General features: G+C 51.7%; 1 protein-coding gene and 1 long non-coding RNA gene across 7 annotated transcripts; one reads left to right on the forward strand and one right to left on the reverse strand.

The window, feature by feature from the left end:
- The first annotated feature begins 875 nt into the window (after positions 1-875).
- Positions 876-101560, forward strand: DNMT3A (DNA methyltransferase 3 alpha). 6 transcript variants are annotated; one of them, XM_087437051.1, is made up of 23 exons: positions 876-966; positions 27460-27713; positions 41474-41578; positions 55875-56145; positions 62143-62186; positions 62642-62788; positions 85018-85233; positions 85490-85648; positions 86068-86190; positions 86478-86634; positions 86982-87131; positions 87243-87287; positions 88051-88130; positions 88730-88842; positions 89001-89184; positions 89440-89524; positions 91375-91520; positions 92338-92428; positions 92618-92766; positions 93899-93984; positions 95812-95881; positions 96666-96784; positions 97095-100120. In XM_087437051.1, exons 2-23 carry the CDS (start codon positions 27651-27653, stop codon positions 97252-97254), a joined length of 2763 nt encoding a protein of 920 aa, XP_087293177.1. In that variant the 5' UTR covers positions 876-966; positions 27460-27650; the 3' UTR covers positions 97255-100120. The 6 variants fall into 6 exon arrangements, with proteins under 6 accessions (XP_087293177.1, XP_087293178.1, XP_087293179.1 ...); XM_087437052.1 differs by having other exon boundaries at positions 877-966; positions 86083-86190; XM_087437053.1 differs by lacking the exon at positions 97095-100120 and adding an exon at positions 100137-101560 and having other exon boundaries at positions 878-966.
- Positions 52079-60697, reverse strand: LOC147916008 (uncharacterized). Its single transcript, XR_015553676.1, has 4 exons — positions 60569-60697; positions 55069-55143; positions 54852-54979; positions 52079-53197 (listed from the first exon to the last, which is right to left on the reverse strand). It is a non-coding gene; the product is annotated as an uncharacterized LOC147916008 (long non-coding RNA).
- Positions 101561-141019: the final 39459 nt, after the last annotated feature.

Below are 141019 nucleotides of genomic sequence, written 5' to 3' on the forward strand. Positions count from 1 at the left end.
ATGGAGAGCTCACTCCCTTCAAGGGGGGGGGGTCACCCTATAGAGACGCTCGAACCTTCAGGACATCCTGGATGGGCCTGGCGCCCCGACCTCGGCCCTGTGGAGTGGGCTGGCCTCCGCTCGGCGGCGGCACCTGGCAGGGGTGGCGGGTGGGGTGGGGGTTGCGGCGCGGATGGGCCGGCGCTGCTGTCCCCGGCCCCAGTGCTGAGGCAGGCAGAGTGCAGTGGGCTCTGGTGGAGGTCGGGAGAACTGCAGGGCGAAGGCCGCCGGGGGCTCCGCGGGCTGCCGGGGGGAGGCACTTGACACCGGCCCGGGGAGAGGAGGGGCCGCTGTCCCTGCGGCCAGTGCTGGATGCGGGGACCCAGCGCACAGGCAGCGCCAGGTAGCGGGGCGCCCCGCGAGGGGAGGGCTGCAGCGAAGCCCCCGGCGGAGTGGCCGGGAGCGCGGCCGAGGCGGGGCGCCCAGGCCCAGCGCAGGGTCGGGGCGCTGCCGAGTCCGGCCCTCCGTCTCGCAGCGTGCGGGGACCCCCGGCGGGGCCGCAGAGGCCGGGAAGTCGGGCCGAGGGCGCTAGGACCGGCCGCGCGCCCAGGCCGCTCCCGCCGCGGCGCCCCGGGGCCCCCCAGTCGCCGCTGCCTCCCGGGCCGGCTCCGCAGCGCCGGGGCCGGGGCCAGCGCGGCCGCGGGGGGCGAGCAGCGGGCGGAGGCCTGGGCCCGCGGGCGGCCGGAGGGAGGGAAGGAGGGAGGCGGAGGGAAGGGGGGGGAGGGGGACCCGGCGGAGGAGGCGGAGAGAGGGAGCGCGACAGCGAGCGGAGGGAGGGAGCGAGCGAGCGAGGCAGGCAGGCGGGCCGGGAGGGAGGGAGGGAGGGCGCGCGGGCGGCGGCGGCGGCGAGAGCAGAGGACGAGCCGGGACGCGGCGCCGCGGCACTAGGGCGCGCAGCCGGGCCGGCCCGACCCGACCGGCCACACGGTAATGAGCGCCGCTACTGGCGGCCCGGCAGGCCGGCCCGGAGGCGGGCGGGGAGGAGGGGAGGCGGGCGGGGGGCACGGCGGCGGGCAGTGCCCGGCTCGGGGCACGCTCCTGGACCCCTGCAACTCGGCGCCGGGCGCTCGCGGGGCCGGGGCTGCGGGCAGGGCCGGCGGGCCGGGCTGGCCCGGGCGGCGCGGGGGATTTCAGGGTTTGTTTATGTCCCCGCGGGCTCGGCAGGCGCCCCCTCCCGTCCCGCCCGCTCCCGGCGCGGAGCCCCCTCCCCGCCCCCGCCCGGCTCCGGGCTCAAGTTCAAGTCTATACAATGCCGCGGGGGGCCCCCTCCACCGCCGGCCTTAGCCGCGGTGCCCGGCTCGGCGCTGCAGCAGGGGCCCCGGCCTGGCCGCCCCCGCCTTCCGGGCCCTGCCCCCGCCCCGGGGCCCCGCCTGGGGCCTGCGGCCGGGGCGCTGGAGGGCGCGGACCCCGACCCGGAATAATCGGCCCCCGCCGCGGCCCGCAGGGAGCAGGGAGCGGGGGAGGGGGGCGGGGGCCGGGCCCCGCGCAGGCTCCGCGGCGGCGGCAGAAAATGGCAGCCTGGCACGACCCGGCCCCCCGCCCCTCCCCCCGGCTCCCGGCCCTCCTCGGCCCGGCGGGGCGGGGGACCCGGGAGGCCCCCGGGGGCGGGCCGAGGGGTGATCGGGGGGCCGGGCCGGGGAGCGCTGCGTAGCGATCTTCCTCCGGCCACCTGTGGCTGGGGGTGCGGGGTGCCAGCGGATCTGGGAGGGGCGGCGGAGGTGGGGAGAGTGCCACTTGGGGGGCACACCTCCCCGCGGAGGGCCGGGCGGCGCAGGGGGGGGCACGTCGTGCCTGGCTCCTCCCTGCCCCCGCCGCGGGCCGTGGGAGCCGGGGCGGCGGCGGCGGTGGCGGTGGCGCCGCAGTGTGGGGGCGGGGCGGGGGCGGGCGAAGATCCCGGGCCGGGGCCGCGGGGGCCGGAAAACGCGGGGGTGAGAGCAGCGGGGCCGGGACCGGGAGCGGTGCCGGTGGGGGCGCCCGGGGTCGCCCCCTGCAGCAGCACGCCCCCCCCCCCCGCACACACTCACACGCACGCGGACACACTCACGCACACGCACCCCCGCTGGGCCGGTGCAGACGTGTCCTTGAAAGCTTCGCATCTGTACAGTGAAGGACGAGGCCTCGCCAAGGCTGCGGATCGGGGTCTTCGGCCCCACGTCCCCGCGCCCCCGGAGACCCCGAGCTTCGGAGCCGCAGGCGGCCGCAGTCCGTGTCCCGCCCTCACCCCGGCTCCCCTCCCCCAGGCCGCCCTGCCCTCCCTCCCCCTCGGCGCAGACGGAGCTGGCGTGTGTCCAGGGCCCGCCCCCGGCCTCCCCCAGCCCCCCATCGCTGGGGCCCGCGGCCCTCGGGCTGCCAAACTGCGTTTCGCTTTTTTGGAGCCTCCCTTCTTGGGGGCACCCACTCCCTTCCCTGCTCCCCTCTGTTATTTCCCCCTTTTCTCTCCATCCCCTCCGTCCTTCCTCTTCTCTCTCTACTGCAAAGCCAGTTGAGTAGGTCTTGGCGCCCTGGGTGGGGAGTAGGGGGCTTGCTGGTTCTCAGGGGCTCTCTTCCCCAGCTCCCGAGGGGAGCCCCCTGCGGCTGCACCTTGACCCAAGATGGCGTCCTGCACCCAGCTGGGCAGCTCTGGCCTGCGTCAGGCGGGGGAGGAAGGGCCCGGGCCCCAGAGCCACACAAGTCGCCCCCTCCCAAACCAGCAGGGACAGGAGCCTACGGGAGAAGCGTCCTCCGCCCTGTGACCCAGCTTGCCCCTCACTGCCGTGCCCAGAGACTGCCATCAGCATCCCTGGGGGACTGTTCAGTCTTCATGTTTCACCCTGGGCTGCCAGCGGCTGAACCGGCCTCCTGGGCTGGCGGGCTGAGAAGGGATCCTGGGATCAGGTGCTGCTCCGTTGTGCCTCCTCCCTCTCAGGCAGATGTGACAGCTGCAGCCAGGGAAGCTTTTCTCCTTGGGCCTTGCTGGAGTGTTAGGGCTGGCCTGTGGGATTTGAGGAGCCCAGCTGTCAGGCAGACCCTCTTTGGGCTGTCCCCTCTGCTGGCAGGGCCATCTCCTGGTGCTTTGCTGAGCTGCCTGGGTTCGGAGGCTTGAGTTGTCCGGAGTTCTTACTAGCTTTCTGGAACAAAGTGGTCCTCCTCTGCCTCCAGGTCCCATTGAGGCCCTGGTTGGGCTGTTTGACAGGCAACTTGGTGAAAGCGTGAGTCTGTATGCCGTGTGTGTGCATGTGTGCACGTGTGCTGCACGCAGGCAGGGGCCCAAGGCAAACTTACGCAGCGGGTCTGGCACCTGCCTGCCTCCCTTCCGGGGCCCACTTCTTTGGGTCCTGGCTCCCTCTCTAGCCTCTTGCCCAGTTCCTTGGTGCTTGTCTTCAGCTACTCATCAGATGCTGAGTTCCTGGCTCAGGCTGACCAAGGCTCTCCTTGTTCTCCTTCCCAGTCATGTGGGCCTGCACTAGGAGGCTGACCTTAGAAAAGGTGAATTCCTTCTGGACTCACACAGTGATGGGTCCACAGTGCGGGGGCTGCCCCCTGAACACTGGAGAAGCATAGGAGAGGACGACTGGGGCCATCTGTCAGGGTGTCTGCGGACAGGATTCCTCTCTCGGGTGGCGGTTGGACTGGAGCTTGAAGGTCCATTCCAACTTTTAAATTCTATGGCTCTGATTCTAGTGGTGGAATTTCAGACCCAGGAATGGGGGCGGGGTGGTCTGTTTTTCACTACACAGCGGTAATCAGGAAAGGCTTCTGAGGAGAGGAGGTCTGAGAGAGGGCAAGTCTTCCCTGGGGGATAGGCCTTTGAAAGGAGAAGGTGGTTGGGGGGATGGGGTCTTGGAAGAGACAGGTTTGTCACATCTGAATCCACAGAGGGTGTAAAAGTACAGCCTCCAGTTAAGCCTCCACACCTGTGTCCTTCTGTAGGTTTACGTTTAAATCCATGTGTGAGCATAATTTCTGAGGTTTCCTCCACGAGTCCAATTCACAATAAGCTCCTGAGTCCCTTAGGGGTATTTTACTATCACAGTCACACACATCACTGCCATTGGTCCTCTGAAAAAGCCTGCAAGGAAGACAGGACAAGCTATGAAATACTTGCCCAGGGTGACCTGGCCGGGAGGAAGTGGGGCCAGGCCTGCCTTCTGGGAACTTAGACTGTCTCCTGCTACAGCTCTTCTAGGCTGCTGCTTTGCGTGTCTATCTCTCTGGTCAGTTTGTGGTCTCCACAGGACAGGGACCTTGCCTTGGCTGCCTCTGGGTCCCCCATCGGACATTGATTGGGGCCTCCGTGGGTGTCTGCTGAATGGTGGGGAAGCTTGCTGCACATCTGTGTTTTTGGTCCCTTTCCTCTCCCTAGCAGCAGGTTTGGTGGCTGGGCTCTCTTCTGCTTGCTGCTGCTATGCCTTCACTGAATGGCCATCACCGACTTATAGGCCAGTTTCGTAGGCTCAAGCCTCCCTCAGAGACCCAGGTTCTTTCCCAGCAAGAGCCCAGATTCCATCAAGGAGTCTTTTTGGGAACTAGATAGAAAGGGGACTCTGAGAGCAGCCTTTTGGACTCTAATGGGTGAGTTAAAAATAGACTACCCTCTCCCCATCCTTGGGCCTGAAATGTTACCATTAGAATCCAAGCCTTAGAGTTTAGGATTGAAAGAGAACTTTGAGCTCTGAGAACACTTGGTGCTGGGTTGGGGGCTGTTTGGGTGTGGGGACAGGCCCCGTTTCTTCCAGAGTTTGAAGTGCTGCCCAGAGCCTGAGGCCAGAAGGGCTGGTTGTGTGCCCGTCACATGCTTCTCTCCCTCGGCACTTCCTGCTGCCTTCTGCTTGCGTGGGCCTGGGGTCCCTGACTTGGTGCCCAGGTCCCTTTCCCACCATGCCCCACTGATAGCTAATAATTGTGTCTCTGGCCTCTGGCTTGGGAACAGGCAAGAGTTAGGGCCGAGGCGCGGCCCACAGGAGTTGTTTCCACTTCCATTTTGGTATCTAATAGACGGTAGAGCCCGTCAGGATTCCGCCTGCCCTTTGAGGCTGGGCATCTCCATGGTGCTTTGCGTGTTGCTGCTCCCGAGCAGGACCTTAACAGTACACTAAAGGTGCCAGATTCCTTTCCACCCAAATCTTGAGGGCTCATTCTCAGTCTCTCCTTTTGACTGTTTTTCCCTGAAAAACTACCAAATCTGAGATCCATGCAGTGTCAGAGATTTGCCTGTGTGTCCAAGCCTGCCTCCACTTGGCTGAGTGTGTGGGCAAGACAGTGTGGTGCACGTGTGTCTCTGTGTGTATTTCTGTGTACACGGTGTGCAGCCGCGTGGGGACGGATACGACTTGCTTAGACATGAGCCATTTTGAGGCAGCTGAAGTGAGGGCCCTGGAGTCAGAAGGAGCTGCGTTCTGACACTTCCAGCTGTGGGATCTGGGGCAGCTGACTTAATTTCTCTGAGCCTCAGTTTCCCCTCCTGTAACGTGGAAATAAGACTAGGCCCTACTCATAGGTTGCTGTGAGGATTAAGGGAGATAATGCACGTTGCTCTTAGTGGAGCGTTAAGTGCTCAGTGTTAGCGAGCAGTGAGTGTTTTCATCTTTCGGGCGGCCCACGTGGACTGGCATTGCAGGAAGTGCTCTCAGAAGTCCTGTCCACCTTCCTGCCTCTTTTGCAAAACCTTGGACAGATAAGGAAAGTGCTAATTCTGATTGAAAAATCTTTGGAGGCGGGAGGCTCCTCAGCGGCACTGAGCAATCTGCTGCAGAGTTGAACGGACCGGACCACGTTGTCAACAGGTTGTCTCCCTCTCTACCTTAAACCCCTCACGCTGTAGTTTCAGCTCTTTATTCTGATTCTGTCCTGCTGCAGTGTATTTGCTTCCATTTACCAGAGACTTGCTGAGCATTTCCTGTGGGCAAGGTCCTCTGCTGGGCTTTGGGAGGACACAGAGTGAGTTTAGGATGTACCCAACTAATGAATCACCACAGACCAAGGTTGCAGGAGAGGGAGAAATAAACTGCTCAAAGGACAGTGAGGTTACAACCGACTGAGGGGATCAGGGAAGGCTTCTTGGAGGAGGTGGCACCTGCGATGGGTCTCAGAGCACAGAGGTGGGGCTTCCAGGCCGAGGGGAAGAAGCCAGGCTGTTGGGAAAGGGGTGGCTGGAGTGTGGGGGAGATGCTGGGGAGGTGGAGCAGGGCCGCGGGTGTGCTGGGGGCCAGGCTGAGGCCCTGCACTGATTTGGGGAGAGCAGGCCCCTGCACTCTGTAACTCCTGCTTGGCCCGTGGAGAATCGCTCTGAACTGTCCTGCTTGTGGTGGCTTTGGGGGGGGGGGGAGCAGACAGAGGGACGAATCGGAGGGAGGGGAAGGGGCCATTTGAGCTCATGTGGTATATAGGATCTTGATGATTCCTTTATATTCTGTAGACTAGAGCTTAAGAGCTCAGACTTGGAGAGAAACAGAGCAGGGTTTAAATTACACCAACCCCAGGGGGTTGTGGCGATTAAGGGGGACAAGGTAAGGTCCGCATGCCAGTGATGGCAATCATGGTGTGAATGGGGGGAGGAGGGTCCCTTGCCTGGCCTCCCAGAGTTCTCCGTGTCCCTCTTTGTATCCTCTCCCCCAGGCTGAGGTGTCCCAGCATCCAGAACATTCTTGGAAGGGGCTGCGAGTGCCCCCCCCCCCCACATGCAGCAGAACTGAGCCCCTGACTCAGAGGGGAGGTGCTTTGGGCTGGCGGTTGTGCCCCCAGGTGTGGCTGCAGGTGCCTGGCAGCCCTCAGCAAGGACGGCCAGTGAGCAGGGCTGGCCCACGCGGCCACATCTTCCTTGCTGATCACATCACTGTCCTGTCTGGAGGACAGCGACAGGGGGCCGAGGTGCGGACGCCTGGGGCTTTCCTAGCCAAATCCCAGTAGGGAGTGGAATTTTTTTTCAACCATAGCTCAGCGTTGCCCTCTCCCATCCCGCTGTGGTCCCCTGTGACCCCTAAGGCTTTCCAGCCTTATTTACGCCTATAACCAGGTTCCTATTTTTTCTCTTTCCTGAGGTCATGGCCCTGCTCACTGTCGTCCCTATTGATCTTCCCTCTCTGTTTCTGTTTCAAATGTCAAGGTCATTTTTAATTCTGAGCCGGTTGTTAGCTGCCCCGTCTGGGTGCACAGAGGGGCCGGAGGACTGTCTCGCACAGCCAGGAACTAGAGGGCCAGAACCTGGGTGTCCTGACTCCTCGTCTAATGCTCTTCCTGCTGTGCTACTGTGTAGGTGGATCTGGGGAGTCCGTGCAGAGGATGTTCCAGACCTAATAGATCAGCTAGATCCCAGGGTTCCAGTGGTCCTTACTTGAAAAGGTTAAAAGATGTTAGAGGGGACATTACAGGACCGTGGTGAGATCTGTGGTTTATTGAGCCATGGGTTGGATGTGGGCCGTGTCTGTGAACTCCAGGGCTGGGAGGCTGGGGGCCTTGGGAGCGTGCCTCCCCTCAGAGGTTCCCCGGAGGACCCGGGGAGGGGCAGGCAAGGGCGCCCAGGTCCATGGCAGGCCGTGGGGTCCTCCAGTACTCCAGCAAGCAGAACCTGTTGGGAAGGGGCTTCTTGAAGGAATGGTCCTGTGTAATTAATTTTATAGATTCTGAAAGGATAAATAAATTTAAGGACAGAGGGGAATCGATTTAGATTCCCCCAAAGCCTTTGAAATGAGGTAGTAAGTGTGTCTCTTCTGACAGGTTAGATGTCCATGGTATGGTGTTGTTACCCAAAAAAGCAGTGTGCAGAGTGTAATCTCGTTTTGGTAAAATTCCTTTAAAATGTATACAAATATACACATTTATTGGCTTGTACATACATAGAAAAAGTTCTGGAAGGATAATCAGCAAACCTGTCAACAAAGACTTTGCCTTTTTACTTTATATACTTCTGTAATCCTTGAAAAAATGTAAAACGCACATGTGTTATTTTCTTAATGACAACAAAAATAAAAGCACACTTTTTAAAGCTTCTGGATAAAAACATGAAAAAAATTTGAGTCACCCTAGGACTGGAGGGATAGACTCTTTTTCATAACGGACAAGAAACTGGCTTGGAGACCAATAGCGAAGGGTAGGGTTACTCAGGTACTTGTCTTTTTTGGAAAGGTTGCGGGGCAGACACTGAGGCCTCCCAGCTCAGGCCTGGGCTAGTAGGGATTGGGTGAGAGTGGAAAATAGACAGCTGGCTGCACCCTGGCACACACCAGGGGCAGTAGACCAAGTTAGCTTTATAGAATCGTGACTTGAAACTCTCACTTCTGACCCAGGAAGGGAAACAATCTTGAGAATCTTCCCAGGAGGCTTCCATCTGGTGGCTGTTGTGGTCCACATGGTTCCCTGGGAACTGGAGGTATAACTAGGGCTGGGGCCCAGCGTGGAGTTCAGGTTGCCCAGCCCTGGCATAGCATGGGCAGCCAGACACAGCGAGGACACAGTGGGGCTTCAGGAGGCCCCGCCAGTGGGTGGAAGGGATGCCTGGGCAGGTGGGCTCAAGTTGTGCTCAACATTGTGAGCTGGAGGCCCATGAGCAGGTGGCAGTGACCCAGGTGACAGGGTGAAGAGGTGAGGAGGGCCAGATACAAATTCCTCTGCCTGTTGCTTGGCAACAGAGCCCACCGCTCCCTTCTGCAGTCACCGCCCCTGCCCATGGGTGCCATGTTGGAGCTTGCTTTCCCTACTGAGGCTGCCCATGTTAAACATGACCTGAGAAAGGATATGTGTACTTCTTTGGCCCTGCCCCCCCCCCCGAATAAGGCAGGAAGATAAAAAGAGGGTAACCTGGAAACAAGCGCAGTGCTGGTCCCTCTGCGGCCCAGGGCAAAGAAGACATACGGGAGAAGTGGGCAGGCCTTGGTTGGCACCTCAGCCCCACTGCTGCTCAGTTACCCCGAGATCTGACCGTCTTTGAGCCACAGGTTTTCCGTCTGTGAATCAGGGATAAGCATAGCGTCCACTTCTTACTAGTGTTGCCTGAATCAAATGAACTGTTTTGTGAAAACAGCCAGCACTGCACCCAGCACTGCACCTCTGAGCACCCTGCTCAGAGGTAGGAGTTCCTTTTCTTTAAGTGGGGTCGTGACAGGGCTGCATGAGGGTAACTTGGGACCCGGTGAGATGGCGCCCAAGAAGGCCCCATTGCGCTGTAAGACCCTGTGAATGTTGCCTGTCATTCTCATCACCCCTTAGGGGTCCTAGGCCTCCGTTTCCTCCTCTGTAAACCCAGGATTTGGCTGGTTGGTCTCTGAGCCCTGCAGCCCTGGCCAGCTGATCTCTGGGCCTTTAATCTTGATGTACTTCCCTCTCTTTGGAGTCCATGCCCACTGGGGACGGCAGGTCCCCCAAGCCCGGGGCCCTCTCCCTCCCTGCCCTCTGGTCTCTTTGGGCCCAGAGCAGGCATGGCCTCTCCTCTGGTTTCTGGGCCTGCTGGCAGGGCTGGCTCTGCCCCCTGGCCTGGAGACATGGGAGGGTCTAGGCCACAACTGGACCTGGCAGCTGGCACACAGCAATGGTTCCTAATGGTTTTATTACCAGCAATGATGTAGAGCTAGTTGTCATCGTCTCGCAGGCAGTGGTTCCCAGCCCAATTGGTGGTGGCCTGAGGGCCTGCCTGGTACTGGAAGCTCAGCTGGGATGCCCAGTGGGGCCGGGCAATTGCCTCTGCATTTTCTTCTGTCAACACCCTCTGTGCAGCCTGGACTCAGAGAGTTGGGGTTCAGCATGGTGAGATGCCAGGGCCCCAAGTTGGCAGGCCTGGCAGCTCTCAAGTTTTCTCTCCAGAGGTCTCTTGCTTCAGATCTACAAATAATGTTCATCCATTCATTTATTAAAGACCTACCATGCGCCGGGCACTGGCTACAAAGATGAAAGAGACTGTGCTGGTCCTCAAGGACCCCCAGCAGAGGTGGGAGTCTGGTGAGAGGGTGACCATTACAGTGTAGGTGGGTGGAGAGAGCTCTGGCAGCGTGTGCCTGGGGCGTTACGGGGGCTCAGAGAAGGGACGTGTCATTCTGGGGGGAGGAAAGATCAGGAATGGCTTTCTAAGGGAGGTGACGCTTGAGCTGAGTCTCTAAGGGCAGGAAGCGGTTAGCCAGGTGGTCAAGGGCATTTTCTGACCTGATGTGGCTGGAGTGATGAGGAATGATGGGATGTGAGGCTGGAGGGCTGGACCATCGAAGGCTGGGATGTTGTCCATTGGTAGGTATTGGGCTTGGAGTAACATGCCCATATTTATATCTGAGAAAGATCATCCTGGGGCATCCAGGAGGAGAAATTGGACGGGTGAGGATGAGGACAGGGAGCCCAGGCAGAAGGCTGGTGCCAAAGCCCAGGGGAGCAGCAGTGTGGGCATGGAGGGGGGTGCTTTGTGAGGCATTTAGGAAGCAGAGCTGGTAGGAAGGGCTGAGCGATGGAGGGGATGAGGGGAGCCAGGGTGACCCTTTGGTTTCTGGCTCAGCCAGCTGCATGGGTGGAGATGCCGACCACTGAGAGAGCACAGGTTAGGGAGGCCTGGGAGAGACCTGGGAGTGCTCCACGTGGGAGGCAGGACTGGAGTGGGGACTCGAGGTGGTAGGATTGGTCCAGGCGGAGCCGGGGCTGAGCCAGGCTTGCAGAAGGAGAATGAGCCTGTGTCACAAGGCCTGGAGGTGGGGTCCCGGGGCGGGGGCAGGGTCCAGAGTGATGGATTAGAAAGGTGGGCACATTTTATTCCATACCTGGTAGCAACCCCTGTAGATTTCTGCGGAGGGAAGTGACTTAACCAGGCGTTCATACCACAAGCATTGGGGATGCTGATGTTGGGGGGCCTGAGCGGGGGCTTCTGCTTCTCAGGAGCTCCCCCAAAAGACATAAGGCCTAGACCCTTGCTCCTTGACTCCCTGACCACACAACCTGGGGTAAGTCCTGTCACCCTCTGTAAATGTAATGTGAACTGCAAAGTTGACATCCACCCTCCATTCAGAGGCAGGTCTGCCGAGGTATGTGGGGATAAGCTGGGGACGGCAGTTTTGGTAAGCAAACAGAAAAGAAACAGACAAAAGCTGTTTCTCTAAAATAGAAATGAGTCTGTCATGTGTCACAGGAAGGACAACATCAGGGAATTTCTAGAAAAATGACATGAGCCAGGTCAGCATCACTGAGGCAAGAGGCAGCATGGCATCGTGCCTGGGCCACCAGGCTCGGCACTGGACGGTGGTGTCACCACGGCCCTGCCACCTCCTAACCATATCCTTGGGCAGACCACAACTTCTCTTAGCCTCAATTTTGCCATCTGCAAAGTGGAGATTACCTCACAGCCTTGTGTTTTTGTTTGTTTCAAACACTGCTTCTTGCATTAAACTTGGATGTTTTATGTCATTCATCTTTTAAAAGAATCCTTATGTAGTTGGCCTCCCAGGTGTGTGAGGATTAAAATCCAGCCACGCGTGTCCCTGACTGTTGCAAGCAGCACATACACACGTGCACGCCCCTTCCTCCCCGCGCTCACTTGCTGGCTTCTTGCTCTTTGCCCCCCGGGAGGCCTGTCCCGCCTGTGCCCTAGTATCCCCGTCCTTGTTCCTGGGGAGGTCCATTTGTCGTGTTCCACTGACTCTCTTGTTCCCCAAGCCTGGGTCACCCCAGTGTATTTGAAGAGCATCTGCTGAGCTAAGTGGGAATTAGGGGAGTCTGTTCTTTTTCTCTTTTTAATAAAGGGGAGGGGATCTGTGCAGAGCCGCCATGGGTGTGTGGAGAGCAGAGGGCGTGGTGGGGAGAAGCTCAACCCAGACCCCAGCTGGGACCTTGCCCAGTAGCTGGCTCAGGGTGCAGGGCCTTAGTGGGGTCTGGGAGATGGGCTTGGGGTGACGTTGGTCTGGACGGCGAGGACAGCTTCCTCTGTGAGTGGGCGCACGTGGTGGCCATTGGGCTGTACCGTGGCCCCTGTGACATGCAGCCACACCAAAGGGGGACCTTTGAGGCATCTCTGCCTTCCTGAGGAGGCTCTAGTGGGAAGATGGCTCCTCAGCAGGGGCTCCGGTGGTGGTGATGTTGGCAAGAAGGCCTAGGCCAGAGTCAGGCTGTCTCTGGCTGGGGGTGGGGTGGGGTGGGGTGGGGACCACTGTCGATTTGAGTATGGAAACCACTGTTTCTCTGGTTTGTACAGACCTGCGCATGTACCCCTGTCACAGGGTGCCCTCTGGAAGCTGGGCATAACGTGGACTGAGAGTGTGATGGTGAGATCCAGTGAAATGTATAGCATCATTAATCTGGCATGCCCTTAATGGTATGCGTAATTGTGCCACATGGTAATTAGGTGTAAATGGTAAGCAGTTCACATAAATGTTTTTGTAATTGGTATTAATTTTGCAGAGGCAAACTAAGTTTATGTGGTTTTTCTCTTCTTGCTCTGTTAGTTTTCTAGCACAGGCAATTCCTAGCTCTTGGAGGAATTCTATTGCAAATGTTTGTTTATAGGACAATGTTTTGTATTTTCTCTCAGAACAATGTTATGAATGGTTATGAGGTTCCCAAGCTGGTTTCCAAATGCCTCTTTGGCCCACACTGTAGGTGAAATGTGCAACGCATGTGCGGGGGAGGCCCCACCCGGAATCCTCCTGCTCCAGGTTCTTGGAGCCTGGAGGGTGAGAGGCCTGTGTGTGTGTGTGTGTGTGTGTGTGTGTGTCTACGTGTGTATGTGTTTCTGTGTGTGTGTATGTCTATGTGAGTGCATCTGTCTGTGTATGTGTGTCTGTGTCTGCGTCTGTGTGAGTGCATCTGTGTGTGTCTGTGTATCTATGTATGTATCTTTGTGTGTGTGTGCACATGCATCTGTCTGTGTGACTATGTATGTGTGTCTGTATGTGTGCACACAGGTTCGTGTGTCTGTGTCTGTGTGCACATGCATCTGTGTGACTGTGTGTGTTTATGTACACACACGCCTGTCTGTGAGTGTCTGTGTGTGCACATGCATCTGTCTGTGTGGGTCTGCATCTGTGTGTGTGTGTGTGTGTGTGTGGCTGTGAGAGACCCCTAAGGCCATGATGGCAGGTTATGGGCTCTGTAAAGAGGTTCCCCATTCTGGCGGCAAGGGGCCTTGGGCTGCGGGTTAGAGGGAGACTCGGGGTGTTAACTGGAAGAGAGGACCCTGGGTCAGGCCACAGCCGCCGAGCAAGAGCCACTCCGGGGTGTGGTCTTAAGCTGGAGTCTAGGTTTCCTAAGGACACTTGACTGGCCTTTCGCCCTGATTAATCACATAATACTTTTTACAAAAGTTAACGTTTACTGAGTGCCTGCCGTGTGCCAGGCACTGTGCTCAACACTCGACTCAGGTCTCTCGTGTCTTAAAGTCGACGTGTGAGGCAGGGCCTCTTATTCACCCCATTGGGAAAGTGAGGCCCCATCCCTGAGTGGCAGAGGCAGGGTTTGGGGTAGGGTCTGGCTACGCCTCCTGAGGGCTGAAGGGGTGGATGAACTGCGCCAGGGCTGCTGGGCCAGGGGCTGGTGATTCTGGGATGTGCTGTCCACACTCCTGGGGCTCTTCTTCTGCCCCTCGGCTCCCTCCGCAAATGGTTTGGTTTTGGTTTGGAGCTGAGGGTGAGGAGAAGGCGAACCTGGGACCAGGGGCTCTTTCCTGCTTTAGTGGGTGGGGAGGGGCTGTGCTCTGACAGTAGCTCCCAGGCTTTGAAGACTCTTTGGGGGTTCTCCTAGTTTGGGCCTGGGAGGGGGTCAGCTGGGTGGTCAGTTGGAGTCATTGGTTTGGGAGGAAGGTGAAAAAGTGTGGGTGGGGGAGTTGTGTGCGTGGATGGTGTGAGGAGAGAGTAGTCACAGGCAAGCTGGGAACTCAGCCTGCAAGGGCCTGGAGGGGCAGGAGGCCAGCCCCCCTCGCTTCCTGTGCTTCACGGGCTCCCTGACCTGGGCCCTTAGCACCCCCTTCGCCCTGGGCATCTAGGGGCTGGTGGGGCCTGCAAACCCCACAGCAGTGTATGTTCTGGTCTGGGAAAGGTGGAGCAGGGGCCTAGGAGCCCCCACAGAGGGCCTTTCCCTTGGCACAGTGCCTTGTGGAACTCTGCCAAGCGACCCCTAGAATGGGGGTTGTGGGGGGTCACTCTAGGCACCGCAGCACTGTGCTGGGGATGTTGCAGCTGCCTGGGAGTGATTTCACACAGTCCTCTCTGCCTCAAGGGTCACCCGGAACAGGGAGGAGAGGGAGAGGCACCGAGCTGTGGGCTGTTTGGGGGGGCAGCGAGGTGCAAGACATGACCTCTGACCTCCTCTGTTTGGGAAAACAGACATGTCCATGTGCATGTGCAAAGCTAAATGATCACACAGCAGAAACTGATGAAGGATCCCTGGGTAGGTGGTCGTGGAGAAGCAGTGGGGGGTGGGGGTGCAGAGGGATGGGGGAGAGGGGGGCTGAGTGAGCCCTCTGGGAGGGACCGCCTCTTGGAGGAGAGCATGGTGTGAGTAGACATAAGTGTGGGAACAGGGGATGTGAGCTGGGGGTCAGTGACTGGCCTTGGAGTGATGGGTCAGCTGGGAGAGGCCAGGGTGAGGTCGGAGCAATAGGCTGAGGCCGTGCTGAGGCGAGCCATCGGTGTAGGACCAGACCAGAGTTTCGAGTTTACAGTGTTTGAAAATCACTGGCATCATAGGGTTTTTTAAGATTTTATTTATTTTATTTTTCCCCCCAAAGCCCCAGTGGATAGTTGTGTGTCGTAGCTGCACATCCTTCTAGTTGCTGTATGTGGGACTCGGCCTCAGGATGAACGGAGAAGTGGTGCCTCGATGCGCACCCGGGATCCGAACCCGGGCCACCAGCATCGCAGCGCGCACACTTAACCACCAAGCCACAGGGCCGGCCCCATAGGGTTTTTTAAATAACAGCTTTATTGAGATATAATTCACATACCATACAATTCATCCATTTAAAGTGTGCAATTCGATGGTTTTTACAGCATTCACAGAGTTGTGCAACCATCACACAATTGATTTTAGAACATTTTCATCAGGCATCATAGGTTTTGACTGAGGAAGTCATGTGTGGAAATCTTTGCTGAGAGGCTGGAATGGGAGGTAGAGACAGCAGAGACAGGGAGACCCATTACAGAATAGCCGCCAAGGTCTAGGTCTGTGGTACAGAGGGCCTGGGGGAGGGGTGGAGAATGGAGGCCCGAGGATCAGGTGCCTGGTGGAGTGTGGGGACTGAGGGGGAAGAGGAGACCTCAGTTCTCTCCAGGGTTTTGGGCTTTGGCAGCTGAGGGGAGGGTGGTGCCAATTCAACATAGAGAGAGAAGCCAGAAGAAGCATGAAGCATCTGGTTCTAGAAGAGTAGGATTTTAGGTGACTGCAAGTCATCCAGGTAGGGATGTCCAGAAAATGAAGATGGAGGCCTTAACAGCAGGAGGTCTGCATTGATTTAAGCCCAGGTGTCTCAGCAGAGGAGAATTTAGAGTACAGCTGAAGGCAGAGCGTGACCAACCCATAAGGGGAACCCACTGTGCAGTAGTGGGAGCAAGACCCCAGCTAGCCCAGGAGACAGCGTGGAGGAGCCCGAGGGGTAGGAGAGAACCGAGAGCCTGTAGGCAAGTGGAGTCATGGATGGGAGAGAGAGCCAGAGGACCCACTCGCCGTGAAGCAAGAGTCTCTTGTTCACCCCAGGGCCTGGCTCGGCAATGGCACTCAATGAATAATTGCTGAGTGAGTGCGTGAAGCAGGGAATGGGTAGCTGGCAAGGAGGCTGAATTGAGCTCAAGGACCATGAGGATGGAAAAAGGCCCTTTGAGGCCATGGGTGAGTGAATCAGTCAGGCTCCATTCAGGAGACAGAAACCACATAGTGACTTGAACAGGAAAAGTTTAATATAAAGACTTATTAACTATAACAGGATATTAGAGTAGTGAGAGTTTAGCTAGTAAGAAGTAAAAAGAACTGCAAAGAATACAGAAATAGCATATATGAGAACAGCCACTACCTCTAGGGTTGCTGTGGAGTGCCCCAGGAAGAGGCCCTCCACAGCTGAGATCCTGACCTTGACAGGGCGTGACCATGGCTCCCTGGATGACAGAAAAGTGACTTGCTGCAGAACTTGCTGGAAACCTGCCCTCTGGAACTCACTGAAAACCATCCTTTTGGGTCCCAAGGAAAGTTGTTCATGAGGAAGTGTCTTGCTGGAGCCACACTGCTACTAAACTACCCAAGGGGGAGTGTTGGGTGAAGCTGCTGGCTGCTGCTGCCTGTCGTCCACTGCTAGAGCCCGGCACTGGAGAAGTTGTCTGTGCTCAGGAGCCTGGCACTTGAGAAGCATCCTCTCTGCAGGAGCTGGGCCCTGGGAAGTTGCATGCTGCAGGAGCTGGATGCTGGAGAAGCTGCGACAGGACAGGACTGGGCACCAGGGAAGCCACAGGGGCAGCAGGATCTGGCTGCTGAAGTTATATACAATGCAGGAACCATCCTGGAGAGATGGCACTGGATCTAGGAAAAGAACGCACCTCCTCCTTCAGTGTCTCTCCAGTGCCCTCTACTGACAGAGTTTGATGTGCCAGCTGGCAAAGGAGAACTATCTAAAGGGCCTAGCTCCATTTTCACAAAGCAGGCAAGGAAGGGCGAGTAAGTTAACTGGCACGGTCTCCTCCTTTGGCTACACATCTTCCATTTGCACCCTTTTATACACATTTGGGCTCCCCTGAAACAACAAAATAGCTATATTTCTACCTATCAAAACATAGCTGTCCTTTCTGACTTCTCACCCTTTTCTCCAAACACTTGTTGTTTGTTTGGAGTTCCAACACTCATTGTGTCAATCACTGTCTACAAGAATAACTTCCCAAATTCAGTCACAGTCCCACTGGATATTCTGTCACCTAAAGACTAAATTATAAAGTTAACTTTCAACAGCTTGTATATAAAATAATGAGAAGAAGGAGGAAAGAGAAGAAAATGGTTACCATGTACAAATGAACACACATATATATCAAGTATATAGAAAATATGCAAAACTACTACAGTTCTCATTTCTATATTTGTTCAGAAGGCCACGTGTGACATGCTTCTCCCATTACCCATCCTGGATTTCCTCTGTGCTCAGCCGGAACCTCAGCAGGGCCAGCTTCTTCTACCTGGTGGAGTGACCCAAACCTTGGTCCTCAAAGGATCTGGATCCTCAGTTGTCCTGCCTTTTCTTTTTCTTTTTTTGGTTATGTAGTTTTCCATTAACTCTTATTTTCAGGCATGGAAGTTCTAAGAGGTACCTGAGAGAATCCCTTGGATTCCATAGTCTTCCTTGCTTCTATCGTGTACCACCAACCCAATTTCTCCTTGGTAACCAGGATCAATCACTCCAGCCAGTGGAGTAACTCCTTTTTTTGTCTATTGGTTCAGTGGCATAAGGGGTCCCAAAAAGCCAGGCGGATGACTTATCTTCCAGGGGAACCACCATGGTGTCTCCTTTGGAGATTACAATATTCAGCGCCCCTGGAGGGTTCAGAGATATGGGGTGGGGTGGGGACCAGATGCAGGGGTCAAGGGGAGAGTAAGTGAAGAGGCTCTGGAGCTGGCAGGTATGAGCATTCTTTGTAGAAGGCTGGAAAAGCAGAGAAACACTCAGGCATGGACCATGGGCCACCTCCAGGGGAAGACAGGATCAGACCCATGCTCATGGCTGTCCCAGACAGCAGGCCGCATTGGAGTCCACATGGCCGATTCTCACATGGACTTTCAGTGTGACCACCCTGTGTCCCTGACTCCCAGGGCGTGGGAAGCCCACCTGACTGCCACAGCACATGCTGCCTCTGACGAGGCTTCTGACTCGCCACACTCGGAAATGCACGCTCCCTTATGGAAGTCTGTGTTGGCTCATTTTGGCTCCCGAGAACAACTTCATCTCCTTCCCAGCGTCTATTTTGGGTATAACCCTTTTTTTTCCTCCCTGCTTTTGGGGCTGTGTCATGGTAACCATTAGGATGAGGAGAGGAGTCCGATTCAACTCATCTCTGTCAGTGTGACTACCATGGTGGCAGCAGATTTGGTGTAATCATAAATGCTCACCCTGGTGGTGCCCTGGCCTCGAGCACAGTGTGAGAGCCACCAGTCATCTTGTTGTAATTCTGGAACCAGACGATGGGCTTTGAAGTGGGGAACAGGATGGCGGAACTGTTGGCCTGTCGCCAGTGGCTTTTGGTATTCTATAGGCAGCTGGTGGTTTGGGTGGGAGGGATGTTTCTGGAAGTCAGAGTAATAGTATGGTGATGTGCATCTCACTCGTGTTGAGAAAGAATGAGCAGTCAGAAAGTGGCCCCTCCTCCTTATCAGCCCCGGTCTTGTGACCGAGAGAGGCTGTGGCAGGTGGGGAAAGGCTTGGCAGATAGACATCTCCATCTCGGCAGCCCTGATGTCTCCCCTCAGCTGTCTGCTGCCCCAGCTTACCAGGCCTGAGGCTTATCACCACCTGGCAGATGATTGGGTGGCGTGGGGCACAAGATACTCCTCTGCCTTCTGTCATCCACAGGACTTGTCTGCCCCTCCTCCCAAGCTCAAATAGGAAATTCAGCCATGAGGCTGTTATCTGTGGGCTGGTGTCACACCAGCAGAACAGATAGCTGATCTGAGGTCCGTGCTCATCCATGACCAAGTGCTGCCATGTTTGTAAGGACCCTGGAGTTAGACGGACCTGGATTTGTAATCCTGCCCTGGGACTTTCTACCTCTGCTACCTCAGAGAGGTGATAAACCTCTCTAAGCCTCAGTTTTCCCTCCTATAAAATGGGAATAACAATAGAACTTACTTCCTAGACTTTATAGGATTGTTGTGAGGATGAAATGGGACAATGCTTGTCCCTTAGCACAGTGCCTAGCACATGGTGCTCAGTAAATAGTTGAATGAATAAATGAATGACTGACTCCCGCATGGGCCAGGCACTGAATACTATGATTCATACTCTGAAGGTTGCATTGCCTACCCCCATGCCTGCCACTGCCTCCATGGCAGATGAGCCCAACCAGGTAAAGAAGACTAAATGGAAACTTTGTTCTCTTTTTGTTTTGTGAAGAAGATCAGCCCTGAGCTAACATCCATGCCAATCCTCCTCTTTTTTTTTTTTTTTGCTGAGGAAGACTGGCCCTGGGCTAACATCCGTGCCCATCTTCTTCCACTTTATATGGGACGCCGCCACAGCATGGCCTGACAAGCGGTGCATTGGTGCGCGCCCGGGATCTGAACCCGGGATGCCAGCAGGGGAGTGCGCGCACTTGACCGCTATACCACGGGGCCGGCCCCAGAAACTTTGTTTTCTGACCCTTTGTAATCTGTTCCCAAAGTTAATATGTCTATGACAGTCATATGCTAATTGTAAGAGATGGTGATGGAGTGGAAACTGGCCTTCAGGGTGGGACAGACCTGGATTTGCATCTGGCTCCACCGCTTAGTAACTATGACCTTGGGCAGCTTTGTTAACCTCTCTATGCCTCATCTTTCTCATGTGGAAAATGGGGATAAAAAGAGTACCCACTCAAAGGGTTGGAGTGAGGTGTGAGGATGAACGAGATGTGGAAATTGTACAGCTCTATTTACAGGGCCTGGCACATCGTATAAGTATGAGCTCTTGTTTGAGTGATGTACACTCATGACACTCCAGGGATTTCAAGAAAGGAGAGAAAACTGTAGGCTGGGTTAGTCAGGGACTAATAATTGTTAAAATTCACTGAGTATTTTCTTTGTGCCAGGCACTCTTGTAAGCATTTTTAATGCATTTTGTTTTAATTCTCACAAGAGCCCTGTGAAGTGGCTGCTATTATTTTCCCCATTTTACAGCTGAGAAAACTGAGACACAGTTCTGCCTCAGGTCAAACAGCTGACAACTGTGGCCGGGATTTGAACCCCCCCAGTCAGCCTCCTAGGAAGGACTTGAGGAGGTTGAGATTAGCATATGAGTCAGGACTGTCAGCTGCAAGGCACAGACTTGTCACACCAAAGTAGGGAAAGGCTCCCATTACAGGGAGGTTCAGAGATGCCCTGCCTCCACGGACAGCTAGATCTAGGGGCCCAGACAATGCTTTCAGTGTTCTATCCCTCTATCTTCATCCCTTTGTTCTCCGGCAAGCTCTCCCCATGGCAGCCAGCAGCTCCTGACTCACATCCTACCATATTAGCATCTTTCCATTGCACCAACAGGTTCCTGGGAGACCTCTGATTGGCCCTGCCTGGTCACATGCTCACTCTATGACTGGGGTGAGGGGTGGGGTCAGTGCAAACACAACCAAAACCCCACTAGGAAGGAGGGGAGTTAACTATAGATCGAAAAAAGCAAAGTCCACTACTAGAAAAGTAGACTTCAGATTGAGGGAGGGAGAAGGACCTGCTACAGAGATGGTCAAGTATTTTTCAGCAATTCAGATAGAGGACTTGAGGTTGAGTAGACGGGGCTCTTAAGGCCATAATATTAGGAGGGTTTTTGATGGAGCAAGGATTTAGGTTTGTGGGCAATTATGGTTTTGTTTCTGGAAGAGGATAATTCTATGCAGGCCCCTGTTGAGGTGAGACTGTGGGCTGACAATCTAGTTGGTGCTGGTTTGAGCAAGCTTGGAGGTGAGACTTGGGGTGATCAGCTTGGGGGGTGCTGATGGGATTGGCATTGGTGAGGAAGGTGGGAATGGTGCTGCCGACACTGTGGTGGTGGGGCTGGGAGCTGAGGTGGCAGGGACTGTCTGGAAGCTCCAGGAGACAGTTGAATTGTGGGTCTTTGGTCCGAGGTGGGCTAATGAGTGAGCCAGAGTCATGGTTAGAGATGTAGGCAGCAATGGCTTGCCCAGGTGCAGTTTGGGAGGAATGTAAGGGAAGTGCACCAGGCTTGCATGGGCTGGACTTGGTGGAAGTGATGTATTGGGAGAACTAAACATTTTATGAGAGGTGGGGGGGGCAGGGAGGGAGGTACCACTTTTATAGCTGATGATGGAACTCTGTGTGGGTGTGAGGAGCTGATGATGGTTATTCTGTGGGACGTGATGGTTTCATAGAGCAACAGAGGTGGAGGGGCTTAGCTGCGCTCTTACAGAGGAGGATGGAGGCCAAACCCAACCAATGGTGGCAGCTGGCATGTAAATCCTCATTCCCATCCCTGTTCTCTCTCTATATATATATTTTTTTGCTGAGGAAGATTCGCCCTAAGCTAACATCCGTTGCCAATCCTCCTCTTTTTTCGCTTGAGGAAGATTAGCCCTGAGCTAACATCTGTGCAGATCTTCCTCTATTTTGTATGTGGGACACTGCCACAGCATGGCTGGTGAGTAGAGTAGGTCTGCACCCAAGATCTGAACCCGTGAACCCAGGCTACCAAAGCAGAGTGTGTGGAACTTTAACCACTCAGCCATGGGGCCGGGCCCCCCATTCTCTCTTTTTAAAAATTATGTTTTATTTTCTCACAGTAGTACATGCATATAATTTAAGAAGTCAAATAGTACTAACATCTCTTCACTAAATGCATTTGTTCCTTGCCTACTCCCACCCTCTTCCTCTTCTTAGAGGCAACCGCTTTTAGCTGTTTCTTCTAGCAATTTTACATCTCATGTTTCTGAGTAATGTGCATATTTTTGACTCTTCCATTTTAGACATTTCCCATTGATTTCTTATTTAGTAAATAAGAATTTAGCTCTCTTAACGTGGCCAGCTTTTCTGCTCCCCAGCCATTCTCCTAAATTGTTCTTGTAGTAGGCATGCTACTAACAGTACCCTACCACTGTACTTTCAAAAATGTTTTATGTATATATTAATATATGTATAGGTATGCATGTAGTAAAAAGGATAATGGCCCCCCAAAGACGGTTGCATCCTAATCCCCTGAACCTATGAATATGCTACCTTATATGGCAAAAGGGTCTTTCCAGATGTGATGAAGTTAAGGGTCTTGAGAAGAGGAGACTATCCTGGATTATCTGGGTGGCTTCCCAGTGTAATCACAAGGGTCCTTAGAAGTGAAAGACAAAGGCAGAAGAGTCAGAGAAGGAGATTTGATGGAAGCAGAATCAGAGTAACGTGATGAGAGAAAGAGTGGCTATTGCTGGCTTTGAGGACGTAAGGGGGCCATGAGCCAAGGAATGTGGGAGCAGCCTCTAGAAGCTGAAAAACTCAAGAAAATGGATTCTCCCTAGAGCCTCCAGGAAAGAATGCAGCCCTGCCAACACCTTGATTTTAGGCCAGTGACAAGAACTGAAGACTTCTGACTTCCAGAATTGCAAGATAACAAATTTGTGTTGTTTTAAGCCGTTAATTTTGTGGTGATTTGTAACAGCAGCAATAGGAAATTAATACATTATGTAATATATATGTATATACACATATATATACACATCCACACATGTGCATACATATATGTATACATACACACGCGTATTAATTCAACGAACGCATCTGTTTTTCATAGCTGAGACTTACAGTCTGCAATAGTTTCCTTTCTTTTTGTTTTCCCTGAAGTTAATAATTGCTTTATTTTTTCATCTGCTTTATTTTCTTTGTACCTCTTGCTAATTCCTGCCACACCTTCTGATAGCTGTCAGTATAGCTTTCCGCGAGGACAGTCTCATCAAGTATTATATGTTTCAGTTCCATTTTTTGAGTTATCCACTCTCTTGCTCGCTGGGTATTTGGCACATTGTAGCTGCCATTCTGTGACTTCCTTTTGTGGTCATCCTTGGCATTCCTTTTGCCTTCCTTATGGTTAGAGTCCTTGTTTTCTGGATCTCATGTCTTCCTCTTACTTGGTTTACTCTCCCACTTGGAGCACATCATCCAGGACAGATATCCATCAATATCCAGATCCATTTGGTTCCTGAGTTCAGATAGCAGAGTACGGATGGTGAGTGACACCTGTAGTTCTGTCAGGTTAGAAAGATGGTTCAGTGGTAGAGGACATGGTGATGACACACTTGACTGAGTCTGGAGTCACACTGCTTAGATCTGAATGGTGGCCCGCTGTGGCTTCATCTGGCCTCTTTTCACCTTAATCCTGGAGATTCCCTTCCCTTGTCTCCTGTGTCTTAGAGGACATCCTCCCATGATCTTCCCAAGCTTCCTGAGAAAGGATTGTCTTAAAACATCGTTATTCTTTCACACTTAAATGATAATTAGGCTGGGTAAAGAATTCTAATTGGAGAATTATTTTAAGAATTTCCAGGGTATTGGTCCTTTGTCTTCTTGTGTTCCGTATTAACATTGAGCAGTCTGAAGCCATTCTGATTCCTGAAACTTTATGTGTCACTTTTCTTCTCCCTCTCTGGAAACTTGTAGGATCTTCTCTTTGTCCCAGTGTTCTAAAGTTTCACAATGATGTGCCTTGGTGTGGGTCTGTTTTCATCCATTGTGTGGGACATTCAGTGGGCCTTTTCAATCAGGCAACTGCTGTCTTTCAGTTCTGGGAAATTCTCTTGAATTATTTCATTGGTAATTTTCTCCCTTCTGTTTTTTTCTTTCTGTAACTTCTATTTTTCAGATGTGGAAACTTCTGGACCAATTCTCTTTTCCATCCTCTCCTATTTTCTATTTTTCTTTTCAGTATATCCCTTCTATTGAGTTTTGCATTTCTACTGGCATGATTTTTATTTCTAGGAGTTCTTTTTAGTTCTCTGAATGTTCTTTTTTTAGAGCATCATGTTCTTGTTTCATGAATATAGTATCTTCTCTGTGCATAAAGTCTGTTTTCTCCAAGTTGTGTTTTGTTTGGTTTTGGTTTTGGTTTATTTGTTCTCTATCTTCTGAGTTAGAAGCTTCCCTCAGATGTCTAGTGCTCCTAGGTTGTCCTTTCAGGATTAAGTACAGGGGACTAAAAGCTGATTGGAAACTCTGAGCATGATGGTGGGGCTTGTTGACTTATAGATCCACCATGGTTGACCTAAACAAGCCATTTGGACAACATTTGGGTTCTGGTGTCAGTATCTGTATCCTTAGGCCTTTCTTCTTAGACTGATTAGATTCTCCAGAGAAGAAGGTAAGGGTCTGGCTGCCAGCGTTCTAGGAGCCCAGTTGGGGAGTAGCCGGAGAGACTCAACCTCAACGTTTAACATAGTCTTCATCTCCTTGGTTTTGTTATGTTATCTTTGCTCCAACTGTGCTAGTCAACTAACTCTCTGTACAAAGACCCTCTGTTTTGTGCTCTCCAGAGAATAAACCTTCAGACTTCTGGGGGGGCGGATCTAGGGATTTTACTTCTTTCATTCAGTCCTCTTTATTTTCACACGTGCATTCTCTTCCCCCCTGGTCTCGGAGGTACCTGGTACTATCATGTCAAGTGTCTTTTAAGGACTCTGTTATAAATCAGTTCTCATGTGCTCTTTGACATTTAACTGGAAAGCAAGTCTGCTTTCCAAACTCCAAAATTTTTTTGGTGGTGTCTCCTCTGTTCAGCCCAATCTTGTGACTTTACATCTCCTTAAAAAAATCTTTCTACTAAGTTGAATTTAGAAGGTAGTGAAATTTGGTGGGTATATTCAAAATCCCAATCCTTTTTCTACAACAGTTTTGTAATTGAAGTAGTGATGATGGTGATCATGTCAGTTACAATACCAAGACATTTTCGTGATGGGATTCCTTAAAAAAGTTTTTTTAACTTGTTGTTATAAACATTATTCATGGCCACTGTGGACATTAGAAATATAAAAGAGAAAACAGAAGCTGCCTGTCCTGGTGGTAGGGTTCTTGGCAGGGATTTTTCTTTGGTGGTGGTTTTTGTGGTGCAGCTCTTGGCGCGGGTGAGGAAGATGCTTTAGTGCCAGGAGCAGCAGGGCCGTGCTTGGCGAAGGACCGTCATGGTGGACACATGCTGCTGTGTTGGGACTGTGGGCCCAGGAGCAGCTCACTCCCCTGGGCAGGGCTACTTGAGAGAAGAAGGCAGGCGGGAAGTGCAGGCATGGCCAGTACACTGGGCTCCCTGGAGTTGTGCAGTGCACGGGCTGCCCAGCCATACGCTGGATGGTTTTAGACGAGGCTGGGTGATTTTTAGGGACACTTACTGACAGGTCTGTTCCACTGAGTAACACAAAGAAACCTTAAGACTGGCCCAGGTCAGCTGCATTTGCTGTGAGTACAGTGTATGCAGCTCAGCTATCAGGGGGCTATCTGGAGGAAGGGGAGGAGGAAAGAGCATTTCCTTCCCTTTCCGGGGCGTCTGCCTTTGGGGTCAACGCCTTGTGATGTTCTCCTTTTCTCTCCTGCTTCCTTCCTCTTCTCACTGGCGACCAGAGGTTCTCTGAAAGTGTTTTTTCTCACAGAAGCCCCCCCGGATGTCTCTCGGCCTCAGGGCAGCGTTGAGACAAACGTCTGGGCAGACAGTTATCTGCCTTTTACTTTCTTTGTGCCTGGGTCTCCACGGACTCCGTTCTGGGGCTCTTGGGGCTCCTGAAGACGTCCCAGGCTTGTCTGCTCCTCCTCTTTACCCTTGCGGCCTCCAGCAGCTTGGCAAGGCAGAGCTAGAAGACATCTTGTAGATCATCTAGTCCAACTCGCCATCTTATAGATGAGGAAACTGAGGGCCAGAGAAGCCCAAGTCGGGACTAGAACCCACATCTGCTGACTCCGGGTTCAATGTTCTTTCCAATAAGTCTCTGCCTCTCTTAGCTTCCACATTCTTTTGAAGGTTTTGATGTGGGGGTGATTGGGGGTGTTTGTGCTAACAAATGGGGAGCAGGTTTGAGGGGGAACCTCTGGCTGATAGTGGATGGAAGCCTCGTGGAGTTCTGGGTTGGACCAGTTCTCCAGTGGGTTCTCAAGAGTTGTTTCTGTGGGTGGTGTAAGTTGGGGGGTAGAGCTTCGTCGAGACCCCCTCAGAGCTTTAGAGTCAGAGATCTGGATTCAAGCCTGTGCTTTGACACTGGCGTATGGACAAGTCCTAACCCTTGGAGTCTCAAACTCAACTGTACTAGGTATAGTAACAGCACTCACAGCTGCCCGCAGGAGGAATGCCTGTCATGTGCTCAGCACAGCCTCTGACACGTGGGGCTGCTCTCACTATTGCCCTCCGCTCACTCGTGCACTTGGGCAGCAGACATTCACTGAGCCCCGCACTGTGCTGAGCTTAGCAGTGTCATTACACCCGAGCTTCCTTCGGGCCCACCTGTGGGGTGTGGAGCACCTTTGTCCTGTCTGGTTTTAACTTATGGGGCCCCTCCTGTCCTGGCCCTAGGAGGCTCCTCCCAGCACCAGCTTCCCATCCACACCGGGGCCAGAGCCAGGACTGGGGCACCGCCCTCCCTTCCGGCCAGGCACCCATCCCTGGGGAAGGGGCGACGCCCGCAGGAGACCTAAGCCTGTGCTTTCTCCGGTTCCTGGTTTTCCAGGGAGCCCTGGCTGGAGGGGGATGGGAGAAGAAGCCCAAGAGGGAGGGGAGCAGGGGGAAGCAGAACCAGGAACTGGGAACTGGAAGGGGAAGGGTGTGGGTGGGCCCAGATCCAGCCTGCCTCCCACTTTCCTTCTCCTGCCAATCCCCTCCCCGGCCCTGGCTGGCGCACTGGAGGCAGGGGCTTGGCCCATGTCTCCTCCTGGGGGGTGGGGAGCAGGAGAACTCTGTCTCTGAGTGAAGGGGATTGAAGCCGCAACGCGCCCACCCCCAGCTGAGGCCTGCCGCTTGGGCTTTGTAATTTCACTGGCTTGAGGCCCACACCTGAAGCAGGGAGGATGAAAAGCCCCTAAAATTCAGCTGTGTGGGTTCAGAGGGCCCCCTCAAGCCCACCAGTTTCTGAAGGCAAATGGGGCCGGTTCATGAGGCAGGGGAGAGAGCAGCCTCGCGTCCTCCCTCAGCGTGCCCGTGGCTGTGGCCTCTCCCCATCAGGGCATCCCCTCGACGGCGCTACAAACCTAGGCCCTCAGCCTGGCCGCAGCCTGAGTTCAACCTCAGCTTTCTCTGGGCCCAGGCTGGTCCTGAAGTGAGGTGACATTCATTTCACTACATCCTGTGCCTGCCGCTCACTTCCTCCACGTGGTGGGAGCGGTGTGGGGGTGGGGGCGTGTGGGGAGGACAGATTAGAAGGAAAATGTAGCCGGGCTGGGGACCTCTGGGATTTCCCAGGGGGTGGTTGGGGTGGGAGGAGGGTGCGGGAAGCTTTCAAAGGAAAGAACAGACGTGAATGAAGAGAAGGGAGGAGGCGAGAGGCAGCTGGAAGTCCCAGAAGTGGCGCCCACTGTGCCACAGCAACGCGGAGGCCTGGGGAGACTTGCCGCCTTGGAGACAGGAGGTGGCCCTGAGGGAAGCCAGGCAGTCCCGCACCAGCCGAGTTGGCTTCAGTTCCCCCACTCTCTGGGGTGCTAGGCTGGCCTGAGCTGCCGGTGAGGCTGGGAAAGAGGGGTGAGGTTGGAGGGGCAGGCCCCACAGGCCAGTGTGGCCCTGGGGCTGAGGGCCTAGTCAGGGGAGCGGGTGGGGGTCAGATGGGGCCTGGGTTGGGGGTGCCCTGCCCTGCTGAGCCCTCTTCTCTTCCCCCACAGGTGGAGCCGCTGGAAGCCCAAACCCACGGGCAGCCCGAGGCAGCGTTTCACTGGAGTCTCACTCGGCACCGGGATCTATGTCTAAGTTTTAACTCTTGCTTACAAAGACCACGATAATTCCTTCCCCAAAGCCCAGCAGCCCCCCAGCCCCGCGCAGCCCCAGCCTGCCTCCCACCGCCCAGCTTCCCGCAATGCCCTCCAGCGGCCCCGGGGACACCAGCAGCTCCGCTCCGGAGCGGGAGGAGGACCGCAAGGTGAGCAGCTGGCTCTGCTGGGGACCCTCTGGCTGGAACCAGAGAGGGAGGGCCGGTCCCCAGGAATGACAGCTCAGGTGTGCTGAGCGCTGGACCGCGCCGCTCAGTCTCACACAGGGTAGGAGGACTGATAGCTCTGTTTTGGCGATGAGGAAACTGAGGCTTGACGAGGTTAAGTCCTGGTGGTAGAGCGGGAATTTGAGCCAGGCGGTCAGGCTCCAGGACCCAAGCTTTTGACCCCCTTGTGTTTGAGCAGAGGTTCAAACCCTAGGTCTGTGCAATTGTTAGGGGTCAGCCTTGCAGACAGTCCCCAAACCTGGATTCCTTTCTGGATCAGCCTCTTACTAGCTGTGTGTCCTCAAGAGTCACTTTACCTGTTTTAGCTGCCTCTGTTTCCCCAGGGTGTTCAGTAGCTTCTGAGAGGCCAAAGACAAGTTCAGGGGGCTCGGTAGATATGAGGCCGCGTGAGGGCTCCCCCTCCCACACAGACAGTCAGGCTCACTGCGGTGTGCTGTGTGCTCAGGGTGACACCAGTCATCGTGGAGACGGTGATTTCCTGCTTCCCACCCCCACCCTAGGCTCCAAGCAAGTGTCACTTCTGGCTATGGAGCCAGTGACCTCCTTGTTTTGAGAGCCCCATGAGGGGTGACCTCTTTTCCCTTCTGCTGAGCTCCAGGAAGGGCCTAAATCAGTTGGAGGAGATCACAGCCGACTGATGGAATCCCTGCCGGGTCCCGACAGGCTGCCTGGGGGACCTCACTGAGCTGAGTCCACCTGTAGGCAAAGCCATCCGAACCCCAACACTTGGACTCCGTTTCCCCCCATCTGTTGGTGGAATGGTAAACCCTGCCGCCACCCTTCTGGGGAAGTGGTGCTGGCCGCGGGCCTTCCTGAGGCATCCTGTCTGCTGTGCCCTCGTCCCCACGGTTCCGTCTGCCTGCTCCCCTTTCCCACAGGGGTGAGGGGTGGTGACGTTTGGTGGTATCTGGGAGTAGCAGGGCATGTTCATGGGACATCGTTTGGCCTTTTGGAACCAGGGAGGACAACTGGCACCAGGTGTGGGGCCCCTGAGCACTCTGAGGAGTGTCAGCTCTGCTGGCCCACGGTGAGGGCAGCTCCGAGACCTGCTCCCTGCTCACCCTCCTCCACGGGTGCTCAGCTCCTTCCCGGGCTCACTCATTCTTAGAACGTGTTTCTGTTTTCTGGGTGGTTTCCATCCCTTTGGCCTTTCGGGACAACACATGAAACAAGTGGGCAAGGACAGATGGCCCTAGTTTACAGATGAGGAAGCTGAGCCCAGCTTCTCAGTGGTGGGTCCAGATGAGAGCCCGATCTCCTGCCTCCTGGATTGGAGCCTTTCCCACTGCCCCACCTGTGTGAGTCCTGGTATGGACACGTTCACACACACACACACACACACACACACACACACACACACACGCACGTGGATGCACGAAACCCAGACACCTGGCTTCCTAGCCTGGAATCCTGTAGAGTGCCATGTGGGGGGTGTATACCCAGCCAGCTGGGGAGAAAGTTATGCTGCAGCCCACTGGGCGAGGCTGCTAGGGGCTACAGGCCAGTCCCCGCTTCTTTCTGACCCGATGGAAAAAGAATAGGTAGTTCAGGTTATCCCATGGGCCTTCTGGGCTGCTCCTGCCCAGGACTCAGGCAGCAGCACACCCAGACCCTGCTGCCACAGAGTTGGGGCCACCTGTAGCCACCTGTGTTCTCAAGTGGCAGCCATGGCCATGGATAATTCCCTCCCCTCCTTGGGCCTAGCTTTGCTCCTCTGTTGGATTAGGTGGCCCTGACTCCTCTCCCCCAGTCCCATGTCCTGACCGGTGCTCACACAGCTCTGTGTCCATGCACTTGCAGTTGGTGGTCAGCTGGCCCCCACAGGTGGGGAAGATGGGGACAGCCGGGCCAAACTCCTCCGGTGACTGGACTGTGCTGCCCTGGGCAGCAGAGCCCCTGGCCCCCACCCATGGAGAGCAGAAGTTCAGGCTCGGTATTATGACAGTTCAGGGTAGAGAAAGAGCACTGGACCAAGAGTCAGAAGTCCCAGGTCCCAGGCCTGAGTGTGCCATTTACTGGAGATGTGACTTCAGGCCATCTGGGCTTACGTTTGCTCAGCTGTCAAATGGGGATCGTAACTCTAGCCGTGCCTGTTTTACAGGGTGGTTGTGGAAGTCAGATGAGGTCATGGGCATGGAAGTGCCCTGCAGACAGCAAAGTCGGGTCCAATTATGAGGGATTACGATTGCTATTATTATCTACCCATAGTAACTGCTCTGGCTAAAGCGGCCACAAACACACACCCAGCCCCAGATCCTGGTGCTGATAAAGGGAGCCGATAAATGGGGGCGGGGGCACGGCGGGCTGCCCATGCTCCTCCCCAGCTGCCCACGCCCACACTGCGCATGCTGGCTCACCTGGCACTCCTCCCTGGCACCTCGGGGCTGGCTCCCGCAGCTCAAGGGAGCTGCCCGTGGAGGGCGGGTAGAGACACTGACAGCCGCCCAGGGCAGCCTGTGAAAGCCAGGCCGGGGGCAGGGGAGCTGCGTCTCTGCAGAGGGGGAAGATGGGCTTGGGCTGCAGCCCAAGGAGCCTGCAGAGTTGCCAGGGGCACTTGGCACAAAGGAACTGTGTGGTGAGCCAGAGGGAAGGGGTGTGGCCACTCACTGGCCCCTTCACCGCCTGGCCCCACGTGCCCTTCCAGCCTCTTGCCGGGCCACGCCCCCCTGTACCTTTCACTCCAGAACTTCCTGGAGTGCCAGGCCATTGTTTATGCTGCTCCTCTGCCTGGTGTGCCCTTTCTCTAGTTTTCTCTCCTCCTTGCTGGTCAGAGCCCTGGCTTCACGCTGCCTTGAGTTACAGTTTGCAGTGGACCAGCAGTTCTCAAAATGGGGTTCCTAGCCCAGCAGCACCACAGCACCTGGGAAGGTTAGAAGTGCAAAAGCTGGGGCCCCACCCCAGACCTGCTGAATCAGAAACTCTGGGGACAGAGCCCAGCACTCCGTGTTTCAACCAGCCGTCTGGGGGACTTGAGGAGTGCTGGTGTGGGTACTATCCAGCCCCACTGCTGCCCCTGGCGGGCAGGGCCCAGCCACTGTCTTCCGTGTGAATCCTCAGGGCCTGACTAGCACAGAGGAGGTGTTAGGACATATTTTGTGGATAGGATAGAAGGGAAAATGAGAGTCGATAAGACCCCTGCACAGGAGAACAATCCCAGAGCCCCGGATCAGGCGGGTGGGATGCAGGGCTGTGGGTGATGGGCTGAGGTGGCCATGCTTGTGGCCGGGAGTGTATAGAGAGGTCTATATGTGGTGTCCCCCTGACCCCTGCCCAGCATCCCTTCCTGCAGCCCCCCAATCCTGCCATCCATATGTTGGGCAGGGAGGGGGCTGCTTGGGGAGGCTGGGAGGAGGCAGGCTTTGGGGGCTGAGCTGTGGGGCGCTGGCCAGGGCAGGTCAGCTGGGTAAACGTGGCCACAGCAGAGGTGGGGGAAGCTGCCTTATGGGAGAGGGGCAGGGAGGCCAGGAGCCTCGTCTTGGCTTAGAGGGGATCATGGAGGTAGGGTGCCAGGCTCTGCATGGAGGAGAGGGAAAGGGGCAGAGGGAGCAGGAAAGGGGACCAAGAGCATTTGCCCCCTTGGGGCTAGAAGGGCCTCCTCAGATCCCCAGTACCAATGAGTGCCTGGCCAGGAGTCCAAGCCCCAGGGCTGGGCCCCTGATCTTGCCACTCTCCTCCTTCCTCTGGCCTCAGACACATAACAGCCAAGATGCACTGAGTGCTGACTGTCTGCCAGGTGCTCTTTTAAGCTCTGTCCTTGCGTTATCTTATTTCCTTCTTATAATTGCTCCATAATGTAGGCTCTATTATTCATCACTCTATCTTATTAAAGACTAAATTGATGCTCAGAGAGGTTAGGTCACTTGCCTAAGGTCACACAGATAGTAAGTTATGGTGCTGGGATTGGAACCCTGGCAGCCTGTGCTCTTGGCTTCTGTGCTCTTGAGGCTGCCTCTTGTGTGAAGGGGAGTGGAGTGAATGGTGCCTCCCAGCCGTGATGTTCTGTAGTCCTACCCATGTTTCTTCTGCTGCAGGTTCAAGTACGGTTATTTAGACTGAAAGTTGGATGGTCAGAGAATGCTTTTCTCTGTGTGACAGTGCTCTTGCTCTGGGGTGGATGTTGGGAGCTCTTCATCTCCAGCAGGAACTCACATACACAGGCTAGTGTGCATGATTCTGGGTGCACGCACACGCGTGCGCATGCACGCATCCCAGATACATACTTTTCAAGGAAGACATTGCTGTGGACACATTGCTTCTTTGCGTTCCCTTCTGCTTTCTGCCTCCCTCCTCCTCTCCTGCTCTCCCTCCCTCCCTGGCTTCCTTCCTTCTTCTCTGCCTACATTGCTTCTCTTTCCTTCTCTTCTTCCCGCCCTCCCACTCTCTTTCTTCAAACTTTCCAGGTACCTAGCACATAGTAGGGCTCCACAGGTCTGTTGGACCAACTGAATAAACATTCCTGGAAGACCTAGTAATGGGAAGGGGATAGGAAGATACAAGGATGGGTAAGCCACACCTATCCTCCAGAAGAAGGAAGGCCCCCCCTGGACAGCTCACCCTCGGCATGCCGTCTCCTGCTGGGTAGTAGAAGCAGCAGCACGGGGTACATATTTGTGCTGGGAGCACAGCAAGAGTGTGTGCATGTGCATGCGTGCATGTGTTTGTGTATGTGTGCTTGCGTGTGTGTATGCACGTGTTTGTTTATGTGTGCCTGTGTGTGTGTGTGCGTGCATGCATGCATGGCCAGTGCTGTGCCAGAGCTCCTCCCTCCCCACCTAAGTCCAGCCCAGAGGCCTGGTGAGCACTGATTTCCCTTGGGCGCTGAGCCCTTCCTGCACTCTGGTACCCAAGCTCGAGGGCATCCTGGGGGGAAATTCCTCCCACTCCACTGTCAGTTTCTCTCGCTGACCCACGGGTCTGTTGCCCGTCCCCGGACACGCTCTGCCTTTATTGCACTCAGATACCCACTTGGTCACTCAGGGCTGGCTCTTTGCTTTATAATAGTCACTATAGGGGTCGTTTAAATAGCATCCCTCTTAGTACATTTAAACAGTTACAGAAAAGGCAACTTTACCCTTTCCTCTTCAGCAACACAGCTAATAATAATGGCGCATCCATTTTTAGCTCAGTGGAGTCGATTTGATGCTTGGGCATATAGAGCAGATGTGTGATGTAAATAGTGCCCACCCCTGAGCTGACTGGGACTCGTGTTTGAGGCTTCAGGTTCTCTAAAATTCTCTAAGTGGGATATTATTATGTGTCAAGTTCAGTTAACCTTGCAGTCAATACAGTCTTGAGTGGGGGTCAGTTGGACTCTGGCGATCTACGTTTGAATCTGGACTCTGCTGTGAGACTCAGCTATGTGACCTCTGAGCAGGGAAATGAGAGGGTTACATGAGACGATGTGCGTGAGTGGTTAACATAGGGGTCTGGCACATATTAAGTTAGTCTTATAGTTTATTTTAGATAGCGAACTAGCTGTCTACCTACCTACCTACCTATCTTTCTTTCTTTTTTTTTTTTGGCGAGGAAGATCAGCCCTGAGCTAATATCCGACGCCAATCCTCCTCTTTTTGCTGAGGAAGATTGGCCCTGGGCTAACATCCGTGCCCATCTTCCTCTACTTTATATGGGACGCCGCCACAGCATGGCTTAACAAGTGGTGCATCGGTGTGCGCCCGGGATCCGAAACTGCGAACCCTCGGGCTGCCGAAGCGGAGTGCACGCACGCACTTAACCGCTGCACCACCGGGCCGGCCCCATATCTATCTATCTTTTTAACTACCTACCTATCCATCTACCTACATATTTATCCATCTGCACATTTGTGGTGTAGATCCACTGCAGCCCCAAGGATTGAGGGACATGGGAGGGAGAAGAGCATGGAAAATGCAGATGGGAGTGTGAATGGTGTAGGTTTAAAGTCCGCTAAAAACCCAGCATGTGGCGGGAAGGTTATTTCTGGGTCTGCAGGCGCACACAGGCCTGAGGTCCCTTCTCCCTTCACCCATTGAACAGAAGCAAAACTGAGGCAAGTGGCAGAGAGGTCTAACTCCTGATGGCAAGGGCAGTGGCTGTCTTCAGAGGCCCGAGCGAGGGGCCACAGCTGGGGTCAAGGTCCCTTGGACCCCTCATGCCCTACATGACTGGGCTGGAGCCCATCCCTGCCAAGAAGCAGGTCCCACAGGGCCTGGGTGGGGAATGCTGAGCTCAGCTCTGCAGAGGGGACGAGGACAGGCAGAGAGGCCGATCTGGCGTAGGTGTCCCAGGACAATTGGGAAATGGGGGGGGATGCCCTTCCTTTCTGGCACCTGGACTGGGCATAGGGCCTGGTCATGCCCTGCAGCTGCCTCTGCAGAGAGCCACAGGGCAATTAGGGATGCTACTTGTAATCATCCCACTTAACATTTGCACAGCGTCAAAGGGCATATAAAGGAGCTTCCTTTACCTGGCAATTGACTCACTCAATCCTCACGGTAACTCAGGAGGCACCTACTGTCGTTATCCCCATTTTACAGATGAGGAATTGAGGCTTAGAGAGGTTAAGAAACTTGGCAAAGGCCGTGTAGCTATGAAGTAGTTTTACCTGGATTCTTTCCCTCCATAAAGCAAGGATGCCTGGTCGGGTGGGGATGAGGTGGTGGGCTGTGCAGAGCCTGGGTGGGCTGCTGAAGGAGTGAATATGAATGGGCTTGGGGTCTGCAGAGGTGGCTGCTAGCAGAGGGTGGGCACCCTCTCCCCTGGCTCTCAGCACAGTGGCAGGCACTTATTTGTTTACATGTTGTCTCTCCCTCTAAATTGAGGTCCCTATGTGCTTATCTTTATATCCAGTACACAGTAGGTACTCAATAAATGTTTTTGAGCACATCCACAGACCTGGCTCACGGTGGCCCTGAGACCACAGAGGTGAGCACAGCTGGGCTGTGGGGTGCTATGGTGTGTGCTTAGCAGATTTTCCATTCCAGAAGGCAGTGAGGCCCCTGCATAGCAGGCAGGGTGTGGAGGAGCACCTGGGAAAACCCACAGGCACGACCATTTTCAACCATTTAGCATTTATGGAACACCTACTGTGTGCAGGTACCCAGGAGCTGTGGGGGACTTGGAGGGGCCAATAGGACATGGCCACTGCCCTCCAGGAGTGTGGCCTTCTGGGAGGGATAGGAGGCTTTCATCAATAGTTATAATATGAAGCCCACTAAGCGGTCAATGAATATTGTTGAATGTTGTTGAATAATTGAAACAAAGGGCTGATGAGCTTTGGGAGGAGCCTGAGATCAGAAGCAGCAGGGGGCTTTGGAGGGCTCTGTGGGAGTGTGAGCACCTCCGTGGCCACTTACACCGTCAGCCTCTGCCCCTCCCCACGCATCCTCCAGCAGCACCCCCTGAGGCTCCCTTCTCTGCAGGCCTGGCCTGCGCATGCCCTACATGTGAGTACACGTGAGCGTGTGTGCGTGAGCACGTGTGCGTGATACGGGTCCTTTGGCTGTAACTCGGCAGACCTGGTACTCGGGCGGCCCAGAACGGGGCTCTGCCTGCTGGAGAAGCCAATTCGTTTCACTGAATTCCATGACCACAGACAGGCCCTGGGAGGCCAGCCAGCCAGCTGGCAAAGGCTGTATGTGCTTCTTGTCCCAGGGGGCCCAGGCAAGTGGCTGGCTAGATCCGGCAAGTTCATCCCCTCGACTCAAACACCAACTTGAGACATCTGCTCAACGGATGCTGGGTCAGTAGCATCCGGTGTATGTTCTGAAGGGAACACGTATGGTCTGGCTGGCTGTCTCTGGGTGAGGGCCTCATGGGAAATGTCTCTCTTGGGGGAGGGGTCCTGTGTCTAGGCATGAGGCCCCTGAGACAGCTCTGTATGGATAAGTACATGTGAATGCCAGTGTGCACCTTTACACTTGGATTGCCTGCGTGCTCGTGGTCTCACTGTGTGTGTGTGTGCACATACATGTCAGTAACACAGCATAGTAGGGCATAGTGGCGTATTGCAGTGGAAAGACCCATGGGCTGGGAATGAAGATTTAAACTTTGGTTCTAAAGGCCTCCCTTCCTGGCTCTCTGATCTCTGCAAGTTAGGTAACCTCTCTGAGCTTCAGATTTCCCGCCTGTGTAATGGAAAAACATAATACCAGCTCTGCTTTCTGTAAAGTGTAAGAATAAAATGAAATAACGTATGTGAAAACGCTTTGTTAATTACCATGTACTGCACAAATGCGAAAGATTATTATCGTCATAGCCCAGCTCATCAGAATGAGAAATTGTATGTGGCTTAAAATAATCCATCCAGTGAGCTGTGTTAAAATGTAGGTCAAATCATAGCCTCAGAAGTTTAGAGAGGCTGATGGTAACTACCTAATCTAACAGGCCACCAAATGTGAAGGTGCTTTGAAAGCTGTAAAGAGTTGCATAAATGTAGAGTGACATGATTAAGCCTAGAAAGTACATTTTAGTCATTCTGTTTCTTGATTTAGAGTCATAGAGATCAGAGTGGCACTGGAACCTCATGCCCAGTTGTATTCATGCAGGTTTGTGGATTTGTATATGTGCTCTCTCTGTGTCCATGGACTCGTTTATTGAGCACCTACTGTGTGACAGTCACTCATCGAGTATTTTCGAGTTCCTGCCCTGTGCCAGGTGCATTGATCTAGGTAGTGGGGACACCAGGGTGAATAAGACACAGTCCCTTGAAGGAGTGTGTGACCTGGCCAGGACGGGATGGAGGAGGGGACCCAGAGAAAGGGAATCCAGGAAGTGAGGCTGGAAAAGTAAGGGTTTGCTGGTCAACCTGGCGGGGGAAGGTAGTCGGGACAGGAGGAAAGGTCTATGCCAAGGCACCAGGGGGAGGGAAGCAGCCCGCTTTTGCACCTGGTGCAGTCTGTTTGCAGTGGGGAGCAGACACCAAGGCGGCCAGCCAGATCCTGGGGGCCTTCCTTCACAAGGGCTAAGGAGCTTGGCTTGCTCCTGCAGGCCCCTGGGAGCCCCTCAGCAAGGGCTTAAGCTCTGCAACGTGACATAATCAGCTTTGCATTTTGGAAAGATCACGGAGCCCCCATGTTCCTGAGTATCTCACTGCAGCAGGACCAGCCAGATGTTGGGGTTTGTCTGGAGCAGTGAGTGATGGCTGCACATGCAGGGCAGTGAGCAGGGATTTGCATGGGCGCAGGGAGGGAGGATGGGGAGAAAGGAGTGATGTACTTTTCTGACTAGTTCTGGTCAGGATGTGCAGAGCGGAGGAAGTTAGCAATTCTTGAGTGACTATCACATGTCAGCCTTTGATATATTACCTCATTTAATTGTTGTTACATCGCTGTGAGGTAGATATTATTATCCCTTTTTTTTTTTTTTATTCATTTTTTCCCCCCAAAGCCCCAGTAGACAGTTGTATGTCGTAGGTTCACATCCTTCTAGTTGCTGTACGCGGGACTCGGCCTCGGGTTGGACGGAGATGTGGTGCCTCGGGGCGCGCCCGGGATCCGAACCCGGGCCGCCAGCATCAGAGCGCGCGCACTCAACCGCCAAGCCACGGAGCCGGCCCAATTATCCCCATTTTATAGGTGAGAAAAGCAAGGCTCAGAGAGGTTAAATAGCTTGAAATTACTAGTGAGTAAAGAGCAGAGCAAAAAGTCCAGCCCGCCTCTGCTTTCCCCAAAGCCCACCTAACTAGAATTTCTGCCCCCTCCTGTCACCTCCCACTGGAAGGATTGACTGATTCAGTCCCCTTCCTTGACAGATGAGGAAATCATCCTGGGCTCAAATGTGTTCCTGCTAAATTTGTTACTGTTTTCCAGCTGCTCCAAGTCACTGTGAATCAGATTCTTCCCTTTCAGAGTATTAGTGATGCCTCCTAATTCAGTGCTACTTGCAGATTTGATAAGCATATTTTAAATTCCTTTGCTCAGCCCATCAGCAAAGATATTGAATGAAACAGGCCCCGTGACAGATGAGAGAATGAACCACTTGCTACGCCTCCTTGAGGGGCATGGCCCCGCACCATCTGCTCACGCTTCTCCTGTATTATCCCCCTGACTCATTGGTGTGAACTCAGGCAGGCCCGGAGCAGAAGGGTATTGCCTTCCCCTTTGCCCTGTGACTTGTGACTACATCATGGAAGAATGATATGTTGGCCAAAAATAATGTGCTTTTCACAAAGCCGTGCTTCAGGGCCTGCTGGAAAGGGCATGGGGCAGAGGTCGCTCAGTCCCGGGTGCGAGTGCTCAACCCGGCTCTCGTGGAGGTGGTTTCCTCAAGCACAGCCAGGGGTGCCTGAGGCCCGAAGGCTGGATCGGGCGTAAAGCGCCTTGCCCCGTGCCAGCCCGAGGCACAGGCTCAGTCCATGGCAGCCTGCCCTGTGATCTCCACATTCTCCACACGGCAGGACCCAGATGGGAGTATGGCTTCAGGGCCTTCCACCCCGTCCTCCTGGGCTGTTTCGCTGGATTGAATTCAACAGGGGAAAAATGTGCTGAGCATCTCCTGGGCATCAGGCATGGCATGTGTGGCTTAAGGTGAAGAGTTCCGGCAAGTCTCCAGATGGCACAGGGGTTCCTGTCGGGGACCCCGAAGGCTTTCTCCACATGTCTTGTGGACACCAGGGCTGGCTGCTCCTAAATGTCAGGTGTCTTTGTTTTTAGGTCACTGCAATGTGGTAACTGTGGTTCCTTTCTGCTGACCAGAGGCCTTGGTTAGCTTTCCTATCTCTGACTAGTTCAGAATAAAAGTCAGAAAATCAAATGAATCCCTCTATAAGAAATGCAATTTGGGGGCCGGCCCCATGGCTTAGCAGTTAAGTGCGCACGCTCCGCTACTGGCAGCCCGGGTTCAGATCCTGGGTGCGCACCAACGCACTGCTTGTCCGGCCATGCTGAGGCGGCGTCCCACATACAGCAACTAGAAGGATGTACAACTATGACGTACAACTATCTACTGGGGCTTTGGGGAGAAAAAGAGAAAAATAAAGGAGGAGGATTGGCAATGGATGTTAGCTCAGGGCTGGTCTTCCTCAGCAAAAAAACAGGAGGATTGGCATGGATGTTAGCTCAGGGCTGATCTTCCTCACACACACACAAAAAAAATGCAGTTTGTTAAAGAAATAGTTCAGAGCCCAGAATTTCTGGGCCGTAGGAATCTTTCCAGACCCTATGGCCGCCCAGGCTGGTCCTGATCCACTTTGGCCCTTCTTGTCTGCTGCCCTGTGCATTCCAGTCCCGTGGGCCCAGCTGTGAAACAGTCAGAGGCTGGGCTAGGTCTAGCCTAGTGATCTCCAGGCAAGTACAGGGGCTGGGTGGGCCTCCAGCTGCCAGGGAACATGTAAGCCCTCTCATCTGGGGGCACGTGAAACCTCTACTAAGTGCTGGGCCTGTTGTAGGCTCTGGGGTGTCAGCAGAATCCCCAAACCAGTTGTCATCTGTCCTCTTATAAACCTGAGAAGCAGGCAGAATGGACACCATCACACCCGTTATATGGATGAGGAAACTAAGGGTGAGAGAGGGTGGTTCTGTAACTAGCAAAGGGATGAGCTGGGACCTGTGCACTTTGGTTTGCTCTGGCCCTGTGCCTTTCTGCGACCTGCATGGACTCTGACTATTTTGTAAATGCTGAGTTACCTGGTCAGAACGATCGAGACGGTGCCCATTTAGCAGTGGTGGAATCAGACTGAAAGCACCATCTCAGCTCTCTGCAGTCGTGTAGATCCAGTTGAAACCTTCACAGAGGTTAAGCTGCATTAGTAATATTTCCTTTCTGTGTGATTCAAGTGATCCTTTCTCATATGGGGTTATCTGTGGGACCTCGGAAGACAGCTTAGAACCAGCAGGTCTGGCCTGCCACGGGGCGTGTGCCCCCAGGCCACCCTCAGCCCAGGCCTCCCAGAGCTCTCATGGAGGCCTTCCACCACTTGGCTGTTCCCCCTTTGGCCTTTCTGCCCTCATGGCTTCTCTGCTGTGTTTTTCTGAAAAGAGCCTCCTATGGGTGTCTGGTCCCCATGCAGCCTCTCTCTCCACTCTGGATCCCCCTCCTGCCCACAGATGCGCATGGGGCTGCCATCACTGTCTTCTGTTCCAGACTCTTCTCGGCTGGGCTCCTTGAATTGTCTCTTCAGCTCCTTGATCCTCGTTGCCATGTTGTCCTGCACAGCTTATCCACAGTGCCGTCTCTACGGTCAGCCGTGACCACCCCTAGCCAAACCACTTTGTCCTCTTTGACTTCCGTGCATCTGATGACATCGACCTCTTGGGTTGGCAGCTGTCTCCTTCCTTCCACCCACAGTACACCGTGTCCTCTTCCTATTCCTCTGAACACCCTCTCCCTCACCTTCATGTGCTCTGCCCTCCCTCCAACTTGACCATGGCCTCCCCCTGGTGCTAAGGCCTGGTGCCCCTGCTCATCTTCCACTTGCATCTCTTTGGAGGACTCCCAGAACCTCAGCTGTGACACCCCTAAATCTCCCTCCCGGGTGGGTCTGTCCCACAGACATGCCTCGAATGGACCGACGGACGGATGGGGGGCTGGTGCCACTCTTCCTATTGATCTAATATCTACAACTGGTCGCAGTAGGTTTCCATGTGCATGTCCTACCATCACCTGAAAATTAATGTGGCAAACCACAAGCTATTTTGAAATCACAGAAAGTGAAAGTTGAGTGGGACGTTGAAGGCCATCTTTTTTTTTTTTGAGGGCCATCTTGATTAAATCCCCAGGAAGCCTGGCCACCTTCTCTTTCTTTTCCATGGCACCAGCGCTGCTCTGGGTTGACTCCCTCCCCAGGGTGGACCGCGAAGCCATCTTTGGGTGCTGACATCATGAGGGCGTGAAGAGCAGCCTGTGGTCCCTCTGCTGGGTCAGGGTCCCTTTCTCTTTCCTTCCCCAACATTGTTTCTGCTCATGATTAGTCATGCCGGAGCCGGCTGAGTCAGAAGCGACTTGTGGGTGGTTTGTGGCCAGGCTGGAGCAGCGAGGCAGGAGGACTTTCTAGGTTTATGTCTCTGTGCCCCATGAGACCACAATGGCCCTGTTCTAGCTGGTACTTGGTGACAGGTGGGTAACAAAACCAAACTTCTGGTCCCGAACTCGGTGAATGAGGGGGATCAAGATGAGCCAAGACATGGTCCCTGAGATGCTCCTGTGGGGTGACAGGCGTGTGTAACGCCAGTGCCACATGACCAACACTTCAGGGCAGGTGTATTTACAGCAGTTGTGCAAGTCCTCCATTGCCTGTGATAGTCCTCATTCCAAATGATGCATGTACTTCTCATATACATTGCTAAATTTAATATTTCTTTTCTTGTGATTTTATTCTTTTCAATAAAGGTGATTCATTAAATATATAACTAATTTTTGTACTTGTATAAGATTTTTTTCATATAAATAAACTCATATATTTCAGAAACAAATTCTTTGTCAGAGCATATGTTATAATTCTGTGGTTCAGAAAATGTGGCCGCCCGGAGGGAGAGCTGCATTCTGCAGGGGCAGTGGGGTCTGCCCTGAAGTCCCCCACGAGGGTGTATTTAAATGGGGCTCTAAGGGGTGGCTCAAGCTTTACCAGGCAGGAAGGGAGTGAAGATCATCCCTGCCAGGGGGAACAGCATGGCACAGCCCTAGAAGCGAGGCTGTCGTGGGGGAGGGCCGGGGAGGAGGCCGCTTGGATCCAGCCCTGGCTTCACAGGCTGTGTCTGTGCCCGCAGGAGGGAGAGGAGCAGGAGGAGGCTCGTGGCAAGGAGGAGCGGCAGGAGCCCAGCACAACTGCACGGAAGGTGGGGCGGCCTGGGAGGAAGCGCAAGCACCCCCCGGTGAGTGTCGTGGCATCCTCCCAGCACACACACGTGCGCACAGTGGTGTGTGTCCTGCAGGGACTCGGGGACAGTACGACTAGGCCCTGGGGCACGCCCCGCGAGCTGCAGAGCTTATTTACATTCCCCATTCTTTGAGCCCCAGAACCACTCTCACAACTCCCCTATTTTCTACATCAAACTGGAGGCCCCCAGAGGCCAGGGGACTTGCGCTGTGGGTAGTAGCAGAGCTGGGACTTGAACGAGGCCCCTGACTCCCAGCTTCCTTCTGGAAGGGCTGCAAGAGGGTCTTACAGATGCCTCAGGCCGGGCCGGTGGCTTTGACAAGGCAGGATTTGATTCTCCTTCCCCATCCACATGCCCACCCTGGGCCTCAGCCCTCCCTAGGAGAACCTGGAGGAAGGGACTGAGATCTGGGAGTCTGGTTAGAGTGAGTAGGGAAGAGATGCAGGGCAAGAGTCCTCTTGTAAGAAAGGAGAGCTGGACCCTGTTTACGTCCCGTGAAGGTGCAGGCCACAGGGGCGGCTGAAAGCCCCAGGCTTCTGGGTGCCATTCCTCTGAGTCTGGGGGAAGCCCTGTGGTTGCCCAAGATGAAGAGTGCTCCAGAGGGCAATGCCTGTAGGCTGTAGGAGCCTGCCTTCCTTATGCCCTAAACTCAGGGGCAGAACAGTAATTATTTGCCAGCCCCAGAGACAGCTTCTTCCCTTCTTTTAGCCCTTTCCAGCTGAGAATGGAGAACTTGGAGCAAGAAGGTAAGGGGGAGCCAGGAGCTCTGGATTTATAGCTTAGGCCTTCTAGGAAATGTTCTCAGCGGGGCAGGATTGTCTCCCGTGGGATAGATAGTTGGGCTGAAGTGAAAGGGGACAGCAGAGGAGGAAGGGCTACACCAGCTGGAGGTGAGGGGCTTCTTAGAGCCAGGCGGTTTGGGAACCTGCTGGGTACTAAAGTGCACCCCTGCCAATTCTGCTTGAAGATTTGGCGGGGAAGGGGGGCAGAAGTTAAGTATTTAACTGGTAAGTAATTTTAAACTCTTTAATATTAAAGCAAACATGGATATTTTATGGCCTGGAATGAAAAATTCACATGATGTTGAAAGATAAAACAGCGGACTTCAAAGGAATTTCCAGCTTGCAGCAACCTCCAGGCTGTACTCCCAGATTCCCTCCACTGTGCGCCGAGTGCCCTCCATTCTCCTCCCCCACAGGGCACGCACCTGTGGGAGAAGGTGGGGGGCACAGTGCAGGCTGGAGTGGGCGGGGGAACCAGGCTGAGTCAGAGCCCACGATAATTCCATATCTGATCTGCAGAGCAAACTCTGCCTTTCCCCCATCCGGGTGCTGGGGACAGGAGCCACCGCCTATAGCGACCTGGCAACCCTTTGACTCATTTCTTTGAGTCCCTGGAACCAGAGGGAGGGCACAGCAGTGAGAGGTGGGGTGAAGCCCCGGGGCAGAGGGTGCAAGGAGATCAGAGGCCAGTGTTTGGAAGGAAAAGCACTGTCTTTGGAGTCTGACAGACCTGGGTTTTAAGTCCCAGCTCCACCACTGAGCACCTGTATGACCCTGAACAAGTCACTGCCTGAACCTCGGGTTCTGCCTTCTGAAAAATAGAGATGATAGGGATGCATTCCTCCTAGACCCCAATGAGAATTAAATAGGTTCAAGCACCAAAGAGCCATTTCTCAGCAAAGATCGGTCCTGCCCTTGCACGGCCAAACCTTTCCTCTTTAGGAGGCCGCAGCAACCTTAGTTGGACAGAAGAAATAGCACTGGATTTACCGCTTCCTAGCTGTGTCACCTTGAGAAAGTTACTGAACTTCTCTGAACTTCTGCTTCCTCATTGGTAGAATGTGGCTGCCAGTAATACCTGCCCTGCCCACCTTCAGGGGTGCTTTGTAAACAGCCAAGTGGAGTCCAAATGTGCAGGGCTGGCTGGGTAATAAACCTGGTCCCCTGCAGGGGCCAGTGGAGCCAGTGTCTCCAAGGCCTTTCAGGTGGGAGCCTAGCATCGGCCTCTCAGCAGCCCTGGTGGGAGGCAGTGTATATCCTGTGCAGGTCATAGGCTGGGTGTGGTCCAGCCTATGTCCTGAGTGACACCTGCAGCCACCTGGACTCTCCAGAGAGGCCCCAGGATGGGAGAGAGAGCGTAGAGAAGGCAACGCTCACTGGGGAGGCAGCTGTTGTGAAAGGGACCCCTTGCACATTGGAGGAACAGAGAAAGACTGACCCCAGAGAAAACAGCCAGCAGACCTTCCTGGGCAGCAGGCCCCTGGGCCCCCAAGGGAGCCCACATGGGTGAAATGTGTGCTGCAGCTAGGGGTCAGACCCTGGTCCCCGGGCCCACAGGCCATCTGGTTCGCTTGTGGAGCAGGTGATTGCCCTGGCCTCCTCCCTTCCCCAGCAGAGGAACACAACAGGGAGGGCTTCTTGGGGACCTCATGCAGCTGTGGCCCTGGGAACAGATTGACCAGGGAGCTTTAATGAAGCTGAGTGTGTGTCATCCAGCTAAGCCTGGAAAGGGGAGGGAGCTTGGCTCAGATCCCCACAGGTGGAACAGAGGGGGAAGTGCTGGGAAGCAAGAGAGGAAAACCTAGCTGCAGGCCGGGGTCTTTATTTGTGCAAATGTTGTGTATCCAACGCTGGACAGGGAAGGATGAGGTACGTCCACTAGTCTCCTCACCTTCCCCCGGCCCCAAGGCTAAGAAATTAGCTCTCTCCTCCTTTTGTCCCCAAGGCCTATCTGTCCCATCTGTCCCTTCCACTCATTCCTGCTTCTGCATCTGCCTCCTGGCTGTACCCTCCCCCAGACCAGACCCCACCTGCCCCCAGTAGGCTTTCTAACTCCCCAGCCCTTCCTCCCTTCAGTGACAAACAGTTTACACCTACCGAGCACCTACCAGGGTGAGGAGGCCACATGGATAAATAAGACTTATCTTCCAACCTAGTGTGCCAGAGAGGAGGCCACACGTAATATACTGAATACAGTCCGTGGCACATCTCTGTTCAAGAATCTCCAGGGACTCGAAGTCTTATGGGACCAGATCTGGAATACTCCATCTGGCTCCACCCCATGTGATCCCTCCTGCCCCTGCACAGGTGCTCAGCATCCACCTCTTTTGCCATAGAAATCCCATCTCCTCACTGCTCCCTGAACACACTGAGCACAGCTCTCCCGCTGCCTCACATGCCGCTCCGCAGCCTCCCGCCGTGTCACTGTCACAGCCCATCAAAGCCTGTCTTGCAAATGACAGTTTAGCCGTCATGACCCACACTGGCTCTCCCTTCTGAACTGTTTGTAAAATTCATTAAAATGAACACTAAGAAATAAAAGACCAGGTACAAGCTGGCAGTGGGCCACAGACCTGACTTTGAGAAGCACCGGTCTGCAAACTGTTTGTTACCTGTCTATATAGAACTTGAGAATAAGTATCTAGAAATTTTTACATCAGTTTGATACTGTCATCATATCCACATGCATGGTTTTGTATTTTACAAAAGTATCATTTCTTGATGGATAGGGAATTATTTATTTTATTTATTTATTTATTTATTTTCTCCCCAAAGCCCCAATAGATAGTTGTATGTCATAGTTGCACATCCTTCTAGTTGCTGTATGTGGGACGCGGCCTCAGCATGGCCGGACAAGCAGTGCGTTGGTGTGCACCCGGGATCCGAACCCGGGCCGCCAGCAGCGGAGCGCACACACTTAACTGCTAAGCCACGGGGCCGGCCCGATGGATAGGGAATTAGAAAAACCAAAAACAAAACCTGGCCATTCACCCTAGATAGCTGGAAAAACAGGTGGAGAGAGCTTCTCTTTTCCATTAGATTTGAAAGTGCCACCCCACATTGCACTGTGGACCCCACCCCACTGAGGACAGAGGCCATGAATAGACGCTCAGAGTTGTGCAGCACATTATTGCCTACAAAAGCCTTCCACAATGGTGACCTCATTTGATGCAGACAGCAAACCTGTGTGAGGTAGGTAGGGGCCGCTGTCATTACCATCCCCACATTTGGATGAAGAGACTGAGGTTCAGAGAGGATGATTGGGTCTTGGACTTCACACTTCTCAACTATAAAACCCACAGTGCTGGTTCCTCCTCACCACTCCAGCCACACGATCTGGAAGACTGGGTATCCAAAATTCCCTTTAACACATGAGTGCAGGGTGTTTGAAAAAGGGTGTAGATCTGGTCCAAAAAGCATACAGAGAAAATATAACTGAGGAGGGCTATTGACCCAAATACCAGGGAGTCTGTGGGTAAGTGGGGAAGGCTGCGGTGGTCTGAGGAGTGAAAGTTGGGCCCGTTAAAACTGGGCAGCGGCATTGGTCTGTGGCAGTGGCCTCAGAGCCAGGATGCTTGCAGCCAGAGCCGGCAACAGGAAACAGGAAGCCGGCCACAGGGCTGGGCGGGGCTTAGGAAGGGAGCTGGCACCTGGGCCCAGGGCCTGCAGGCTGGCCAGTGCCCATGACAGGGAGGAGGGGACAGAGAATGTGAGCCTGTGTGTGGGTGTGAGCGCCGGGGCGGGAGGAGAAGGCATCTTCCTGTACACCAGCTCCCGAGGACAGTGCACAGTAACAAGTGAGGGTGTCCGAAGCTGGTTCCTGCCTGGTCACCAGCCCAGACAGCCCCGCGACTACCTTCCTCCTTCCTGCTGCTTACAGCTGGGGCACTAGGAGGGATGGTTTCTGCCCTTGCCCACTGGATCCTGAGGGGTGACGGACCCTTTGGGGCTCCATACCCTGTTTACTAGCCATATGTATTTATTCATTGAAGATTTATACCCACCAACTTCCTCCAGGGTTATTTTTGCTCAGTGGGAGCACTCTGAGGTCACCTCTTGCTAAGAATAACCCAGAAAGAGAGGGAGGGGGAGGGAGGGGAGGAGGAGGGGGCTGGGAGTGAGCTCCAAGCTGCGGCAGGCCGGCCCAAAGCCAGCGTTACTCACTCCACGTTGGAGGCCGAACCTCCAACACGGCGGCACCCGAGTGAGTGAGTTCAAGAGGGCAGAACTGCCCTGCTTCAGGGAAAAGACTTAGGGTCTAAACTGTGGGAAGTTAGGGAACCGTACGGCTGCAGCTTAAGTCAGCTGGGTACAGTTAACACAGCTGTTGGGAGTTTGTAGTATTGGCTCATTTTCCAACCTAATATGACCTTTTGATTCGTCTCCAAGTTAAGACAGAGCTCAGATCCCCTCTTCGTGTCTAGGTCAGAATGGCTCCTTCGCTAACCCCTGGAACCTTGACTCAGTGACTTGGTGCCCCCTGTTTTTATGCACAAAACTTCCTGAAAGAGTATCTCCCATTCCTGGGCCCCAACCCCTCAGAGGGCTTCCCTGCCTGTGAGCCTGCATCAGCACACTGCTGCCCGCTGCCCCGTCCTCCCACGTTGTTGAAGGTGTGAGGAAAATAGGGCTGTCACGTATCTCACGAGGTTAGAGACTTTTCTTGTAACTGTGCCCTGAAGATTCATCTGCTCATTCCCCCACCAAATCAGTCAAATCAGCACTTTCTAATGGCATCCAGTATGGAGATCCTGGCCAGTGGGCTGAACTTCAGATGCCGAAGATGTGTTGGGGGGTGGGGCTGGACTTGGGTCTTAGAAGGGAGGTAATGTTGAGAAGTCAAGGGAACAGTGGGAGACCTTCCTACCTAGGACCTTCCTGAGTGAAGGTGTGGAGGGAGGACGGGTCCATGGTCCACGGCCCGAAGGCGGGACTGTGAGCAGACTGGCCTGGCCTGGTGGATGAGGGTGAATGCGTTCAATCTTGGTTGGAGAGAGAGTTTGCGGGCAGCCTGAGGAGTTTATGCTTTAGCCTCTCAAAAATGTGTTGTTTCTCTGGAAGGTTTTTGAGGGGGTGGGGGTGTGAAGAGATGGGAGTCTTGTTTTGGGAAGCTCGCTCTGGCATCCCGTGAGCATGATGGGTTGAGCACAGGAGAATGCAGGGAGATAGGAGGGTGGGGTGGAGCCAGAAAATACCCCAGAGCCTGTTGGGGGAGGCAGTGGTGGGGCAGAGTTGGCAGGGTGAGGGAGGGGAAGGGGCGGAAGATGTTACAAGCCCCAGCGACAACATGAGGGTTACTATCAGGCCGAGACTTCTGGAAGAGAGCAGGTTTGGCAGGGGCCCTTTTGGAGGCCACTCTAGATAGCTGGTCTTATTAGCAGAGTATCTAGGTGAAATCCCAGTATCTTCATTTTGTTTTTCCAAAAATGCCTATTTTCATCCCTCCCTGGCCCCTTCCTCAGAGTCACATATTCCAGGGCCACCTCCAGTGAAAGTCATTCATTCCCTCAGGTTCTGGCCTCCGTGGTTCTGGCCTCCCGTGGTCTTCCTAGGGCCCCGTGGGCTTCTCTGGAGCCCGAGCTGCACCTGCACCCCTCGTGCTGCTGCAGGTGCTCGTCGGCACACACATCTGGGCAGAGTTGTTGACACTGCTTTTCTTTCATCATCCTCACCTAGAGAATTTTGTGCATTTTGCTTCTGCCACCTCAAGAAAGAGATAACCAAGCTGGAACAGCTCCAGAGAAGGGCAGCTAAATTGATCAAGGGGAAGAAAGCAGGGCCGCCAAGTGAGGACAGACTAAAGAGATTATGCTCTCCAGTCTGGAGAGACAAAGGCTGAGAGGGGATATGATTAATGCTATGAAATCATGTAGGGCGGGGCAGGATGAGCACACCCCGGTGGGGGTGGGGAGATACCCACTAGAAACTTTAGAAAGGTTACTGAGGCACCGGAAAGAAAGCACCATTTTCCACAGTGGGTTCCCTTCTTACCAAACCTGTCACCCTATGCATGGATGAAATGACTTCTAAAGAGATTTACTTCAATACGTGGGTCTTCTACACATAATGGCTTTTTAAAGGGAGCCTCCAGCTCACCCTGAAATCCTTTGAGGTTAACTTCAAAGAGCACAGCCAGGCCCTCTTCCAGGTAAATAGGTGTCCCTGCTGGAAGTAGATTCCCAAGTGGGCTGGCCACTCACCAGGCATGTTCATTCTTGTATCCATTTTCCATGGCCAGCAGGGGCACGGACTCAGTGACCTCTAAGGCTTCGCTGAGCCCTGAAGTTCTCTCCTTGAGCTTGAGTCTGAAACACACACACACACACACACACTCTCTCTCAGACTTGAGTCTGAAACACACACATACACACTCAGACTTGAGTCTGACGCACGCGCGCGCGCACACGCGCACACACACACACACACACACACAGTCTGGGGAGGAGGGAGGGAAGGTAGTTCCCAGCCTCAGTGGTGAGGGAAATGGTGGGACCTAGAGATGGGTGCCCAGGCTGGGGCCAGACTTTCCAGAGTTGGCCCTCTTTGGCCTCTGGTCTGGCTGTCCTTTGACCCCACTGCTGGCCCTTTCAGCCGCTCTGCTAGGGAGAAGGAAATTGGAGAGGCCAGGGTCCTAGTTGCAAAGTCTTGGAGCCCAACTCCATTCACCCCAGAAAGGCTGAGCAGGGAGGCATTTGGGGACATCTCTTGGGAATGGGTGTGGGGTGGACCTCTCTGGCTCTCTCTGCCTGAAGGCCACTTCCAGCCAATCAGATCCCAGGGCCTCCAGGGGAAGGGGCTTCAGGAAGGTCTGGAGCAGAGGAGAGGGGGGAGCGCAGGCCCAGTGCCAATGCTTGGGGGGCAGGACTGCCCTGTTTGTGTGGACGGTGTGCTGTTTCCTGAAACTAGAGTCAACCTGGGAAAATCCAGGGCTTGGTGGGAGGCTGACGGGCCTGCAGGAGTGCAGGAGCGAGGAGTGGAGGGGGGCTATTTGGTTTTGTTGACAGCGCTTGCGCTTCTCTGTCCTGCGGCAGGCAGGCGGTTGAGTGTCTGTGGCAGTGGCACACCCCTTGTGTGTCTGCGAGTGTGATTTTGTGTCTGCGTGTCTTTAATCAAGAGACCGTGGCTGGCCCAGGGTTCCCGGCTGGCACGGAGCTGAGTGCCGCCAAAGGCCTTAAAGGCACAATGGCGGTGACGACGGTGGTGGTGGGGAGGCTGGGGAGGCTGAGGTGAGGCTGGCCAGCATCCGCAGGCCTCTGGGCCTGCCTCCCGAGAGCTGTCCAGGAGTCTGGGGGAGAAGGCCCCTTTCAGCCACAGCTCCTGGCACCAGAGGGGAGGGCGTGGCAGGTGCCCAGAGCCACCCGAGGACCTTGGCTCCGACCTCCAGGGGCCTCCAGCTGGAGAGGCGGCTGCCCTGGGGCCTCCCTCCTCTAGAGCTCCTGGAGCTGCCCCTGGGCCCAGGTGAGCCTGCATGTGGGGCTGCCCTGGCCGTCCCTAGTGAATGGGCTCCTGCACTCGCAGGAGCTGGGGCCTGTCTCCCTTGTATTGTTTCCCTCACCCCTCTGTGCCAGGTTTTTACTTTTTGTCTGTAAACATTATAACTACAATAAAGGAACTCGCAAAAATCACTTCCCTATTTGGGGCCTCAGTGCTCTGCCCCACCTCAGGAGACAAGGCTCACCTCGTGAGGGAGGGGTGAGGGTTCTGGGGTCTGGTCCAGACTTCACGCAAAGGGGGAGGGGGACAAGGTGCCAGGGGGCTGGAGAATTGGCTTTGGCCTGGACAGGTTTCCTGCAGAAGGTTCCTTCTTGCTTTGCCTCTGGCTTTTCGTTGTGGTGGCTGCTGCCAAGGAAACAGCCGGCAGCCTCTCCCTGGCCCTGCTTAGGCACATCAAAGCCTCCTTTTCCTCGTTGGAACCCTTGGGATTTGAGGTTGGGCTTTTCCGGAGACTCAATCCAGAGGGGGAGCCGGCTCTCAAATGCCTCTCCTGTACCTGAGTCATTCTGGAAGCTTCACCACTTAGAAGGTGTGTGACCCGAGGCAAGCCTTGGAGCCTTTTACCTCAGAAAAGTGAGGGTAACACAACCCATCAGGATAATTGTGATAATTAAATTTATTAATTGTATTAGTGTATTTATGCCGGGTCCTGTGCTTGGTACTAAGGAGCTGTAGGTGGAGTGGTTGGAAAGGAGAGAAATGAAAAGATAAATAAGGCAAAGCTCACAGTTGAGGAGGGAAACACAGTAAACAAATAATTAGGTACAGCGTGAGGAGCTCGGTAATGAGATGGCGTGTGAAAGCGCTCTGTAAACAAGTGTGATGTGCGGTGGTGGGGGCGCCAGTGGACTGGGGTGGACTTTACCCCCACTCCTTCAGGCCCAGGCTGGGCCAGCAGCCTGCCAACTCCATGGGGGCTTTGGGGGATGGGGGCGAGGCTGAGCGGGCGCGCCAAAGACCAGGGCCCAGCACAGATCCCTTCCAGGTTTGTGTGTGTATAAGAGAGTCAGACAGACAGACAGGCAGGCAGCTTTAAAATGGTCCTTAGACAGAAAGTAGCCCAGTGGTCACCAGGGTCTGGGGGCCGGAGGGCTGAGGAGTTTTTGGTTAATGGGGACGGTTTCAGTTTGGGATGATGAGAAAGTTCTGAAGATGGATGGTGGTGATGGTTGTACAGCAATGTGAATGTACTTAATGCCACTGAACTGTACACGTGAAAATGGTTAAAATGGTAAATTTTATGTTATGTATGTTTTACCACAAAATATTTTTTTAAGTTTTTAAAAAAATGGTTCTCAGAAAAGGCAGTCCCTGGTCAGTGCCCCTACCCTCAGCCCAGGGTTTTTCAAGAACAGCTCTATTGACATTTTGGGCCAAATAATTCTTTGTTGTGGGCACTGTCTTGTATTCTGTAGGGCGTTTAGCAGCATCCCTGGCCCCTACCTACTAGAAGCCAGCAGTCCCCCCACCCCAATGTGACAATCAAAAATGTCTCAGACACATTGTCAAAAGTCCTCTGGGGGGCAAAACTGCCCCCAGTTGAGAACCGCTGCCTTCACCCGCTTGGAATAAGCTGCTCACAGGAGAGGCCTGAGGAGGGGGTGATGGGCAACAGAGGAGCAGGAGGCTGTTGTCCCAGGGTGGAGGGGCCTTGCCTGGAAGGAAGGCAAAGGTCAGGAAAATCTGAGGGCCCCCAGGAGGTGGTGGGCAGGGTCTGAAGAGCCAGAATGAGGCATACTGGGCCTGGGGAGCACACAGTGGGGGACAGGATCAAGCTTTACTCAAGTCTGTTGCCCCCAACCAAGGGAGGAGGTGTGAGGGGTGCTCAGCTGCCATTCCCATTCTGCCACCTCTCCTGCCTCTCCCCCTCCCCCCAGCCCCAGGGGTGAGAAGCAGAGGAAGCGGAAATTGTCACCTACTGCTGCTGGGGGTGCCTTCTAAAAGGGCCAGGGGCTTCTGCTGCTACCCCCCCCCCCCCCCCCCCCCCCGCCCCATGGGAAAAATGAGTGTCTCAGGGTGTGTCCTGTCTCCTTTCAAGGCAACTGTAAAAATAAAAGCAAACAAAAACAGAATTTTTAACAGTTACATCTGACATGCAACAAAGTTGCAACTCCCTCTAAGCACATGAGCAGGATGTTCTCACTCTTGGCCTAGTCTTTGGCATTAGGAATGAATTGTGAATATTGAGCACCTGCCAGGTGCCTTCCTCCAGGCCGAGTCCAACGCAGTAAAGCAAAGTCCCTGCCTCCAGGAGGCGACAAGCTAATGGTGGCAGGAGAGAGGAGAGGAGAGCGCTGAGCTGAAGGCGTGGAGGTGGGGGCAGAAGGGTGCAGGCCTGGCTGGAGTAGCCTCTCCCAGTGGCTTCCAGGGGTGGGTTATGCTGTTCTTCTCACCTGGGGGCCCCTTTCAGGGAGCACCCAGCTCTTCCCCAGGGACCTGGAGTGTCGCTTCAGGCTCTTTGCCTGTGGCCCTCCCTCAGCGGTTTCTTTTTTTTTTATAATTTTATTTCTTTATTTATTTTTTCCCCCAAAGCCCCAGTAGATAGTTGTACGTCATAGTTACAGATCCTTCTAGTTGCTGTATGTGGGACGTGGCCTCAGCATGGCCGGAGAAGCGGTGCGTCGGTGCGCGCCCGGGATCCGAACCCGGGCCGCCAGCAGTGGAGCGCGCGCACTTAACCGCTAAGCCACCGGGCCAGCCCACCTCAGCGGTTTCTTGTAGGTGGAGATTTGATCTCCCCAGGTACCCGGGGCCCCAGAGAGAGGGCCAGCGAGTGCCCACTACTAACTCAGTGGGGGGGGCTCTTGATGGGCAAGATGGATCCAGGATTGACCATAGCAGGGGTCAGCAACTCCCCTAATCCCAGAGCTCTGGTTGACTCAGGCTCATCTAGAACCAGAGCAGGCAGGCAAGAAAGGACAGCCTGGTCGGGAAGAGAGGAGGGTGAGAATTGGCGGGATCAGGGAGATTTCAGCCCGCTGAGCTGAGCTGAGCTAACCCCAGGGCTGGAGCTGTGCAGAGTGCTCCCTGCCCCGCTCATCCGCCCACCTCTGGAAGGATGGCGTGTCTCACGCGGCTGCAGACTGGGGTCCTCCAGGGCAGGCCTGGAGGGGTGCTGATCAGTGTGGGTCGGGACCCTGGGGCTGTGTTGGGTCTCAGAGCAGGTACTCCTGGCTCTCTATGCTATGGAACTGGCAGTCAACAGGAAGTGCGTCCCACGGTGAGAGGAGGCTGTGTGGTCCCCGGGCAGGAAGTGAGTGACAGCAGAGCTGTCTCGAACAGCGTTGTGGGGCTGGGAGCCTGCCCCAACTTGAAGTATCTGTGGGGCAGCAAGTGGCTAGAGGAAAGGAGGACACAGTCATGGTAAGAGATTGGTTCTGACCTAAACTTCTCAGCATGAGGTGGTCAACAGGACCCCCACACCCACCTTCCTGGGAGTGCCATGTTTGGGGCTCTGTGGTGGCTATGGGGCCCGGGTGTGCCCCACTCTCCAGGCTGCCTGTGCCGTCTCACTTTCTCACACACGTGACTGAACTTTGAGGGGCGAGGGGATTTACACCAGGGAGGGGCATTCTAGGCCAGGGAGCCCCATTGGCTTGAACAGGGAGGCGGGAAAGATCATCTGAGTCCTGGACAGAGTACGTAGGTCCCAACACGCGGGCGTGGAGGCTGAGCAGAGAGACAGGGCCTCCTCGCTCACTTGTGTTCCTGCATTTGGCCCCTTGACTCTGCTGGCTTCGGCCCTCAGCACCGAAGCCTAGTGGAGGACTTCTTGCTTCTGCCAGATGCCTCCTCTTCCTCTCGCTGCAGCCCCTCCACCCCCTAACTGCTGAGGACTTGCCCACATTTGCAGCTTTCCATGGGAGATTCTCTTCCTGGAAGCAGGCCTGCCCCACGCCACCCCACGCAGCCAGGAGAACAGCTTGGCAGGGCCCCTGGAGTTCCTCTGCTTGCTCTGGAGCCTCATCCAGGGAGGACTCTGGTTTTGTTCTTTGTTTTTTGTTTTCCCAAGGCCCTCCTCCCTATCTGCCTCCTCTGGGGGTTCCTCACCAAATCCGAGTTGAGGTCAGAGACCCTGGGAGCGGAAGAGTCTTGGTTGGAGATTGTGGGGCTGTGCAGGGAGGGCCTGGGGAAACTAGTGCTCTCTCAGCCTTTTGGGGTGCACTTGAGTTGTACAACAATTTGGAGGGAATTTGGCCAGATCTACACACACTTACAAGGGCAGGCCTTTATGCCAGCCAGTCTACTTCTAGGACTCCAGCCTACAGAAATCCACAGGTGCACAGAGCTCTAAGTGCAAGGGGGTCATTGCAGCAAAAAGCAAATCAGCCCAAAGGCCCCCCATAGGGAGCTGGTGGGTAAATGATGGAGCATCCGTTCCATCGACTTGAGCAGCTGGGAAATGGAATGAGCCAGATCCATATGCACTGGTATGGAGAGATGCCCACTATGCTTGTTGAGTGAAAAAGCATGTCACAGAACAGTATGAGGAGTATGATACCCTATTAGAAAAAAAATTCTGGATCTGGCTGTGTGTGTGAATACATATGTATAAACATGTAACTTACACATGATTTTTGATGCATAGAAAATAAGTCTAGAAAAGATACTCGCCAAACTGTTAATAATGGTTTACCTGTGGGGAGTGATTCTGGAGGCAGGGAATTGACATAGGAGCTTTAACTTTTTAACACTGCTCATTTTTGTGTGGTTTGAATTTTTATAATATATATGTCTGACTCTTATAAATAGGAAAAAAAAGACTTTAGAAGGAAGACCCTTCCATTGGCCTAGCCTAGTCATCTCGCCTTACAGGTGGGGAAACTGAGGCGCCCTCTTGAGCAGTGCCTTACCTGAGATCACAGGCCAGCAGCATGTTTGCTGAGCTGATACCCCCCCGCTCTTTCCTGGGGCAGGCATTCTGCAGACGGAGCCGGCGGGCAGGGTTGCTGAGGGTGGCCTGGTACCCGTGGGCGTGGGGGGACACTTACCTCTTCTGCCCCAAGTGGACACCTCCATTCCTTCTGAGCGAGATGCCCTGGTCTGCTTGCCCCCAGATGGCCAGGACAAACTGCTCACCAGGCTCTCGTTTGCTTGCTGTGTCCTTAAAGCGTGTGACCTCGAGTAAATCACAAAATTCTCTGATATCCTCCCCGGGGAGGTCAGGCGGCTCTAAAGGGGTAACGGGTGAGAAGGAGCTTTACTCACTGTGCAGTGACACTTATGAAGGACAGTTGTGATCATTCTTGATGTGATTCTTGTAGAAGATCAGTTCTTAGACTCCTGGGGACAAAGCAGTACATTGCCTTTTGGAGGGAGACCAGGGACCATGTGCTAGGGAGGGCTCGCTGCAGACGGCCTGCAGGGGCCGTGGCTCTCCTGGGGTCTGTGTGCCTGGGAGAACCTGTGGGGGCCAAAGCTGAGGGAAAGAACTGTGCTAGGCTTGGGGCGCAGAGGAATGCTGTTTTGGGGAGGCCCCCTTTGACCTTCACACTCCACTCGGCCAGGCAGCTAGTGGCTGTTTGGGTCTGGGCCTTGAGAGACCAAGAGGAAAGCTGGGAGGGCTCTGACATGGCAGTCAGATCAGCCTGCGGTTACTAGAGTCTGCTGAGGAGGGGTCCTGATTTGAAGTAGGGATAGTGTGAGGAGCCTTTGTTTTCCGTAGGGGCTGCAGAGAAGGCTTGGAAAGCATACATCACCTCAGTGAGGGGGTGGGACCGGGTGGGGTGCAGCTTGGGCAGTGGAACCACGTTGGCATACCTGCTCAGATTCTTCTTCTGTTTCTTAAGCTGGAGTCCATAGACCCCTTGATTTCAGGGGGTCAGGCCCATGAACCCCTTGAAACTGAGAGCAAAACTGTGAGTGTATTTGCTTGCGTGAACGTTTATATGAACACAATTTTCTAAACAGCGGGAGCATAACTTTCACCAGACGCTCAGATGGGTCAGTGACCCAAAAGAGGCTAAGACCACTGGTCTAATCCTCCCCTCATGTATCTTTCTTCATCTTTCCAGGTGGAAAGCAGTGACACGCCGAAGGATCCCGCGGTGACCTCCAAGTCCCCATCCATGGCCCAGGACTCAGGCTCCTCAGAGCTGTTACCCAACGGGGACTTGGAGAAGCGGAGTGAGCCCCAGCCAGAGGAGGGGAGCCCCGCTGGGGGGCAGAAGGGCGGGGCCCCGGCAGAGGGAGAGGGTACAGCTGAGACCCCGATCGAAGCCTCCAGAGCTGTGGAGAATGGCTGCTGCATCCCCAAGGATGGCCGAGGAGCCTCCGCAGAAGAGGGTGAGTCCCTGGCACAAGGGGCAGCCTCTTCAGGGTCGCTGGGATTCCTCTGAGGGCCAGAGATGTGAGGCCCAGCAGGTCCCAGGAGGGTGGGGATGGGCATGGTAGCTGAAGGTCTACTTGCCAAGGCTGTGCCCTGGAGGCCACTGGCTGGATGCAGCCTGCACACATGCTTTAATTTGGCCCACGTAGTGTTTTAAACATTTTAAAAAATTAGTTGCCAGTATTTAAAAATCAAGAAATTTCACATAAAAATCTGGAGTTCTGGCTTCTCATGGGAAAAAAAAGCTAGATCTGGCAACAGTGGGTTTGCAGATGCCAACGGTTGCTGGACTAGGGTGATGGTGGTCCCCCCTACCCCCGCCACCCCCATAGGTTGGTTGTGTGCCTCGGTTTCCCTCAGCCCCCACCTGGCCTGCTTACTCTCCCACAAGACCCATGGCTCTCAGGCATCGCTGTGTTTGTAGCCCATGGCCTGGGCACTCGAGGGCAGCAGATGCCTATATGGGCATTAAAAGCCCAGTTAGCCTTCCTCAGTGCCGGTGTCCTGAGCCCACCATAGTTTATTTAGTTGATTTGACTGAAAATTTGGTTGTGACAGAGGTGGCGGGGGAGGAGCGGGGAGAGTGGCCGGTGGCTGGTACACTGCCCAGCCCAGGCCTCTTCCTCTAGGGACGTTTTGGCCTGGTCCTAGAGTCCTGGAAAGTTGCCCATTTTTCTCTTTCAGGTTAAGCCAGAGATTTCAGGGCCAACCAAGCTGTAAACATGTTAGTAATGAGGACAACTAGCATTTGTACAGGGCTTCACAGTTTACAGAGCGCTTTCTCATACATTATCACATTTGATCCTCCCAGGGCCCTGCCAGGTTGTTTTGCATATGTGCATTTTAATTTCAGAAAGTCTTCCTTCCAAGTGTGTATGATGGAATGAGTAAATCGATTAATTGGCATAACTCATTTTGCATGCATCCAAACCTAATATTCCTGCAGGATAGAGAACATCTCCAGAAAAGAGATTTCCAAATTTATTAAACAAATCTTTCCTTCATTTATTATTCAGCTACTATTTATGATGCTCCCACTATGTGCAAAGCACTTTCTGAGGTACTCTGCATTTGTTGCTTTATTTACTCCTCTAAATAGTCTTCAAGAGGTATTATTATTCCCATTTTAAGGTGGAAAAAAATTGAGGCTTGACAAGATGAAGTGATTTACTCAAGGACCCCAAGGCTGTACGTGGCAGAGCCAGCTCTCATTCCATCCTCATCTCTGGCTTCAGAGTTGGTGTGCCCTGCCACTGTCCCCTGCTGTTCTGGAACGGGGCTTGGGGCCAGCTGGCCCTGAGCCATCCAGGGCTCCTAGCCTCACGTGAGCACCCCCTGGGATGTCCTGACACTCGGAGGGAGTGTTCAGGGGGCCTGAGTGGAGTGAAACAGAGGAGGAAAGGGAGACGATGCCATGCTCCTATTAAAAAGGCCAAGTGTGTGAGAGCAGAACCTGGGAACCTGTCAGCCTCTCCCACCAAACGTGTTGCTCCCTACGGCAGGTGTCGGCTGACTCCCAGGTTCCTGGGACCCCACCACGACTGGCGCCCAGATGCTGCCCAGGGCCAGGGCAGTCACTCCTGCCTGGCAGGATGGAGCCACAGCTCCAAGGCTGCTCTTAACCCTGGAGAGTTTGCTTTCGGTTTGGGATTTCCCTCTCTCTATTTCCATTTGTTCTCAGGAGCTCCTTCTTCAATCTGTCAACAGGTGTTTATTAAACACCCATGTGGTGGGTGCCAGGATCTGGGGAAACCATCATGAACAAAAACCTGGTTCTCGCCCTCAGGGACCTCACAGTCAGCTGGAGAGACAGACATTAATGAGAAATCCACACTTAAAAGTGTGTGATTATATACGGAGATGGTGCGATGAGGAGCTGTAACAGGAAACTCCAGCAGGCCTGGGTGGTTATACCTAAGCTGAAGGATGCGCTGGGGTTCACCTGGTGAGGGTGGTGCAGGGAGGAAGTGAGAGGGGGTATAACGGCTCCCAGGTGGGAAGGAGCAGGGCACCCAGGGACCTAATGGAAACCACAGGCTACAGTGGAGAGAGCAAGGGAGTGTGAGATGAGGGGGACAGCAGACAAGGCCAGAGTAGGCCTTTGAGGCTGTCCTCTCAGGGGGTGACATGATCTGAATTGCGTTTTGAAAAGATCGCTTTGCCATCTGGATCCTGGAAGGGAATAGAGGGGCTGGGAAGCAGCATGAGTGGTTTCGAGGATGCTGTAGGCATCGAGGGGGGAGGGTGAATCTGATAAGGGAGGTGGCAGCAGAGATGGAGAGAGGTGGACCCATGCCAGGGACACAGGGAGAAAGGGGAGAGATGGTTCAAAGCTGACTCCTGGGGTTGGGACTTGCACACATTGGGTGGATCGTCTTCAGAATCTTAGTGCTGAGCATGGCGGGAAAAAATGCTCCAAGTCTCCTTGATCTCCAAAATCTGGCCTCGGAGCACTCCTGTGTGGCCCCAGCTCTCTGGCCAGTGGAGATGCTGGCAGGGATCAGAGCTGGTGGGATCCCTGAGGGCCACTGTGAATTGCCCAGATGCTGAGGCTGGTGAGGTATTACCTAGAGGGGTGGGAAGTGGCCTCCTGGAGGTTCGGCCACGGTTCAGCAGTCAGCCGCATAGAATGCATACTCAGCTGCTTGGTTCTGAGGAAGGAGACCGAGACCCCCGGGAGGAAGTGACTTGCCGTGGTCTCCTTTCAGTTCCCTTCATTCCAGGCCTCTTTTCAGGGGGCCCCATCCATCTCCCCTGGAACCCCTTTTATTAGTTCCTATACAGGAAAAACAAAGGACGTGAAGGCAGCGTTCCTGTGGCCTGGGCACCCTCCTGTGTGTGTGTAGGAGTCCCAAATCCTGCAAGTACAGCCAGGAGAAAGGAGGAATGGGGGGATGATGAGTAACAAGTACAGGAGCCACCTGGACAGGCAGCTGGTGGCTTTGGGACTGCTCCTGCACTCCCAGCATTAATGCCATCAGGATAATAGCAACAATGGTAACATGGCTTTCTCTTACGGAATACTGACTGTGCTGAGTGTTCTATAGCCTTGCTACTCAAAGTGGTCCACAGACCAACAGCATCACCTTTCCTCACCTGGGAAGTTAGAAATGCAGAATCTCAGGCCCCACCCTAGATCTACTGAATCAGAATCTACATTTTAAAGAAATCCGCATGATTTCGATGTATATTAAAATTTGAGAAGCCCCACTCTTTATGTGTCTCTTGCGTAATCTCTGTGATCATATAGGGAAGACTCATTATTCCCATTTTTCAGATGGGGAGACTGAGGGTTCAGAGTGGTTAAATTATTTACCCAAGATTATACAACTAGGAAAGGACCAGATTTGGGTCAGCACAAAGCTCCTCTCTGCTCAGACGAGGCACCCAGTATTGGGCTAGTGACTACCCTCTGAGGCAAGCCTGGCCTCAGCCCTGTGATTGAGATTTGGGTTTATTTTAAAGGGAATTTGGGGTAGCCCCCAGCTGAATATAGTCTCAGACCAACAGGTAAGTGTTAGGAGCACCCTGGCTTCCCCTGCCCCCAGGACCTGAAATGCCCCAGGGTCATGTCCGAGCCTGCCAGGGCCGCCCTGGAAGGCACACAGCCACCTGGCCCTGCCTGTGACCCTGGGTCTGGGCCAGGAGCAGATGGACTGCAGAGGGAGTGTTGAGAGAGCAGCTGACCCTCCTTGACTCAGGACAAGTGCCGCATTCGGAGGCCGCCCGGTCTGTTGTTTTGCTAGGCTAGGCTGGAAAGTGTGTGCGCGATATCATTCAAGTGGGCATGCGCAGAGTCTGTCGGGGAGAAAATTCCAGAAAGAAGCCAGTTGGAAACTGCATGAGGAAAAGTCATTCTGTTTGGGGGAGCAAGGGGGCTGGGGAAGGGGGGAACATCAAGGTGGTGCAGTGTAAATGAGCTGGCTTGGGAGTCAGGAGGCCTGAAATCTGACCTCGGCCCTGGTAGTAAGTCACTCCACTCCTCGGGGCTCAGTTTCTCCATCGGCAAAATCTAGGGGCTGGACAAGCACTCCATCATCTTTGCAGTTCCTTTCAGCCCTGATTTTATTTCATTCTAATGAAGAAATGATTCCCCATAAGTGTAATCAAATGCCATGGCGCGTCCCAGGTAGGAAACGTTTGAGATCGAAAGGACCCCCCCAGGTCCCGGCCGGGCCGCAGCCTGATCCGCGGGCGGGCGCCCCCTTCTGGCAGCCCAAAGCCTCGCCGGGCGGAACGCGGAGATCTGAGAGGAGGAGGGGGCGCGAGGGGAGCCCCGCTCTCCGAGGCCCGCAAAAAAGTTGGGGAGCTGGCTGTGGTGAGACGAGAGGGCCTAAAGGAAGCACGGAGGAAGAGACAGAAAGTCAGGGGGATACATACCTTAAAAGGCCCGTCGTGCACTAGTCGGCGAGTGCACGCGCACACGCCGCGCGCCCCCGCGCCGGACACTCGCGTTCCCTCCCCCGCGCGCCCGTCGGCGGCCAGCTCGGTGCTGGCGGTGCAGCCCGCCCACGTGTAGTTCCCGGGTCCTCGCCTCAGGGCGCCCCTGCGAGCGCCGGCCCTGCCTCCCCCTCCCCGGGACTGCCCTGGCCCCCGGGGCAGACGCGGAGAAGAGCCCCAAGTCCGCTCCGGAGAGAGAGAGGGAAAGAGACCTCCTCTCCGGGGCTGAGGATTCCGAGGCCTTTAGTGCTGGGGCTGGTTTCCGCTTCAGAGCCAGGAGATGAAGTAGGGGCTGTTTTTTCCGTTTTTGCCCCCCCTTCCCCCAGCCCCCGCTACTGTGAGCCAGCTTTAGTGACCTTCCTGCTTTGGACCCAAGCTCGATACTCTTGGCTTCAGACAAAGGCGTTCTGGCCCAGGTGAGAGGAAGGCTCGCTCTCCCGACCTCCCGCAGGAAGCTCGGGAAGGCGTAATTAACCCAAACCCACAGCCAGGGGGCAGACTGCGGGTGTGCTGGGCCTGGGAAGGGGTCAGGGAGGTGAAGACCGGGGCGGGAGCCAGGGATGTTCTGGAGGAGTGTGGCTCCCCTCCCGCTTGCGGCTCGGGGAGAGGATAAGGCCGTCCTAGAGACAGAACTGCTGGGGCTTCTGTCCCAGTGAGCCCTCCAGGAACTTTGGGGAAGAGGGCAGGGAATGGTGCCTGAGGGAAGGGGAACAAAGCTAACGTTTATTGAGCACCTACTGTATGCCAAGCCCTGCCCTAGGCACTTAATGTTCCCAATAACCTAAAGATTTTACAATGGCTCTCTGCCTTGATTCAGGCTAGGAAAGGTTCCAGAGGTGACGCAGAGACCGCTGGAATCCAGGTGTTCTAGAGTAAAGGCTGAGCTCAGGGACCTGAGAATGAGGTGGGCAATGGGGGTACAGAAGCAGATATTAATAATAGAACCATAATATTGAAAAGTGCAGGAGGACCTTAGAAATCATTTCCAGCAACTTTATTTTGTAAATGAGGACACTGAGTCTCATAGAGACGAAGTTGCTTTGCCAGAGTCTTGCTCCAGTCGCCCTGTGCCCCACCGCCCCCTAGGGCATCTTTGCTGCGCCTCACACATAGAAACAAATACTCCCTTCCCGCTGCACCTGGTGAGGTTGTGCAGTCTGGCCCCTCCTCAGGGAAGGGAGCTCTGTTGACTGGGAGTGGGGTTGTTTCTAGACCACCCTTCTCCGTGCCTGAGTCAGAGTCAGTGGGCCAGAAACCACAGCCCTGGCTTTTCTGTTGTTCCTTCGGACTTGGGCCTCGAACCCTGCCCCAGTCCTTTCTCTGCTCTGGCCGTGCTCAGACTCCTCAGGGCCAGCACAGTGCCTGGCACATGGTGGGCCATCAGGTTTGATACATGAACAACTGAATGGTTGGAGGACCGCTGTCCCTGTGGCAGGGACCCCCGGCACAAGGTGGGGCCTCTGAGCCACTCCTGTAACTCTGCCGACAGTCCCTTTGTTCTTCCCTCTCCACAGGCAAAGAACAGAAGGAGACCAACATCGAATCCATGAAAATGGAGGCAAGTGTTTTCCTCAATCCCCAGGGGCTCTATGGATCCTGATTCTAGGAGAAGAAAGCCACCGCTCTGACCGACTATGGCGAGTGTGTGTGAAGGGAGCCTGAGGTGGCCCCTGCCCCCTTCTTTACACGCCCCTCTGTGAGGAAGAGAGGAAGTGGTGTGGAGGTTGGAAGTCCCCAAAAAGGCAGCCAGCTGGTCCCCCTCCGAGACCAAGCACCACCCCTTATGGTTTATGTCCATGTGCCCCTCCACCCCACAATCCCTCGCTTCTCCAGCCCAGACAGGGGCTTGCCCAGCACTCGCAGGGTTGACATCTCCCCAGGAGTCAGAGCTCCTGTGTTCGGTTCGAGGTGAGTGCCTCCTCAGTTTCCCCTCCAGGAGGAACAAACCCCGCAGCGGGGCTATCAGTGCCCATCTTAATGCCGGTCTGTCTCTCTGTCGTCTCTCTACCCTAGGGCTCCCGGGGCCGGCTGCGGGGTGGCTTGGGCTGGGAGTCCAGCCTCCGCCAGCGGCCCATGCCGCGGCTCACCTTCCAGGCGGGGGACCCCTACTACATCAGCAAGCGCAAGCGGGACGAGTGGCTGGCACGCTGGAAAAGGGAGGTGAGGTGCCTTCTGCCTGGGCCCCAGCCCATCCCGCAGAACTGGAAACCAGAAGTTAGCTTCAGCCACCCTCTGGGGCTGTTGTCAGGCCCTGGCTGACCCTCAGTCCCCTCAGGTTAACCTCTCGCACTTACAGAGAAGTGCTCATCCCTAGGCAGTGACTGGTTCCTTTGTTCTTGCAGCAGATGTTTACTGAACAGGTACTGTGTTCCAGGCAGTGTACTAGGCTCTGTGCATATATAATTCCTGCCCTCACGGAGTGACATTCTGTTGGGGGAGACGGACAGAAAACAAGTAAACAAGGGGCTGCAATAGAGGATAACAGAGGCCTGCTTTAGGTGGGGTGGCCAGGAGAGGCTTCTTGGAGGAGGTGGCATTTAAGCTGAGACCTACAGGAACAGCAGAGGTGGCTCTGTGAGGAGTGGGGTGGGGAGAATGTTCTAGGCAGAGGAAACAGCACAAACAAGGCCCTGACTTGTTTGGCAAAGTGAGAGACCAGTAAGCCCAGGGCGAAATGAGCAAGGAAGACAGTGAGGCCAGACGAGGCTGGGAGGTAAGCAGGGGTCCAGTCATACAGGGCCTTGCAGGTCCTGGCCAGAAGGTGGTTTAATTCTGCGTACACTGGGAAGCCACTGAAGGTTTCTGTGCAGAGGAATGATTTGATATGGATTAAAAGGGCAGCAATGGAGATAGGACAGGTTCGGGATGTGTTTTAGAGATAGGACCAGTAGGGCTCGCTGATGGATGGGGGGAGGGGAGGGGAACGGAAGGACTCAAGGATGACTCCAGGGGTCTGGCCTGAACACCCGGGTGATGGTTGTGCCACTTCCTCAGATGGGGAGACTAGGGGAGGAACAGGTTTGGGAATCAAGAGTTCAGGTTGAGATGCTGAGGCGCCTAGAGCCTGGGGCGCAGGGAGGTCCTGGCTGCAGATGCAAAGGTGGGAGGACATCAAGAGCAGAACCTGGCATTTAAGTCCGTGGAAACTGATGAGCTCACCCGGGAGAGAGAGGAGGTGAGCAGAGACCAAGTCCCGGGACTGTGTTCACAGAAACCCCAGCCTTTATGGGCCATGTAGACATGAAGAGTGGCAGGCAGCAGGGATTGAGAAGGGGCCTGGGAAGAAGAAGAGCGGGGTCTCAGGAGGTTTTCCAGAGAGAGTGGCCGCCCAGCCATGTGGAAGCTGAATTCATTCGTTGAGGCATGCCCATTGCATCTGAGGACCTGGAGTAGCTGGTGACGTTTCTAGGAGACGCTTCTGTGGGGATGGAGGAGGCTGGGTGGAAGCCAGCCCATGGAGGGCTTCAGCAGTGAGGAGGTGAGGCAGTGGATACCGAAAGACCAAGGAGCGAAGCCAGTCCACGGAGCACGTCTGTGGGGCTGCCCCGCTGTGGGTTTGATTAGTCTAGAGAAGGCGGTGGACTTAGTGGCAGCGGGCAGGGAGCGGAAATGCGTGAATTGCCACCACCTGGGGCTTTTCACATGACTCTCACTGGTCCTTACCCCAGGCCTCCAAAGGAAGGCCTCATCCCAGTTACATTGTGTGAGAGCAGGCTCTAGAGAAAGTTCAGAACAAGGTGGGGGTTTGGCTACTTGATTGTTTCCAGTTCCGTTGGGATCCAGGAAGGCAGAAATTACTCTCCTGGAAGAGCCTGGGAAAGGGGGCAGCCTGTCTCAGGTCTGGGAGAAGACAGGCTCTTATGAAGTGTAGTCTTTGCGATGGAAATTCAAGGACTGGGGCTGTTCTCTCCATCTGGTCAGTCGCCCCACTCCTCACCGCCTGGAACGGTGGCCTGGAGGGGCTTTGCTTTTTAGCCCTTTGTTATGCGTGGTGCTATTTCTGCTCTCCCTTAGCCCTGGGGCCAGAAGCTTAGACTTTTAGACCTGGAAGATCTAGAATTTCTGTGGTCCTCAAACTGTGCTCTCTTGAAGAAGCAGTATGGAGGCCTGCCCTCAGTTGCAATAAAAAAGGGGGTCTTTTCTCAACTCATAGGGAAAATTAAGATACTAGAGGCATTTTCTCGATTTTAAGTTTTCTACTAAAATTTAAAAAGACTTTTTTATTATGAACCTTTTCTGATTTACACAGAAGTAGAGAGAGTAATAAAATGAACTCCCATGTACCTATCACCAAGCTTCAACAATCACCAAAAGCTTTTCTAGAAAATCTTTTTTTTTTTTTTTTTTTGGTGAGGAAGATTAGCCCTGAGCTAACCTCTGTTGCCAATCGTGCTCTTTTTGCTGAGGAAGATTGGCCTTGGGCTAACATCCATGCCCATCTTCCTCTATTTTATATGTGGGACGCCTGCCACAGCATGAGTTGTTAAGCGGTATGTAGGTCTGCACCCGGGATCCGAACCCATGAGCCCCTGGCCGCCGAAGTGGAGCACAGTGAACTTAACCACTACACCACCACGCCAGCCCTCTAGAAAATCTTAAACCTTTGGCATCTGCTTCCCCACCCTCAACCAATAAAGGTAATCAATAAGCATTAACAGAAAATCCTTAAAAGTTGACTTAGTTTAAAATATTTCAGGTATGTGTGACTTGAGATGTAGAGACCTGCAAACAAAATATTTTTTCTGCTAGTAAGATTGTTCCTTATTCATATGACATAACTAAAGATGTCTGTGGAGAATCCCATGGAGAATTCCATGACTTCCCATACAAGTGCTAGCACTACCGAGGCCCTCATTTCAGACTAGGGAACCGAGGCCGCAGAGTTATGAGTTGGCAAGCTCACGCAGCAACCAGGGAGTGGGGCTGGAAGGAATTAGAATTGAGGCTTCCTGCTGCGTGTGGGCCCAGCCCCGAATACCACACTTGCCCCTCTTGGGCTCTGCCGGGCTAGAGGAGGGCCAGCTGTAGGGAACAGGAGTCTTGGGGAAACACAGGTAGCTTTCAAGACTCCCAGGGCCCCCTCAGACTAAAGAGGAGTGACTGTGGCCATCAGCCGTGTTTTCTAAGTGGCTTACCAGGGGTAAAGAAATCCTTCCTTTCGCAGTCACATCCTAGTTCTCTGGCGTTTGACCGTTTCTTCTGAAACTGCCTCCCTAGGCCTTCCTGGCCTTGTCCCTGAGATTCTGGCCCCTGTCCTCCATCTCCCCAGCATCCTCCCGTCCCTTCACTGTGGCATCCCCAGATCTCTGCCCACTCCCCTTGGCCAGCCTCCTTCCCCTAAGTCCTCATAGATCCTCCTTCCTGCCCTCCTGCCGACCACAGCTGTTTCCCGGGCAGTGTCAGCGAAGCTCCGGCCAGCATTTCCTAACCCCAGAATGTGACTCCTGCTCTTCAGAAGTTCCTGCAGGGCACCATTATTGAGCTGACTACCAGAACCCTCCATGTCTGAGCACTGTGTGAGATGCTGGGGCTTCTGGAGCCTAGAGGACACCTGGTATCCAGGATAGGATGAGGGTTTGGGCTGTCAGGAAGAGCATCACCCCGAGGGGCTTAGACTAATTCTGCCTGGGGTCATCCACACATCAGCAAGGGGTGGCTTTGGCTTTAAAAGGGTAAGTGGAATTGAGGGAAGGGGGAGAAAGGGCGTTGCAGAAAGAGGTGCACAGCACGTGCAAAGGTTCTGAGGTACAAGACAGCGTGGCCTTCTCAGGAATGGAAGTTCATTGTGGAGCACAGGGTGCAGGTGGTGACGGGGCCCGAGAGCAGCAGGAATGTGGCTGGGAAGGTGGGCGGGGCCGAAGCAGGGTCTAGGGCGTGTGTGCCCTGCTGTGGGGCTTCCACCAGACCCTGGTCTGCACCTGCCCCTTCCCTGGCCCACATGCCCCACCTGTGGGGTCTTCTTCCCTCAGAATATCCCCCTCAGCTTAATTTCCTTTTCCCATGACCACCTTGTCAGTCAGTCCAAAGTTATTGAGTGAGGTCTGCTCTTTACTTTTCTGTCCATCCAAGACTACCTACCTCCCCAGGCTTTCCCCTCCAAAAAACAATGTAAGAAGACTTAGGATATTACAAAATGAATGAAATTTAAAATAAGTGGATAAGGAAAATGGGGCATTTCCTCCTTCCCTGAGGGTGAAGTGGGAATTCCTGCTGGAGCTAGGAAGCTGTCTTCTGTCTGTCCCATCTCCTATTCTCTGCATCTCTTTACTAATCCTTTTAAGAATTAAACTCTGCTTTAATCATGACCAGGCCCTGCTATAGAACCTACAATGGCTCCCCATTGTCTCCCCCATCATGTCAGAAATCCTCTGGCTGTTTCTCAAGGCTTCAGCCCTCCCTGTGACCTCCACAATCGCCCCGCCCCACCTCACTACCATTCTCTAATAGGAAGGTTCCCTATGAGGCAACAGTCTCCCTGGTTTACTTGCCATGGCCCTTCTTTCCTCCCTGCCTTTGTTCCTACTGTGCTTTCCCCTATCCATTCTTCAGGATTGAGTCCAAGAGCTGCCGCCTCTTCCAGGAAGCTCTCCAGGATTTCTCCAGTCCACACTGACCTCTTCCCTTCTCTGCACCCCTGTAGCCCTTACTGTTAATATTGTTGGATTTAGCACTCAATTATAGTTCATAGAGTATTTTTCACTCACATTTTTACATGTTAATTATGTCTTCCCCCATCTTGCTACCTGGTATTTGGCAGGGAAAACAGGCTCAATGAATACCTGTTGGTTGGCTAAGCAGTTGGGAAGTTGGCAAATGTAGGACCCCTGTCAGGGAGCTCGGACCCTTGGATTTCTGCCTTGAGGACCCAAGCCCGTGGTTTCCAGGTGGTTTTTCTAGGGGTGCTGACAGGTGTACCTGGAGAATAGCACGGGACCAGGGGACTGGTGTCGGTAGGCTCCCACGGGTAAGGTGGTGCCCCGAGTCTTCACCCTGCACTCCTGCTGTTCCTCCTGGGCCTCCGCTGTGCTCGAGCTGAGGAGAACCTTCCTCCACCTGGCAGAGCTGGCCCGGGCCGGGTTGGGTGGGGGGCTGGGGTGAGGCAGTTCCTCCTCCTGAAGGAAGGCTAGTCCAGGGCTCCTCTTTCTACTAATTATCATGACAAAACGACCCTGAGGGAGCGCTTTGGGTTTAGGTAGGGCTTCTCGTGTTAGTTCATTAGTTCTCCCCATGGCGAGGCAGAAGGGGTGCAGAGGCCCGGTCAAGCAGCTGGAGCAGTCGTCCAGCCAGGGGGCCTGTGGACTCCCAGTTTGTATCACTGCTTATCGTTTCAGGACTCACTTATAGCCGGGTAATGTTATGGCTCTCTGATGAATCTCTTCACCCCAACCCGAGTCTTAATTACTTCAAGGCAAGGGTACAATGTCCTGATGTTCTAGGATCTGCTGTCTTTCCTGGCTTCCAACCTGAAAGGAGGGACTCATGCATCCTTAGGCTTATTTAGATGCTTAATACATATTAAATAGTGATGATAACAAATAATCTGTGACCCAAATATCCTAGTCTTTCCTCCCCTCCCCTCCCCCTCCTACACTCAGGCACAACCCCCCATCCCCTCCCCCCAGGCTGCCCAGCAGGTAGCACAGCCTTCACCTTCTTGAAGGGAAGGGTGCCTTTGGAGGTGAGTTCAAGTGCTCACTCGTCACATGTGGGACCTTAGGCATCACTTAACCTCACCCAGCTGAGGTCCCTCCATGGTGGCTGGATGTGGCTGTACTCTGCTCTCCCAGGCGTCTCATCTCCATGAGGGCAGCACTCACCACTTTGTTTTCTGCCTCTACCCAACCCAAGCTGGTTCAGTGCAGGCACTCTGGGACCTCTGCCCCCAGGGCTGGCATTCATTCGGAAGGGACGGGGTAAAGGTTTGCTGAATGAGTAAATAATTCTAATCTCAGAGTTGTGAGGGTTAATAAGGCAATACGTATTTTTAAAGCTCCTAGCACAGGGCTAGCATATAATAGGAGCTCAATAATTTTTTTAAATGATTTTAAATTACATAAGTATTACACAGATACATTCTTGTTGTAAAAACCCCATCCCTCCCCCACGATGTTAATTCCTCCACCAGAGGTTCCTGATGCTATCCATTTGGTGTATATACGACATGATTTTTTCTGTCCATCGATGTGTGGATGTAAATGTATAATTTTGCTTCACAGTTGCTTTTTTTTCTTCTCCTTTTTTATATAAATGGAACCACACCGTAGTTTCGTTTTACAGCTTGGTTTTTCACTTAGAATAAGTCTGGGCAATCTAGCCACGTAATTACTGTTCTATTCCACCATATGGGCTACGATGATTTTATTTAACTATTCTCTTCTTGGTGGGCACTTGGGTTGTTTACAGTCTGTTACTGCATAAGCACTGCGGCAGTGAACGTCTTTGGTCATGCCTCTTTGTGCCTCTGTGTTTCTCGAAGACAGATACCTAGAAAGAGAAAGTCTGGGTCGAAGGGAATGTGTATTTTGCATTTTATAAAATCTGCCAAATTGCCCTCCAAAAAGGGCAGCACCAGTTTATGCTCCCGTAAACAGGGTATGAGAAGACTTCCACCTTTGCCAACATCAATATTTTGCTAATCTAATGGGTGGGAAAATGGTGTCTTGTTATGATTTTAATTGGCATTTCCCAGATAATAAGTGAGGTTGGACATCTTTTCATATGTTTATTGGCCATTTGTGCTGCCGCTTCTGTGAGCTGAGCAAATGTTGCTTCCTCTTGCTTTATAACCCTGTAGTCTCAACAGACTGTGCTTCCTGTCTGCCCAGGGAAGAGCCGCCTGTGAATGTCCAGAGGGTCATCTCCTGCTGTGCCATATTCCATTTAATAAGCAATCCCTAAGCACCTACTAAGTAGGGGGGCATTGTGCTGGGGGCTTTGGGAATAAGGAGACGAATTAAGTGTGATCTCCTGGGCTTTAGTACAGGAGATATGAGAAATATCAATGCAAAGGAGACCATTAGGGACTAAAACCAAACTATTTGCAAAGTATGTGGGTAGCAGTTTTAGGATATTCTGACCGACAGACATTCCTTGTTTATTCACCATATATAAACTAATGAAAACCTGAACTCTTGCAGGATGGCCTCAAAAATAACATCACGCTTCAGGGAGATGATGCCATTCGGAGCAGGCATGACAAGTATACTTTACCAAAAGGCTGAACACGTGTTAAGGGTGCTCCTGTGACAGCCTGAGTAGTGACTTCCAGGTCTGGCCTTCAGGACAGGGTGTGAAATTGTCATCATAGAGGCTCCCTGTTGCCTCTTAAGTGGATGGGCTGTTTGCACACTGGAGTGTTCACTTCTTATGGGGACACAGAGAGAAAGCTCTTAGAACAATCCTGCTTTTTAGTGGTGAGAAAACAAGTGGCGGGGAGGGCAGCAGTAACCTGCCCAGGGTCCAGCAGCTGGCCACAGCAAAGCCTGAACGAGACAGAAGGGGTTGGATTTTACTGAGCACCTACTTCATGCCAGGCACTGTGCCAAGAGCATTAACGTTCACCACAATCCTAAGACAGGATAAAGTTAATTCACTTATCAGGACCCACAAAATGGAGGCCGCCCCAGTGGCCCAGCCCATGTCACAAATCTAAACCTAAATCAGCCTGCACTTACTGGAAACACAAGGAAACCTAACGTAGACCAATCACAATCCTCCAACTCAGCTTTAGCTAGCTCACCTGACCCTAGAAAAAGGACCTGCTGGCCTTATAAGGAAATGCCCGAGCTCCCAGCCAATCGAGTCCTGTTTCCATGGTGCCTCTTCTAACCCCTGTAGAACTCATTCTTGCCCCAAATCCCTCCGAAAGAGTGCACCACGGTTCATGAGACACTGTACTCCCCCAATCCATGGATTGTTCTCCCTTGGACAAAGGACATCAAACTCGTTACTGAATTGTATTATTTTTGTCATTTGACAGATATATTATCCGCATTTACGATGAGAACTATTTTTATCTCTATTTTACCATTAGGAAACTAAGATTCCCCTAGGTAAGAGCCACATGGATATCTTTGTGGAGAGGTCCAGTGGGCAAAACTGGACTCCAGATCTGATGCTCCTTCTGTTTTGCACCCTAATGACTCAACTAGAACCACGTCTTCCTGGTTTTCAGTCTTGGCCTCTCAAGAAATTAAAGGATGGGGTTAGAAGAGCGGGAGCGGGCTGGCCTAGCCCCCAGCTGGCCGTCTCCTTGCCCCACCTCTGTGGCTGCAGGCGTTCAGCGCTCCGTCTTTGCCAGGCTTGGGTCCTTCACAGCCCTCTGGACCGGCCCCCCATTCCACTCATTTGGTCCTGAGCCCTTGCCCTTGAATTGCTGTTTTCTCACAATCATATGTTTGATGTTGTGAAATTGGATTAAAAGAATGTTGGAATGAGATTCCGGAGCCTGGTTTCTGGTCTCAGCTTCTGTCCCTGATCAATTTGAGGAGGTCTTTCTCCTCTCTGCACTTCAATTTCCTTGTTTGTAATGTGACAGAAATAGACTAGACGACCCCACAGATCCTAAAATTTCATAATTTGGGGGGAGGGGACTGGAATCATCATCTGTGTCTCCCCTTGTCTCCTGTACTACCTTGTACATAAATTCTAAGTTAAATATTTGCGTGAATTCTCAGACTTCACAAATACGTCTCTTCTAGAGGCACATGCGTAAAGTGTCCTTATAAGGATTCTTAAAAAAACATTTTCATAAAATTTGCTTGTTTGGTGCTAGAGTCTAGCTTTCCTTTCTTCTTCGCTACTGTCCTCATTTTCTTCTCTGTCGTTTTACACAACACCTTTCTGGGTCAGAAAGGTAAACCATGGTGCTCATCTTCAGACACCTAGGCCGAGGTGAAGAAGGGGCTTGGTCCATCAGTAAACAGGTGACACGCACATCTTCCCAGGGCGTTTCCTTAGCTCAGGAATTCACATCCCTGCTTCTGGCTTTGGTCACCAGCTACCTAGATCTGCCCCTTACTGCTAATTTTCTTTTCATTAACCGCATATTCAATCATTCATTATTTCAAGGCATTGTCACACTTTAAGCAAATACTGTGGGCACAGGTTTGAAGATAACACCGTATGTGTCTGGGTATCTACTATGTTTCAACATTTTCTAGACGCTAAGGAAACAAATTTAAAGGAAAGTCAGAATCCTACTGTGGATGCCACCTCCCCCAGGAGAGGTAGGCAGGTGAGTGAATAAATTGTGCTATAGCCTGGTGAGGGCTCCTATAGGAATAGGAGGCAAGGGGCCACGGGAGCAAGTAGGCTGCCCCCAGAATTCAGGGCAGACTTGCCAAGGAAGAGACATGGGGCAAGCCCTCCTCCACTGGGACAGGAGTCTGCCTGATGGGGACAGTGGGGGAAGGGCATTGAGTGGGATCCTAAGGTAGGTGGTTCAAGAAATCCTCTGAGAGTTTGGAGTCTAGAGCTCCTCAAGATTTCTTGCATATTTAGTTCAATTTTCAGAAGCATTCTCATAGCACTTTCTATGAGGCAGACAAAGGAGAAGATGGAGTGGTTCTCTGCTTTGCTTTAAAGACCAGACCATTTGTCAAGGTGGCTCCAGGGATGTTCAGAGGCATTTCAGGGAAAGGAACCAGTGAGGGCAAAGAGAAGGAGGCATGAAGCTTCTGGTCGTTTAGGGAACAGCAAGAGATCTGGTAACTAGGGTGTGGGAGTTGGGGAGGAAGTGTAAAAAGAGAGAAAATTACAAAGGAAGATGGTCAGATCAGTGGCCTTCCTGTCATAGTGAGACATTTAGGCTTCATTATGCAGTAGGGAGCAGGAATGTCAGAACTGGATGTGTATTTTAGGAAGATATCTCCCCCGCAGCATTGTAAGGGGGCCCAGAGAGGGGAAGTTTAGAAGCAGGACCAGTTGGGAGGGTATTACATTTGGTTTTGACTGAGGGTCTAGGTAATGGGAAGCAGACTTGGTAGAACTTGTGTCTGGCTAGAGGGAATGGAGAAACCTGCCTGGTATCTGGGGGCCTTGGGTTGGGCATTATCTGAGCTAGAGAATCCTGGAGGAAGAGCAGGTTTGGGGCAGGTGGTGTGGACTTTTCATTTTCTTAAGGATGTATTTTGATGAGCAGAAGCCTTTAATTTGAATAAAGTCCAATTTATCCGTTTTTTTCCTATTTTGGTGTGTGTGTGTGTATGTGTGAATTTTACCATTTTTCTGACTTGCCATCCTTTAATAACAATTCTTCACAGATGCCATGACTCTTCCCCTATTCCTCTTGAGTCAATGAATGGTGGGCAGTATAAATATTTTAATTTTTCACTTCTAACTCAAATGGCTTAAACAAAAATAGGGACAAAACAGATCAGTCTCCTGTATATTTGAATCTAGATGCTGTCTAAAAGGCAACTTTGTGGGGCAAACAAACAACAAAAATTGAGCTGGACTTGGCTTTATACATAACAAAGATGCTATTAGAATTCAGAGTTTCTTAAAGGGTGTGTGTGTGTATTACTCCATCAGAATCACCTGGGCAGTGCATTAAAAAGGTACATTCCTGGGCCCCATTCGGAACCTATGGAGGCAGAATCTCTGGTGGGTTCCTGAGAAATCTGATTTTCTAGCCAGGTCCCCAGAGGATTCTGGGGCTTGTGCAAGTTTGAGAACCACCAAGCTTCAGATGATTCAAAGTAAACCAAATCTGGCACAGAAGAGATTCCCAAAAAGATGCATTTATTGTATTACCTACCACCCTGTCACCCACATGGGGGGGTTCGCTGCACGTAAGGATCACCTGGGAGTTTTGTTTTGACTACCACTGCCTGGGCCACTCCTCTGGACTCACTGCATCTGGAATTCAGTGATGGCCCTGGCCCAGGTAGTTTCTAAAGCTCTCCAGGTGACTCTGATGGACAGCTGGGCCTGAGACTCTCTAATCTTGAATAATGAGCTGAGGAAGTATGGGCTCTAATGCAGGCAGAGCTAGAGAACCAACCGTTTCCAAACATCAGTGGCGGGGTGGGGGGAGAGCGGAAAGGACTTGGTACAGGAATTCAAATTTTTCCTTTGGGATGGAGATGGTAGGCGGTCCTGCTGTCTTCAGCAATAGTTTACCGCAATGCTTGTCTGCTGGGCTCCTCCTGGGTCTCCTCTTTGGACCCTGAAACTTGAGAGGGTCTGCATGCCTGAATCTGAATGGTGGTCCCTGAGGCCCCTCCCTTTGAGCCCCTGAGCCTGGAGAAGGGGTGGGGGAGGGAAGGGGAAAGCTGCCCAGGCCCTTTGGATTTACCAGCTTCCCTTTGACCCACACCCCCCAGGTATAAAATTAACACTTCTCTCCAGGGTCCGGTTTCTAAAGCAAAGTGACAACATCAGCATGTCCTCAAGCAAACTTGTCATAAGGTTCTTTCCACCTCTCAGATGTTACGGCCTCCTGACTTCCTTTGATCTTATCTGTAATATTCAGCAGATATTTGTGGTCCCATTAGAATGATTAGGAAACTAAGACCCAAAGAAGGTAGGCACTTATTGAAGCCATGATCCCTGCTTGGGCCGAGACCTCACATCCTGTTCCTTCTGTTGATTTTCCTCATAAGAGGCAGGTGAGGTCTGGGGACCTGCAGCACTGCCACCCCCACCCCTGCTCCCGGCCCAGACCCCGATCTCTACTCACTCACGGGTGGAGCTGTGCACCCGCAGCAGCTCCTGGTTGGGGATGAAAGTGATAGGAGGGGAGAGTTGGGTTTGTGGAGGAGCCTTCCCGTTACGGACAGGCCTGGAGCTGTAGGGAAAGGGAAGGCAGATGGGCACAGTGAGGAAAGAGGCAGCAGCTGAAGCTCCAGAAGCCTAATGGCAGGTTGGGCGAGTTGGGCCTTCCAAGCATACACTGCCAGGGAGGGGTAGCTGTGACTGGGAGAGAATGAGGGAGCCTCGGAGGAGTGAGGCCTGCTTGGGTTAAGAGGCGGGGAGAGATGGAGGTGGGAGGGGATCAGTGAGAGGGTGCCTCCCCTACCCTGCATGTTACTCTCTGGATCAGAAGAATTTTTCTGAGCGGGTCCCCCTCCTTAACAGATATGCATACAGCTCTGTTGTCCTTCTCGGTCTTCCCCTTCATCTGCCAGGATGCTAATGCAATTGCAGATACCCCCAGAGATCTGGCCATTCCTGTCTGAGAAACCTGGGAGGTGGTGCCTAGTCCTAGTTCACCCTCGAATCCTCCCTTGAGCCTTCCTGCCTTTACTGATCCCGGCCTCCTTGGATTTCCTTCAGCACATGGAGAAAGCATCTCTACCACATAATTTGCCATCTAATTGCATGCTGTCTTGAATGAGGGCTGTGGTTTCATGTGTGGTGGGTCTTGGGCAGACAATTAGGCTGTGAGTAAGAGGGTGGAGGCCATCTCCTCCACCTCCTCAGTGTCCTCCCCCGGCCTAGCTCTTGCAGGTGCTCAGGACACTAGTGCTCCTGGATCCTAGTGTTTAGGTGTGTTTCAGGCAGGCTCAGAGGTTGGCTCCAGCATAAAGCACAGCCTCCTTACGTGTTCTAAAACTGTACTGGCAAGGGGGTGGAGTGCCCCTCCCCACAGCGTCTGTCTAAATGCTGCACCTCTCTCAGGCCAGGTTTGGGGTGATGGCACAGAGCCCAACCAGGCCAGCATGCTGTAGGTTGCCATGGTGACCCTTTTGCTTTCCTTCCGAAGGAGGATGGATTTCTCTTTCAGCCCAAATCATCTGCCTGGGCTGTCACCATTCTGTACACTCTGGGAACCAGACTGCCCAGCCCCACTGCCTTCTCCTTTCTGCCATAGGGGACAGTTTGTTGAAAGGCTCGGTTTTAAGTCACGATCTAGTATCAGACAATACCATGTTCTGGCTTGAAAGGGGAGCAGGAGGGACAGGCCCAGGAAACAGGGCAGCTCACCTGCATGTGCGCACTGAGGGAGCTTACCTGTGGATCTCCTTCTACCTACCTCTCCCCTCTCCAGACCATTTCCTCTTCAATTAATGGCTCTGACCCTTTGGGTGGGCTCAGTCCCCTCTAGGCCTCAGTTTCCTCATTTGTAACAGGGACAGCCAGGACCATTAGTGGTTTCTGTACCTGGCTAGTATCAGAATTACGTAGGGAGATTTTAATAGATTCCTGGGCACTACCCCAAGCCTGCTGATCTCCACAGTAGGGCCCAAGAATTTGTATTTTTAAAAACCTCCTTGGGGGGCTGGTCTGGTGGTGTAGTGGTTAAGTTCCCATGCTCTACTTCGGTAGCCCAGGGTTTGCGGGTTCGGAGACCGGGCACGGACCTACGCACTGCTTGTCAAGCCATGCTGTGGCAGGCATCCCACATGTAAAGTAGAGGAAGATGGGCATGGATATTAGCTCAGGGCCAGTCTTCCACAGCAAAAAGAGGAGGATTGGCAACAGATGTTAGCTCAGGGCTAATCTTCCTCACCAAGGAAAAAAACACCTCCTTGGGTGATCCTGATACAATTAAACCCAAGTGAGTTTGGGATTCTCTTGGCAAGATGATCTGGGAGGCCTTCATGGAAAGAAAGGGAAGCTCTGCCAGGCTGAGGACTGACTGGCCTTTCTGGGTTCCCAGGAGCTTCTGAAGAGTACCCTGCAGGTTACCTTATCAGGAAGCCAGTTTTTCCTGGTCATGCTGGCTAAACCAAGACCAGGCCCCACCTTTTCCCCACAGGAGACGCCAGGAGAGAGAGAATGAGAGGAAGGGGGGATGTTGCCATAACAACCAGCTCCAGGCAGAGGCCTCCCTTCCAGGGGCTGGTACTTCACCCCAGTAATGGTGGTTTCCATGGAGATGGGTTACTGAGGGACAGGGGGAACATTTGCCCCACTTAGAGCATTAGTCAGGAGCTGCCAGAAGGCAGAACATCTCTAGGTGGAAGCCTTGGACCCCTGTCAATTTCGGGTCCCCCCCACCGTGGCCTCTGCTCTCTGGGTGCAGGTCTGACACTTTCTCCCAGCTTAGTTGCTCTCTCTGCGACTGGTCTCCCTAGCAACAAGTCCTGGTAACTCCTTGCTCTTGGCTCCGTGGCTATTTTTAGCTTCACTGCCAGCAGCCCAGTCCTGGTCATTTGCTTGCAACCTCCATATGGATTGCAGGGGAATAGAAAAACAAAGATTCCCAGCCTCTTTGGGGAGTAGACCTGGATCTCTTAGCACCATAGAATTTTGCTATGGAAAGTATCTGTCCACAACCAGGAACTTGGGCAGTGGATTCCGGATGACGCTCCTGAGACAATGTTGAATTCCATTCAACAAACACTGTTTTCATCCTCTACTTTGTGCAAGGAGTTCTGATCCACACTGCTTCCATATGAAGCTGAGTAAGAGCCAGTTCTTGCCCTCTAAGAATTCTTAATCTTGTGGAGGAGAAAGATGAGTACACAATCACCTTAGTACAGGCAAAGATTGGCAGGTGCTAAGAGGGGATTACAAAGTGCTCTGGGAGTATGGAGAGGGGAGGAAGGGGGAAGGGGGGGCAGGGTTATTTTTCAGTGGGGGAAGATAAGGGTGAGGGGCCAGAGCAGCACTGTCCAATAGAACTTTCTGCAGTGATAGAAATGTTCTATAATCTGTGCCATCCAATACAGTAGCCCCTAGCCACATGTGGCTCTTGGACACTTGGAATGTGGCTAGTGCAACTGAAGAACTGCATTTTAATTTTTATTTAATTTTAATTAAATAGCTGCATGCGGCCAGTGGCTCCCTTACTGGACAGTTCAGGTCTAGAGAAACCTTCATGGTGGAGGTAACTGGTAAACTTGGCGTAGAAGGATGTGTAGGATTTTGGCTGTGGAAGTTGAAGGGGAGGGGCAAGGAAAGCATGAGCAAAGGCACAGAGGCAGGGAAAAAGCCTATTTGGGGAAGAGCAAGTAGGAGGGTGGGCTGCATGATGTAACACTGAGGCCTCCAGGTTGCGGGGGCCTTGAATGCCACGCAAAGAGCATTGACTGTAATCAGCAGGTAGTCAGAGATCTATTACGTAGCATTGAGGCTTTAGAGCTGTGGGTGGGAGGAGGACAGGATCAGACTAGACATCCATCTTGATCTCCTGGCCTTTTGTCTGGATAAGGTCTCCCTGGCCTTGGGGTCAGTGGGAATGTTTGTGTGGCTTCCAATGTGTTGCTTTGCAGATGGCTTCACAGGGCTCGTGGCTTCTCTGATTTGAGTAAAGGGACTCAGGTGATAAATGTCCTCTTTGATGGAGGCAACACAGCCTCCCCTACAGCTTGCCAGCACTGGATTCTATGACAAAGCATGCCACAGAATGCTGACCTGAGTTAAAGCAGTTAAGTAGGTGTGGCCTTCCCACCTGGACCTGCAGGAGTCTCTGCTCTTTGGTGGGGATTGTGGCCTAGTGTCTCGTCTCAGTTCTGTGAGCAGGAAAGTCAGATTAACTGCACTTCTGATCAAGCTCTTCAAAGACACGGGAGTGACGTACACCAGAAAGTTACATTTACTGATTTATAACAGGACATGTCCTTGCCACACAGATCCTAGTAGTTGTCCTGCTGTTTTCTGGCAACTTACTGTTATCAGAGTCACTGGAAAATGTAATTAAAATTAGAAGTTTGCTTGATGAATACAGGATCAGGGCTAAGAGAGTCAGGTGTCCTTAAGGGGTATTTTCATCAGGCTTTGACAGCCTACTGAATCACTGCCACCTGCCTGCCACACAGGAAATGTGCCCTCTCTTTGAGGTCACCCTCCCTTTTGGACCATGCTGGATACTTCCTCTCCAACGCATCTTTTAGGCTCTTGACATCCACCATATCTTCTTTTCATCCAGGAGTTCCTCCTTTCAACATACTTTTATAACGTTTCCAAGAACCTGGCTTGTTTTACATGACCCTGCTATTTTAGGTTGACTATCTTTATCTCAATCAAAAGACCTATCTCAGTGACTACCACTGGGAGGGTTACTGTGGAAGGTGCAGGACATAAGTGACCTGAGGATCCTCAAAGGCAGCCCTGGTTTTTTCTTGACCTTTTACTCAAGTCACCTCTTGCCCTAGATCTTGGGGCATCTTCTGCTTTGGGGTCTGTCTCTGTCCACTGAGCACAAAGAAGATACTAACTGCTGAGTGACTCATAGTATAGACAAGGCTAACCTTTCCTGTCTGCATAGTTGCAGGAGAGGGACAGTGCCCTAGGTTGGTGAGGGGACACCTTTGAGTTTGGGCTTCCTTATGCTGCTTAAGTTGCGAGCTGTTTGGAAGAGGTAAGATTTGAGTTTAATTTTAAAGGATGAGAATAAGGAAGTCTGGCAGCTAGAGGGGAGAGGCTTCTTTATAAGTAGGCCAAGAGAAAGTGAAACTGATTGTCCTGGTCTGTTCTAACTGTCTGAGTCCTGCTGCATGCACAGGCATCATTACTTACTGTCTGAAGAACTCCCACGGCCACAGAGTGTAGTGTCTGAGGTGTTCAGCCATGTAATAATGGAAAGGAGATGTCATAGAGGGGATAGAGTGTTTCTGAAAAGAGCTGGCCAAGCTAGATCAGAAACTTCATTTTGAGAGGAGGCTTGGGGTGAGGTCTAAAATGGCCTGTTGACAGGGCCTGGATCTGAGGCATGAGTGAGAGAAGCTAAGCCAGTCGTATTACATTCCTTAAAGGGTGGGAGCAGGCAAGAGGTATAAATTCAGGGCTTCTCATCCCTGCTTGGGGATCACCTGAAAAAATTGTACAAGCTGATACCTTGATTGGGTTGATAGATGGGTTGGAACAGAACAGGGCTTGTGTTTTTTGGAGTGGCTTCTTTTCCTTGCTGTATGGATTCTGGGTCTCATTCGGGGTTGGGAGGGAAGTTTGTATTCCTCAAGTTTTACTTGGAGAAAGCTCTCTGATTTGAGTTCTCCTCCCTCCGCAGGGCTTGCTTGCTCTGATGGCCCCGGGAAGGGTGCTGAGCCCCAGGAGGGATGGTGGGCTCTCCTTCCTCATTATACCAGCACCTGTTCCAGCTGGTATGTTCCAGCTGACTGTGCCTGGAAGCCAGGCACCTGGGCGTTATCTCCTTAAGAGATGCTGGTATTCCAGGGCCTGGGTGGGCAAATATCAGTAGTTTTGTTTTGCAAATGAGAAAACAGATTTCTTGGGGTTAAGAGACTTGTTTAAGGTCATGGTGAAGGAACCAGAACCCAAGTCCAGATCTTCTGACAAGTGCCACTGGCCAAACAGCCTTCCACTGCTGGGAGCATTGACCTTCATTCAGTTCCTCTGCTCTTCCTTCTAATTCAGCATGCAAACCGAAACCAGGCTAATCTTCCCCAAATACCCATTCCTCTCGTCTTGTCAGAAAACCTGCGGTTATTCTTCCCTGCTGTAGGGTATATCCACTGGCATCTTTCTCTGCACCCTTTAGCTTTAGTGGTACTGGAGGGTGGGCGGTGGAGGTGGGCAAGGGTTGTCCTCCTTCCCCAGCCTAACATCTCTTATTTCCTACCTATCCGCCCTCATTCCAAATCTGATTCATCTTCCAGGCCCCCTCTGCTCTGCACTGACCTCCTTCACCTCATTTATCATTCATACTACCCATCTTTTGTTGGCTTCTAAGCTGTCCTGGCCCATTGGGCTTGGTATTTGTGGTATAGTTATCTTTACAGATGTTTGTTTTTCAATGACCTTTTCATATCTCTCCAAGTCTAGTTGACTCTGTCAACTCCTTGAGGGCAGGGCCAACAGTGTCTGCTTCTTTATCTGATGTGGGTGGAGAGTGTGTGTGTGTGTGTGTCCGTCCTCCTTGGGGGAAGGGGCCTCAGCTCAGGAGGAGGGACCTTGAAATGGTTGAGGCTGCACCTGGAGGCTCCACCTGGAGGCTGGAGGAATGTAGTCTTCTTGAGCTGCAGATGTTTGTGCCTGGGAATGAAGGAATTGCTGTACTTTTGAACTAGCCCCCCCCCCCCACGCACCTTGCAAACAGGAAAATGAGACCACCAAGGCAAAACCGGAGTGACCTAGGGGACCTAGGGACTTGGCCAGGAAAAGGTTTTCAAAGCCTGAGCTCCTCCAGCCAGTGTTCTAAGGCGCCCCTCTCTATCCACCTGTAGTGTGAGGGGAGAGCCCCCTGCACCAACACGTCTTGTTCTGGAGCGCTCCCAATTTCTGTGCAGGCGCCTTCTGTCCATCTCTGTGTGCTCTGCGTTTTCCTACAGCTTCCTGGGCCTCTCGCTCATCTCTAAGCTTTTTCTTTTTTTTTTTTTTTGGTTGTGCTTCTTAGAGACTCACTTTTAACAACTTTCTCCTGGCTCTCCCCGACTGTCCGAAACCTCGTCTCTTCTTTCGCCTGCGCTCCTGGTTCTCCCAGCGCCCCCAGCTTACCTCCGCAGCTGGAGAGCAGCCCCCTCCCTCCCGGTCCCCTCCTTCCCGGTCCCCTCCTTCCCTTCCTCCGCTGCCCTCGGGCTCCCCGCCTCGCCCCCCGGCTCCGCACGAATCTCGCAGAGTTGGGGGAGAGGGGCGGGGACGGCCTGCCCGGGAGGAGGGGGCGGGCGCCGCCTCCAGCCTGGCCGGGGCGGGGCCCTGGGAACGGGCGGAGGCCCAGCCGCGCCCCCAGGCCCCAGCGCCGGCCCGCGCCCCTCGGACCGGAGGAGAGGGGCTGGCCCACTGCCAGCGTCTGAGAGCCGGCCCCCTCCCCCGGCCCGCTCGCAGCCAACCAGGCACTCCAGCGGGGCCCACGTGACCTGGAGTTCTAGACAAAGAAAATGTTCAATCCCTCCCCCCCACCTCCCCCCTCCCCCTCTCTCTGGCCCCCTCCGCCCCCAGCCCCATCGCCCCCTTCCCCTCCCCCCAGACGGGCAGCTACTTACAGAGCTTCAGGGCCGGGGCTCACACCTGAGCCGGACCACAGAGGGGCTGCACCTGGCCTTATGGGTAGGTTCCTGGACGGAGCCCTGGGGAGACTGGGGGCGGGGAGGCGGCAGGGGCCGGTGGGAGGATCTCTGGGTTTGAGAAGAGTCAAGTATGCCTCCCCGGCCCGCAGGAGCTGGCTCCTCTGCCTGGCTTGAGTTCTGGAGATGCTGAGTTACTGCTGTCCCACCAGTCCCTCTTCAGGAGCCCCAAGCCCCACTCCTCCCTAGCCTCAGGTGGGACCTGGTGGCTCTGGGGCCAGGAACAACAGCCCCTGCGTGGGAGCCTGGGGCAGTGGTCAATGAAGACTGGGGGGGCAGGCCCCTGCGAGTGGAGCTGGGAGACCAGGAGTTGGGCTGGAAGCAGCGTTTTTGCTGAGCTGGTTGGCAGATGGGTTGTTGGCATTTCCTTGCTGACCTGCGTTCCTGGCTGGTGGACCACACTGTCCTCAGGCCGTGCCAACCTTGCGGCCTCTTGAGAGGGACAGTCTCCTATCCTGTGTGTCCCTGGGAGCCACCGGGCAGTCCCCCAGAAAGAAGTGCTAGGTTGGGAGCGAGCAGTGCGACCCTCACAGGGGGCTGTGGCACATCAGTGGTGTCGCGGGGGGCGGCCTGATGCCGGCCTGGGACAGGAGAGGTGCCTGGGACAGCGGGGTTTACTGCACCGGCACCGGCAGGGAGTCCTGCATGGGCTCCCAGACCTCTGACCTTTGGAACCGGAAGCAGCCCGAGTCGCAGAGGGAGGTGGAGGCGGTACAGCTGCCTGAGGAGATGGGACTGGACGGAGAGGCCTTGCCTCCACCAGAGTGGAGTTACCAGTGGCTTTCCAGGCTGGACGAACTCCAGGCGAAGTGGCTTCCTTGAGCCGCAGTGGTGGTGGTGGGGGTGTAGTGTCTTTCTGATCTTGCCCAATCTCTTGGCCACTCTGGGCTGGGACCTTCTGAACAGGGGGTAGGAGCCTTTAGCCCATATGCCAGAGCCCTGAGTTAACCCCTCTTTCTCCTATTGTTTGCCTGGGGAGCAGGGTTGTAGTGAACGTGGAAAAAAGGCACCCCGCCTGCACTGCCCTAGGCTGACTATTCTAATGAGGCCCCTCCCCCACCCAGCCACCGTCTCTGCCCCTTCTTCCCCTTTCCTCTTGCCGCCTGCTGCTAACCCACCCCCTTCTTCCTTTCCCCACCCCTGCTGGTCTTGTCCTGATGGAGGCCCCCTTCCTCCTCCCCCGCCTGCCAAAACCGTGCTGGGTGCGTGTTCTCCTGCACCTAGTGCGTTGAGGGCGCTTAACAGCCGTCAGCAGCAGCATCTGACAAGCCGGGGGATGTTGTGGGGGCAGAATAATGTTCGGGAGCTCGCTGTGGAGGGGTGGAGAAGAGAGACAAAGGGGCTGTGGGGGAGTGAGGAGGGAGGTGTCAGGCACGACTCCATTCTAGGCCTGGGGAGTCTGGGGGGAGCCCGGCGCCCACCCGATGCTGCTTGCTGTGGAAGTGACTTCAGCTCCTTTCCTCAGAAGGCCCCTCTCCCCCTCTTTCCCTCTGCCACCAGCACACCTTGTTCTGGCTGAGGGGCCTCATCACCCCTGGACACGGGGTCTTTGGGTCAGCCAAGGCAGCACCCTGGTCCAGATGAGTCATCCATGCCTGAAGTTGGAGGAGGCATGGTGGAGGGAAGGGAGCAGAGAGCTAGGCATGGCGTTTAACTGTGTGCTTTGAGCACATCTGGTGCTGGGATAGTGCTGCCCCGGCTGGGGTTCAGGGGGAGAATCGCCTTCCTCATGGGGTTGAGTGGTACCAAGTGCACCTTCTTGTGGGGGAGGAGGTGGTAGTAATTGATAGTAGGAAGGAGAGGGCAGAGTGCCCTGCCCGCCAGGTGAGAGTGGGGCTTGGGAGGGATGAGCAATTACTCTGCATGTTTCCACCTCCAGGTCCAGGAGCTCATTCTCAGCTGATTGTGGGCTGGAGGCAAAGGATGCATTATCCCGTTTTAGAATTTGTTGTCAGAGAGAGAACTAGGACTTCCATCCTCAGTGTCCTAGGAATCGTAGGAATCACCACAAGAAGCAGATTGGATCTGTGGCCAGGAGGCAAAGACTTGAAGGTTGAATGAAATAAAATGAATCTACAAGACAGTAGACCATTGAGCTTAGAACAGAGGCTCTTAACTTGGGACTCTGGGATCTGAGAGTCCATTGACAGGCTCTGGAGAGTTCTTAGAATTCTTGATACATATATATATCAGATTTTTAAGCCAGTCAGAAGAGGTTAACAGAAATCCTTCAGTTCAAATGCCTTTTTAAGTTCGAGCAACTCGGAGGAGAAGGGGCTACTCCCAAGTCAGCTGGTAATTAGTTGCGAGATGAAGACAGGAACGTAGATGCTCCAACTTCCAGTCTAGAGCTCTGACACTCTGATGTCCTTTTTTAATCTTGAGGATGGTTGGCATCCACAGCTCTAAGCTCTCAGGGAAAGCTTCATGTGGAATGGCATGTTGGAGATGGCATTTTTTCTCTGAGTCTGGTGTGCTGGAAATGGGTGCAGAGCCATGGAGTTCAAGGGCCACATGTGCAAGATTCAGTAGCTGGGGTGAGATTAGGTTGAATGGTTCTCAGAGCTAAGTATCAAGGATTTCGTTCTCTGTAGGGAGATGGGAATCCTAGAGCAGATTTTTAGAAGGAGTGGGCATGTGGATCATACCTGAAAGATGTGTGTGAGCCAGTGAAAGGATGGAGGCTGTCCAATTGAGAGACTAATTGGGTTTGAATTATTTTGTCAGTGGGATGGCAGAGAGAATGCCTGGCCTGTAATGTGTGCTCAGTAAATACTTGTTGAAAGAATAAATGTATTTATGGATCTGAAAGGTGCACGTAGAAAAAGGGAGAATTAGTAACAGAATGTACATTGGATGTAATCCTAAGAAGTCCAGAATGGCGTGTGAGCATGGGAGCAGGCAAGCTCTTACAGGGCTGTCTGTGGTGTTTGAGCAGATGGGGAAGAAGACGTGTTCTTTAAACACAGAGCAGGGATTTCATCATCAGTAGACATCACAACAAAACCAGAATTGTGGTCTCAAAGCCAAGACCAGGAATAGAAGGAGTTGATTGCCCAGGAAAATGTGGAAAAAAAGACTAGAGGATCCAGTTATTGATTGGGAAGTATGACACGCGAGGAGAGGATGGAGCCAAGGTCTGTGCCTCAGCTCAGGTGCATGATTAATATCTGAATAGGATTAACCTTTCCATATCAGAGGGTGGGCAACAGATAATGTTGAGGAAGATTAGACCAGGGAGGAAGATTTCCTAGGAGGCAGAAGAGAGGGCTGGAATTCATCTCACAACTTCAGATCTTTCCATTTTCCATGGCAAGCCAGTTGGGTTAATGAGGGAAGAACTCCTCTCTCCAGCCCTTTATCTTCCGTCACTCGCTCCAGACCACAAAGAGATTGAGAAGAGCCCACTGAGCATCAGGTGGCCTTGCTAATTCCTGAAGAGGTCAAGGTAACTCCTGTTCCTTGTTTCCCCAGGCTGAGAAGAAAGCCAAGGTGATTGCAGTAATGAATGCTGTGGAAGAAAACCAGGGCTCGGGCGAGGCTCAGAAGGTGGAGGAGGCCAGCCCTCCTGCTGTGCAGCAGCCCACTGACCCCGCATCCCCCACTGTGGCCACCACACCTGAGCCCGTGGGGGCCGACGCTGGGGACAAGAATGCCACCAAAGCAGCCGATGATGAACCGGAGTACGAGGTGAGCGGCTTGCTCCTTCACCTGCCTCGTCCAGTGGGTCCTTCTGCTGCCAGCTCCTCCTGTCCTGCTCTCCTCTCTCCGCCTGACCCCAGGCCTCTTCGTCTCCCCGGTTTTGCTCTGTCTTGGTCCATTCAGATGGAGCTCCCTCCTGGCTGTCCTGACCCTCAGATGCCCAGGGCTGGGGTTGCCGTGGGGGGATCAGGGTGGCAGGGCCTCGTGACCACTGTGTAATGACTTCTGCTCCTTGGGGCTCCAGGACGGCCGGGGCTTTGGCATTGGGGAGCTGGTGTGGGGGAAACTGCGGGGCTTCTCCTGGTGGCCAGGCCGCATTGTGTCTTGGTGGATGACGGGCCGGAGCCGAGCAGCTGAAGGCACTCGTTGGGTCATGTGGTTCGGAGACGGCAAGTTCTCAGTGGTGAGTTACATATGGGGTTTGGTGGTAGCCTGGGGGAGGAAGGGGTCTTGGTCCCAGGGCCTGTGGTTTTGGCTGGGGGCACGGTTTGGAATTGGGGTGGGAGAACAGGGCTCTGCTCGCCTCTACTCTGTATGTGTGAGTGGCAGAAGCCCCAGAGATCATTAGACTGTGCTCAGAGAGCTAGGATGGCTGCCGAGTTTTTGCCTTCCTGGGATCTTCTCCCCAGAATTCCTTTCCTGCTTGCATTCAGGTCCTCCCCCACTCTTGGGTTGGACTCCTCCTTTGCATCCTGTAATTCTTTATGGATGCATCTGGTTCTCCCAAGGGCAGAGGCTTAGTCTTAATGCCCCCAACCCCTGACGATGCCAGGCACGCGGTGGGTGCTTAATGAGTGTGGAAGGAGGAGCAAATTAGGGCAGTGGTTGTCCCTTCAGGTGTGTGTCGAGAAGCTGATGCCGCTCAGCTCCTTCTGCAGCGCTTTCCACCAGGCCACCTACAACAAGCAGCCCATGTACCGCAAAGCTATCTACGAAGTCCTGCAGGTGAGTGCCCCTCCGGGGAACTCAGATCCCAATTAGGGACCACTAGTTGTCCAGAAGCTGGAGTGCAGAGGTTAGGCCTGGGCAGAGGGTCCACCTGCAAGGCCCTTTGGACTCTTTCTCTCCCCACCTTATCACGCCCCCCTTTGTACTCTTCCTCTCGGGCCTTTTCCTTATAGCCCTCTCCTTCCACACCTTCATCCCACCTCTTACCCGAGCCCACCTTCGCTACTCTTGGAGTCTGCCCTGCAGCCTGTCTTGACACCCTCCTCACACGTATTGGCCTACAGGTGGCCAGCAGCCGAGCGGGGAAGCTGTTCCCAGCATGCCATGACAACGACGAGAGTGACACTGCCAAGGCTGTGGAGGTGCAGAACAAACAGATGATCGAATGGGCCCTTGGAGGGTTCCAGCCCTCTGGCCCCAAGGGCCTGGAGCCACCAGAAGGTAAATGCAGGTGCCCAGCCCAGCCTTCTGGGACCCCTGCCAGCCAGGCAACTCCATGCCTAGGCTGGGAAAGCCATGCCTAGGGAGAGCCGCCAAGGCCTCCATCGAGGGGCCCAGTGGGAATGGTCACAGTCTTCCTCTCCCTGGGGTCAGGGTAGGGGTAGTGCCACTTGGGGACTCAGAATAACCTGCTCCCTGTTGGCTTGCTGGCAGTGGGAAGTTGGGAGCTAGAAGAAGTTGGGGACCAGGCTGCACCCCACTGTGGATAGAATAGAGGAAGGGGAGAGGGAGCTTGGATTTCTTGTCAGCTGGTAACCATGACCTCGGCACCTGCTTTCCCGATCCAGAGGAGAAGAACCCCTACAAAGAAGTTTACACAGACATGTGGGTTGAACCCGAGGCAGCTGCTTATGCACCACCCCCACCAGCCAAAAAGCCCCGAAAGAGCACAACTGAGAAGCCCAAGGTCAAGGAGATTATTGACGAACGCACAAGAGGTAGCTGGCCTGGCTCTGGAGAGAGTGGCATGGCGGGTGAGGCCGGCATTCAGAGGAGTGGGTGTGGCCCTCACAGCCTCCTCTGATGCTGGGCTTTCCTCCCCTCCGCAGAGCGGCTGGTGTACGAGGTGCGGCAGAAGTGCCGGAACATCGAGGGTGAGTCCTGAGAAGACAGCTGGGTGTTGACTCCGAGAGTCTCTTGCCCCTGGGGTGGGCATGAGGGCTTCATGCCTAACGTGGCGGCTGGCACAGAGTAGCATAGGTACTTAGAAAGCTTTGAGTGACATGGGCTGTTGGTACTCGGTGACGGGGTCTGTCATGCAAGTCCCACCACCTCCAGCCTGCTTCACGCACACATCTGTCTTCCTGGTGCCACAGTCTTACTTTCCTGTCAATGGCATGGGCTGGTCATTCCGACTTGGGACACCCCAGTGAGTCAGAGAAGGGTGGCCCCTCTTGGGTTTGATTGAACTCGCCTGAACACCTTTCAGCTTTTCACCTTAACTTTCCTGTCATCCAGTGGTCATTAGAGCATCCCATGTCTGTCACCATTGGCCTAGTGATGGTGTGTCCAGCTTTGGGGCCCTGAGTCAGGAGGAAGGGGGGCAGGGGCCCAGGGCTTAAGGTCTGCCCAAGGACTGTTGCCAGAGTCAGTCGGGGTCAGGACTCTCCTCGTTGGCGGGTTCTTGTCCTTGTCTTATGCTGTTCCTGGATGGCAGCATTGCTGCTCTGAGAGATGAGTGCCACCAGATCGGAGCCACGGCGACCCCCTGTTCCCTGGGGTGCCTCCCAGACTCCTTTCTGCCTTCTGTTTTGGCTGCTGCTCCAGCACGCCCCTCTTTTGTAACTTTTCTGGAACTGGGCTTTGACCCAAGATGGGAGTGGGGGGGGCTTCGGTGATGTTCCCTCTGCTTTCCAGACATTTGCATCTCTTGTGGGAGCCTTAATGTCACCTTGGAACACCCTCTCTTCGTCGGAGGAATGTGCCAAAACTGCAAGGTAGGGACGCACCCAGCAGATGTGGTTGGGGCCGACCCCCTGGCTGACTGCACCTTCTCGCCTCTGGGGGATTGTAGGGGAACGGCCCCTGGGTGCCTGTGAGGTTGACTTCAAGGTTGCTCTGGAAGCTGAGTCCTGATAAAGTGGACCCTTGGGCTTCAAGCGTTTGACTTACCTTTATTTTTCTTCCTGAAAGATTCATACCTCCTCTAAAGCCCATTCTAGTCCCCAGATGTGGGTTCACAGGGTCACAGTCATTCCTGTGATGGTGGGAGGAGGACATGCTGTGCCCTCGGGGGCCCCAGGGGAAGAGCTCAGGGCTGCAGTAAGGGACAGGGTGGTGCAGCTCCCTCCCTGGCCTTCTCCCATGCCTCCCTCTGTTTTGTCCGCTGCCCGCTGCCGTGAGGCGGGAGACACGCTGTCTCCTTCCCAGATCTGTGGTTTGGGCTGGACCCTGGCTGTTCAGGTGGCAGGGTCATGTCTCCAGGGCTGAGTCAGGGATCCAAGGTGAGAGCCAGAGGCTGGGTTCAAAGCCTGCCTTCCCCCTGGCTGTCCCGGGTCCTGCCGGGTGATCTCTGACCCTCTACCCTGCTCTCTAGAACTGCTTCCTGGAGTGTGCTTACCAGTACGATGACGACGGCTATCAGTCCTACTGCACCATCTGCTGTGGGGGGCGTGAGGTGCTCATGTGCGGGAACAACAATTGCTGCAGGTGAGGGCCCCCCAGACCACCACAGCGGCCCTCCCCGGTCCTTGGCCGGCGCTGGGGCTCTCACTGGCCATCCACCCCTGCCCTGGGGCCCCAGCCAAGTTCCATTCAGGACTGACCTGGGGCTGAGAGTCCTCTCTGCACACTGGGCTTTCTTCCAGGTGCTTTTGCGTGGAGTGTGTGGACCTCTTGGTGGGGCCGGGGGCTGCCCAGGCAGCCATTAAGGAAGACCCTTGGAACTGCTATATGTGTGGGCACAAGGGCACCTATGGGCTGCTGCGGCGGCGGGAAGACTGGCCCTCTCGGCTCCAGATGTTCTTCGCCAATAACCACGACCAGGAATTTGTGAGTGCTGGGCCTAGGGCGTCTCTTTTCACCCCCTACCTGCCAGAGCCTGAGGGCAGGCTCAGCGGAAGCAAGAGCGCTTCATTTGGTCTTGGGGCCTGGGCGAGGAGCAGAGGTGCCTGAGCCGCACGCAGGGTGTGTAGGTCACACTGCCAAAGCGATCCTAGTCGCTTTGATCCTGGGTGGGCCAGCCCTGGGTGCGGGTCTGTAGAACACTCCTGGGCGTTCACCTGGCCTGTTGTGCTCACTGTCTAGGACCCTCCGAAGGTTTACCCACCTGTCCCAGCTGAGAAGAGGAAGCCCATCCGGGTGCTATCTCTATTTGATGGAATTGCTACAGGTGAGAGCGGCACAGATCCCGAGAGGTGCTGGCGTTCTCGTCCTGGGCTGTGGGAGCTCTGCTTGGGGGAGTGTGTGTGTGTAATTCTGGCAAAACCAAACGACAGTCGACATTACAACTGTGAAAATAGTGCCCTAAAGAGGCAACTTTTATGTTCAATGAAAAGTAACATCAGTGGTAAACCGGCATGTCTGGTGGGCACGTTTCTTAATGGAGGAGGCTCTGCCGCAGAGGACAGAGCGATCGTTAGAGATGATTGAAGATTTTCACAAAGCCTCAAAGGACAGGCTCAGCGACCAAAACGAAAACATAGGCAGTTCTGTTGTGATTTGATTGTAAGTCACAGTAAAAATCAAACTATAAACAAGAGAGTCTAAAGAATATTTAAATCATTGATAATCCTATAATTAGTGTTTTGCTATGTCCTTTTTAGACTTTTTTCTGTGCATATATGTGAATGTGCTTATATAATCAAACAGAGAGAGACAAATAAAACAGGGCTAGTAAATGCATACTGTGCTATAACCTGTGTTTTTGTTTATGATGTTATGACTACTTTTTCATGTCAACCAACATAGAGCTCATTCTTTATTTGTAAAAGCTGCGTAGGATTCCATTGAGTGAAAGTACCATAATTTATTTAAAGAGCACCCTATTGGATTGTTTCCTGTTTTTTTCACTGTTACGAGCAGTGTTGTGACAAGCATCCTATACATTCATCTTTATATGCATAAACTCTTATCTTTTAGGAAATGCTGAGTCACCGTGTAGGCACTGTTTTTTTCATGTGGTTCTTGACCCTGCCAGAAACCCCTCCCAAAAGGTTACACTGATGTATATCCCCCCCCTGCCCTGCCCCCCAGGCTGAGTGCTCCTCAGAACTTGTCTTCATGTGACCAGAAGGAGATGGGCAGTCAGTGCCCGGGGGCCTTGGCCAAAGGGCCAGGGTGAGGATGGCATCATAGGCCAGATGTTTGTCTTCTGTTCTCAGCTCAGTGCTGGTGTTATATAAACCTAGAGAGGCTAACCTACAGTTTTGGTTTCCCAGGCTAGAACTGTGAGGCCTCCTTTAACCATGTCACACCTCAAGAGGCTGTAAAAGCTCCTTGGTGGGGAGTCTGGGGAGCAGTGGGAATGGTGCCACGGTACCCTGTTTCCCCTGAAGCGCTCAGGCTCTGTTTTAATTGTTTCCTTGTCTCAGTTCAGCAAGCGTTTGTGGAGGGATCCTGGTGAGGAAGGGAGTGTAGTTAGCTTAGGAGGAAACCCGTGAATGAGCCCTCCTACTCTGTTGAAGACCATTTGCAACCCAAGAGAAGGGCTGAGTTAGGAATCCATGCTGCTCTGATGAGGTGGAGAGGGCTGCAAAGTGCTGGGGGCTTACAGAGGCGGGGAGGCGATCCAGGGGCTGCGAGGCGGGGCGGGGCATGGATGAAACCTTTTGAGAGCAGGTGGCCATCATGTCAAGTCTTGAAGGTGGGTAGAATTGCAGCAGGAGGTGAAGCGAGGGCGAGGGGTGAGGAAGGACAGGTGTATGCAAGGTGTAGACACGGCAAAGAGAGGCCACGCAGAGTCAACCACTCTTCTCCCTGGTTCCTGAAACCACCTGCTGTCCCGTCAGTCTTTCCCGGCCTTGACTGCCTTTGAAGTAGATCAAACTGGGCATGGAACAGCCTCAGTGTCGTTTTCATTGATATTCCAGTTTGATCCAGAAGAATCCCGCAGCTTACTGGGCTGGGGAGGGCTTGGGCCTGTCGCTGATCTACGTGTCCAGCTGGCCATAGGGCTCCCCTGCGAAGACTGGGGTGCCGGGGAGGTGACCTGGTGACAGTGCTTTTTGCTGGCTGACGCAGGGCTTCTGGTGCTGAAGGACTTGGGCATTCAGGTGGATCGCTACATCGCCTCGGAGGTGTGCGAGGACTCCATCACAGTGGGCATGGTGCGGCACCAGGGGAAGATCATGTACGTCGGGGACGTCCGCAGCGTCACGCAGAAGCATGTATGTCAGTGCCGGGGGGGGCCGTCCACCCTGTTTCCGTCCCTTGCACTTAGCTCCTGGGGGCGGGGGCAGGGCCGGTCCTCTTTCATTTTGTTCATTTGCTCTTTTCCTTTCTTCCTGTTTCCCAGCCTCTCTTCCTCCTCCTCTACCTTTTTCCTCCTTGTCTTGAGAGGGTAATGGGCAGACTAAAATGGGAATTGGGGAGCTGACCTTTTGGGGCTCAGGCTGCTCCCTGTCTGGTGTCAGGGCCCTGTTTAGTTGAGCCCTGTAGAGTGCAGCGAGGTTCCCGTCCCCCCGTCCTTCTGACGACAGCTTTACTGGCCTCCGTTTCTGGCGAGGTCTTGCCTAAGTGACCCTTCACCCTTCCAGTTTTCTGTGTCTCAGGAATCCTGAAGGGCATTTGGAGGGTGTTCAGGTGGCCCAGGCCCTCTGCCCAAAGCGCGCAGAGCTCCAAGTACCTCCATGTTTGGCTGTCCAGCGTGGACTGCCTTCCCACTGAGCGTTTGCTTGTCCTGCTGGGAGACTGTCCACTGGTTTCCCTGCTGGCCTCAGACATTATCCAGTTCAGCCGCTTCACTGTGTTGTTTAGGAAACTGAGCCCAGAGCGCCTCAGTGCCTTGCCTGTGGCTGCACAGTCTGTGTGTGTGTGTGTGTGTGTCGTATGTATGTCTGTGCATATGTAGTAAGCAGACAAAGCAGCCAGGTCTCCTCTCTCCTGTGCCAAAGAACTTTTTGCCAAATTCACAGATCATTTCTCTCTTCCTTTCTGCCTCTGTCCCCGGACATCAGGCCCATCACATTACCTTTATCCTCCCAGATCCAGGAGTGGGGCCCGTTCGATCTGGTGATTGGGGGCAGTCCCTGCAATGATCTCTCCATCGTCAACCCGGCCCGCAAGGGACTCTACGGTAGGTGCTGTGCTCACCCCACTGCCTTCTGAGCTGGTGCTTCCGCACGTAGGTTTCCTACTTGGATATTTCTGCCCTGGGACGGCTACTCCCAATGACCCTGTCCTCCCTTGCCCTCCCCGAGCCCGAGCCATACCACCGTCTCGTGCAGACAGCCCCAGCTGATGGCTTTCTCTTCCGACCTCTCAGAGGGCACTGGCCGGCTCTTCTTTGAGTTCTACCGCCTCCTGCATGATGCGCGGCCCAAAGAGGGAGATGATCGCCCCTTCTTCTGGCTCTTTGAGAATGTGGTGGCCATGGGCGTTAGTGACAAGAGGGACATCTCGCGATTTCTCGAGGTATAGCCAGCAACCTTGGTTTGGCCAGCTCACTAATGGCTTCTACCTTGGACTGCTGCTTTATCGCTGTCTCATCTGCATTGTGGAGCTGGGGACTGGTGACTTCTGCTTTGCAAGGGGCCTGTTTGGGAAGCTCAGAGCTTCCCAATTAGACAGGGAGGAAGCACTGTTCAAGGCCCACCCCGGAAAGAACCCGTGGTCTCACTCTAAGAGGTGGTATGTGGGTGTGGGCCTCAGGACTTAAAGGACCTGACTGTTACTAAATAGAGTGGGGTGCCAGACACCTGGGGTTGGGCTTCTGTGTGGTGTTTTGCTGGGGGAACCTTCGAGATGCCAGAATCGATTTTTCCCTGACCAGAATGGCTTATCCTCCATCCATACCACCATGACAATGCGTTATCGTACCTGGGAAGAAAACATGGCTTATCTGTTTTTATTCCCCATAATGTGGGTCCCGTCTGGACTCTGAGCCAGGTCTGAGCTGTGCACAGAGGATTTCCGCAGTAGATGATTCTCTCAGCCAGGTCTGAGCTGTGCACAGAGGATTTCCGCAGTAGAGGATTCTCGAGTGGGCAGTCTGTGAGCTCGAGCCCATGCTCCTGAGTCTTGGGGTCAGTAACACCTCACGCTGGTGTTCTGACTTTCAATGTGAGTAGGTGTCTATTTGGCTCATAGTCTGGATGTGCAGTGAACAATGTCCACGCTCACTGGTACTTGCTCAAAGCTTCTGGGTGAGCTAGAGCTGTGTGGTCCAGGATGGTAACCATCAGCCGTGCGTGTTATTTAAATTAACATTAAAATTCTTCAGTCACACCAGCCTCATTTCAAGTACTCATTAGCCAGCGGCAGCTCGTGGGCTAGTGGCTACTGTATTGAACATGCAGATAAGAGAACATTTCCGTCTTCACAGAATGTTCAGTTGAGCTGTGCTGGTCTAGAATGTTCCAGTGAGAGCATGTGGAATGTAGCTAGGTTTAATTCTGGCTTTTCCCAGAGGCTTCAGGCTGTCCCGGTGTATGGCCTCCTGAGAGAGAAGAGCTTTTGAGGCGTTAAGGCTCTAAACTAACAGTATTTCCTGGCACTGTTTAATATTTCTCTCTCGCTCATGTTTAATCTCTCTTCTATTTTATAGTCCAACCCTGTGATGATTGATGCCAAAGAAGTGTCAGCTGCACACAGGGCCCGCTACTTCTGGGGGAACCTTCCTGGTATGAACAGGTTGGTGAGAACTCCTGGGCCTGGGGTGGCTGCAGGCTGGTGTCTGCAGGCAGGACAGTGGCAGGACGGCCCAAGGAGGAGGGTCACTGAGCGGGCCTTCTCGGGCCAGCCTCCTCTGCTGACTAGCTTGCTGCTCTGCTGTGTTCTTCTTTGTTTCCTTTTCCTTGAGGAAGAAGGGGAGTCAGGTATAGAAAATACTTGCCTGAGAAACCAACGAGTAGTGGTCAAAAAGGGGGCCCTTAAAAGTGAAGTCTGTGCACAAAAGAAGAGTCAGCGTGCTGCTGAGTTATGTAGGTGGTTCTCCTACATTGGTGATGTATCACCTACACCAGTGATGCTTCTAGAGTCAACTGGTCCTTAGTGTCCTGAGGTAAAGCCATGGAGGATGGGGTTGGGGCTAGGAAAGAGAGGGGTGCCCACAGCTGGGCTGCATCCTGCTCCGGGAGAGAGAATCTTGAAGTAGCACCATGCAGGTTAGAGAGACCTGCTTCACTTAGTAACCACACACTTTGTGGCTTCAGGTCCTTTGTTGGAAGGATGTTGTTCGTTTAGGTTACACAGATAGAGCTTTTAATATCCAGGGATGAAGAAAGTCTCCTTTCTTCAGTGTAATAATTGCGTTATAAAAAGGCCTAGGAGGAGAACAGAATTCTGGTTGAGTTAGCTGTTCGAAAGCAGAGTAAGATCCACCAGTCTAGATATCTATTATGGAGGGAAATGTTTTCCAGAATGTTTGGGTCTGAGTTTTAAACCTTGGTATATCTATAAATTGGGAACATCATTTAATCTGGCCTCAGTCGTCTAATCTCCCTCTCCACCGTTAGCATGAAGTTGTAGGAGCTTTCCCAGTCTCAGACCCATTTGGCGAAGCTGCCATCTTTTGTGAGGGCTTGTTGATGGGAAAGAGATGGGTCAATGGGGCACCTGACCTGAAAACTGTCTCAGTCTCCCGCTAAGGTTCCCAAGATGAATGTGTGTATGGGAAAAATGGGCTGGCTTATATAGTCCAGTATTTTTATGGAGCCACTAACTCAGTGTCTCCTGACAGACCTTGGTCCTATGGGATTGTTCTCACCTGCTTCTTCCAACTCTAAAATTCTAGAACTCTGAGCTTCCAGGAGGAGCAGAGGTACCACGTGGGACCAAGTAGAGTGTGTGTGCGCATAAATAGGGAGGAATTGGGAGGGGAGCAATTTGACCGCGGGTTCCCCTCGTTTCCATGCTGAGAGGATGGCCCGCTGTATGAGACCTGCATTAAGTACTCCTAAATGTTAGAAAAGGCCAGTGCCAAAGGTGATGTTCAGTGATGTGGTCTGCCCTCTGAGAAGTGACACGTTGAATGTCACAGAATTTTAGTGTTCTGGAGACTGTGTAGAATTTATGTCTCTCTTTAACTGTACATTTAAGGTGTACAGTTCAATGAATTTCATCCAGTGTACACACCCATGTAACCATCACCATAGTCAAGATACAGAACATTCTCTCACCCCCAAAGCTTGGTTTGTGATGGATACTTTTAAAACTCAGTACATTTTAAAATAACTGATACAAAAATAATTGGGTTTTTCCCCTTCTGGGCAGGTGTTATCTGCTTATTTGTCATTTGAGACCACTTTTGAATTTACCTTTAAGGTTTGGTGCTTGGTGGATTTGTGTCCATGGATGGCTGCAGTGTGTGTGCATGTGTTTTGGGGGAGTTTGAAGGAGGTTACATGTGTGGGTGACAGGGGTCCTCTTTTGCTTCCCTGTGTGAATCACATAGCTGCTGGGTGCGTCCCTGCTATTCTCCTGGTTTCTGCTGTTAACCTTCTCTCTTCTGCCTCCTAGGCCGTTGGCATCCACTGTGAATGATAAGCTGGAGCTGCAGGAGTGTCTGGAGCACGGCAGAATAGCCAAGGTCGGCCCCAGGGCCAAAGCCCTCTGCTGGGAGGTCAGGGGGCAAGGGCAGAGGGCAAGATGAGCTGGAGCAGCCCCAAGGGCTGTGTTCCACCTGCCCTCTGGGGGCCTCTGGGTCCAGCTAGTGTGGAGAATGCAATTGAGGAGGTGGCAGGGGATCATGTACCCACTTGGCCAGAGGGGAGGGCCCAGGGGAAAGCCTAGAGGGCAGGGAGAAATCAGAAATCCTTGCTGGCCTTCAAACCCTTCCTCGTTGAGCATCGCCTGCTGGTCCTGTGGGAAGCAGACACTAAGAAGTCTTTGCCAAGGTCCATGGATCTGCTAGGGCTTTAAAATTTTTTGGCTAGGACCTATCACATGAGCCTTCAAGCACAGATTCTCCTGTGATGCGGAAGCTCCATTTCTCTCTGGAGAAATTTCATTCGGGACTGCTGGTACCACAGAGGCGTCTTTGGCCTGAGTAATTTGGCATCCTGTTACCTGCAAGTCACTACACCTGTGAAAGAACCAATTCTTAGAAGACTTAAGGAAGGACAGTGGCTCAAGCTGCTACCTCTCAAGTCCTTGGCCAGCGGGATTGGACTAAGGATGGCTGGGTGACCTCAAAGTGAGAAGAGCAGGGCAGTGGGGTCTGCAGAGGCTCATGACTGGAGCTTCAACCCGGCCCCCTGGATGGACCAGGCCTTGTCAGTGTTCGACTCACCAGTCCCTGGCAAGTGCCTGGCACATGCGGTAGACGCATGACCAGCGAATGAGTGCTCATTCCTCTTTCCCTCTCCTTCTAGTTCAGCAAAGTGAGGACCATTACTACTAGGTCGAACTCCATAAAGCAAGGCAAAGACCAGCATTTCCCTGTCTTCATGAATGAGAAAGAGGACATCTTATGGTGCACTGAAATGGAAAGGTACCAAGGTCGTGTGCTGGTGTCATGGGGGTGTGTGGCGTGTTCTGATTGCTGTGCTTGAGGGAGGGACCTCTGCCTCTCCTGGCCAGGCTCATATCTTCCACAGACACTGTGTGAGCAGTGGGTTTTCCCAAGCATTTCCCAACAGGGCAGATTCCTGGAGAGGACTCCTGTGCCATTGTAAGGCTGGTCCCAAAATAAGAGGCATCTAGAAATCACTTCGTGGTGCCTTGGCTCCCAGAGGTCCTGTTGAACTGCAAGGGAACATTGCAGCTACAGGAGCTTTCTTAACTTGTGCTGCTCATTTTAGGTACTTTGCAAACAAGGACAATGTAGGACCAGGTGGGCCTTACAATCTCAACACCCTGATTTGGTGCAAACTGGACTCACGGGCTGATTTATCTTCTCATTCTCGGTGTAACTGCCATTTAGCCAAAGAGACCGTTTACACAAACAACCAGAGCAGATAGGAACTCGTGGAACTTCTGAAGTCAGGCAAGAGTTCAGCTCCTTTGTAGAGTTTTCACTCCTTGTGGAGAAGATACTAGGGATGTATATTTATTATATTCAGACTTCAGATACCCAGTGTGGCTCTAAATCTATGGTGGAGCATGTCCTGGAGGTGTTTTTCACAAATACTAACTTTGTCTCTACTGTGTGGTAAATCTCTAGGCAGTGATCATCTTACAGGCATGCCTCAGAGCTATTGCAGGGTCCGTTCCAGACCACTGCAGTAAAATGGGTCACACAAATTTTTTGGTTTCCCGATGCATGTAAAAGTTATATTTACATTATAATAGTCTATTAAGTGTACAATAGCATTACGTCTAATACTTTATTGCTGAAAATGCTAACCATCATCTGGGCCTTCAGTGAGTCATAATCTTTTTGCTGGTGGAGGGACTTTCCTTGATGTTGATGGCTGCTGACTGATCAGGGTGGTGGTTGCTGAAGGTTGGGGTGGCTGTGGCAATTTCTTAAAATAAGACAACAATGAACTTTGCCGTATCAATTGACTTCCTTTCTCGAACGATTTCTCTGTAGCATGCAATGCTGTTTGATAGCATTTTACCCACAGTAGAACTTCTTTCAAAGTTGGAGTTAATCCTCTCAAACCCTGCCGCTGCTTTATCAACTGAGTAATGTAATATTGTAAATCCTTTGTTGTCCTTTCAGCAATCTTCACAGCATCTTCACCAGGAGTAGATTCCATCTCAAGAAACCACTTTCTTTGCAGCTCCTCCATCCGTTCAAGTTTTATCACGAGATTGCAGCAATTCAGTCACATCTTCAGGTTCCACTAGAAGTGGAATTAGAATGAGAAATTCTTGGTATTTCTGCCACATCTGCAGTTACTTCCTCCATTGAAGTCTTGAACCCTTCAAAGTCATCCACAAGGGTTGGAAACAACTACTTCTAAACTCTTGTTGATGTTGATATTTTGACCTCTTCCCATGAATCATGAATGTTCTTAATGGCATCTAGAATGATGAATCCTTTCCAGAAGGTTTTCAATTTACTTTGCCCAGATCCATCAGAGAAATCATTATCTATGGCAGCTATAGCCTTATGAGATGTATTTCTTAAATAATAAGACTTGAAAGTCAAAATTATTCCTTGATCCATGGGCTGCAGAACAGATGCTGTGTTTCATTGTTAATGCCATCGGGTCGATTCCAACTCCTAGTGACCTTATGTACAGTAGAGCAGAGCTCTGCTCAGTCTTTTTGCATCGTCCTCTCATCTTTCCGGTGCTATATCAGACAGTGCTCTGCTGCTATTCATAGGGTTTTCATAGCTAGTTTTTTTCGGAAATGGGTGGCTGGTTCCTTCTTCCTAGATATTATGTTAGAAGGCATGAAACAACATTAATCTTGCTGTACATCTCCATCAGAGCTCTTGGGTCACCAGGGGTGCATTGTCAATGAGCAGTACTATTTTGAAAGGAATCTTTCTTTCTGAGCAGTAGGTCTCAACAGCAGGCTTAAAATATTCAGTAAACCATGTTGTAAACAGATGTGTCCTCATTCAGGCTTTGTTATTCCATTTATAGAACATGTGCAGAGTAGATTTAGCATAATTCTTAAGAGCCTTAGGATTTTTGGAATGGTAAATGAGCATTGGCTTCAACTTAGTCACCGGCTGCATTAGCCCCTAACAGGAGAGTCAGCCTGTCCTTTGAAGCTTTGAAGCCAGGCACTGACTTCTCCTCTCTAGCTATGAAAGTCCTAGATGGCATCTTCTTCCAATACAAGTCTATCTCATCTACATTGAAAATCTGTTGTTTAGTGTAGCCACTTTCATGAATTATCTTAGCTAGATCTTCTGGATAACTTGATGCAGCTTCTACATCAGCACTTGCTGCTTCATCTGGCACTTTTATGTTATGGAGATGGCTTCTTTCCTTACACCTCATGAACCAACCTCTGCTAGCTTCAGACTTTAATTCTGCAGCCTCCTCACCTCTCACAACCTTCATAGACTTGAACAGAGTTAGAGTCTTGCTCTGGACTAGGCTTTCGCTTAAGGGAATGTTGTGGCTGGTTTGATCTTCTATCCGGACCACTAAAACTTTCTCCATATCAGCAATGAAGCTGTTTCACTTTCTTATCATTCGTGTGTTCACTGGAGTAGCACTTTTAATTTCCTTCAAGAACTTTTCCTTTGCATTCACAACTTGGCTAAGTGATGCAAGAGGCCTAGCTTTTGGCCTGTCTTGGCTTTCGACATGCCTTCCTCACTAAGCTTAATCATTTCTACCTTTTGGTTTGAAGTGAGAAGTGTGCCACTCTTCCTTTCATTTGAACACTTAAAAGCCATTGTAGGATTATTAATTGGCCTAATTGAGATATTGTTTTGTCTCAGGGACAATAGGGAAACCCAAAGAGAGGGAGAGAGATGGGGATGTGGTTGGTCGGTGGAGCCGTCAGAACACACATTTATCGATTGTTTGCTGTCTTATATGTGGGCGTGGTTCATGGCACCCCAGAACAATTACAATAGTAACATCAAAGCTTGCTGATCACAGATCACCATGACACATATAATAATAACGAAAAAGTTTGAAATATTGTGAGAATTCCACAATGTGACGCAGAGACACGAAGTGAGCAAGTGCTGTTGGAAAAATGGCGCCGATAGACTTGCTCGACGCAGGGGTGCCACAAACCTGCAATTTGTAAAAAGTGCAATATCTACGAAGCACAGTGAAACAAGGTATGCCTGTAATCACCTTCAAATTCACAGGAAGTAGCAGGGTGCCCGAGGCTTGAGTTCGTTATAAAGGACAGAAGATTCGGCAGAACCACACACGCCAGCGCTCACCCCTGCCCTTTCTGCCTTTTCTCCCCAGGGTATTTGGCTTCCCTGTCCACTATACCGACGTCTCCAACATGAGCCGCTTGGCGAGGCAGAGACTGCTGGGCCGGTCGTGGAGCGTGCCGGTCATCCGCCACCTCTTCGCTCCACTGAAGGAATATTTTGCTTGTGTGTAAGGGACATGAGGGCAGACTGAGGTAGTGACACAAGTTCAAACAGACAAACAAAAAAATAAAACACAACAAAACACCAAGAACATGAGAATGGAGAGAAGTATCAGCACCCAGAAGAGAAAAAGGAGTTTAAAACAACCACAGAGGCGGAAATACCGGAGGGCTTTGCCTTGCAAAAGGGTTGGATGTCATCTCCTAATTTTTCAATGTTAATCTTCAGTCCTATTTAAAAACAAATCCAAGCTCCCCCCCCGTTTTTTTTTGGTTAAACATTTTGTTTTCTACTCTTTTCAGAGGGGTTTTCTGTTTGTTTGGGTTTTTGTTTCTTGCTGTGACTGAAACAAGAGGGTTTATTGCAGCAAAAATTGGTAACAAAAAATAGTAACAATACCTTGCAGAGGAAAGATGGAAGAGAGGAAAAAAGGAAATTCTATAGAAATCTATATATTGGATTTTTTTTTTTTTTTTTTTTTTTTTTTTTTTTACTATATATCTTTTTTGTTGTTGTCTCTAGCCTGATCAGATAGGAGCACAAGCAGGGGACGGAAAATAGAGACACTCAGGGGGCAGTATTCCCTCCCAGCCACTGAGCTGTCTTGCCAGCACCATTCCTGGTCATGCAGAACAGAACCCAGCTAGCAGCAGGGAGACGAGAACATCACACAAGACCCTTTTATACAGTATTTCAGGTGCCTACCACACAGGAAACCTTGAAGAAAATCAGTTTCTAGAAGCCGCTGTTACCTCTTGTTTACAGTTTATATATATATGATAGATATGAGATATATATATAAAAGGTACTGTTAACTACTGTACAACCCGACTTCATAATGGTGCTTTAAAACAGCGAGATGAGTAAAAACATCAGCTTCCGCGTTGCCTTATGTGCAAAGGGTTTTAACTGAGGATGGAGAGAGGAGACAGCTTGAAGGTGGATCATTATCGTGTGGGTTCTTTTCCCCTTGGTGTTGAACAAGGTGAAGGAGGAGAACTTGGGAACAGCATTCTCCCGTTTCTCCCTGCCAAAAAAAAGGGGTAGTAAGATGAGGTGGTCGGGACGGTGGAAAGCTGAGGTGGAATTCATCCAGGCTCACGCAATAACCTTTTGATTTTTCTCAAAAAGGAGACTCCCTCGGCAAGATGGCAGGATAAGGGGTCTCATTCCCAATTTCTCACATTAGCCGATTCGAGGGCTCCTTGTGGTGGGATCAGAGATAATCCAGAGTGCGGGGAAAGTGACAGTTCAAACCCCACCTGGAGCAAATAAAAAAACATACAAAACGTACTGGTGCTTTCCTGTCTAAGTCGCCTTTTGTGTGTTCTTTTATGAGGCCCCCACCATCCACCCTCTGTGCACAAGGCGGCTTCCGGCCCCTGGAATGTGATGTTTTTGGTCATCTCCAAAGGCTGCAGTTTTATACTGGGAGGCTGATGACATCTTTTGTTATAATTATTCTTATAGTTCTGGTTATAATTATGTTTGTTTTCAGATTTTCTTTAAGAAAACAAAAACCCAACCCCCCCTCCCTTTAGGTTTCAAACCAAGGTGCGGGGAGCAGGGTGCTTCTAAGTTAGTGGTGGCCCTGGTGCCCTGGCTCCCCACCCCTCGGGCCAGGTGGGCCACTGGGTGCAGTTACAGCTGGGCAACTGGGGAGTCCCCCGAGGCCGGCCTTCCGGGCGCGTCCCTCTTCTCTTCTACTTCCCCTCCTCTCGAGTCACGTGTGTCAGGGCTGGAGGGAGGGCCGGGTGTCTCTCCGCGTGTGTGTGGTTGGAGTGGTGTGTTTTCTTTTCTAGTACTTGGTCTGATGATAGCTGTCCCCTTACCTCGCGTCAGCAGCACCTGGAGCCCCAAGTGCAGACACTTGGTTCCACTTCCTACCGAGGCAGGCCGCCTGGCGTTGACGGTAGGCAGGGACAGCATTGGTGGCTCCGGGGTGCGGGCCAATGGGCAGATGCTTGCCTGGATAGATGGGGTGTAGATATGTGGCATATAGAGATATATATTTTATAATGGGAGGGGGGATGGCACCTCCTGGGACTGGCAGGGCTGGGAGGTGTGCTGTCAAGCACATGGTCTCAAGTTCGCATCCCTAGAAAGATAGGGCCTATGGTGATAGGCGCTATATAAATACATAGATAGGGTCACGTATAAGAAATATTATGTTGTGGGGAGCGGGGGAAGGGAGCTCAGAATGCTGAGCCTCAGGCCCCGTGCAGACATAAGCCCCACACCAATCAATCAGTCCCACACGCAAACATGGGAACATATTTCTCTACCGATGCATAACAAATGCACTCACACACACAGCCAGGGAGCTCCCAGTGCGATTCTCCCCAGGATTCAGGACTTTGTGGAGTCGGCCCTGCAGCTCTTTACCTCTGTTGCCCTGATTGCAGGTAGACTGTCAATCCCAGAAGTTGCTAGGTGCTGAAGGCAGGAAGAGGAGGAGGTTTCATTTTAGCAGGTGCTCTCCTCTAGCAGGTAGCGTTCTATCTCTTTTGCCCCTGGTGATGTCAAAAGATTCTTCTGTTAGCAACCTGTGATACTGACCTGCAACTCTAGGCACCAGTCAAGTCAGCCCTCAACTCCCCCTACTTATTCTCCCCCAACCAAAATTAAATTGACATCCAGGTCTGTCTTGGCCAGGGGGCTTCCATTGGAAAGAAATGGGACAGCGAACCTCATCTTTTGACTAAAGCAAATTAGTAATTGGTGACAAAACTAAACCAAGGCTTTGAATCCCTTGCTCATTGCTCAGGAGTAAGCTCACAGCTGGTGGCTGCGGTCTCCCACTCCTTTTAGGAGTGCTTTGTGCTGGACCCCAAGCTACTCATTTCCTTGTCAGAGTGGTTTATAAGATCACACCCAGTTGCTTCCTGCCAGCTCTGTGACGTGATGGCAGGTGGTGACGGTGGCCCTTGTGGGGCTGGCGCAGCTAGGAGGGGGGTACCTCTGCTCCTCCCTTGTTGGAGTCCCTGTACCTAACTGTGGTGCTCACCCCGTGCCCTCCTTCTCCAGCCAGGCTCCATCCTCCTGGCCTGGAGTCCACCAGCACCACTCCAGGAGGGCTGCGGGGAGGAGGGCTGCCTCAGGCAGTCCAAGGTGCTCCCTCCCCCGCCGGCCATCGCTAAGGTCTTCCCAGCCCCCGTGTCAGGACAGAGTCTCCGTGGGCCTTCCTCTGCAAACACACTTTCCAGCTCTCCTGGCTCTCCCAGGCCTTTTATCCGCTGCTGAAGTGAAGGAGCTTGCCTTTCCCAGTGGCCCAAGCTCCACCCAAGGGGTGGCATGGGGCAAAAACTTGGTAGCCAAGGGTGCAGCAAGCCTGAGGGATTAGCGTGGGCCGGCCAGCCTGCTCCGAGGAGGCCTGGTTGTTGTGGCTGATAGTTCAGAGCGATTGTTCCTCCTGGTCTAGCAACCTGGCTGGGCTCCAGAATGAGCCAGATGCCCGCTCGCAGGGATGAGAGTGAACAATCACCAGCGTTTCTTCCAGCCCAGCCTGTGGGTAGAACTTGGTAGGGTACAGGGGACCTTGGGAATGTGCCAACGTGGGCATGCTGGGATGTTCTTAACAATCTACTTCCAACCCTTGGGGGGCAGGTATTGGGTGACCATCTAAGGGGGAGCTGTGCTTCAACAGGGTGAGGCAGGGTTGTGCAAGGATTAAGGTGGGGGATCATTACACTTGCTGTGGATGAGGCTGAGGGTAGAGGCAGTGGAGCAACCAAGAAGGCCTAGGGAAAATTCTGGAGTGTGTTCCCAGTGGGATTTTCTTTGTGACGAGCAGGCCCGTTTACCCCTGGAAACGAGGGCTTCTAGGGGCTGAGGATGATGCCTCCCTACTTACTGCAGGTGCCAAGCAGGGCGTGGTGCCAAACATCTGTGGCTTCTGTCTGGGGGAGGTAGTGGGGGGTGCTCATGCCAGGTCACAGAGCCCTTGGTCTCCTGCTTGAGGAGGAAGCTAGTCTCCAGCAGGTGGCTATTGAGCCCTGGGTGCCTCATGCTGGCTGGTGCTAACCCCCTTCCCCGTGTGTGCGACCAGCTGCAGAACGGTAGGCTGGGGGAGCTGCAGGTGAGGATTAGCAGGGGGCGGGATCTTGCAGTCGGCAGATGACGACAGGAATGTGTTACTATCTGTTTTTCTCTCTGCTCCCCAGAACCTTCCTGCTATTGAGCATTCTACTAGAAAGCAAACTTCCCAAAAGAGCGTCCAGGACCTCTTAGCTTTTGAGACAGGCCTGGGCGTGGTTGGCTGGTGAGATAGCCCGTGTGAGTTTTGGTGAGTCGCTAGGGTGCGGATTGGGACAGGCAGACCCAGCAGGAAGGCAGGCTGTTGGACACTGAACTGGTTTGATAAGAGCCAGCTCCCCTTGCTTTCCACTTAGCTGGCAGTTCTGGGGAAGCCTGGATGGGAATAACGTACCATCTCCAGCACAGGAAGGTGTGTACCAGGAGCAAGGGAAGGAATATTTCAGTGGGGCCATCTGGGAAATGTTCTACAGGAAAACTGCAATCAGTGGTCTTCATATCATTGATTATATAAGTATATATAAAGTGGATCTTGGAGGCGGTTTTGAATTCCTGTTGCAGTTCTACTTGGTGCAGAGTTGCTGTGGCCCTGGTGTCTTTCAGAGGTGTCATTTTCAGGAAGCTTGCAGGAGGCCCTTCGAGTTGTGGGTTAGGGCCCTGGGGCCTGCCTGGCACTGTGGTCTGCGGAGGGCTGGCTGTTTCCTTTGGTCAGGGGAGCAGCAGAGCCGAGATTCTGGTGAGCGCCGAATTTCTAGCCAGGCCCCGTTTTGATCCCAGGAGGTGAGGAGTCTGGATTTGTCATCGGGCATTGTCTGGTCTGATGGCTCCCAGTGCTTGTGATTAGAGGTGACACTGGAGTTGTCCTGCCCTCTGGCAGGAAGCAGCTGAAGCCTTTCCTCCACCACAGGATGGGAAAGGTGTTGTGGAGGGCTGGCTGGAGCCAGCACGGGCCTCCCGGCCGTTCTGCACTGAGGCAGGATTGCCTACAAGTGTTTAGAGGATCTAGGAGGACAGAGAATAGGTTAAAGGATGAACTCCACTGTGCGAGTAGAAGCTCTTGAATCTTTATATTTCGGTAAAGGAAGGCTGGGGTCTTGGGGAAGTGAGGGCAGCCCCTCCTGCAGCTGTGTGTTGCAGTTAAGGCCGGCTTTTGGTTGGTGACCTCTTGCTTATCACTGACCCTAGGCGGTGGAGTTTTGGGGGAGGAAGACACAAGCAGGTCAAAAGTAGTGAGGACAGGATGGAAAGCTCCTTTGCTAGTCATGACTGGCTAAATTGCCCGAACAGAGGCCCATGGACTCCTGTTAACTCCAGTAACTGGAAAACTCCCCCAGTCTGTTCCACCCGAGGGTGTGGGAGAGCGGCTTTCTCAAACCCCAGTCTAGCGGCCTCCAGCCCCGTGCCTGAGGAGATGAGCAGGGATTGAAAGCATCACCTTCGTCCCATTTCACTTCACAGACTGATTTGGTTGCACAGCCCTAGAATTCAACAAACAACAAAAATGCCGAAATTCCTTAGAATACGCAGAGGGAGGAGGTGACTCAACAAGGTGCTAAAACATTTTATTAAAAATATATATTGTTAAATTAAGTCTGCTGTCTGGACAATGACTGTTTGTTTTGTTTTCTTGTAGTGGAGTTTAAAAGAGACTATTATTTTACTCTGATATATTATTATTAAAAAGGCATTTTAACTTTGTACTTGAAAACTAAATGAGCGATTTCATGTGTTTTAGCTGAGGCATTGAAGTAGCGGGTGCTTACTTATTTGTGGGAAATCATGTATTCATACTGAAGAATAAACTCCGTAGCTGATTTGGTAATAACTTTTACTGTTACAGACGATTTCGCTTTGACCCCGGCGGCAGAGCACTTGACTCCACATTCCACGCAGCTAAATGCAGGACTTACTCCCAGCTCCTTCCCTCCCGGCCCTCTTTCCTTTCTCTTCAGTTCTTCTTTTTTCCTTTTTTTTTTTTTTTTTTTCCCCTGGTTCCAGCATCCTTTCACCACTGTATTTTTTTAGGGTTGCTTCTCTATTTATTGACAAAAATAATGTACATTTCACAGTCTGGTTCTGGGACATCCAGGGAGGGGCGTGTGTGCAAGGGCCCTGAGGGGTCCCCCCGCCCCCCGGTGTTCTGTTGTATCTCTGTGTAAGTGATGCTCGTGACATAGCTGTTTATGAAATGATTAAAGAGGTCAATGCGTACAGCAGATGTAGAAAGTCTGTCAGTTCCGCCTTCATCACATTTTTTTTGTGCCCAGAAGAATATAATAAAGCTCCTTTCTAATGTACTTGTGCTGGAGAACACTTGAATAAATGGACTGTTTTTGTGCAAAAAGAAAAACGGAAAAAGCACCGTAATAATGTCCTTTTGTCTTGCGTCTCCTTTCCCCTGACATGACTGTTCACAGCCTTCTCCAGAGGGGCTGAGTGCCCAAGTGGGAGTTACTAGCATTGGGTCCAGACGATGCGGTTCCTCCCTTTAAAACATCACCTGTGTGAGCATTAAGTAGGTACTGTAACCTGCGTGAGAAAAAGGACAGTTTGGTTGACTTGAAGCTCAAACGTCAGTTGTAGTGAGATAAGGTTGCTGGCAAAGCAGATTTTGTCCTGGGCTGAGTGATAGAAGTTTTCAGACTGGAGTGGGGCGAGGAGATGGTTTTGTGCCAGAGTCTTGGTCAGACGAGCCAAAGGGCTTTTGGTTACGGGCACCATTCCCCTCTTGGGGGGGTTTCTCCAACGCACAAGGTGCCCAGAGGAGAGCAGTTGGGGTAGTAGACAGTCTGGACTGTGCAAGGGACCCTGGAATGAATCGAGGCATTTGGCCTGAAAAAGGGAGAACTGAGAAATGTTTGCAAACACTGACGGGGCAAGCCCAAGGGCTGGGATTATTCTGGGTAGTTCCATAAGGCAGGCAGAAGTGGAGTCAGTCAGCAGAAGTTGGCCTGTTTGGGCTCAGCGTTTCACCCCTGGCCAGCAGTGCAAGGCGCAGCGCAGTGAAGCCCCTGTCAGTTAAGAGGCACGGGACAGCCCTTTGGGGTACCTAAGTTTGGGTTCTTCTTGCTGCCCGGCCCTTCCTTGGAACTGTCTTGCAAGTGGACAGTGCCTTGTGGTTTGAAGAGGCTGTTCACACACAATGTTCCCTTCATCCTCATGATTCTTTGCCTGACCATCACTAGTGCCCTGTCCTCACCATCTAAGAGACCGAATCTGAACACATATAAGAACTGGGGTCTTCCCGCCACATCTCACTCTAAGACCCCGGGTGTTCCCTGCCAAGCAGGTCCGGCCAGTGGTTTCTTCCCTTAAGGGTGGGTTATTCGAGGTTTCTTTCCCACATTAGACTTCGGGGGAGATTTAGGGCTGTACCACTTTGCTGGCAGCTTTGAAAGAAATTATAAGGGGAAAATTTGAGAAAAAAGGAGAAAACAGGCTTTTTTCATGGGCACTTTTCTTTACAAAACTGTAAATGTACACTTAACTTTTATCCTACTTTTTTCTAAGTATTTTTCAGTGTTGATGTAGAATTTTTTTTTTTTTAATGGCTGCATGGCATTTTCTTGTTGGATGTTTGTTTCTATATATATGCATTTTATTTTAGCTATAAGTAGAGCTGCAATAAATATCTTTATGTGTTGGCTTTTCCCCCCTATATTTTGTATTTTTTCCGTAAGATGCATTCCCAGAGATGAGACTTATTGGGGCAAAGTAGATGAACATTCTGGTTAGCTCCTGCCACCAGTGATTTCCTCCCCGCGGTCAGCAAACAGTGTATCTTCAGCTCTGAGGCTCTCAGTTCAGGAAAAAACACAGTCCTTGGTTTGTCCAATTCAGAAATATGTGTTAATACCAGTGAGGAAGTAAAGACTTACGCCTTTTTTTTTGAGGAGTAAGAGGTGGGAGCAACACCATTTGGTCACTAAGTTTTGAAAATTAGCTCACTTGGCATGTTCACTTGTCGGGGACGGAATTCAGACTGAATCTTAGAGACTCTAGCTCAAGGCTAAGGAGAAATGGGAGGGTGTCATCAGTGCCTCCTAGCTCTGAAAGCCAAGCTGGTGCCCCCCATTGTCGTCTGAGCTGGGAGTGGGAGGTCTGGCCAGAACTTATGGGAGGGAGCTGCTGGGGCCATTTCCGTAATAAAAACCATCCTGTGAGGTTCCTGTATTTGAACAAGGTGTCAATGGTGGGGAGTGACAGGGAGGGGTCAAAGCTCGGCAGGAGTCAAGGCAGTTGTGAAGTGACCGGTGCTGCAGCCCACTGAGACTGCCTGGGTGGGTCTGCCCAGGCTGGGGAGGAGAGACCACACACCACCAGGGCCAGGCTTATGGGTTCAAGAGAAACTTCCTTGGGTTCAGCAAGGTTGACTTGGTGGATCTGGAGTGGAATAGAGGAGGGAGGGAGACAGAGGCTGCTTGGGGGCTGGCTGGTGGGAGACCAAGGCCGTAAATAACAGGCCAGAGGTGGCAGGCATGGGCAGTGGTGTAATTCCTGGGGGCTGTGAGTGTTAGGTGAGGGGGAGAAAGCACCTGTTGGAGATGGGGACACAAGGAAGTCACATCCAAAAGGGTCAGGGCTCCCCGGGATGGTCTCCTGGCATCACTGCAAAGTACCCTTTCTCCTTGGCTCCAATGCACTTTAACAGGACGCAGCCCGTTCACCTCAGTGGCACCTTTTCCTCCTCTCAGCTGGATCCTATGCGGGGGTGCAGCTGGGTTAGGAAGAAGGTGCCTGGAAGTTTGGGTGATTCTGGGCAGAGGCATCTGAGAGGGGGACAATTGAAACAGCAATTTTCAGAGCTGGATTCAACTCTCAGAGAGCAGCCCAGCCACCCCCTCATTTTCAACGGCAAAGTCCCAGGCGCCCTGAACTATGTCAGAAGCAAGACCACAGCATTTAGAACCCGAGGATCCAAATCCTGTGTGACCTTGAGCAGGTTAGCTACCGGTCTGGAGCCTCGGTCCTCCCATTGGAAACCTGGGTTTTGTTTTCTCGACAAGTGTGTGACCTCTGGTGTCCCCTCCCCAAGCCAGGGTATGGGGTTAGTTGCTGGGCCTGGGGATGGAAGGAGCCCAGCCTGTGGAGATGCGCTGAGCCCAGGGCTTTAGCCAAAGTCGGAGTACTTGAGTGGAGGGAGGAACTCGGGGCCTCTGGGGAAGCTTTGGCCCTGCTGGAATCACCAGGCCCCCACCTCTCAGTGCGTGTCCATCTCTTGCCCTGCCTCCACTTGTGTTGCGACATGAACCTTATTGATCCCTGAGGTCCTGCCTGCCCAGTGTGAGGACTTCCGCTTTCTCCCTGTCCTTCCTTCCCAGCTCACCCCTCCTGCCTGTCTCAGGAGGGAGCCGCCCTGCTCCGCCGGCTCTGAATCCCTCTCCGCCCTCCTCCTCAGGCTGTGGCTCCCTCCCTCTGGCATCATCCATTTCTCCGTTTCTCCTGGAGCATTTCCTTAATGGCACCCATCCATCTTAAACACACACACGCACTGTCCCTTGACCCCCCTCCAGATGCTCTGTTTCTCCCTTTTACAGCAAAACTTGAAAGCACTCGCTGTCTTTGAGGGCTCTGCTTTCTCACTTCCTGTTCTCCTCCACCCACCCCAGCGGGGCCTTCACCCGTGCCACGTGACCTCTCAGGAGCTCCTCAGGTGACTGCCCTCCTCCCCGAAACCCCTTCTCCCTGGGCTCGCCATCATGCCTCGTGTCTTCCTATCCCACTGGGTCCCTTCCTCCCCCTGCCCTCTACATGCTGGAGGGCTGCAGGGCTCCTGCATCTGCTTCTACCCCCGACTTCTCCCAGAGGCCCAGGTTCTCGTAGCCACCTGCCTGCTCCGCATCTCCGCCTGCGTGTTAAACAGGCACCTCAAATGTGACCAGTCAAAGACAGAATGTTTGGTCTCCTCCCAACTTGCTCCTAGTCTTCTACGTCTTAGTAATTGCTGCTTAATTGGTGTCAAAACCCTGGGACTCATCCTTGCTTCCCCTCTTCTGTCACATCCCACATCCAGATCACCAGCTTGTTCTAACAGTACTCACCTCTAAATATAGCTTCAATTCGACCATTTTTCACTATCTTACTTCTGCAGCTTTAGCCCAACTCCTTGTCATCTGTCCCCTTACTGGTCTCTGTCCCCATCCTACCACAACAGGGCTCTTTGCTTCTATTCCTGTCCCTTCCAGCCCATTCAGTACAGAGAATAATCTCATTAAAAATCAAACCTTAAAAAAACTCCATCAGTTGTGTGCTATTACAGGAATAAACTCTTTTTACCCTGGCTTACAAAGCCCCATCCTACTTAGACAGCAGTCCGGCCACACTGGCCTTCTTTCCCATCACAGGGCCTTTGCACATGCTGTTATTCTCCACCTGGAAAGCTTGCTCATCTGCCTCTCTGCCTGTTTTCCCTCAGTCTCAGCTCAGAGAAACACTCCCTGACTGCTCTATCTCGAGTGGTCTTGTGTCCGCTCCTCTCTGTTTGATTCATTATCTTCATAGCTATCACCTTGTGAAATTCTTACTCGTTATTTTGCTTACGTGTTTATTGCCTATCTTCCCTACTAAAATGAAAGATCCGCAGGAGCAGGGACTTTTCCTTGTTTCTGCTGTTTCCGCAGGGCCCCAACCAGGTCTGGTACATCATTGTTATGTAGTAATTATCATCATTATAACTAACGTATTGAGTGCTCAGTATGTACCAGAAATCATTCTGCATTAACTCATTTAATCTTCACAACCCTCTGCGCTAGGTACTTTTATCCCCTCTTACAGATGGGATACGTAGTCTGCTCACGGTCACTGGGCGCACAGTGGCAATGCCTGAATTTCAAAACCTGTCTGCACACTGCAAGGCTGTAGGTCGCAGCCCGAGTTACCTGCCCCCACTCTGCCTCTCACATGTCCTGGGCTGGTCCCCTGGGGTCCCTGTGGCGGCTCCCCACTCCCTCCTCAAGGGTCTGGGTGTGCGGCCCCTCCCCCTTCCCTGCTTCCACCTGGCTCCATCTCCACCCACCACCCCAGGGGGCTGGTCTTCAGGGTGGGGGCATGCAGGAGTTGGAAACAGGGCACAGGGGAACCTTGGTAGGCGAGTTCCTATTTTATAGCTCTTACCATGCGCAGACACTCCTGCTGGTACCCCCTCCCCAAGACAGGCTACTCTGGCTCAGATTTGGGTCCCCTCTCCCCTAACCCTGGTTTGTTTCCTTTGTGGTTCTTATCACAATTGGTAATCATTTTGTGTACTCATTTATTGTGTCTCTCTCACTAAAATGGAAATCCAGGGGGCAGAAACAGAATCTGTCTTGTCCTCTACTGTGTCCCCAGAAGCGTACTACATATTTGTTGAATGAATGGGTGACCACACCCTGCCCCGCACCTGTGGGGATCTCCAGGACAGTGGTTCTCACGGTCTCAGAAGCTGGGCTGAGCAGGGTTTAGGGAGTTGTTTACAACGTGTGGGGCCTCTGTTAGTTCCAACTCAGCTGCATAAATGCCTAGGTTATGTCCACAGTGTACAAAGGCAAGGAGACGGGAAGCAACGTTCATCATTGAGCGTCCACTGTATACAGGCAATCCTACCCCACTGTATACAAGGAATCCTACCCCGCAGCTGCCAACAGTGACCAAACTTCCTACAGGTCCAGCCTTCTGCCAAGTCCTTTACATGCATTGTCTCATTTAATTCCCGTGCAAAGGCCTCGTACTCAAGTAATTGTGCCCATTTTACAGATGGGAAAATTGAGGCTCGTGAAGATTATGTAACTTCCCAGGTAGAAGATGGACAGAGGTGCTGTCTGACATTCCAGCCCACCAGACTGTTTCCAACCTCCAGGCTTCCTCAGAGAGAGCAGGTTGACTGGGCTCTCAGGGCAACCTCTCCATTGAAGAGAGTGGACCAGGAGTTTTTAAAAAAATTAATATGAATTTTCCCCCCGAGCCTGAAATTATATATATATATATATATATATATATATATATATATATTTTTTTTTTTTGTGAGGAGATCAGCCCTGTGCTAACATCTGCCAATCCTCCTCTTTTTTTTTTGCTGAGGAAGACTGGCCCTGGGATAACATCTGTGCCCATCTTCCTCCACTTTATATGGGACTCCACCACAGCATGGCTTGCCAAGCTGTGCATTGGTGTGCGCCCGGGCGGGGAATCCGAACCGGCGAACCCCGGGCCGCTGCAGCGGAGCACCAGCACTTAACCACTTGTGCCACCGGGCCGGCCCCTGAAATAATATTAATTGCACCAAATTTTAAAATAACCTAAAGAACGTAAAAAGCAAAAAATCATTCATCATCCCACCTCCCAGAAATAATTGCTGTTGGACTTTGTTACGCTATTTTTCTGTGGCATTAGATACATAGACAACTTCACTAATCTAAAATTGTATTATTCATTAATATACTGTTTTGTAATAATTACTAACATTTATTGAGAACTCACTGTGTGCCAGATATTATTTTTCTGTTAACATTTTATTGTGAACATTTTCCCACATCACTAAATATTCTTTGAAAATGATTTTTAATGGCTGCATACTATTCCATCCCATAGATGTACCATAATTTATTTAATCTATCTTTTGTTTTTGGACATTTAGATTGTTTTCTTGTCTTTTATTTGGAGGGTGCTATTATCAACTGTGCTGAAGTGAGTGGGCATTCTACCATGTTCCTTCACTAATCATCATACTTTCACATATATTTTTGTAAAAAAACCCAAAAAACCAAAAAACATGACATAGGAGAAAAGCAGCAGAGAAGAGTGGGCTCCGGTATCCGGAGCTTGGCTGGGAGGGTGTCCCCCCTGCCGCGCGACGAATCAGGACACTGCTTGTCCTCCTGCGGGTCCAGGCCGCCCCCTTCCACGGCCAGGTACGGGGTGGGGTGGGGTGGGGGTGGGGGTTGCCTCCCGCCCCACACGCATGTGCGCACACGGTTCTCCGTCTGGTCCGCGGGGGATCCAGCCTCCGGGGCTGTCCTTTCCTCCTCCCCGGGCCCGCTGGGGTTTCCGTGAGCTCAAGGAGGCCGCTCCCCCCTGGGCGGGGTCCTCCTCTGCTAGGACGACCCGGGTCCCCCTGTGGCCGAGACCCCCGCCTGCTAGGAGCGCAAGGTCTAGTGGGATCGTTCGTTCTGCCTGGTGCCCGTATCTGACCATTTTCTGGCATAAACGTTCGAAGTGTAATCCCAGGGTAAGGGCTTGGGACCCATCTTGGTAAATTGGCCCCAGAAAGCTTGTGGCTCCCATCTGCGGCGAGTGAGGCATGTATGAGAGGTGGAGCGGCCGGGTGAGAAAGGGCAGGGGTGTTGGGGGCTCGCCTTTACCTGGGGGGATCTTGGGGGTGTCTCCACGCGGTTCTCTGAGGAAGAACTCGGGTATGACGCCGCACGAGGTGGTGGTGGGGGCGACTGTTGAGTGATGGCCAGTGGCAGGAGTGTCGTGGTTAGGGGCCCCAGAGAATTTGGGTGTAACCCCCGGTCTAGGAAGGTTATTTCACCCTCTGAGCTTAGGAAAATGGGGGCGATAACGGGTTACTGTGAGAATTCCAGCGGACACTGGGGTGTAGATGATCAGCACGGGGCTGGGCCGGCCGGTACAGCAGCGCAGTCAATTCCCTGTAGCCCGGTCGTGGGTGCGCGCGCATGTGCGGTAGGGTCCAAGAGCGGGCACGGGTCTGGAACGTGTGCAAGGTGGAGCGCCCCACGGCCTCCTCCCAGGGTAGACTGAGGCTGTGAAGTTCTTCCACTTTTGGTGTACTTTACCGCATATTAGTCCTCAACACCTGGGTTTCTAGGTGAACTGAGTCAGATGAGGGAGCCTCGTGACTTCTGGGTTTGCAGCCCCCGGGGACTCAGCTGTGGTGGGATCCCTTCCAGGAAGTGGAGAGGAAGTGTGTGTGGGATTACGGCGTGCTGCTCTCTCTGTCCTAGCTTGCCACGGAGGGGAGTTTGGGCCATGCTGGGGACAAGGGCAGGAGGTGTGTCCTGCTGGTAGGTGCTCACTCTTTTTGAGTGTGGATGAGGTGTCAAGAGTTCCCCGGAAGGAGCAGGCCTCCTGGTCTGCGCCAGATTCTACCATCCCCCTCCTGAATCAAATTGGTGGCCAGAGGGAGGGGGCTGCTGTCCTTGAGGGCTGGGCTTTGAGGCTGCGGTGCCTAAACAGGCCGCTGGCCTCATTCCCTGCAGCTCCGAGGAGCCAGGGATTCTGAGAGCCCTGCACAAAGTCCCCACACCTGGTGCTGTGGCCTTTGGTTGAGTATGGTGTGTTGAAAGAGCGCGGGACTCAGGGTCCAAGACCGTCCCTTACTGGTTCTGAGTCTCCACTGAGTGGGCGGGTTACTTGACCTCCCTGAGCTGCCGTTTATTCACTCGCAAAATGGGTTAATGTTCTGCTTTAACCCTCAGAGAGTGGCTATGGGTTACTGAAATCCCTGGTCAACCTGCCCTAAGGGGCCGGCCTCCACTAGAGTGCAAGGCCAGAGAGTTAGGACATCTCCCTCTCTCCCTCTCCCTCTCTCTCTCCCCCTCTCCCCCCACTCCCTCCCGACATGTTTTTACCCAGTTACTTGTCACACCTGTCCACTGAATTAAAAACATTAGAAATTAAAGGCACAAAGGAGAAAATAAAAATATCGCATGGTGGTTACATGGGTGTATATTTTTGTCAAAATTCATTTAACTGTACTCTGAAAATAGGTGCAGTTTATCGTATGTAAATTATACCTCAATAAAGTTTTTATTTTTAAAACTCCTGCTATTATTGACATTTTAGTATATTTACTTCTAGATTTTTATTTATATATGGTATATATTCTATTATATATACATATGTAAATGTGTGTGTAAATATATAAATATATGTACACAAACTGTAAACAACTCTCAAACTCTAAATGTATGTGCATGTTTGTATATATATATAGTTTTTTTAATAAAAATGGACCATGATGTGCGTGCTGTTTGTGAACTGAGGCTTTCTGTAGACGCGGCCTCCAGCTGGCTCTCGCCACCTTCAGGAGGGCTTCCCACCCCTCATTATGGAACTGGGCTGTGCATACTGGACCCCCGTCCATGCCACGGTGCTGTCTGAACTAGAGTCACTCAGGGAGGGGAGCCAGGCTGCCTGGTTAGTGCAGCACTCCCTGGGCTCAGCCAGGCCTCTTGCTGGCATCTCTGGAAGTCCTCTCAGGCCTGGGAACCCTGGGCAGAGGAGGTACTAGGCCTGTGGACAAGCCTGGGGAAGGAGACAACACTGACCAAACACCTTGAAAGTCAGAATGCCAGAAACTTGGGGATGGCATGGGCAGGGAGGGAGGCCCACTTGAGGGAGGAAGGATGGGGATGGCATGGGCTAGGTCACAGGAGATGTCAGATGGAACACAAAGTCCAGTCTGGCTGATAGAAGGGGGCTTGGCAGAGCTGGGAATAGGTGTGAAGCACTGAGGGATGGGAGGCAGAGATGCTTGGATTGATGCGGAGTTTATGAGAGAGACAGTGTCCCAAGAACTGCCATTGGGATTTCTGTATGGCTAGAGCCCATATGGGGAAGGTCTGATAGGTGTTCTGGGTCTCCAGGTCTGGCTGTGTAGAACATGCTGTCTGCGTCCAAAGGGCAGAGAGAGGTGACAGATCAAACACTGGGGTGGTGCTGCAGGGGCTGTCTTTATTTCCAACATGAAGACGGGGCTAGCCGTCACCGTGAGAGAAACTTTCTGGTCAGCTCATCCGCTACGCCTTGAGCCCCATGAGTTGCACCATCATGGTGACATATTACAGAACCATGTGCTTAACAAAAAGGAAACAGACCAGCTCAGAGTATGAAGGATGCGGGGTTGTTCACAGAATTGAACAGACCTTGGGACCTGGCACCAAGGCTGGATGTCTCGGGTCTCTCTCTCTGTCTCTCTCTTTGCTTTCTCTCTCGTTCTCGCTCTAGGTCTCCCGTGCTCTCTCCACTTCTGGCTTTTGTTTTTGTTTGGCTCTGCCTGGCTTCCTTCTGTAAACAGGCTGACTCCAGATGGGAGAGAGATGGCCACTGGCAGCCCTGAATTTACACACTCTTAGCTCACAGCCCGGTGGAATGCTCCCTACAGCCTTATATCTAGCTCAGGGAAGAATTCTGATTGGTCATGCTTAATCCTGTACCATCTCATTTCTGGGTACGATCATTGTGCCCGGAAGCTGGGTACTCTGATTGCCAGGCCATAGTGATATGGCTGAAGAGGGTAGGGGGAAGCCTCTGCTTCTAGAAGGAAATGGGGTTTAAAGGGGCTGCTCAACCAAAACCAATGGCAACCAGATGCCATCACACATGGTTTTCAGGATAAAGTAAAAAAGGGGGCAGAGGGCCTGCCTCAAAGAGCACACAGTCTATTCAGGGAGACAGAAACACAACAGAGCTCAACAGAAAACACTAGTGGCTGGCTATCCTCACAACTCTGGGAGACTGCTCAGCTCTTGGAAAATTCAGAATACAAACGGTGACACCCCTATTATGCAACCAATTGGCTCACATTTCCAAAGCCACAGTAGCTTGAGGGATCAACTCTAGAAATATAGATCTTAATTATGATAAGAATGCAGTGTGGCAAAGCAGAAAAAGCAGACAGGCCAGAGTTCGAATCCTACTCTTTACTAGCTGTGTGACAATCAGCTCAACCTCTTCAAAGACTCAGTTTCCTCACCTGTAAAATGGGAACGACTAACAGTCTCCTTCTCAGGGTTGTTGTGAGGGTGAAGTCAGGGATGCTTCTGGGGAAGCATGATCCTGGAGCTCTCCCAAACAAGGCATTTCACGAGCCAGAGTTAAAACATACAGTGTCTCGAGTTGAAACACCTTCAGAAACACGCCTTCGGTTTTTCTTCCTGGTGGAGAGGACAGTGTGGGAACTGACACCCTTCTGCACAAGCAGCACAGAGCGTATCTGGAAGGAGATACCTGGAAAGGAGCCTCTGTGGAGCGACCTCCTTGCTCCCTGACCTCAGCGGACCCCATTAGAGAGGAAGCCTAGGTCAGACGACATTCTCAGGAGCAGCTGAAGGAGACTGGTGGGCACTGTTTTATCTGCTCCTTTCCTATCAGAGCCTGTTTTCCTCCAGCTGCCCCACAGGAGTCATTTTTGAGCCGGACAGTCCAATTCTTGAGACCAGGCCTCTTGCAGCTGGAAATGTTTGGGGAGCCCCTTGTGACATCTCCTGCCTGGAGGAGAGGTGGAGGGTGGAGAGATCTCCCTTTTCAGTAGTAGCGGGGTTGTGAGTGGTAAGACGGCCGTGGGAGACGCCCAGCCCCCCACCCCACCCCTTTCTGCGCAGCCTTGTCTTCTGGCCGGTTGGTGAACTGCCTGTGCTCAGGGCCTGGATGATGGCAACTGGGTTCAGCAAGAATGACCTCACAGCAGCCCTGTTAGAAAGAGAGGGCAGGGCAATGACCCCCACGTGACTGCTGAGAACTGCAGCTCAAGGGATGTTTCTCGATTTGCCCAAGATCACACAGCTAGGCCGGGCCCGGCTGGGGGTGCCCTTCAGCCTTCTGCACCCCCCGGGCCCAGGCCTCCCCACTTTCTTCACCTGCCTCTTTTGTCCAACCTTTCTTCCTCTTTTAATTGATTAGATAACATAGCAACATTAAAGAGAAACATATAAAAGAAAATCTCTCAAATCCCACCACCTTAACACGCTTCTACATATGCACGTGTTCTTTAAAACACCATTCCGATGTCATAAAATTGTATAGAACTACACACACACACACATACAAGTACAAGTAAAACTAGGGAAATCTGAATGAGATCAATGGATTATATCACCGTCAATGACCTGGCTTTGCAAGATATTACCATTGGGGAAACTGTAAAAATGGGATCTCTACATTATTTCTTACAACTGCATGTGAATCTACAATTATCTAAATAAAAGTTCAATTAAAAAAAGTAATTCTGAAGGAGCTGTGATCGGTGAGTACGTACCATTTCATGTTAAACCGCTTTTCATTAAGATTATATTATAAACATTGCCCCATGTTTCTACCACCCTGGCAATAATCACTTAATGGCTGCACAGCACTCCATCCTGTGGGTGTAAAATTGTTACTTAACCTTCTGCTTTACTGGGTTTTAGGTTGTTTCCAATTTTCAGCCACTGTCAGTAATGCCATAACGAACATTATTATGCATATAGCACTTTTATTCTTTTGAACTATTTCATTAGGATAAATTCCCAGGGAGTGGGTTACTGGGCATGAGGTTTTGGAGCTTTATGGCTGTATTAAGTATTATTAATTTAATATTATGATACCTTTAGTATTGCCTTTTCTAACGTACAGATTGGCTTTTTCCCAAGCGAGCAAAATTTCTCTGCTGTGCCTTTCAGCATTCAGATTTGTAGGAAAATACCAGGGAAACCCCCACCTGTTTCTACCTACACACTGTCACCCTGGATTTGAGCGGCAGAATGCAGGGGCAGCAAAGTTCAGCTAGAGGAGCTGTCAGGGGCGCCACCCTCCCAGGGGGCCTTGGTGGGCGTCCTGGGACCTCACGGACAGGACACGGGTGGCGCTCACGACCTTCTCCCCAGCGAGACAAAGCCGCAGAGGCCAGGAGGGGCGTGCGACTTTCCTGAAAACAGAGCAGCATTTGCACTCTTCAGGCGCTCCTTTCAGAGCGGCAGAAAGCCATTTCTAGAACACACTGGATTCGGCCGCTGCGTCCTTTGTGTGCCCGGTGTGGGGCGGAGGGTGGCCTGGGTGACAGGCCCCCATTTCTCGGGGGCGATCGCCGCCCGGGAGGCGCAGCGGGGCGAGCCCTGGGCAGCTGCTCTTCCAGAGCTTTCTGCGAGCCTCTGCGTCACTCTCTCGGGGTGAGCCGCCGCCCCCGCCGCCGCCGGAGGCCCCGGGTGAGCGCGGGAGGCGGCGCAGGGCGGGCCCGGGTCGCCGGACCGCGCGCCATCCTGCCCAGGGCGCTGGGGCCCGCGCAGGCCGCCGCCCGCTGGCGGTGTATTCGTTTATGTTTTATTTTATCTTATTTATTTTGTTTCTTATATTGTATTTCATTATTTAAAATCTTTATTTTATTTTTTAAAATTTTATATTATTTTTAAATTTTATTTTACGTTATTATTTATATATTTATTTGTTTATTCTTTTGAGGAAGATTGGCCCTGAGCTAACATCTGATGCCAATCTTCCTCTTTTTCTTTTTTCTCCCCAAAGCCCCAGTACCTAGTTATATGTCCCAGTTGTAGGTGGTTCTAGTTCTTCTATGTGGGACACTGCCTCAGCGTGGCTTGATGAGCGGTGAGTAGGTCGGCGCCCAGGATCCTAACCAGTGAACCCTGGGCTGTGCTGTGCCACTGGTCTGGCTCCCTATTTTACTTTGTTTTTTATATTTTATTATTTTGTTTTGTTGTTGTTTTGTTTTCTTTGATTATTAATTTAATTTTTAAATTTTATTGATTTAATTTAATTTAATTTTTCTTTTGCAGTTAAGATTGCCAGATAGAATACAGGATGCGCAGTTAAATTTGAGTTTCAGATAAGCAACAGATGATGTTCCAGTGCAAGTATATCCTATTTAGTATGACCTATTTCGTATAAGTATGTTCCAAATATTCTGTCCTGTATTTTTATTTAAATCTGGCAACCCTATTTGCAGTAGAATGCCTTCTTTGGAGGAAATCTGACTGAGAACCCTAATCCTATACCTCGAAAGTGAGGCCATTCGTGTGAACTGGGGGTAGAGCAGGAGTGTGACACCCAGCGTCTCCCAGGCCGGCCTGAGGAGTCCGGCTGACCGGAACCGACGTACCCAACCCCTCTACAGGGGCCGAGCCTCCCGAGGACAAGACCGCAGGAGTCACAGCAATAATCTGCTGCCAGCCTGTGTCACTGTTCCTGTCCCCCCGCTTTTAGAAGTGGACTGACTGGCACAGGCAGAGGGAGCCGTGACCTCTGCACATTGGATTGTCCCAACCACGACTGGCCCACATCCTCTGAAAGTGTCCCTCAGGCTCCTATCCTGTGAGCAACAAGCTCTAAGGGTGGGGCCCAGGTCCGCCACTGTGGGATCTGGGCGAGTCGCTGACAGTGAGGTTTCTCCATCTGTGCAATGGGCTGTTGCTGGGGCGGGGGTGGGGGGTGGGTGGTACACAAGATGAGTGATGTGAAAGTGCTGGTGGATGACAAAGCACAGACCCTCTGCGGTATGCACGTGCTTTCCCTCGTTAGCTTTACTGTGGTGTAATTCACAGTAACATTCACCCATTTTAAGTATACACTTCACTAACTTTTGACCTATGTTTACAGTTGTGTGATCACCACAATTACAAATAGCCCCTTTTTTTAGGTCAACAAACATTTGTTGAGCACCTATGCCCTAGGATGTGCCAGGCACTCCGGACACAGAGATGAAAGCCGCAGCCCTTCCTTGGGGAACTCAGTCTGGTGGAGAAGAGGGACCACACACATATCTCTGTGAGCAGCAGCATGTGGAGGGAGCACACCCAGGCATGGGGGGTCCAGCGAGGGATGAGGTTACTATTATGACTGGAATTTCCTAGAGCGTTTCACAATCTGGCTGCCTCTAACCCAGTCCCATCAGGCCCTCATTCCCATCCTGCAAGAAGCTTGCTTGGTCCTGAATTCCCTGGAGCATACCTACATCCTTTTTTTCTCCTTTTTTATCTGGCAGAAGCTCCTTCCTCTTCATGCTTCAAGGCCTAACTCAGATGTTGCCTCCTCTGAGGAGCCATCCCGACTTTCCTGGTGGTTCTAGGACAAATCTATGGCTCCTCGCTTGGTGGATTTGGGGCCTGCAGGTGCTGAGGGTTGGAGGGAAGCCCAGCAAGAACGGCAGCAGGGTGGGCCAGAGAATGATCACTTCCTGTGAGCAGCAGGTGCAAAGGGCAGGGCAAGGAGGGTGGGCACCAGGGCTCAGGGGTGCAAGGGGAGTGGATCTGAGCAGCCTTCCTGCTGGACCGAGTCTGTCCAGCCAGGAGAATCTGTTGTGCGTCCTGCTGGGCAGGAACCAGGGTTCGAGCAGGGGGTAGTGAATGGTGGAGTAGGTAGTGGTGCACCTGCCAGGAAGGGGCCCTGCCTGCACACTCTTACGGATCTGGGTAGGTGGTGCCCATTCAAATACTTGTTCAGCAGGTGCCAAGCAGCCTCCTACCTGGTGCTGAGGCCGGTACCTCTGAGGGTGTGTAGTGGGGGTCCGTGCGGTCGGTGGGCAGAGCCCGCTCAAACCCTGCTGTCATCCCCGAGGTTCCCCACTCTCTGTGCCTTTCCCTGCATCAGCCCCACGGGGCGTCTCCCACTGCGAGGCTCTGAGTGCTCAGAGCCAGTGCTGGCGCCGGCCGGTCTCCTGGGGTCCTCCAGGCTCTGTTCCTGGCGGTGGAGAACGTAACAGAGCCTATAGTCTAGTGGCATGTGAGATGACGTTTGCCGTAGGGCAGAAAGGTGGGGTGGCAGAGTGGCTGTGGGAGCACAGAGAGTTCTGTTCTCACCTTCCTTCCTGTCAGCGTTGCCTTTTAAGTAAATCTGGAATCCATTCGTTTCTTTTCAGCCGCACCGCCGCTGCCCCAGCCACTGCCGTGTCATATCTGGATGGCCATGTGTCTCCACAAGCCACTTTGGCCCCTGTGGTCAGTTCACTCCACGGTAACCTGAATGATCTTGAAACAACAATGACAACAGCAGCGACAATTACAAAAGCAATACATGCTCATGGTGAAAATTCAGAGTAAAGGAGGAAATAAGGTGAAAAGTCAAAGACAGACCCACTCCCCCATCGCCAACCTCCAGGTCTACTTCCCAGTAACAATCGATTTCTTCTGTATCCTTCCAAATTTTTTCAAAGCATATAAATGCTTTTATATGTGTGTGTATACGTAATTGCATATGTATATATAATTATACATGAGTGTATGTAGCCTTAGAAAACAACCTTCCAGACTTCTGTTTTTCCAGACTTTCATTTTTCACTTGAAAGTGCATGCTGGAGCTCTTTTTCTGTCACCATATCCAAGGACGGCCGCCCTATTGTTCCCAGTGATTTGCTCTTATAAATACTGCTGCAGTGAAATCAATTCCTAGCAGTGGAATTGCTGGCTTCAGGGGGACGGGCAGTTAGCATGTTGATAGCTGTTGCTCCATTGCCTTTCCTCCTGGCCCTACTGATTTCCATTTCCACAGTCTGCTATTTCTCCTCACCCTTACCAACACTGCCCCATAGCTTTGTCACTCTGATAGGTAAAAAACAGTAACATTTTAAAAATTATGAATCAGGCTGAGTTTTTAATATATCTGTTATCCACACGAATCTCTTTTTCTGCTCTGTGTTGTCTTGCTCTCTCTACTGGGTTCTTTATCTTTGGCTTGTTAAGTTCTAAGCATTCTTTGTAGTTAAGGAAATTGGCACATGTCTCTCTCACTGTTGCAAATATTTCTCCCAATTTTCCATTTGTCTTTTCACTTTCTGTGTTTTTGCCTTGAAGGAGTTTCACACTTTTTAGACTCTAATTAATTAATCTTTTCCATCATGATTTATGGAGTTCGTATCATGCTTTTCTATCTACAATTACAAAAGAAATATGTTCATGCTTTCATGGCTCAATTTTTACATTTAAATCTTTGATCCTTGTGCAATTATTTGGATGTGAAGGAGAAGGTATGGATCCACATTTAATTGTTTTCTAAATGGCCAGCCATTTTCCCCACGCTGTTCACTGAGTAATCCATTTCTCCCACTGATGGAGTGCCACCTATCATATTCTATATTTCCAAGTATAGTTGGGTCTATTTCTGGTTTCTGTATTGTATTCTATTGATCTTTATGCCTATTCTTGTATGTGTGCCAAATTGCTGTATTTACTCTAGCTTTATAGCATATTTTTATTACCTGGTAAGATTATTTTTTAGAAATTTACTGGCTATTTTCTCTTATATATATTTCCAGATGAATTTTAGTGTTCTTTTATCAGTGTAGTGGGTAGGCAGCCTGAAACACGTCATTACAGAAATAATGTAATCACACTGTCATACGCGTTAAGGAGGGAAAGTACTGGGAATTGAGAAAGTGTAAAATGGACCCTGCGATTCAGAAGGTTATATTATATGCATGTGGCAAATATATAGGTAAATTTAAGGAAACTTCACCTTGTCACAATAGTATCTTTTGTTAAGACAAAATGTGTCTTTCCATTTATTCCAGTCTTCTTTTCTGTCCCTCAGTAAAGTTTGCAGCTTTTCTTTAGATACATATTACATATTTCTTGATAAGTGACTTTGTAAATACTTTGTTCTTTGTGTTACTTTATGAATGACTCTTTTCTTCCAGTGTATTTTCTAATTGGTTATGTTTGTTACAGGGGATCTTTCTAAAAGGCCAGACTTGCTCACAATGCTCAAAACCCTGCAGTGGCTTCCTGTTGCCCTGAGGATAAACCCCACACTTCCTAAGTGGCCTACAAAGTCCTGCGAGATCTGGCCGCCACCCCTCTTCCCTCCTTCGCCCTCTTGCTGTCTGGGCTCCAGGTACCGCACCTGCCCTCCCTCTGCCTGCCCCTGCCCGGACTTCTTCTGTATATCCTTGAGTTCTGAGCTTAAAGGAGACATCCTCAGAGGAGTGGACCCCTCAGATTAAATCAGATTAAGTCTGGGCACCTGTTTTATGCTTTCATGTATGACCCTGGAGTTAGAATTATCTTTGTGATGATGTGTTTCACACTGCCTTCTGGCAAGACTGTTCTCTAGGAGATGCAGGGCTCTGCCTGCCTCTTTCGCTGCTGTATCCCCAGCCCCTGGCATAATGCCAGCAGGTGGTAGTTGTTGAGTGAAGGCATGGTATTTCGATAGAAGTTGTGTGCCCTGACTTGAGGTCTGGAGCATCCAGGGGTCCAGGACCGAGGACAGGGAGACAGTAAAAATCCACTTGGGCGGCTGCGTGTGGGCTCTGCTCAGCCAGCAGCACCTCACTCTTGTAAAGAAAGAGACTAAAAACTTCTTATCTGCCTCCTTCTGCTTTGAAGAAGAAGCCTCCCGTACACTAGACAAATGGCCAAGGACATTAACTCAGTGGGCTGTCATCTAGCCATCCGCAGTGATTTTTACAAAGAGTATGTGGCAACACAGGTCATGATAGAGGTGAAGATATCAGGATAAAAAACACAGAGCGACTTCAGCTGGAATGTAAGCAGCGCAAATACAGTGACTTTTACTTGTTTTGTCCACAGCCAGTGCCTGGAACAGTGCCTGGGATGTGGGAGGCTCTGTAAATACTTGACTGAATGAATGAACTAGGCGTAAAACAAGCATAAGATTGGGAGCTCCAGGAGCATAAGGGTATTAAGGTCATGTGATTACTTTTTATTTCCTTATTTTATGTCTTTCTAGTTGTCTACATTGGAGTCAGGCAACTTGTATAATGAAAAAATTTTTCCCAAGTTTTTGTTAAAGCTTTTCCACGATGGCACTGCACCAGTTGGCCACCAGAGGGCAGGGCTGCCCTGCTGTCAGGGATTGTAACCACCAGACCAAGTTTCTTCTGAAGGCTTTAAGTAATGTGGAGGTTTAGTTACATGCCTGGGACCTTGGTGGTGCCAGGAATCAATCTCATTTCCCCCTCACCTAGATCTCACCTCCCAAGATGGGGGACAAAGCATCTCTGGTTTGCTGTTGTGTGAAGAACAAGAGGCTCATACTATCTCTGAACCAACCATTATTGAGTGAACTGGGATCAGCAGTGAACGGAACTCAGATCCTACCTTCACAGAGCTCATCCCGGGCTTGCTAACCTTCAGATTCATGCAGGAAAACTCAGGCCTGGAGAGATGCCAAGCCTTGCAAAAAAAGTCACAAGCTTAATTCAGGAGCCTATCTTTTTATTCGTGTGTCCATTCAAAAAGCATGTGATACTGACGCGTGTGGCTGGGGTGTGTGGGAGGATTCGTTCATTCTCCCCAAATGTGCACCGAGTGTCCCTCTGCACAGGCCCTGCTCTGGGCACTGGGAGGCAGCAGACCCTACTGCCATGAAGCTCACAGTTTGGTGGCAGCGGGGGAACGGACAAACAAATTAGTACATGATGTGAACAGGTGCTATGAAGGAAAAGAAGCAGGATAAAGGGATTGAGTGATGGGCCGGGTGCTGTTTTGTATAAAGAGGTTAAGGAAATCTTCTCAGATGAGTTTAATTTTGAGTGGAGACCTCACTAAAGTGAGGGAGCAGGACTAGTGGCCATCTGGGAGAAGACAGAGGGGACAGGATTTGGAAAGGCCCCGAGGCAGGAGTGTGCTCGGTGGGAATGTTTGTGTGTGTGTGTGTGTGTGGGGGTCCTGTAGGAGTGCAAGATGCCTCAGATCCTGTGGACTCTTGTAGATTTTGCCTTTTGCTCAGAGTGAGTTGCTGCATTGAGAATAGTCTGTAGAGGCGCAAGGTGGCCGCAGGGAGGCTGGTCACCCAGGCAAGATGATGGTGGCAGCTTTACACTGGGACACTCAGTAAACACCTGCTGAATTGAACTGAGCTGTTCCTGTCAGAGCTTGCTCTTCTGACCCCCTACAGAGAATGGAAAAACTGCCATAGGAACAAAACCTCCAAAGGAAAATCTGCTCCGATTTTGGTGATTGGCATTAAAAGGAAGATTTACTCCTATTCTCAAGCAGGAACCACAGAGTTCTAAAGGGGAAAGGATCCTGGCCAGACCTCGAATTTGACAGATGAGCCATCTGAAGCCCAAGATGGTGAGGTGACTCATCTGAGGTGACCTCACCTCACAGTGGCTTAGTGGCCACCTGGGATTCCAGAATGAGGACTCTTGCCCTGCACTGTGTATCTCTTGCTGCCCTGTTCCTTTTTCCAGGCTCTCAGATGGGCCCCTCTCTGCTACCACAGCACGAATCGCCTCACTCTCGTGGTTCTGCTGAGGTCTGCTGGTTACTCTGGCTGCTTGCCGGCTCGGCCAGATCGTGCCCGGCTACCCAAACCTTGCTCTTCCAGGACCCTGAGCCGGCTCTAGTCCTCTCTCCACTCGGCAGGCTCCTTCGTTCCCTCACTCCTGGTCCAGAACCGAAATGGATTTTATCTGTTACTGACGCTTTCATGAAATTGATGAGAGGGGAAATTTTGCAGTATCTATCAAAATTATGAGTGCCCATGTCCTTTGACCCAGAAGTTCCACCTCCAGGATTTATCCTATAGAAGCATACGGACATTCATGCCCAGGAATCACTGCTCGGTACACCGTATTTTGAAATATTTCAAAATTTCAAAATTCTGAAATTTTGAAGTGACTCCTGCAGCCTGGGACTCCACACTCTCCTGATTCCCTCCCTCGCTGGCCTCTCCTTCTCTCTCTCCCTCGTGGGCCCCTCCTCTGCCATCCAAGCTCTAAATGTGGCTGTTTCTCGGGGCACTAGGCTTCGGCCGCTTCTCCCTTTGCGTGCTATCTTGGTGTGACTCTCTGTTCCCTTGGTTTTAAATGTCATCTCTATGCTGACTCTCCCTCAGTTAAGTCTCCAGTCCTGACCTCTCAATGGCTCTAGTCTTATCCAGCTAACTGCGTTTTTGTTTTTTGAAATATAATTCGTGTACCATAAAATTCGCCAAAGTGTGTATTTCAGTATATTCACAGGGTTGTATAACTATCACCACTGTATAATTCCAGAACATTTTCATCATCCCAAAAAGAAACTCTACCCACGAGCAGTCACTCCCCATCACCCTCTCCCCTCAGCCCTAGGCAACTGCTAATCTGTTCTCTGTCTCTATGGATTTGCCTATTCTGTACATTTCCTATAAATGGAATTATGTAATAAATCACCTTTTGTGACTGACTTCTTTCATTTAGCATAATGTTTTTGAGGTTCATCAATGATGTAACATGTATTCATTCCTTTTTGCGTCCAAATAAAATTTCATTGTATACCATAGATATAAACCGTATTTTGTTTATCCATTCATCAATGGATGGACATTTGGGTTATTTCCATTTTTTGGCTATTATGAATAATGTTGCTATGAACATTCGTGTACAAGTTTTTGTGTGAATATGTTTTCAGTTCTCCTGGATATATACCGAGGAGTGGAATTACTGGGTGATATGGTAATTCTATGTTTCACTTTTTGAGGAACTGCCAAACTGTTTTCCAAAGCAGCTGTGCCATTTCACATCCCCACCAGCAGTGTATACACAGGATTCCAACCAACGGCCTCTGGAGGTTTCCCCTGAGAGGCCTCAGAGGGCTCTCACGCTCAATGTGTCAATATCTGAACACTCTCTCCACTTTGTCTCAGTAAATGGCACACAGTTGTTCAAGCCGGACACTTGGGGACCATTCAAACAGCCTACATTCTTGACCCCTTCAGCCAATCCATCAACAAGTCCTCTCAGTTCTACCTCCCAAATAAATCTCAAACCTGTCAGTCTCTCCACAGCCACTGCCAACACCTCAGCCATCAACATTACTCACTTGAACTGCCTCCCTAGTCTCCTGTTGGAGACACTTCCAGCCTTGCTCTCTCCAATCTACTCTCTAGCAGAGTTATTTCTTTGCAATAAATTAAAAAAATTTAAATCAAAGTTATATATACACATGGTGAAAAGAATCAACTATTACCAGAAGGTACAGTGGCCCACAAGGCCCTCCCTGATCTGACTGGTTACGTCCCTGGCCTCATCTCCCACCTCTCCCTGGCTCACTCCCGTCCAGCCTCACAGGTCTCCTTACTGTGCCTCAAGCCCACCAGGACCACTCCCACTGCAGGGCCTTTGCACTTGCTCTTCCCACTGCCTGGTGCGCTCTTCTCCCAGATATGCGCACGGCTCTCTCCTGTGCCTCCTTCCCCACCTTACTCGCCTCTGGCCCATCTGTCTAAAATCGTAACCTCCCATCCCATCCTTCTCTCCTGCTTTTTTCCCCCCACAGCACTTACCACTTGTAACATAGTATGGATTTTACTTATTTTACTTATTGTCTCTCCTTCTAGAATATAAACTCCATTTTTGGGCTGTTTTGTTTACTTCCGTATCCTTAGTGCCTAGAACAAGGCCTGGCACCAGAGTAGCCCAGTAAATGTATGTTGAATGAATAAATAAATGAATGAAAAATAGCTCATCTCTTTTCCAACCTCCAGTCCTCCTCCTCAGAGGTGACCGTTTTCATTGCTTTTTCTGGTAGTTAACTCAGTTTCTCTAAATAACATGCTACTCTGCTGGCTTTGATTTATCCATTTATCCATTTTAAACATCAACTGACTTCCTCTGACCCCACTACCTCCTTTCCATCATCCCCAAACTGATATTTTACATTTGGTTAAATCATTAGGACTATGTAAATGTTGTTTGCTGCACAGACAAATTTGCACTCTGATTATATTTCCTTCCTAAACAGCTTTTTGCTCTTCCTAGAGCCTCTAATTGCTGTGTCATTCTCTGCAATGTTTATTATTATAATCCTGATAATTTTTGGGTATTGCACCATATTAGAGATTCTTAGGAGTTTTTTTTTTCCTCCATGATCCTTATCACAATTTGTAATTATACACTTATTCGGTTGTTTACTTTCTTAAATGTCTGTCTCTCATTGAAACAGAAGCTTCTAGAACAAAGTCTGCTTTGTTTACCAGATCATTCCCAGCACCTGGCACCTTGCTCCATGCCTGGCACATAATAGATCCTCAATACATATTTATCGAATAAATGAACAGTAAAAGCTGACAACACGTACGGCCGCAGTGGCTGGTTGGTTGGACAAGTTGCAGACTCTCTCTCTAATGGACTAGGATTCAGCATTTAGAAGCAATGAGCTGAATGCTCTTCTGGGTCATCATTGTTTTGGTTCTTATTACTGCTAAATCTGCCAAATTTTGCAGCTTCAAAGTAACCATTTTATTATGCTCAAGGATTTTGTGGGTCAAGAATTTACCTTCACATTATTGTTTTTAAAACTTAACATAACTTGGTGTTTTTTCTTATAAGATTGAAACGTGTTTACTCCAGAAAAGTCAGAAAATACAAACAAAAGAATAAGTAGAAAAGACTCCATAATCTAGCTCATCGAGCAGTAAGTGCTGTTAACGCCTCCAGTGTGTCCTTTCCAAATCCTGTGTTTTGCTTTCATGTAAATTCTTCCAGACTTAAACAAATGCACATACAAATCCCACATGCTGGGCTGTGATGTCCACTTTCTACTCAACAACGTATTGCAGCTCTTCTTCCGTACCAGTGGTCCCAGACCTCAGCCTCCTTCTTCGAAAGAGCTATATGACAGAGCTGTCATCTGTTTGTTCATTTGCTCCTTCCTTCATTGAATGGGTGAGGGAAGTAGTAGGCATGTGTCTACTAGGTGCCAGACACTGTCCTATGTTAGGCGTAGAGTGTTGATGAGACAGGTGCCCCTCTGCCCTCGTGGGGCTTACAGTCACTCCAGCATATGGAAGCACCATGATTTATTAAACCAATCCCCAGTTGATGGATATTTATGTTGTTTCCTTTTCTTTCTCTTACAAATACAAAAACCCTTCTACATATGTCTTCATGCACCTCTTCATGCATTTTCTTAGGAGAAAGTCCTAGAAATGGGATTGCTGTGGTAAAGGGCAGGCACATTGACAATGTGGACACATAAATCCAGATTGCTATCCAGCAAAGTTGTTTCAATTTACATTCCCTGAGCCATGAACGAGAGAGTTATTTTTTGTTTCTGATACTCTTCTTGTTGGTGCCCACCAGTGCTGTGGTCTCTCTGGGCACATGAGCCATCTGGCCCATTAAGGAAGACTGTCTTTCTGACTCATTTCCTGGTCTTAACAGAGAGCGCGCCCATGTTAAACACACAGCCTCGCGCTTTGCTTCACTGCCCCTTTGGGACTCTCCCTCTGCCCCTCCATCTTCCTTGCGCTGCATCTGTCCCCAGCATCTCAGAATTTCACTCTCCTGTAGCTTTGATGTCATTTGGCACCCTCTCTTCAAGGTCATGTCTTAAAGACCAGTCTTTGCACAGACCCCTGAGACCCGCACCACTGATGCTGAGCCCTTTGATCTTGCTGTCATGCCTGTTTCCTGTTCACAACCACACACTACCTCTCACAGAATGACACATTTTCACAGAGGTGCCTTTGGTGGAGAGGCTACCTGTCAAAGTCTGAAAGTATGACCAGATGGGACACTCAACTGCATGTACATGTTTCCTTCCCTCAAACCTCGTCCTTTACTCCTTAAGACAAGGCCTTAACTTAAAGGATTATTTTGGGATGTGGGGGTTTCAGATACTGCAGCAGGACAGGAGAGAGGGAGCTTTGTATCTATTTATTTCATTATTCATTTAAAATTTATTAATAAATTTTTTTTTACAAAAGCACTATATGCTTATTTTAGAAAATTTAGAAAATAGAGACAAGCAAAAAGAAGAGAAAAATTCCCTGTAATCCCTGGATAAGCATTGTTAGCATATAGTGCGCTTCCTCCAGAGTTTCTAATTCTCTTATATATACTCTTTTAAAACAGTAAAAATGGGATCACTGCATAGATATTGATTTACAACCTGCTGTTTATCCTTTATTAATAGTGTGAACATCTTTCCACATCATTACACATTCTTCGACAGCATGGAGGTACTTAATTCAGTCAATCTGAGGGAGAGACTTCTGGGTGCTCCTGTCAGCAGCGACCCTCTCATGCACATCAGCTATGTGTGCGCTGGCCCTGCCTTGCCCTCTGGGGGTGGTGTGTAAGAGAACCCCCTCTTGGCCCTGGTCCCTGCTGACCCCTCTGGGCCCCATGCTCTGGCCACTCTTAGGATTGAGGGACAGTGTGCGTCCTTGTCCCTCCCCTGGCTATGAAAGGCACAACACTGCCAACCATGCATGAGCCTTGGGGTTTTGAGTCTGGCATTTCAGGTGGCCAAGCGGACCCCTGAGCGGGCAGCAGGGGAGGCCGCTTGTGGAGGAGAGACCCCAGGTCCCTGAGAACTTCTGAGAGGGACTGGCACTCCCAGCCTCCCTCCTCCCTTCCTCCATCCCCTCATGCCCTTCACATCCCATTGCCCTGGTCCAGCCATCATTAGCGTCTAAAACATACGTGAGGCTGGGAGCCACTGGGCTCCGGGGCCTTTGTTTCCATCCACTTTAGCAGAGTGCCGTGGGCTGAAGGCCGCGGGCACAATGGCAAACGGCTCCCCGCCCGCGCGAGGCACCGGCCGCGCTTTCCTGAAAGCCTCCCCTCCTCCAGTTCCTCTCCCCGCTCCATCTGGGACCTCGACCTCTTCAGCCCAGTACCCAGCAAGCGCTTCCCCGCTCAGCTCCTTGGGCTTTCTAAAAGCACAGAGAGAAGATGGAGACGTGACTACTCTCTTTTGTTTCCACCCCCCTCCCCGGCCCCCTCCTCATTTAGGCCTGGGAATGGAGGCAGCGACTGACTGCCCGAGAGAGGCCGTGGCTTTGTCAGGCAAAGACAGGGCCCGGCAGACCTGCTCTCTCCCCACTGGCTTCAGCTGAAAAGGTGCGGCCCCTTGACGACATTTGTTTCCACTCAATGACTGTCTCACGGCCAGTGTTCTCCAGACCAGGCCACCAGCAGCCCTGGGGACCAGTCCCCACAGGCCGAAGGTGGGGCTGGAGGTCATGGGCTGCCCGGGGGGGGGGGGGGGGGGGGGGTGGGCGCGCAGGCACAGCTGCCCCGCTCTGCCGGGGCTGCTGAAGAATTCAGGGACCCTTAGGGGGCAAACATAGCCGCCATTCGCTTCCCTTTAAATTGGGGTATAAGCTACCTAGAGTGAATTGTACACGTGGTAAGTATACCTTTTGTTCATTTTTGAGAAATGCATACACCTGTGTAACCCATCATGCTAGAGAACATTTTCCTGAGCCCAGAAAGTTCCTTCATGTCTCTTCCCAGTCAACCCCCCTCGCCATCCCTAGGGGTATCCACTCATCCGATTTCTTTTCCCCTAGATAGATTTTGCCGTCTGCGGACTTTCTATAAAGGAAACCATGCAGTGTGACTCTCGCGACTTTTTTCACTCAGTGTAATGTTTCTGGGATTCATCCACGCTGTTGCTTGTATCAGTAGTTTCTTCTTTTTTATTGATGAGTAGTATTCCATTCTATGACTATGCCACAATTTTTAATCAATTTTCCTCCAAATCACCCCACCTTTTTTTGTTTGATATCTTTCTTTATATAGCACTGAATTGGATTTTTTTAAACCTATCTAAAAATATTTTTTCTTTATAGATGATTCAAGTCTATTTACATATATGAATATGATTTATTTGGTCCCAGTTTGTCATATTCTTTATTTTTTATTTATTTATTTTTTAAGATTTTTTTATTTATTTATTTTTCCCCCCAAAGCCCCAGTAGATAGTTGTATGTCATAGCTGCACATCCTTCTAGTTGCTGTATGTGGGACACGGCCTCAGCATCGCTGGAGAAGCGGTGCGTCCGTGCGCGCCCGGGATCCCAACCCGGGCCGCCAGCAGCGGAGCGTGTGCACTTAACCGCTAAGCCACGGGGCGGCTCTGTCACATTCTTTATATTTCATACCTGACATAAATAGACACTATATGTTATACATACCAGGTAAAGTTTTTCACTAGATGGACTGTTTTTTCTTTCTCATTCTGAGGTATTTAGGAAGGCATATATTATTGTTCCAGTGATTGTCAGTAATGAATAATTTTATTATATAACACCTTTAGTTATCTCTTTATTTAGGTATCTAGATACTGTCTCTTGGTTTGCTAATATGAGCCATCATAACGAATTACTTCTCTCCCTCTCCTTTGCCCACTAATTCATTGCTCAGAATTTTATCTCTATAATCTGAAATAAACATCTGCTACTTGATTTTTCAGTTTCAAGTGATATTGTTTTATTCTCACCTAATAACCAGAGGCAATCAGAGACCTTATTCCATTTTACACTTAATGCCTTTCTGATTCTCTCATTTTTCGTTCTTGAATTATTTCTACCTTGTTAGAGCATATTATAGCTTTATCTCCCTTTCTCATCTTTTAGTTTTAGTTCTTTAGTTACTTACATTTAATATGAACTCCCCAGACTTATGCTGAAACTTCAAAACAATCTTGTATTTTCCTTAAATTTGGTCTGCGGTGGATTCCTGCTTGTTTATAACTGGGTGTCTGTGACCTTCATACTTGAAGAATAGTTTAAATAGATTAAATCCTTGGCTCACACTTTTCCACGAGAATGTTGCTTCACTTAAAATATTGCTGACAAGAAGTCTGATGCCAATCTGATTTTCTATTGCTTTTCTTTGATTTACATGGATCTGGACTTTTTATTTTTTTTATTTTTCCCCCAAAGCCCCAGTAAATAGTTGTATGTCATAGCTGCACGTCCTTCTAGTTGCTGTATGTGGGACGCGGCCTCAGCATGGCCGGAGAAGCGGTGCATCGGTGCGCGCCCAGGGTCCGAACCCGAGTGCACGCACTTCACCGCTAAGTCACGGGGCCGGCCCGGATCTGGACTTTTTGCGTTATGCCCAAATTATATTCCTTATAATTAAAACCCAATGATTGTATTAGAATATTTGTTGATATTGAACATTTTGAGTCAACTTTTCAAATTATGGAGTATGCTTTCAATATAAATATTAAAAAATATATATCTATGTTTTCAAGTCTTTTATTATAGTGTTTCCTTGAATTGTAGTTTTAAATATTTGTTCCATTGCTTTGGTTTTCTTTTCTGGGGACGCCAATAAAATACATATCAGATCTCCCTCATCTACCTTCTTTATCTATTATTTTCTCCAGAAGCCCTCTATTTCTTTTTTTTCTATATAATTTTTCTTTTACCTATGTCTTTTTACACTTTATTACTTTTCTGTGCTTTTAATTATGTTTATTTTCACTTGTGTTTGTGTTTATTTGTTCTTGTGTTTCTTCTAATTTTGTCTTGATCTCTGAAACATCATTTTTTCCTAATACATTTTTTATTTCAGTGAGTATTCGTTCACATCTTTCTGTTCTCCTCTCCTTGTAATACTCCTTAAGGTGTAGATCATATCCCTTTTTTCTTTTTCATGTTTCAATGGCATGGGTTTTCCAGGGCTGCTGTAAGAGGTTCCTATGGAAGGGTGTGAGATAATAGAAAATATATATTGGTCTTGTTACTGTACAAAATTGACGTTCTTTTGCCCGATGCACATAAAAAAGCCGATTATTACAGCATCAACTTTTGGGAAAAGAAATCAGCTTTATTGCTGGATCTATCTGCAAGGAGACCTGGGGCATGTGCCTTCAGATCTGTCTCCCCAGTCCAGGGCTTGGGGCACAATTTATGGGATGAAGGGCAGGGCAGTCTGAAGTGTGGCGATAGATGACTGGAGGTAAGGAGAAATGAGGTAATTGATGATCTGCACAAGTGTAGTCAAGGTTCGTGCATCTACTAGGACGCATGTTCACAAAATGTTGGCATTACTATGATCTGAGGCTGGAGTTTTTAGCTCCTTGATGTCAAAAGTTCACTTATCGAGATTTTTGAGCAGGCCCAGTTGAGGGGTTGGTGGTCTTAACTGGCCTGAACTGGACAAGCGTTCTCAGTTCCTGAAAAAACACTCTTCATTACTCTGTTGATAAGATGGGGTCAGTTGAACTGGTCCCAGAGGGCCCGTGGACACAGTCTCTGCCCCCCACTCCCCAGAGCTTTTAAGCCCTTATAATTTCCTAAATGATAAGAGCACTAGGAGCATCTTTTCTTATTGAGGTGACTCTGGGTGGGCTCCTGGATGGCTCCCAGATGGGAGCTGGTTACCAGAAACACTAAGCCATGATTAGAAGCTTGGAATTTTCAGCCCCACCCCTCATCCTCCAGAGCAGGAAGAGGGGCTGGAAACAGAGTTAATAATTAATCATGCCTACGTGAGGAAGCCTTCATAAAATCCCCATAGTATGGGGTTCAGGGAGCTTCCAGGTTGGAGAAAACATCCACACACCAACTCCACGGGGACAGAATCCTCTGTGCTCGGGACCCTCCCAGCCCTATGTTTGTTTCTCTTCCTCTGGCTGTTCATCTGTATCCTTCATCAGATTCTTTAAGAGACTGGTAAACATAAGTAAGCATTTCCCTGAGTTCTGTGAGATGCTCGAGCAAATTAATCGAAGTGTAGGATGGGAACCTCCAATTTGTAGCCATATCGGACAGAAGTTGTGGGTAACCTGGGGACCTACTACTTGTGATTGGCACCTGAAGTGGGGTGGGAGCAGTCTTGTGGGACTGAGCCCTTAACCTATGTGACCTGACACTATTCTTCAGGGTGTGTCAGAATAGAGTTAAATTGTAGGACACCCAACTGGTTTTGTGGAGAATTGCTTGGTGTGGGGAAAACCCCACACCTTTGGTGAGCAGACATGTCAGAAGTGAAATGTGCCTTGTGAGTAGTAAAGGAGGCTCACAGGAAAGAAAGACACAGGAGGGAAAATCCAGGTGGTTTTTTCTTACACAAAGGGGTCATAGGGTGGTTTTCGCAGCTTCCTGTCTAGAGAATTCTGTCCTCTATTGTTATGTTGAAAAACTCAACGCCTGGCTTTCTCTGTTGCCACTCTCTGTCTTTCAAAAAACCACCCCTTTTCTAATAGCAGTTTTATTGAGATATAATTCACATACCATACAATTCACCCATTTAAAGTGTACAATAAAACGGCTTTTATTATATTCGCAGATCTGTGCAACCATCACCACAATTTTGGAACATTTCCATCACTCTAAAAAGAAACCCCATACCCATTAGCAATCACTCTCCACTTCTCCCAACACCCCCAGCCCCTGGCAACTGCTAATCTACTTTCTGTCTCTAAGGACTTGCCTATTCTGGGCATTTCATATAAATGGAATCATATAGTATGTAGCCTTTTGTGTCTGGCTTCTTCCAATTAGCATAATGTTTTTCATATTCATAAATGATTTAATATTCATAAATTCATAATAAATTGACTATTTATGCAATGTACTCATGTTGTAGCATCTATCAGTACTTCATTTCTTTTTATTGCCGAGTAATATTCCATTGTATGGATATACCACATTTAGTTTATTCGTTCATCAATTGATGAACATTTGGTTGTTTCCATTTTTTGGCTATTACAAATAATGCTGCTGTGGACGTTGGTGTATAAGTTTTGGGGTAGATACCTAGGAGCAAAACTGTTGAGTCATATAGTAACTCTACGTTGTTAAAAGATAAACTGAGGCATATTAAAAATCTTAAGAGTTTATTTGAGCAAAAATCAATTTAAATCGGGTAACATCTAATCTAGCAGATAGAAAGGAGCTCCGAGGAGCTGTACAAAATGAAAGACTTTTATAGGCAGAAGGGAGTGGGAACAAGAAAGTTACACTAGGCAAAAAGCCGCAGGTTATCACAAAGTCACTTTCCTTCAGGGGATGGCAGGGGTCTCTCAGGCAGATGACCTCATTAGTGATGGTGAGGGGATTCCTGGTGGACTGGTTTAGGATTCCATTTCTGGGAGAGCTGAAATTGTAATTAAGTCTCAGTTTGGTGATGTGGGGTTTAGCATTAGCAACTCCATTTTGGGCCTGTTGGCTTGTTCTTAACAATGTTTAACTTTTTTTTTTTTTGTGAGGAGGACTAGCCCTGAGCTAACATCCGATGCCAATCCTCCCCTTTTTTCTTGAGGAAGACTGGCCCTGGGCTAACATCCATGCTCATCCTCCTCTACTTTATTATTATTTTTTAAAATTTTATTTATTTATTTATTTATTTTCCCCCAAAGCCCCAGTAGATAGTTGTATGTCATAGCTGCACATCCTTCTAGTTGCTGTATGTGGGATGCGGCCTCAGCATGGCCAGACAAGTGGTGCGTCGGTGCACGCCCGGGATCTGAACCTAGGCCGCCAGCAGCGGAGCGCACACACTTAACCGCTAAGCCACGGGGCCGGCCCCTTCTCTACTTTATATGGGATGCCGCCACAGCATGGCTTAGCAATCAGTGCGTCGGTGTGCACCTGGGATCCGAAACTGCAAACCCCAGGCCGCCACAGCGGAGAGCACATACTTAACTGCTGCGCCACCGTGCCGGCCCCAACAATGTTTAACTTTTTGAGGAACTGCAAACTATTTGCCAAAGCAGCTATGTTATTTTACATTCCCACCAGCAGCAAAATTCCCTTTTAAGAGCAAATATTCTCTAAGATCTTATTTAGCATCCTGAAATGAAATTCATAGATAATATAACCTTCCCACACCAGTTATGAATAAAAAAAATTTTCAATGAAAAGACCTAACTACAAGATAAAGGAGAAATAAAAGGAACATAATTGATACATTTTAAAAATGTGACTCTGGGGCTCGCCCCGTGGCGCAGTGGTTGAGTTTGGCTGAGCTCTGCTTCGGCAGCCTGGGTTGACAGGTTCAGTTGCCGGGTGAGGACCTACACCACTTCTCAGCCATGCTGTGGCAGTGTCTCACATACAAATTAGAGGAAGATGGGCACAGATGTTGTTACCACACAAAATTGGGGTTCTCTGCCTGATGAACATAAACAAGCCAATTAATTACGGCACCAGCCTTTGAGGGGAGAAATCAGCTTTATTCTGCAAGATTGATCTCCAGGGAGACAGGGGGCGTGTTCCCTCAGATCTGTTTTCCTGATTCGGGATTTGGGACAAAATTTAAGAGGTTAGGGAGAACAGGTTGGCACACCGAAATGCTGGTGGGACAGGTTTTTTGGGGGGCTTCTGGTATTTACAGTAAGGTTTTAAACATTTATGATGAAGTTCTAAACATTTATGATGAAGAGAAGGAATTTTAACACCAGATCTTCCTGAATGAGGGAACCCTCACTTCTGATAAGAGTCTGGCCTTCAAGTTCCGGTCACGTCCCGGTTCTTGGGTTCCCTAGAAGGAGGATCTTTGGTTTCCAGGTAGTTTCAGGTCACGATTTCTTCCCTTGGGCATGCCCTGGCTACATGACTTTGCAGTTTTTCTGAAAGACAATCCTTAATCACTTTGTTGATAAGAGATGGGGTCTGTTCAAACTGGCTCTAAATGGGCCCATGGTTACAATGTTAGCTCAGCGCTAATCTTCCTTGGCAAAAAAAAAGTGACTCTGGAGTGAGAAGACTGGCCCTCTCAGGTGACTTAGAAACTGGTCCTGGGGGCTGCTCCCCCAGGGGTCTGCCAAAGGCATCCAGGACAGCTGCCCAGGGGGTGCTTTGAAGGGAATCACTTCTATCTGGATGTAGGGTTTTGGCCATTTTCTTAAAAAAAATTTTTTTTTGACTTCAAAGTTTTTTACTACAAAAAAAAAAACCCACCACACCAAACTGCCTTTCAGATGTCCTTGCCCTGCTCACATCACACGCACACACGCGTGTGCCCTGGGCGCATATGCAGAGCAGGTCACCGTGCACCGGGCCTGGTGTCTCTCTCCCAGGGCTCGGGGACTTGAGGACATGCGTGGACTCTCTGGGCCTCGGGCCGGCTGCTTGGATCTGCCGTCCTGGCTGCTCCATTCTTTTGAGCGGGGGCACGAGAATGGAAGCCAGTCACCCAACAGGCGGGGCTCAGAGATAGGGACTGAGCTGAGTGACTGTAAAAAGGCCACTTCAGGCACCCTCTGCCTGGCCATTGTTGGGTCCGCAGGAGGGAGGACAGTTCCGGGGTTCCTGAATGCCTCTCCTGTGAGGCACTAATGGATGTACGTTATCAGCATCCTTCCTGGCCATCGCGTCACTCTCCCTACCTCAACCCCTGGCTGGAGAACTCTGCATTCTTCCGGAAAAGCTGCTGAAGGCCCTAACAAAGGCATTTCCCCACAAAAGGATCATTATGACCACCACTGCATCAGAACGTCAGAACTGTGGCTGCTGGTGCCTGGGCTCTGTCTGGAACAAGTGGCTGCTGGGACGTCACATAGGAGAGCCTAGCGTGTCCTTAATGTCCATGATATCTTCAGCAAGACCCCACCTCCAAGAAGTCCACTCTGATTGCACAGGAACAAATCCTCAGTTTGAAAAAAGGAATTAGGATAAGGGAGTGTTTCTAAAAGAACACACAAGTGGTTCCATGTGGCCACACACCCACGTATAGACCGCAGCAGAAGAGGACCTGACATTTCTAACTCGGGACTGTAAATACGAATTCACAGGCCTCTGTCCCGGGTGTCGCACTTAAATTGGCCCTGTGTAGAGAAGCAATTGCAGGGGGCTCTTTGCCCTGGACTGCCTGGACTCCCGAGGTGGCTGTCTGTAGGGCTCTGCCCAGTAGAAGAGAAGGTAATTAGTCAAGTGAGCCCATTGGCTTCCTCTGGGATTTGGAGTGGTGAGAACAGAGAACGTTCTGGCCCATTCGAGTGGACTTAAGCAGAAATTTAGAGAAAAACAGACAGGGCGTGAGAGAGGCCCAAGAGACAGAGGGCGGAGATTAGCTCCTCGGCCCCGCGGGCTCTGCTGACCCCGCTCTAAGCCACGGTGTGTAAGTCTAGTTATGTCTACCACAGGGTTTGACGCTGGATCTGAGCTTAAAACCAGAGAACATCAGGCCTGGAAGGGACCAAGGGGCCATCTAGTCCACATCCCCCTCCCACCACTGTTCAGATGAGGAGAATGAGGCCAGAGGGGAGGTGCTGGCCCAGGTCCCAAGGCCACCTAGCGACAGAGCTGGGACTGGATCCCAGGTCGGCTGCGCGGCCCCCGCTTCTTCCTCCACTCTGGACTCTGCTTTGCCCCGAGGCTGCCTCAGACTGATTCCTGGGAGGGGCGTGGACTCTCCTGGCCCCTCTGGCCGTTCCCCCTCTGCTCTGCCGCATCTAGCTGGAGACCGGGCTGTTGCACTAATGCACGCATTAGTGGATAAAAGCAGTCTCAAGGGTCTCTTCATGAGGCCCCTCTGGCTGTAATAAAGCAAATTAAAACCCCATTCAAAGGTCAATTGAAATTGCTTTCATTCCAATTCTCCACACAAATTGATTCCTTTTTGCCCCTGAGGTCAAGCCGAAGGCCGGGAAGTGGCCCGGCAGCGGTGTGAGTGGAAGGCGGTGGCAGGGGCTTCCGGCCGGAGCCTGTGTGCTGTGCTGCGGGGGTGGGGGAAGGGGGTGGTGGGACCCTTCCCCACTCCCTGCTCCAGGCTTCAGAGTCCTTTCTGGGAGACTGACTCTACGTCTGCCCACCACTCCCATCAGGCGCCCCTCAGAGGAATTCTTAGTTAGTGCTTCTATTGACCAGAGTCGGAATAGTGGTTAGGATTTCTCCTATCTGCTCATGAGTTTTGCAAGAATCCTCTCAAGCGCCTGGAGGTGGGGCTGAATGTCCTCAGAGAAACTCAGAGAGGTTAAGTAACTTGCCCAATGTCCCAAAGCTCATGGTTTCCTCCTCCAAACCCATGAGCCCCTATCTCCCACATCCCTGAATGGTATCACTCATCACACGGTTGCTCAAACAGAAATCCGGAACCATCTTGACTCCCTCCCTTTGCTTCACCCCTCTAGTGCTCCAAGTCCCATTGATTCTGACTGCCAAAGAAGCTGTTGGTTGCTTCTCCTCTGATTGTTCTCCAGACAACAGCCAGAGCCATTGTTTAAAGGAATTCTACTGGATCCTGTCACTCCTTTGCTTAAAATCCAGTAATGGTTTCCCTGTGTTCCTGGCATAAAATTAAGTCATCATCTAACGACCTTTACAGCCTCCAAGACCCATCCCGCATGTCCCTCCATTGCAAGGGCTGCTCCCCCC

This window comes from Ceratotherium simum, chromosome 11 (assembly GCF_057802395.1).
Source record: "Ceratotherium simum simum isolate JZ-2026a chromosome 11, ASM5780239v1, whole genome shotgun sequence".
NCBI lineage: Eukaryota > Metazoa > Chordata > Mammalia > Perissodactyla > Rhinocerotidae > Ceratotherium > Ceratotherium simum.

What these genes read in the sequence shown, in the direction of transcription:
- DNMT3A (XM_087437051.1), top strand. Translation starts at nt 27,651, where the DNA reads ATGCCCTCCAGCGGCCCCGGGGACACCAGCAGCTCCGCTCCGGAGCGG. An exon ending in GGAAGCGCAAGCACCCCCCG is followed by an intron (nt 41,579 to 55,874) that starts GTGAGTGTCGTG and finishes TCATCTTTCCAG; the next exon opens with GTGGAAAGCAGTGACACGCC. An exon ending in TCGAATCCATGAAAATGGAG is followed by an intron (nt 62,187 to 62,641) that starts GCAAGTGTTTTC and finishes TCTCTACCCTAG; the next exon opens with GGCTCCCGGGGCCGGCTGCG.